Source organism: Melopsittacus undulatus, chromosome 6, assembly GCF_012275295.1.
Source record: "Melopsittacus undulatus isolate bMelUnd1 chromosome 6, bMelUnd1.mat.Z, whole genome shotgun sequence".
NCBI classification, from domain to species: domain Eukaryota; kingdom Metazoa; phylum Chordata; class Aves; order Psittaciformes; family Psittaculidae; genus Melopsittacus; species Melopsittacus undulatus.
In genome coordinates this window covers 24,180,467-24,298,644 of record NC_047532.1, presented here as the reverse complement: position 1 = coordinate 24,298,644, position 118,178 = coordinate 24,180,467, and the positions used below count along the sequence as shown (strand labels likewise).

The window sequence follows — 118,178 nt, the reverse complement described above, 5'->3', positions numbered from 1 at the left end:
ATACATATCTGGGATCCAAAGGAGCATCACTAAATTAAACAATTCCCGAATAATAGGGGCTAAGCAAAAAAGAATTTAATGAGCTTGCTACATTATCATATTGAAAAGAAGTCAGCCTTCCCAATGGGTATTAAAACTATGTATTAAGTTGGTCTGCCTATTATTCCAACGGAAGACTGCCTTTGCAGGCTGATGACAGCCACTGCCATTTGAACTAGCTTTAGGGGAAGCTGCTATCAAAACTGAGCAATGCAGAGGTGAAGGTGTATGGAGGCCTTTGGTGTGACGGAATGGGACATGGATGGCCTCTCCTGCCTGACATTCCCCAGCACCAGTCAAGTCCTCTTGTTCTGCTGGAGGAAGCAGAAGCCAATCCATTGCCTGTGTAAATTGTCCCTGAGGTGAAGGTGAGAGAGCAGAACAGACTTTCTCTGTGCTGCTCAATTCATCCCACTGTCTGCTGAGACAGTGATGGTTACATTGTTGACATGCAAATTTGTAGTCAATTTTGTACCTGACTTTCCGACCAAAACTCCTTTCTGGAAAGGAAGGAACTGCTGTTCTGACTTGGAAGTAAAGAACAAGAGTGGAGAAAGTGAGATAATGTTTTTTCTGGTTCTGCTCAGACTCAGCCTTCAAACTTTAGGTATTATTGCCATTAAAAAAATAAAAATACATTTGTAGCTTCCTCCAGACTCACAGAAAGTAAGAGCCTCTGCTTCTCAATTTACTGTGATTGTAATTGAAGTGTGACAGTGAAAAGAGTGTTGAAGATAACTGACCAATTAAATGCTCATTTTTAAAAAGAAGAAATAGTAAAGGACTTGGTAGAATTTGAATCTGTTGAAAAAAGCAGTGAAAAGATAGAAGAGTTAATTTAGTGAGTAATCACTGATAGTGAGAGCTTAACATGACATTTTGCCTTGGCCATTTCTAACTAGGAGTGACCCATGGGGAGCCACTCCCTTTGCTACAGCTGCTGAGTCTTGTCCTACAATTATAAAAGCAAAGAATTTTCTACAAGTTGAAGAAGTGCAGCACATAAAAGCAAAGTGTTTTAAAGAAACACAGAGGGAGGGGTGATACCAACAAGCGGACAGACTCATTTTCTCTGGCCTGAGAAAGTGACCTTGGTGGATAGACACAGAGAGCCTCCAAACATACAGAGGTTTGTATGTGCTTTACGTGTGGTACCTGGTACTATATTTGGATGCAGAGAGAACACATTATGCATTGTGTATCTACAGCTTGAGAGGACAGTGAACATCAGAGCTGATGAACAGTACTAATATATATTTCACAACCATCATACCAAAAAAAGAATCTGTAATGCTTTCAAATATTTTTAAAAGTGCAATGAAAGACTCTGATAAATGTGCACTAGTGGTATTATGAAAAGGGTAAGAAGAGGGAAAGGGAATTAGGAGGACCTTGGCTGTAGCACATGTCCCCGTTCTTGTGCTGACAGTCAGCAGGGCAGAGAAGCTGACTGTTGTTCTGCTCCTTTAAAACTGCCTCTAGGAGAAGGAGGCCACTCTCTAAACTGCTGGTTCAGCATGACAGCAAGGAGACCTGCAGCACTGCGCCCATCCTCACTCTCACACCCACTATCAACTGAGCAGTTGGGCACTGGCAGCTTAACCGCCACCCAAAGCACAGAGGTCTTTTAAGGAGAAGGATCTCTCCTATCTGCAGGCACATTAAGGGGATGTTATAAACTGTGTTCTTGCAAACTCTGTGACTGCAGAACTGCAGTATTGACAGGGTATCCAGTAATGCCCATCAGTAGCTTCCTCATCTCAACAGCAGCTGTGTTTTCTGCAAGAGAAATGGGAGCTAAAAATAATCTGGCTTTGACTTCCTCTCTCAGACCCACCAGTCTCTTTTTACAAGATTTTTTATTCTCACAGAAAAAAAGCAAGGAGAATGTAACTGACAAAATCAGAACAGTCACCTGCACAAAGCGAGCAGCAGCATTAGAAAGCTCAGAGGAGAGCAGGAAACTACAATATGGATAAGGAACATTTAAAAAAAAATAATTGTTACAGTTCTGAGCAACCTCCTCCAAATTCCTTTTCACATTTTGCAGCAAGACTCCCATTAGGTCTCTACTTGTACAAATGAGTTAGTGGAGCTGATCAAAAGGGAAATAAAATCTGGATGTCTCTGAATGCAGCTCATTTGTTCATTAAAACATATTAAATGAACAAACAGTGCTCAGTAATCACCAAATGCGCTCTTGCAGCTGCAGTAGAGATTTTACTCCCTCGTGGAGTAAGTATGTTTTAATTTTATGTCATCCATAGATCTATGAAATGTGTTAATCACACACCAAGCATGCATAGGGAGAAAAAGAGAATACTCAATTCATCCTTCAGTAACATATCACTATGTATTCTCCTGCAACAATAATCCTAAGAAAAAAAAGGGCTGTTAGGCATCTCCAAACTGCTACACATAGCTGGTTCACATAATCCTTTTCATAAACATACTGAAATATGTATTAAGATATTTAGGAAGATCCCTACTTCCAGTAGGTATGTCCAGACACTGTCAAAATATAAATAAAATCATAGGCAGAATCCAGACAGTACTTGAAGTGAGCACAATATGAAGGACAGAAAAAGAAATGGTGAATACATTCCCATCTCCTATCATGTGCCTTGAATTCCAAATATATATATTGTACAAGGTAACAAAGTATACAAGGAAGCATGCTGCTGTGTATATTTTATGCATTAAACCATATAATGTGAGCTTTGTCTAAGTAAATGTTAATAGGTACAGCATACCTATTAACATGGCTTTACCACTTCTCAAATCTCAACTCTAGAAACCAAAAGCAACTCTTCTAGCACTGCAGCATCAACAATCACACCCTGTGCTTGGCCAAGTCAGAAATGAAGGTAGGGCCCCCGCCTAGGCAAGAGATTAAAGGAGCTTCTCTTTCCTCTTCCTGAATCCTGTTCCTACTTGGCAGAAAACACGACTCTCTTTTTACCTCCTTCCTTCTCAGCTGCACCCCCTCACTATTTCCTCCCACACCATTTCCACTTTCATCACTCTCCTACTTATTTCCTACTTCCTGGTTCCTTTGCTAAGCCTCACTGATGCAACCTCACATCCCAGCTTCTGGGGTCATCATAAAGCTTTCATGGCCCCAGAAGATGGTGAGCCCAGACATAGATAGACTGTGGGCTGGCTATCTCTCACGCATTTTAGGGCAAATCACTTTGCTGTACCAGGGCCAGCACAGCACCTCTACACCACTGATGGCTCTAGAATGTGGTAAGAGAAGCACAGATGTTACTGGTGAACTGTGACCAGTGCTTCTCCTTCAGCAGTATATAACACTAGATAAGAAAAAGCAAAGACAATTCTGTTTTTAAATATCTTGGTAGGTGGTATTAAAAGTAATCACAAGAACATAGAGTATTAAGTTGGTTTTGGTACCTTTTTAATGTGAAAATGGAGAAAACCAGGAACTCCAATATACCACAACAAAGAATCAGAGAAAGTAAAAGATCTGTAAAGTAAACTGAATCCAAACATAAGTAATGCTTTATTGGGATATAGCAAGCAACCTATCAAATAGGGAACTGGTACAAACAGATTGAACAAGACTCTCTTTTAACAGAGATGTATGGTGACGAGACAGCTTCCTTCAGTTTTAAAACAAGTATTCAAACTGTTAAGTAAAGCATTAAAAAAAATCAACCATTACACCACCAATGACAGACAATATTAGAAATGTGCAGAATTTTACTCTTTTTACAAATTTCTGCATAATGTTAAAAAACAACTTATCATAAATTAGAAAAAGGAATAAAACAAAGCTTTTTTTTTTCTTTTGTTTTGCAAAGCAACACAAACTTTTTAAAACCAACTATACTTTACATAAAACTACTATTAAAACCAGGTGAAAACAAGCTGGAAATTTAAAGGACAGCAAAAAATACACAACCCAGTTTCACCTGTTGGCAACACCTTCTGCTATCGAAGGGGTTATGTTAGTTGTATACACAGCTCTAAACATTGCAGCATACCACGAGTAAACCTTAATAAGGTCAAAATAGGACCCTCTGCAAAAAAGGGTGACTTGGCAAGTGTCAGTCCCATCCTAAAATTACAAGTAGCAATATTTTAGTAGATGTTTAGTATAAAACAAAACCTACCTTAATTGGTTTCTCTCTCCCAAAGATGCACGTAAACTTTATCTGGGTTTGGGGTTTTTTTTGGTATTTTAATTCGTGAAATCAAGAACATGTCTGGATCAAAAATGAGATTGACATACCTCCCTTTTGTTCTGGATACAGTGATGTAGCTATTTCAACATGCTTATTGACACTTCCTAAAAGAGAAAATCATTATGTACTATGTAAAAAATACACACCACTTCTCTCAGTTCAGACTTAGTATATAGTATATTGCCAACTCTATCCAATAGGATATATATAATAATTTGGTTTAAATTCTTAATAGATCTATTTTCTCTTTACAAAGTTCCACCACATGAAACCAAATTGCTTATTTGTTGTTTGAGGCACAACATGACCCCAGTTAGATAATTTGCTATAAAGAGTTGTTCTTTAGATGTTGTGTCTGTAGAGGTTTAACGTGATACTCATAGATTTTCAGCGCAGGCCCCAGTTTTAATGAAAGTCCAGTCAGTACATCATTTCTTGTCATCAAGAGTAATGATTTGCCATCAATTTCCTATAAGAAGAATTAAAGAGTTTATAAAGACAAATGTACAAATCTAACAGACGAGAACAGTCATGCAACAAATGGAGGACTACTACAGAGGATCAATGAGAAAAAAAATAGTAGCTTTTATTTTCCTTAAACTGTGTTTATAGCTGCTGAATTCTGCTGTCGGCTTTTGAAGTGCTCACTTGTGCTGACTAAAGCATAAATTCTGTGTAGTCAAGCACAAAACCCAAATAAGCTTTATTTCAAAATTCCCTCTTTGTAAATCTGTTTCAAATTAATAGGTATATGTGCAAATTGCCTAATTGTCGCCATTAAGAGAAGGACACTCTCAAGAAAGCAGCTTATAAAGTGCATTGCAGGAGAATTACCACTGACAGCAATAGGCAAGTTTGGACTAGTCAGTATCCACCAATAACTTCAGATGCCTTCTTTAAAAGGCCAACCTTCCCATGTGTCCTGTGGGGGAGGAGAAGACTCCTGCAATCAGAAATTTTAGAACTACTTTTACTATTTACTATTTAGACTACTGTGGAACTCAACAATGGGAGGGAACTTCTTGATTGATTGTTTTGTGGGATTTTGTTTGTTTGTTTTTTCCTCAAACCTTGGCTTTCTGACCTATTTAGATCAAAATCCTTCAGGCTTTAGGGTTTGTTTTTTTTTTTACTTCAAAACCTTGTATATTTGAAAACTACCTGTAAATGATCTCTCAAAGGTCAAAATGGACTCCCATCTCTGTTTTAGAAATTGGACCATTCTTTTCTTTACACATCTCTACAGTTCAATCACAGTGCACTTACTCAGGAAACAGGAGCAACAGCTAATGCATTGACTGGTGTCTCACAACGCAGCAAGACCTCCCAGGGCTGTCCTAGCCCAAAGAAGTATATAGCTTTATGGCATTCTCCTGCTATAAGGACTGAACTTAACTCTGCTGTTGCATTCTTTTTTAACTGAAAAAAAAAAAAAACCCACCAAAATAACCACAACTGTTAGATTTGCTAAATGAACATGAGCCGGCTGCAGTGTGTGCTTGTAGCCCAGAAAGCCAACCATATTCTGGGCTGCATCAGAAGAAGCGTAACCAGCAGGTCGAAGGAGGTGATCCTGCCCCTCTGCTCCTGTGAGACCTCACCTGGAGTATTGTGTACAGTTCTGATGTCCTCAACATAAAAAGGACATGGAACTGTTGGAACAATTCCAGAGGAGGGCCACGAGGATGATCAGGGACCTGAAGCACCTCCCATATGAAGACAGGTGGAGAAAGTTGGGTCTGTTCAGCCTGGAGAAGAGAAGGCTGCATGGAGACCTCATAGCAGCCTTCCAGTATCTGAAGGGGGGCTATAGGGATGCTGGGGAGGGACTATTCATTAGGAACTGTAGTGATAGGACAAGGAGTAACGGGTTGAAACTTAAACAGCAGAGGTTTAGATTGGATATAAGGAAGAAATTCTTTACTGTTCGGGTGGTGAGGTACTGGAATGGGTTGCCCAGGGAGGTTGTGAATGTTCCATCCCTGGCAGTGTTCAAGGCCAGGTTGGATGAAGCCTTGGGTGATACTGTTTAATGTGAGGTGTCCCTGCCCATGACAGGGGGGTTGGAAGTAGATGATCTTAAGGTCCTTTCCAACTCTAACTATTCTATGATTCTAAAAGCCAACAACCAGTTCAAATGTTTGCATATATTGTTGCTGTCCATGATAATGTATTGTCAAAATTTTGTATTTTTTATAAATATTATAAATATCACACATCAATTTATCCCACTGCAGAATCTTAGGAATACTAACAGTTGTCTTGGAAATGTCAGAGATCCCATCCTTGATTACAACTCAACATAAAAGGAGGAAGACTTACATTAGAGTTATTAGAGTTCAGCATGAATTTGTCCAGACTTATCTCTCTTATGATTGTAGGTACAAAATACATTGGCAAACCACAACATACTCAAAGGTCAGCGGTAAGCAGAATTTCTTTTAATGATAACGGCTGGTCCCTCAGGGGAGCACAGTGTAAAAGTAGATCCAAAAGGAAAAAGTTTCCAGTAACTTTTTACCCAATTAATACCAGGTGCCTCTTTCCAGTTACTACTGAGAATGATAACAGTTAAAAGCAGTTTCTATCCTCTCTTTTCCATTCATCACAATTCTTTTTGTGGGAATTTTTACACCAGTGAGTATTTTACTCATTGTTGTGACCTACCCTGAAGTTGCCTTTTCTGTTGTTCAATGATGCTATGGAGGAAGAACTGCCTCCAAATGAAATAAATCCAGTACCTGGAACTGGAGAAACTCCATGAACAGGAAAAAACCATTGACTCCTTTCCCTTCTTCTTCCACATGGCTCCCCATGGATTCTAGAAATGTTGGTAACTTTAAATGAATAGAAAACTGATTCTCTAAACATATATGTGTAGAAATGAATGGTATCTTTGTGTGTATTGTAAGCTCTTCCACTTCTTTTTAGTTTCCACTTACACCTGCTTCCGTACATTTGTTAGTCCAGTTTTTGGTACCAAGTAAGCTTTCATGTGCTTTGGTAACTTCTCCAAATTTCTTCTCTGCTACTTCTCTATTTTCTGGACTTTTTTCAGGACGTAACTTCAATGCCAGCTTTTGTTATGCCTTTTTAATGTCACCTGCAGAGGGACCCCTCTACACAAATAGAGCTAATACTAATTTTCCATTGTGCCAGGATGACCTCAGCAGCAATAGCATATTATCTTCAGTAAATGACCAGAGGACCAGTTTTGCTTCAAGTTCTCCCAGCATTCTTTCTGCTCTAAGTGACTGAGAACTTCAAGGTTTCACAGTACAGATAACATGAAAGCAGAGCAGCCAGCATGCTCACATGTTCCTCCATGTCATGGCTCTGCTAGAAAGCAGCAGTGGATATAAGCTAGCATCAACCCCTAGTTCCCCTTCTGATAAGGCATTGCAGTGAGGCCAGCAAACTAACACTGGGTTTCTTGGGCTTATCTGGCTATCATAATACTAATGGCTAAAAGCCACCTGGACAACAATGAAAGTCAGGCATAGCATTAGCGTGTCTCAAGACATGGCAAACAGCTTCAGTTTCTGAGTGAGCCAAAGCCCCATGGGCTCCAAGGGCTTCTAGCTTAGCCATGTACTAAGAGGCAGCAGTTATTTGAAGGTGTTCGCACCCTCATCCTGTACCTGATCTGCCTTCCTCTTTGGTTATCCTGTGCCTCTAACTTCTTGGCTTCTCTGATTTGCTTTCTGATGTTTTGGGTTTTTTTGTTACTGGGCAACATATTTCAGTTGAATCTCTTTTCATCCGTGAGCTCTTTTGACTTGCTGACATCAGTGAAACTCCAAGAAGAAATAATGTATAATCACCATACAGTCATCACTTCTTACCAGCACTTAACAACACAGTTTTAATAAAACATTCTGCAGTACTTAAAATGATTTCTCCTCTTTAAAATGTTGTGAGAAAATAAATCCAGTCTTAAAAATTCTTTGAGCCACGTGCTTTGGGTGAGTCCAGATGCATTCCGATTCATCAAAAGAAAGTGTGGACTCAGTTACTGTTGTGTAAAAGCTGAACATAGTAACAGATCTCATTATTACGTTCTGAGCTATGGATGTTTTGTAAGGAAACCATTGTGCTACCCCTACTGAAGCAGACCAGTAAAAAACAATTTCCCATTGTTGTAGGTGAAACAGAATACTTTCCTTTACCATTTACAACCTCATTCCCCTTCTAGTACATATTCAAGGAAGTAGCAGATCATGTTAATTTGGGTTTCTGGGACCCAGGCAAGCTGCAGTACAAATGGCAAACTAAAATGGAGATGGACAGAGCTTCAGCTGCATGCCTGGTAACTATACAGACGGAGGACAGCTAAGGGCTCAAAATGAACCTGATAGCACTGCCATACCTGGAAAGCCTGGGAGATTTTGATAACAAATGCCATAAGCACACAAAGTTAGTGACTAGTATACAACATAAAAGAAACTGAACACAACCACCAGTAAGAGGTTAGGAACAGGGTTATTCCTGAAACTGTTCCTGGTGCAGACAAGGAATGGGCTGGCAGAGCTGGCATGGAGGAACAGGTACTTGCTGCTCCTCGTGCTGCTAAGGGAATGAAGAGGGAAGGATGTGGCAATAAATTGTGCTGTAAGTGTCTGCCCCACATCTCCTGGTTGCATCCTGATGGCAGGTTTTAGCCTCCCTCTCTAAGGCTTTGCATAAAGTGAAGCTAGTAGTGGAATCACAGCCACATTTCTGCCCATGGCTACCCTAGCAGAGCCCTGTCAACACATTACTAAAAAGCAGCTTACTTCAGCTATGCTCCTGAAGTTGCTTGCCCTCACTGCAGAATACTAATAAAATCTTTACACTCTAATTCTATGCTACTTTCCGGCAGACTGTTGTAAATTGCTTTGCCAAACCTCGCAAGTTAAGTCTCACCTTGCTGCTGTTAGATCAGTAGTAATACTGCAGTACTATTGACAAGCCAGCTGAGGTGCAGAGAGGTTATTTGAAAGTCAGAGGTATCTGCCAGTATAAGGAAAAAACTCCCAGAGGTTGCAATTGCGTTGTCTGTGTGTTTTTTTAAATCACATTTCCAAGGCAGTGGAGGAGACAAGGATGCTGGTATTTAGGAATCGATACACTTAAACAATTTTTTTGCTTATTTACCCATCTTCAAATTCTGAAAAAAATTGTAGCACCTGCAGAAACAGCCTCTCTCTGCACCCTGCAAAAGAACTACTCAACACCAGGCTTTTGACCTGCAAGAACAAAGAGTTAAATTTAGGTACTGTTATAGTCACGGATTCCAATCTCATGGGACTTCACTGTCCAGGTGCTGAAGATCAGCATGATTAACCTGACCAACAGTAATGGCATTTCATATTAGATTTACAGTTTCCCTGCAAAACTGCTCATAACTTGTACTAGATCAGTGCCTTGGAAGGTCAAGACATCTATTTTGATAGCTAGATACAGGTGTTGTTTAAATAATTTCCTGGTAGTTGCACACAAACCTACAGACTTACCAGGGAAGGTGCTGAACCGACAATCTGGAGATGTAATTTTCATCTCTATGGAACAGGTGAGCTGTAGGCCAAGTAAGCCAACTTCCCTATTCATCACAGTAATACACCTTACCAGCATGCTGACAGGTGAGTTGCAAGGGGCCATATAACTATTAAATTCTTTGCTCATCAAATCTACCAAAAGAAGCCATCCATTAGCATCAGCAGTTACAAGGACCAGAAATGAAGACCAAGCCTCTTTCTCAGAAAAACGTGCTTCTCCAGTGCCTAAAAAGACTATTCCCCTTTACTACCAACTTGTCCTTTCCTGTTCGCTTGCACTGCTAAGTTCAACACAACCCAGAAGCCTCTTTGTTATCCTAGGTTTTCAAAAGCTACTTGCTTCCTAGGTGTCCCAGACTGTATAAATAGTCTAAGTGTATCTATACAATACACTAAGGAAGATGGGAATTACCACTCATATTTTAAATAACAAGATAGTGAAACTGAGTGGGTTGTACAAGAAGACTGAGGCCAAGGCAGAAAATTTGTTTAGATTCATCACCTTTCACATGACTCTCTTAGTCAAACTCCAACCTATTATTCACACCTTGTTGAACAATATTATTACTCAGAGATCATAGTCCCATAGATTTTTACCCTCCACTAATGTGGGATCCCCACTCCCATTTGACAGTATATAACCAAGTCCATGACAAAAATGTGCCATTTGAGAAACAGGTAGCAGTTAATAGGTGTTTCCTAACAGATTTACCTGTTCTTGAAAAGCATTGGCTTGTTCTTCAAATCCAGCTGTTCTGAAATAATTCACAACATCGGTAACAGCCCAGTCAGCAGGATCCGGAGGTCTCCCATTCTCTACTGAACTGCAAAGTACAGATCCAGACAAGTAATCACTAAATGCGTGCAGAGTGTCTGCTACTTCTCTGTGCACACCCCATATACATTCCCTCCTTCCTTGTTCATCCAGGAAAAGTAGCCTTCTGTACCCTGCCCTGGTACAGAACAGCCACTCCTGTTCTCTTCCATTTAAAAGACCTGATGCTGGAGACAACTGAGGTACCTCTCCCTTCAGAAAAGAATAAAGTATATGAATCTTCACATCAGCCAAAGGTAATCAGTCAGGATCTTCGCAGTTCAAGAACAAAGACTATCATGACTGAGGTACCAAATGGTTGCCTTTCAAGACTGCAGCTTGCTTTCAGCTACCAAGCACTTACAAAGAATTGCAGTATGTGGATGTTATTCTTTTCCCAGATGAGACTGTACTTCCTCATAACATGAGCAGAAACTACTGGAAACCACCTTTACCTTGCAAAACAAAACAATATCAACCAACCAGAGGCACCAACGCTTGCACTAATTGCACAATACTGAAAATTTCCCTAAAGTGTTTTTGGACTCATCTTTGGACAAATCTATGGACTTTTTGTAAACACAGTCAGAATGAATTCCTTCTGTGCTTGACCTTAGGCAAATGCTTTCCACAGTAGCAAAACCAACCAATCATTCATATTACTATCCTTATTCTGCGTTTCTCATATTCAAATTGCCTTCACCCTATCTCAGATAACTTTTGTGCTTCTGCAAATTCTTGGTAACAAAAACACACAGCTTGATTACCTTTCCTACAGCAATTTAGGAGGATGAAGAGTAAGATGTCAGAAAAAAGGTGTTAAAGAAGTCCTTTCTTAACTAGAAGTAGGAAAGTCCATGCCAGACGTTTCTGCATGCTTAACCATAATGCTAATGTAGAAATATTGAAAACTTATAGATCAGGGCAAATGTCAGAATCCTGTCCATTTCAGGTCCTGAAGCTTAGAGGACTTTGATTTTCAACAGCACCAGCTGGAAAAGAAACACAGATAATTCTGTGTGAGATTATACTCTGCTAACAGCATTTTTATGCCATCCTTCAGATTTTTCTTTTCCAGCTGTCACCACCTCTGTCTTGCCTAGATTTGTGTCTTTCAGCAAAATAACTGAGGGAATCAAGAGCCAACCATTTTTCCAACCAGCCATGAAAAGAAGTGAACAGAATCACATACACTACTCCTATCACCACATCCCAATTTCTACAAGTAGCTCAGTCCTGGGAAGGAGGACTCATGAACACAGTGATCTTTGTTTCTCTCCTAGCTTTTGAAATGTACCTGTCAACACGGCAACAAAATTCTGGTCCTAGTCACACTGCAACCTCAACATCACACTGAATGCTGCACTTCGCTTTCTAAAAGCAGTTTCTTTTACTTATCATATGGAATATATACAAATCTCAGAGCAATGAGCAAAGGGCCAGAGTTTCTTACTTCTGCTCATCAAGTAATGACTGACTTCATGAATTGCTTCACTGATTGTGATTACACAAAAAGGCAATACTCAGCAAAATTGAAAATGAGAGTATGCAGCCTTATTAGAACTGCACTTTGTTTTTTTTATCAAAGAATGCCTTTCAGTTAAGATTTTTAGTGTTGTGCACATTCTGAGGCTTAAGAAGTAAAACATGAAAAGCACCAGAGAAAACCTTTACATACTTGTAAAGGCAGCATTTGAAGTATTATATTTAAATCTTTGTATTTTCCCCTGGACTATCACTTTCAATGACTCATCTTCTACTTAAAATCAAAAATAAACAAACAAATCCCCAAGTCCTTGGTATTTAAAAAGTAAAACCAACAATGTAATAAATCCTAAGAGATACTGAATTTAATTCTTCCTAAATGGCAAATAAAATATTCAATCTGTAAAAATACCTCCTAACTGTATTTTGCTTGCTTCCTGAAACACTCTAATTTCCAGCTAAATATGGTCTCAAACCCTCCTTCCCACAATTTCATGTTTCAGCCCACATATGCTAGTTCATCATGTAACTCTTCTTTTTACCATTATGGAACTACAGCTTGGTCCAGCCCCATTCCAGGCTCAACTGCAGTGACTTTAGGGGCTCTACCTTAGTCATTAACTAATCACAGAAAATAATTGCAAGTTCCTGCCTCAAGGAATAGCATCATGCTGGACCTCAAGTGGAGCCAATTTCCACAGCTACAACTGCAGAAAACTCAAAGGCATGTGGCAAACGGCTGGAGACTGGATTTTAACCCATCTACCCACACAGATGCTCATTTGGTTTCTAGACTTTGTCTCCTCCTTGCCCTGCTGTTGCACATGGCTCTGTTCTTTAGACAAGAAAAGGCAATATGTAACAGCCGTGACATAGCCATACACCCATTTATGCCGGACATTGTGGATGCTGTGTTATCTTAAGAGGACTGGCATTTTAGGCTTTGTAACAAGATACTAGATGTACTGGCAATGAATAAAGACGCGGCTTGACTGCTTTTCACCACTGTCCCTGTGCCTTTATTGCCATCATGTGGCAGAAGCAGCAAGGCTTGCAAAGGTATAGCTGTGAACAGATTTTAGCCAAGCTATTTATAACCACTTTAAGAAAGTAACAAATACTTAATTTGTAGATACATGCACATATAATGTTCATTTAGAAAACACAGCTCCTGATCAGTTTAAATACAAACCCCATCTAAAAAGCCAACTTTACCAGCAGTAATTGAGCCTTTATCACCTAAGCCTTAGGGGGAAATGATTAAATGTAAACTGTCCTTGCCCTGAAGGCCTCCTTTCTTCTCCCACCATAGAGTCCTCATTGTAGAAGCAAGACTGCCAACTGAAGGTGGCTTCTGCAGGAAACACACACGATACAATTTATTCATAGTCACTGAACAGGAAAACACATTTTATGTTGGTGTGGTGTAAGCAATGTCTCAAGAGAAGGGGGAGCATGCCAACTTTAATGGTTGCCATCAGATCTTTTGATGCTGTGTCATAATCAAGTGTTTTACCAGCATCTTGAAGTTATAATGATGATGGTGATTATTACTACTACTACTATTCTAGTGCCTGGAAGCCAAAGCATTGTCAAGTTTTCTTGGAAGGCTTGTGGAAAAGAGATCTGAAGGAGAAGAATGAGGTGCAGCTTTGCAGAAGTGCTGCTGTTTGAGAAGACAGATTAAGAACTCACTCTAGTACCTTTCTTTGTGTTTTGGGTTTTTTGGTTTGTTTTTTTTTTTTATTTTGTTTTGGTTTTGCTTGGGTTTTGTTTCTCTGTGGGGTTTTTGTGTTTTTTTTTTTGGGGGGGGGGGGCGTTTGTGGGTTTTCTTTAAATATATTCATATATACATATATCTATCTTACCACAGCTTCTATAACTTTACAGCAGCAAGGCCAATTTTTTCCACACAGAACTCCACTTCTCAGATCGTAACGTCACTCAGAATTGAGAACTGCCAGCCCTGATTTAAGAATTGCTGACCTCTGAGGATACAGAAATGCCTCCAGAACAGGTCATATCCCTTAGCCTGCAGTCTACCACGCTAAAGGAAAATTGTAGAGCAGTGCACGCCATGTTTATGCTTTATTCTCACCCTAAATCTGAAGAAAAAACCCAGTTTAGGCCTTCTCCAGTGAACAGCTTAAATTACATCTTCCAGAAGAGAACTGACACCAAAGACACATGCTGCTGCTACTACTTCTCAGCAATACTGGGCAGTGAGCAGAGAAGGGCATATGTCTCTCTGACCGAGACAGAGAGTAGACTTCCACATAGGACACACCTCTCTCTCAGGAACTGCCTCTACAAAAGCCACTAGAAGACAGGTGAGCAGATGTAGAATACTGGTTACTGAGCTACCACTTGTTTTAGACTCTGACTGAGAGGAGAAATCAGTGGAGAAAGGTACCCCAATTTAAGTTACTAGCTTCTACATCTCTCCATTGCACATATCCCATAAGATTCAGTTCCCAAGGCACTTATATTTTGAAGCTGAAATAGAGCAAAAGTAATTGAGAACAGGCAAGGTTTGAAGCAAGCAAAGACAGAGGTGCCCATCCTTGCCAGTCACATTAAGTCAAATTAAAACTACAATCAAAATCCATGTGCTGCTTAAATAAACTGAACACTATGGATTCACTTACTTTTTGACATCCAGAGAGCCATTTTCCTTGTTTTCCATGTCAACAGTTAGCATGGGGAGGATAGAAGTTTCTTTTACTTCAGCAACTGATCAGTAAGGGGAGAAAAAATTGTGTTTAATTATTGCTAGTATGAAAAGAGCAACATAATATAGAAACAAGCATTCTACCAGGATACAACCATGTTTCCACTTGAGAGCACAGGTGCTGTCAAAAGACTGTTTTTCTCAGAAGCCTGTCAAAATTCGTAATAGCTAATGCACTAGGAAATGTTGACCTGTGCTTCAAACACAAGAAATATTTCACACCTGAAAAATCAAGGAAGGTAATGTTACATTTGATCCTTCCTGAAACTGGTAAAAATTTTATCAAACTATATATCCATATGCGTAGAGTGATGTGCAATATATAGCTAGATATCAAGGGTATTATGCCTTCAGTCATCCTGCTATACAGAGGATCTAAACAGATGTATGATCTTATCCCTAGTGAGGATAAGACGTGAGGTTTTGAAATTCATAGCCTTGTCCTACAAATGGTGAATCCAGGATACAGATCAGCACAAAGTGACTTATACCCATTTCACACGTAAGGTGAGTTTAGAATTGAGTGCCAAACTCCTGAGCCCTGAAATCTGTATCTTATCCGTAAGACTATCCTTCCTTCACTAGCACAGTGTCTTCTACAGGTACCATACGCTGGACTCTGAAAAGGAAAGGGGCATACGAAAGACACAGGAGAAAATCCAGTTTGTTTCCCTCCTTACAGCATGCTAGAATACTTTTGCTACACAGCTTTTTCTACCCCTCCACAGAACATGCAGAAATGACCAAAGCCTTTTCTTTCTGTTGTCAAGTAAGCCATTTCTATTTCAGAAAGCACCAAAGAACTGACCAAGGACTCAGGATGCTCTTGCTGTAGCATTAATGGATGCCAGTGAAATGTTACAGAGCTCTGGGAAGTACAGAATATGGAAATCATGCTCTTCAACTAAAACTTTGCAAAACCAGAAAGTAGCAATTAATATTGCTGTTTAAAAAAAATAAAGAAGACTTTATTACACAGGTAGCAGCACGCAAAGTACCAGCAAAACAGTAACAAACTAATCGAAAAGATGCTTCTTCCTGCACCGCTGACCAAATAACACATTCCCTCGAAACACTTCTTGGTTCACCTGAGGTGCCTGCAAAACGACAACCGCACCAGTCCGCCTGCGGGAGGTCCCTCACCCCGACCACGCAGGACCCGCGGCCACCCCGGGCTCGGGGCACGGCACCTCCCGCGGAGGGAGCCCGCGGCCACCGGGGGGCTCCCGGGGCTCTCCCCTTCCCCCGCGGCGGGAGGAGCCAGCCTCTCCGGGGCTGTGTGGCACGCGTTCACCATTTTACAAGCATCTCCGAGACCGTTCGCCAGGCAGCACTGCACCACATTGTCAATTTTTGGCTGGGGGGGTGAGGGATGGGGGGAAGTAAGACAGAAAAACCTACCTACGAGCAACTAAACCAAAGCATTGCTACGGGCTGCTCCGGAGCCCGCGGCTCCCGCCCCCCCCGCCGGCAGCGGGGCGCTCTGAGGCGGCTCAGTTTGACACTGGGCAGCAGCCCCGCCTGGCGCCCGGCCCGCCTGACGTGCCCGCCACACACGGCCCGCACCAACCGCCGCCCGCGTCATGGCGCCCGTTTTAAAGGCGCAGCACTGCACCGCCTCCCCAGCTCCCCCCGCTCAGCCCGGGGCCCTCGGGGTCCTCCCTCCCGCCGCCCTGCAGCGCTCTCCCTTGCAGGCGTGCCCTCCGCGGCGGGCACTTCGGGGAGTCTGACAGAATGGGAGCAGCGACCGAACCCTCCGGGCAGCGGCTTCCATCTGGCAGCACTTACCTGCGGGGCAGCCGCGGGCAGGGCGGAGGCGGGCTGCTGGCACGAGCGGCTGCAGGGCCGGAGAGGAGCGCTCAGTGCCAGATTCATGACTTGAGTTTCTTGGGACCTCCTTGTAAATATTTCTACTCCTCCTACCCGAGTGGGGTGTATGAAGTAATGGTACGAGTGGGGGAAAAGGGAAAGAATCCGCAGATGTTCTTTGAAGGATACAGTACTGAGCCGAAGAAATTTACACAAGGTGAGAAATGGGAACAACCAGATCTTGGGAAAGAATGATAAAGTTACGTAAAATTCGTTTCTAGGACAAGTTCGTCAACTTGGAGGTGACTTTCTCTGGAACTGGAGCATCAGCAGGGGCCAGGTGACAGGAAAGGGTGCCAACGAAGGGCAGCACCACCAGCAGCACTGGGGGAAAAGGGAGATGGAGACAGCAATTCCGGGGGACAGCTACACCTCGTACTCACATAAACGTCGTATCTTATTTCACAAGGAGACCCAGATACCCACGGGATTTGTTGTGTAGTGAGGTACAACTCAAGGTTCATGAAAACAGTCGACTAAGTCTGGTCCACTGGCAATCAAATCTCACCTACAAAGATTAATACAAATGTTGACACATTCCCCCAACAATTGCACTTTTATTACACTATTTTTTAACTTCTTCTCCCAGACTTCCCTGTATTCAGGCTGTCTTCTAATGGCATAGAAGCGTTACATGGATGACACGTTGTCAGCTAGGGAAATAAGCAAGTAATACCAACCAACCCACCCTGCCTTCCCCACACACGGGCTTTGAAGACCCACTCCACACCAGGGCTGCGTCCCAATCACAACTCAGAGGCTGCGACCTCCTGACCACCCTTAACAGCCTGGGTTAGTACAAATTTGGGGATGTCTTACTTGAAGAATTTCCCTTTGAGTCAAAATACTCAAACTACACCCTTGCAGTTCACCAAGAGGCAATAGGACATTACAAGCTACCTGGGGATTCATACAGAGTGAGCTGGTGACTTCAGCCGATTTCTGCAGAGCAAGTTACAGTGCTGTGCCACAAGTGCCCCAGCTGGCACCCACAGACAGAGCAGCAGGGCAGGCACAGGGCTGGCACAGGCACCCTGCATCTGTCTCCCTCACAGGAGCAGCTGAGTGCCTCCTGGCTGCACGCATGGGCAGAGATCTGAATCAAGTAACTGCTAACCAGACACAGTTACAAGCACTAAAATCACAAGAAAATCTCATTTTCACACAAAGGACAATAGATGTGACTTCCACAACCATTTAATTTTGCCTGACTCACATGCTGCCAAATAAATGACCAAAGTTTGCAAAACTTATGCAGATAATGGGATTCAAGCAGTGAGAACAGAGAGCAGGAGTCCTCACTGCTTCTGAATTTAAATAAATTCAGATGAACAAGTTAAATAGAGTATTAAACATACTGCACCCTAAAGAAAACCCTCTTTACTTCACATCCCAAAGTGTGCTGTAGAACATAGCATATTTGTGTTGGACAAGTAAGGCAATTCTTTTTTGTCTTTCAAGAAATAAGCCTTCTAAATGAGGCCATAATGAGTTTTCTGCATCAGCTGGTTTCTAACTTGGTAATGAACTGACATTTGAAGATACAAATATAAACCAGCTATTTTACTCACGCTCTCCCCTTCCTTCCATCATGTTCTTTAGTTAATCCTTGGAGTATCTGAAGTGAGGCTCACATAGTGTGTGCATTCTGGCTAAAAGACCTTGAACAGCAGAGAGAGGAAAACAGGCTGTGGAAAAATTCAGTGTGGATATGATCAGTAGTTTGTATTTTCATTCATTGGAGTAAGGTAATTTAATAAAAGGAGATTATGCCTGAAGGGAGACAAAACAGGAAAGTGAATTACACTTTTGTTTGACTATTTGCATCCCGCTTCTAGCAAAAACAGCTCCAGGCCATGTAGGGAATGAAGCAAGACCAGGGTTGATTAAAGGGTCAACTCCACGTGTTTCTGAGCTTCTGTTGTTACACAAGGAGAATATGCAGAAATCAGTGTAGGTACTGGACACTGATGACCCTAGGGGTTGGGTATTGGAAAACACCAGTTTTCTACTGAAAAATATTATATATATCTTTTTTTTGTCCATTAGGGAAGTGACAGCAACACATGAAGACAAAATGCATTGCATGTGTAGCTAAGGAGATTGTAGTACCCTGTTAACTGTGCAGCAGGTACCCAATTTCAGCTCCACCAGAGCAAAATAAAGCCCTTTAACCTTTCCTTGTTCCAACAGCCTGGCTAAAATCACGGCTAACCTTGTTCACAGATCAAGAGAAGTGTGGAAACAACGAAGGACTTGTGCAGTTTCACGCTGAGGGAAGCAAGGAAAGCTCCTCTTTGTAACCTAGGCTTATGCAGAGCAGAACGGATTATACCTGTGTGTAAAACACGTATTTCTCGTCAGTGACCGAACGTTCCAACGCCAGCCCCCAGGCTGTGTGGGACGGGCCGCACGCGCGACGCCCGCCTTGGGCGCGAGGCGGCAGTAACGGCCGGCGGCCTCGCCAGTGCTCGCGCACCGCCCCGCCAATGGCCGCCAGCCGCGCGGCCTGCCGGGAGCTGAAGTCCCTGAGGGGCCGCCCGGCTAAGGTCCCTGCCCGGGCACAGCACCACTGGTGTGGAGCCTGGGACGTGGCTGTCACAGCACCAGCTGCTCCGCTGACTGAGCGGTACCCCTGAAGGCGATATGCTTTTGCCTCGGGGTGCTCAGGGAGACATTTCGCGGCTGGCAGTGATCAGTTGTGGTTTTTGGCGGCCAGATTGGAAATGCTGCTCACTGCGAGGAAGAAAGTAAACCAGAGATAGGCACAATGCTGAAAGATATCATCCAAACGTGCTTAGTGACCAAAAATCATCAACCGCTCTTAATGTAACACTGGGTGCAAGGGAAACAAACGTGGCACAGACTGGTTTTAAGTAATTCTTGTCACAGATGTGGAAGTGACACAGGTTCAAGATGACTGCTTGCTACTCAAATTGAATTAATTTATAGTTATTTCCAGTCTAAAAATCCCTTTGCATTGTTTCCTTCCTAGTAATACAGGAGTTATAAGGGACCTTCCAGGCTGCAGTTTGATCTGCTGCCACCCCACACAAACCCTCATATAACCACATCTGCATCTTGCGCTGGTTTTGAACCCATAAAGAATCTCATCCCACTCTGCCAAGCAGAAAGCCTGTGTCAAGCTCCCCTTTACTGGTGGTCACAAACTTTCAATTTACATCTTAAAAAATACATGACCAGTTTAGACCTATTTGTTCCTGTAGTAATATTATTTAATTTAATAATTGAATTCTCAATTTCTGTGGTGTTTACTTGCCTATATAGATTCAGCTCTCTGAATGGCCATAGCCCTTTTAGACCCTCTCTGTAATAAGCTCTGCGTGTTCTGAGCTTGTTCCCCTTTCCTCTTTGTGTACATTTGCCTCCCAGCTGCAGACATTTGGGGCTGCACTGCGAGGTGCAGTAGGGTGTCAGCAATAACTTCTACCTTCCCTGTCTGCTCTGAAGAATCCCTAGCTCCACACTACACTTACGGAGTCTTTTACAGAGTCCCTAGCAATTACTGTACACCCAGAAAGAGGCAAAGTCCCTGTTAGTGGTCCAGGCTGCACCTTTCCAATGCTTTTCTCCAAGAAAACTCTTTCCTTAGTTAAGGTCTTTTCCACTACAGTCCATACTCTTTCTAGGTTGCCTCTTACCTTGCTCCACAGTATCAACAGCTTAATACCTGTTGTGCTGCTCTCACTTCCCTGCTTTGGCATTGGACAGAGGAATGAGGGACAGGTCCCAGCAAGGTACTCCAGTTTGCAGACAGTCCAGCAATGAAGGACCTTTCTTCAACTCCTGCCTTGGCCAGGAAGGTCATTAGAAAGCTATGCTGTGTCTGACCTGCTAGGGTTTTCTGCAAGGCAGAGCATTACCATGTTGCTCTGAAGTGCTGCATAAAGGCTGGACAAAGGGCCAAAAGTAGCATTGGTGTAAAGCAAGTCTGGAGAAAGGAAAGGCAGAAAACCCTTGGCAAGAGCACAGCAGAGTGACTTGTACCAACCCAGCATTCACTTCTGAGGCAATTGAGTTGAAGTGTTTAAATACCAGGTCAGAGCACAAGAGCCATTCAGCCTGGATTTGTACTCTACACGGTAACCTGGGTACACCCTCACAGGTTAAAATGGAGGTCCACAGATGCACAGGAAGTTTTGTGAAAGCACTGTTTCAGGATCAGTGCATGGGTTAACAGCTCTGCAGGTGCACAGTGCTGCATCAGCAGCCCAGCTCCCTGCATGCCTGGTGAGGAGGAGCGCTGCTCTGCCTCGCTGACAAGGCAGTAATTAACGGGATGGCAAAGCCCCTCTGTTCTGTTCTGATGTGGACTCCATTAAACCTTTGCTTTAGTTTGCTGAGGTCCTTTTTACACAACAAGCATTATCCAACCCTTTTTTTTTTTCTGGTAATCTCATGAATTTCCAATAGGATGGCTAGAGTTGCACCCTCTTCACACCAGGCTGAAAATGAATGTGTTCAGCAGCTGACTGCAATGCAAGGCCAGTGGCACGTTCCTGCTTTTGCTTCCTCTGTTTTCCAAGACTGAATTGCTTAAATAAATCTTCCTGCATGTGAATTATATCCACTTCACTGAGAATTTCCTGCCCTACTTATTTTATTGTGCTCCTTGTTATCCTGGTAGTAGTTCATATTTAACAAAGCCACTGGCCAGACTTAAACCATTGTTATTTTAAGGCTTATACTTTATATGAAAAAAACAGCATACAAACCACAACTCATTCTGCTCATACTAGCAGTAGTACCTGCCACATATTTGCTTAGCTTGTGATAACATAGCAAGCTAATGAAAATTATTCACATGAAATACCAACATTGTAAAACAGAATCCAGCCTAATAAAAATGTTTTATATAAATATGGCTCAGACATTTCATTGAAAGAGCTGTTAAATCTATGGAAAATCTGAAAGGCAGCGTTTTGGTTGTATGAAGTGAAGCAAAGGAAAAAGCACAACATGCTGATCCTTGCTAGGTTTTCCCCACTTTGCTGGGAAGCTTTCTTCCCACCAGGAAATCATCTACCTGCCCATCAAGGGGTTTTCTTAGAAGCCAAGACTGCAAATATCCAGGTCCATGTATCCACTCAATAAAGAAGAGAGGCAGAAGCTTAGACACAAACCCATATTGGTATCAGGAGTCCAGCCGAACCAGTATGTTCCTTCATGGTTTTCTTCTGAATAAATATTCTGAGCGTGCGGAGAGACCTATGCCACACCTGGATGTGGCAAACTCTTGAAGGGTGTCCACCTTTGCTAACCACAGCCATTTGGGAAATGATGTTATTTCAGAGGTGCTTAGGCAACCATTCAGTGAGTTTCTAGGGCTGCGAGGTTTTTCCATCAGATACCCAGTAGGGAGGCAGAGTTAGTCAGTGGCAGGCAGTTTTAGCCTGCTTCAGAAACATCCATATTTCTAAAATCTGTAAACTTCTAAGATTCATAAAGCACACATGTTCTGGTAAATACTGTCATCTTCCTTAAACATTACAGTTGTGGTATAACTGCCAGATAGCAGGTGTGGAAGACCAGAATGTGGCATTTCTTCCATGGAGGGTGCTGCTCCTCAGCCCACTGAAAGCACCACAGGCCTAGAGAAGGGTGTTTTCAGCAGCTCTCAGTCACTGTGCCAGTGTGGATCTTACCAGCTCTCTGCTTGTAGGCACTGAACTATGAGAAAGCCAAAAGAAATCATGGCAACCCTGTGCTTTTTATTTAAATATGAAAGATCAAAGGATATGCATGTTGTTTGGCAAGTGGTTGCCAAAACTGCCAATGACTGCAAGAAAAGACCCACTGTTGCAGCAGGGGAAGTATTCCGAATGTTCCCCCTTGTCTCAAGACACACATTAGATGGCCCTCTTTCCCCTCTCTCCTCTCTCCTTTGATATAACTAGATGCTTACACCTGTCAGGCACGACAAACATTCAAAAGTTGTGCATTAAGGTTAGAACAGTTAAATTGACCTTTTAAAAATTTGATCAGCTCTAAATCAGGTTGATGAGGCTCAAGAGAGATCAGAGGTGCTCTAAAGAATACACTGGCTGTAACTTCATCTTCTCTTGATTGCTCTGGTGGTCATATAATTCAGGAAAATGCATTTTGCCTGTAAACACTGTAGCTTCAATTAGTAGAGCTATATCCAACTCTAAAAATTTATATTCTCTCTACTGTAAATACTGTATATTCAATGAACCAGCTTAAAAGCACTTTTCAATTTCTTTTCTCTCTCTTTTTTTTGTGGCAGTCTGATTAAAGCAGTGTATTTCTGAACTTTCAACTGCATGTAATACAGAAATGTGACTGTGTGCTATTAAACAGCCCTGATTCTTGCCTCTCATGAAAACAGTGAGATATTATCAGTGAGATATTTTAGTGAAATTTTCATACAGTTCATGCAACAATATATAATGAAAACAATGCTTTTGTTCAATTTAATGTCAAAGCCTTGTTTTTGCTGATATGAAAATCAGTGGAAAAATATTGCAAGTATTTAAATATTGCAAGGATTAAAGGCAAAATCTACTAATATATAACGAACAAATACTCGTGGTTGGTATTGCATGTATTATCTGACAGATTATGTGACCACTACAGTCAGAATTTCTCATTCCCTACTGCTCTTAAACATTTATTTTCCACCCCTCTTGTTCTTACCATGCTCTGAAGCTAACATTTCTTTCACGCACTGTTCCATGCCATATAAATGTGCCATCTACTGGCAAATGAATGCAACGAGAGCTTTTTGTTCAAGAGAAGCTAAGGGAAGCTGGAATCATGATTCATCTCATTTTATAGGTTTTTGTAGCAATCTGGAACATTAAAAACAAAAAAAGAAAAATCAAGAAAAGTCAGAGTTGAGTTCTGTTAGTCAGTAAGTAGCTGCAGAATTAAGACCAGTTTAATAACTTCAGACATAATACTAGGAATGCTCTAAAGCATAGCTTTGGATTGTATAAATTCCAAGTAAAATAAAAAAATATATATTGCAACTTTAAGGGGCTATTTCCCCCCCAGCATTCACGGCAATACTTATCTTGGCAGGAAACGTACCTTGCAGCCAACCTGGTCTGAAATTCCCTTCCAGAATGAATGAGCTATGGGGGCGTTCGTAACAGGAGGTGCCTGCCTGATGTGGATGTCCTCCTGAAGCCAAGTCCCTGCATTAAGGTCCTAAGCTACAGAGCATATAACGTCTATAGCATTAGAACCACGCTCCTGACAAACTAACATGCTAACATTAACAAACTCTTACCACTTCATTGTACACATTGTATCATGTAACCAATTCTGCCACCAGGATCTTGTTTGTTGTACATTATGTTTTTACTAAGGCTTCATGCTCAGCTTTTCCCACTGGTAAGCAAGCCTGCCAGATGCATATTTCCTCATATATATGGTACGAGAATAACGTTAATAATTCCTGGGGACACTTTTTTTGGGTATTGTTTTAAAAACTCCGGGCGTTTATGAAATAATTGACTATCGATTGCTTAACCTCAATTACCACACCTGTGAGTGCATTACATTATTTTACTCATCCAAGATGTTACCTATCATTAATGAAGTCCTAATGCCTAGATCCCCACTTTATGCAAACATTAAATAGAAAGATGGAAGAAACTGAAAGGACATCCATTTTGTTGAACTGTTACTTGATAATGATATACACATTCAAAGTAACAATGCAGATACACAGTAAAGAACAATACTTCCAGTGGAAGACAGTTGGGATATTGCTCCATAGACTAAAGCATTGATATATCACTAAACATAAATGAAAAGGTGTTGGATTGGATTAGGTTGGGTTTTTTTCTTTCTTTGTGTTTTGGTTGGTTGGGTTTTGTTTGGGTTATTATTATTTTTTTTTTTAATATATTGAATCATATTATCTTGGTGGTGAAGAATTTCTGGAAGTTAATCAAGCCTTTCTAGCACTCCACTTTTCATTGCCCTAATGACTGGCATTTTTTCTTGGAATTGACTGGACAGGCTTGAACATACAACATTACAAGCCAGGCTGCTGAGACCCTGCTCCATTTGTGTCAATATACTTAAAGTGTATCCTTTCCAGTCTTCTACTCCATCTTGGAAGCAAAGGCAGAGGAATAAGTCTATAACCTCTACTTCCCAGAAAAAAAAAAAATTTTTTACTGTGGTTGTGTATGTGTGGGAACTGACCTATGTCCTCAAATTCCTTCCACAGCTAGACCTTTGCATCCTAAAGAGCTTCTGTGCTGCCACCATGCCCACACATTAAGCAAACTTACTTTCTCTACCTCAGCCTTGTCAATGACCTCTCACCCTCAGATAAACTGCTTCTCAACACAAGAGAGCAGAATTTGCAACTAGATATTAGATTGCTGCAGTGTGATCTCTCAAAATCCGAATTTTGTAAGCTGAGCACTAATAAGGAATGTGCAAGTTTGTCTCTGGGTCTTTCTTACACGCTTCACTGCCCATCAGCTAATGCAAATGAACAACACAAATATGTTGGTTTTAAAATTTTAAGCAAAGGGCCACATAAACACATTTTTTTTTGCTATACATTTTTGCAAAGACATTTGCATTTGACCCTCTGAGGGAGGTAACAGGACAACCAGATCAAGGATTCTGAAGGAAATTTTACTGGCTTTGAAATAGACCACTGGGAGCTAATGAGGCAGTGACTTCATGGAAGCCTCGAGCTGCCACTATCCCACTGAGGTAGAAATCTTTTGCAGTAGTAAATTAGAAGAATAAATTAAACTGTCAATATATGCAAGTTCCTTCAGGCAGGCACCCCTTTTTTTGCAGTACATACCTCCAACCCAACAACAAAAGGTTCAAAGGGCACTAGGCTTCAGACCTAATTCAAACCTTTATTCATCATCAAATTGTAAAGTTAAGGGAAGCTATCTTGAGATGCCCACCTCAGACTTCTAAAAAAATGCAAGTTTACACAGTTCCTATGCAAGATGACAAATATTTACTATCTAGATGATATTTAAACATCCTTGTGGAGCTCTAACCCTTCTACTGCAAGTGATCACTGCCCAACCTGAGCTCATTCATTTTACCCCTCCCTCAGAGCCTCAGATCAGTTGATTCCTCCAGCTCTCGAGTAAAAACATTCTTAAAATGTGTGCAAGACCCACACTTGTAAAACTACGGTGGTCATAAAACTTTTTGTCACATACATCCAGATCAGCTACACACACCTCACCTGGAGAATGGAATTGTCTTTCTACCAGTTTCTTATGGAATGGTTCTCAAATTCTTATCTGGAATAAGTCCTCCTTACACGCAGCAAAGAACAGCAACAGATTTGAACGACACCTTCAAATCTGCTGCTCGACATGCCATGTTTGCATGGGAGCTGTAGTAAAAGCAGAAGACAACCTTTTTATAGTTTCTTAGTCCAGCTTTAGAAAAAGTACACAGGTCTTTAAAATGTAATACAGCATTTGTACCATGAAACCATGAAGAACACAAAACCACAGTCTGTAGTCATACGTATAGCAGCAGAAGCAAAGAGGCCGAAGCTCCGCTCCAAAAGTGGGAAGAGGAGAAGCTGCCTTACAGAGAGCAGGTATCAGAGCCTCTCTGAACACCACTGGTGGAAAAAGCCTCAAGACAGACAATGCCAAGACCATGAACAGTCTTTACTTCTATCAGTTGTTTCACAGCACAATGAGACATAGCACAAAGTTTGTACAGCAGGATCTGCAGACAGTTTAAAACCAGGCAATTATCTTTAATAAAAAGCATCGAGTCTGAAGGTGAAAATATGAAGACAAACAATACTGCTGCTAACGATCGCCTTCCTTACTTTTGTCTATGATGTCCCATTCACTGAGATCTCACAGTGCCTTTCATATTCTCCATACCATCTTCTCCAAACCTCCTAGTCAGTGTAAAGCTTAATGTGTCCCAACTAATAAGAATGGTATGTTTCATAACCTTTTCCTCCAATTTTCAAATTCTGTTTGCAGTGTGTGGGGAGATGCAATGACTCTCATCATACAATATTCTGATTCACAAAGAAGCAGCACAAGTGTTGTACATAATTTAATTTGCACTTCTGTATATAAATGTTTACTATATTGCACACTATTGCAGCACTTAAAAACATCTAATTATTTGCAAAAATTAGTAAAATACTTTAAAGGATTTAAAAATAAGGGTTTTAATGCAACTGACAAGATAATAAAAAAAGCAATTTACTTAATGAGATACAATCCTTTATGTTGGAAATGAAGTTACATACAACTAGAATACAATTAAAATATACCATATAGTTCAACACTTAATTCCTCAAATGTGTAAAATTAACAAGCTTCTACTGTCATAGATATACAATTTTTCCATATTGTGAAAAGGATTTTTCAAATTAAATACAGGTAACATAATATTCTGTAGTTATATTTTATGACTGTGTTTAAATGAGAGGGTTGTATAATACTCACATTGTCAAATGTACTCACTAATGCCTTGGAAATTGCACACTTCCCCTCCTTTTCCAAAATAGAATCTCATTTCCATACTGAAGTCTATTATGCCATATTGGAAAAGTATTTTACTTTCTAACAGGATTTTCATAAAATTAAAAAAGTAGCATAATGTCACGATGTTAGGATAACTTGTCCACTTATGCCCATGTAGAGTTTAATCTGGGTATCAGACAGGTCAGAACCAATCCTAGACTTTTGTCTTACTGTACACGCAAGATGAATGATTACAGTATTTTACAAAACAGAAAAAATCTCTGATCCTTACTAGAATTATAAAGGTAATGATTGAAAATTAAAATCATAACAGAATCAATTTGTGATCTCCAACATTTATTAAAATCTTTTAAAGTTCATAAACGACAACAAAGTTACTGTAGAATTTATCGCATACAGCTAGCATACAGCAGCATGTTCTTGGTCTAAATGAAATACAAAAGATTTTAACATTTTCATACAAAGGATTTCTTTAAATTTATTAATGTGACGATATATCTTTGTTACATAAAATTTGCTACAGCAAAGTATCTTATACTTTTCTTGCACATATGTAAATATGGGTGGACAAAGACTGTATTCAGTGTCAGCCTCCTAATGACGTTGTGCAAAAATGCTCAACAACCTAAACATACAGAATGTTGATGGTACATCTCTCATTCTTTTGTAAAATGTCTACAAAGGCTTTTCTTAAAGGAGTGCCATACAGATTAAAAGGAGGGAATGCCAGTGGTGTATTTGCATTGGCATTCAAACAAATACAATGGCTGTATCATTTTCTTTAAAAACAATTCATCCTTGTATGCATGTAAATTGATCATAAAATATGAGTCTATTTTAAATTGTTTAGATGTGCTGTTTTAAGACAGGTCACTGAGACAGCCAGAATCAAGTGTACAAATAAAACTACTATGAATAAGTTTAAAAGCAACCCCCAAAAAAGTGCTGAGCCACTGATTATTAACATTGAATTAAATGTGTAAAAGTGCCCAAAGCTAGCACAATAGCAGTATCTTTTAAGTCAGTTGGTGAGAGTATACAAAACAATTAAGCCCAAATACTTATATCTGTGTGACCATACATTCTGTTTGACTGAAAGAAAGTAGATTAGAAATGAAGACACAACGCAACTAAAATAAACCCAGCTGCTGCAGTTTTGAAACTTTATCTCTTTTCTTCGTGAATGAAGTGCTGTAATTAAAAAGAAAATTATTGTAGCAGTACTCCATCCTCAGTTTACTAATATAGTATACCAGAATAAAAACTTGGCAAGAACCTCTTATTCTTAACAGCTAACAAAAAATAACCGTGTTCATCCAGCGATGCATCTAGAACATTATGTTGCATTTGCGAAACCATTTGTTTTTCATAGCTAATGGCAGAGCGCATTTTGCTTTTTGTGGTGTGGTGGTGGTGACTTTAATGGGTGCCTTTTTTAATCAAAAAAGGCTCAAATCAAGGAATACTTGGGGAGCCCAAATGCTGGCTTAAAAAAAAAAAACACAAAAAAAACCAGAAAGAAAGTGTGAATCTAAATGAATCATATTCTCTACAATACTGACCAAAACTTCCTTTAAGAGTTTAGGGTTCATGTTCTTAAAAAAGCCATTTCATACCTGCCAACTGAAATGCTGGTAAGTTGACTTGGTTAAATATGGTCCAAAGTCCAGACCAGGTATAATTACTCCTTCTCACAAGACTGTAAGCTCTCCATGGTACAGTCTGGTTATGGCAACTTACCTACTGCACAGGTGGGAAATACAAAGGAAGGAGGCAGTGATGAAAACTGCAGGGATGTAGAAAACCAAGGCACAGGGTCTAGCTACTGTCCCCTACGTAAGCCATCCAATTGATTCTACTGAATTTTGGTCAGTCTCCAGGAAGAAACGTTTTTAAGTTAATTTAGCAGACATTTATATGGCGATAAATACTACCTTGAAAAATGCTAAAAATGTTGGCTAGGTTTAGTCTGAGCTACTAAAAATTTTTTATAAATTGTAGCATCAGACACAAGACAGACAAGAATTATTGGCTGGCACAGACTAGAAGCAACATTTATCTTTCACTTCAGTCTAAATCACACTAGCCGCAACACCTTCCATTTCACTCACACAAATAATACATTATTCAAAATAAAATGGAGCATTCTTGGGTAAAAAACTACTTCATTTCAAAGGGGGAAAATGAACAATACACAGAAACAAAGAACGACAGAAACCAAAGTTAAGTAGGAAAGTGGTCTATTATTCTGTGTTACTGCACAAACAGTGCTTGCTTAATTGTGCCTAGTTAGAAGGGTTGGTGCAAACTGCACACATGGAAGATGGCAATAAAGACCTCAGTCAGCTTTGTGGAATGAAGTAACTAGGTAACTGTTTTGACATATGATGGTCTCAGCTCCACCTCATCTGTTAACAGAGTGCAAAGATCCCAATGTGAGCCCTGATGTCATCTTGTCCTCTTACTCCTACTAAAAATCAGCAAATTCTTTTGCACATTTTTCTGTTAGAGACGCACGAATATCTTCTTCTTCATAGTCATCAAAGTTGCTGGTATCTCCAGGGCCTCTGCACTTTGGTATGAATGGAGCTTCTACCTGTATTTGATAAGGGGAAAAAAAAAAAAGAGGCACTTGAAATGTTATTGCCCTAATACTCTTAGATTTAACATTGTGATAATGAGCACAACAACATTCCCATTACTTCTCAAATCCTGCCAAGAAATCAGATATTACAGCTTGAAGTTGTGGGACAAATAAATCCAGCCTAAGAAGGTGCACATCTAGCTGTATGAATGTAAGCTGAAATAGACTAGTACCTCACTGACCACCATCAAGTGAAAATGCTTCCACTTCAAAACAAATCTTAATTCCCTTCTTACAGAAGGAACCCTGCTCTCTGCTGTTCACCAGCTGTGTGGTGGAGCTCCTAGCAGAGCGTGGGCTGCACAGCACTAGCACACAGTCACAGCGGAAGCAGAGTAGGCTGATTACCATCAACACTACCCAAAAATCAGCTTGGAATCCCTCTTCTACTTACATCAAACCTCCATTTCCAGATAAAAACTAACCTAGTACAAGTTTAAAACAATATGTTCTCCATCTCCTATAAAATTCCTCCTGGGACTTCACTCTGAGAAGTGAAAGCCTTCCTGAAACTAGGCCACAAGTGAGAGACAAGCAGTGACATGAAGGGGTCACTAAAGACTGTACAGAACGCCAGTGCAGCTCTAATTCATGACAGAAAAACCCTTCTGGTAAAGACTACTTGCACATCCTCTCAGATCCACATACATACTCGACTGACCATTAGATTCAGTACATCTCATGTTAGCTGTATGGTAGTAAGCCATTCACACTCAGGCACTGGAATCTGTCGTTTTCCAAGACCCTCTTAACTGCTGTTTCTTAAGTTGAGGGAACTTACAGTTTCTTGAAGTTGACCTTACAATAAAATCCTTAGGTTTGGATACAACTGAACAGTCTCAATCTGTCCCTACTTTCAGCCTCCACTCATCTTAGAAGTTAAACTGAAATGACAATAAATGAAGATATGGATTTTCACAGACAGGGATCTGCACAGAAAGGATCTGTACAGGGACATACCTGCATTTTTACTGGCTGTCTCTACACAGTCAGGGGAAGAAAAGTAGAGAGGTGGAGGGAATAAAAAGGAATTGTTGCCAACTTGCAGACACTGAAATGCTATTTTACGGATCAGACTACTAAACTCTACCTTCACTTAGCTAATGTTAATTCAAATATTAATCCTTCTAGTCTATCACATGTCATAAAGTTAAAAATTAAGCTTAATTACTTTTTAAGTAAGTGGAATTTTATAATCAGCTGCATGCTGGAAGAAGGAATATGCAGGGTTCGGGGTTGATGGGAGGCAATGATGAAAAACTGATGGTAAGAGAGGGACCAGAGAGCAGAAGCCTGGGGAAAAGGAGAAGAGCTCTACTCCAACATGTCTAGGACACACAGAAGTGTGAGGTATGACTATCAGTACTGCATTTCTCTTTTTCATTTGACAGGTATTTAATTTACCCACCTTTGCAGTAAGCAAAATTCTAGCAAAATCATTGTGGTGATGTAAATTTAAACCTGGAAATGCAAAGTAATCAGGCAAGTATCTCTCTTGGGGACGTCCCAAGGAGTATGTGTGCCAGAGGCAACATGGTGGGGAGACAGATAAGCAGAGCAGGCACAGCTCCAGCTAAGGCAGGAGATCAGATCATACTGTGCAACTGCTCATTGCCCTGGGCAGATTACTGATGGGGTGTGTGTGTGTGTGTGAGAGAGAGAGAGAGAGAGAGAGAGAGAAATCAGTAAGTTAAAGAGATACAGCGCATACTAATACAAACTAAGGTCTGCTAACTTTGGGTGATAACATTATACACCCCCAAGAAACAACACTAACTGTTGGCATTTATGGACTGTGCTAATTGACACGTGTTTACCCTTTCGTTGCTGAAACAACGTGTTTAGATAATTTATTCTGAGAGAATATACAGTTTGTGTACACACCTAGCCTACAAAGCCACACAGTTACCATCACCTGAATTCTGTCTGCGTCTTCTCAAACTGATTTTCAAAAACTCTCTTACAAGGCTCAGAACACAAGAAGAATTTTAAAACACATTCAAATCAGATGGCTCAGACTTTTTCCTATTATCTCCACTAAGGAAACTGCTAAAAGGACACTTCAGGAGATAACATTTGTTTATAGCAGAATACCTGTTTTGCTATAAGTACAATCATATTATCAGGCAGCATTTTAATAAACAGCTATGCAAACAAAGAAAATGAGACTCGATCTTATCTGAAATATTAAGTAATTAATTGGTTCACTTATGACTGTAGCCTAACAAATTATTCCTGTTACATTAGCTGCCAAAGAGATTCAGGAAAATACATGCTGTGGAAGCAGCTGCTGTGAAAAGCTGGTATAAACCTTGAATTTATTGCTGTATTTCTATGACTGCTTAAATGATACTACGACCCATGCTGTTGTTTCAGCCCCTTAGTATTACAGTATTTATTCCTTATTGAGAGAAGCTCCCAACTTATTCAGCATCACTTTTCACAACCCTTTAAAACTAGTAATAGCTATTCTGGCTCTATTACTTGCTCATGTTTTAGAAAACTTCTTGTTTCTGTGAAAATCATTCTCCACACCAGTGCACTAGCAATGCTAAGAATATTCAGTACAGTATTAAAACATCTGACTTAATATTTATTACAGAGCCTTGGTGTCCCCAGACAGCATACTGGCAAATGAAACTCAGTGCACATAAATCTGCCTTGTAAACAGGCATTAAGAAAGCAAAGATAATTACAATTCTACAATGGGGAATCTTTTCTTAAAAACATCTATATTTAATACAAAGAATACAGGATGTGTTAATTGTACCCTGTCTTCTAGTAATTAATACATTAGTGAATAATACAACAACTGTACTGTCAATTTGTGTAGCCAAACAACCAGTTTCTTTTTATAAACTATTGTTAGTTTTTAGGCTTGGCCTTTAAAATATTGCTGTTACAGCAGCAAGTTCGTGCCTCTATAGTCAAGACTGTTAGTGTTTCAAATTCAAACCAATTCTTTCAAATACTATCACTTACCTCTTTTTGCCAATAACTAGATAATTATATATTGTACATATTATGTATAATATATGTTATACATATGTATATATAACATTATATATATATATCTATATAATACCAATATCTACAAAATTATTTCTCCACCTGAGTCTTCTGCGGCACCACCACTGAAGTTATTTTAGTCTTCTACTGGTTGCCCATTGAAAAAAATAAAGATAATTCAGAGGTTGCATTTACGAGAACAATTAATTTCTTAGGAATCTGTTTCCACACTAATTTACAGATATTTAATTCTACCCTCAAGGGGAGAAGGAGCTTTGGAGCTACTGAAGACAGACCCAGACCAAATTGTCTTCATCCTCATCCCTTTCTCCAGCTTCCTCTCGCAGCTCTGCTTCATTCATCCTGGAAGCTACTGATGTGCCTGCTTCCCTCTAACTGATACATCAATGGCTGCTCATGCTCTGAAAATATTCCCAGTTGTCTCTGTTGCTTTCATTCTTATGTAGGCATAAAATTTATAATGTGGACTGGGCAGGGACTTTCTAAAAAACACATTACAAATCATGTTGGTCAGGCAGTCCAGAAAGCCATTCTAAACATGCCAGAAAAAAAAATCAGCACAGCTCCTGCCATTGCTGCAGCTTATGGAACTGCAGTCAATTACAGCATAGTGTCGGAAGATAAAAACTCCTCAGTAGATACTGAGGACTGAGCACAGACATTCTCTGCATGATCCAGTCCCAGTCACAGATAAAGCAAGAGCAAGAAGGAGGCGCCATGCTTCTTTAGCAGAAAAAGAAGAGCTCTAACTTTGGCTAAAGCTTCTTTGCACTGAAGCACAGCCTGACTGCTAAGAAGTAGCTGGAAAGGAAAACAGATTCCTCTCTGCTGTGGAGGAGTATTTATAGATGCCACTATAGCAGGGGTTAAATAAGAAGTGAGAGAGGCAGGAGATGGCTCATTCTGAGATAGTCCAGAAATAGACTAAAGCACAAGTGTTAAGATAACATGAATGTATACTAGGCTAAAATACCAACGAGAAACAAACATAATTCAATCAATATATATTCTTCAAAGTCTTAAAGATTAAACTACTGTCACCCTTTCTCACTTTAACTACAAGTAACAGATTTAGGAAAGCAAAAAATAAACAAAGTAATCAGAAATTTAACTCCTTAGAGATCTGTAATAGTTGTGATCTTAATAGTTCTGAAGGATCTTACCTTTCTCTGATAAATGGCAATCCAATCTGTAGTTGCAAACCACTTGTGATTCTTTATGTCATTTACACCATTCTTGAGATTTCCATATCGTTTGGTCAAATCTACCTGGAGTAAATTTCTTAGAAGATCCTTTAGGTCTGAACTGAAGTGTGATGGGAACCTTACCTAAAATTATACATCCACAGCATTAAAAAACAATACAAAGTTTGATTCTTCCCCCTGCAAAGTAAACCACCATTCACACAAATGGAAACATTGGGCCATTTCCTATTCTTCCTCTAAAAACAAGTAGGAATGCATGAAAAGAGCAATTATTACTGTTGCACATGTACTTCTATTTCACAGAGCCTTTACCAACAGTGTTACCTTGTCCATCCACCATTTTCTGAACTGAAAGTTTCTAGATCTGATTGAGTTGAGGAAAAATATTAATTTAATGTAATAATAATATAAAAGCTAAATTTCACTTGGTGCCTCACCAAAACATCATCTCAAGGCATTTTTAACTATCTTCCAGGAATAAATTTTTAGATTATATTGTGTATATATATATATATACACACATAGGAGATACGTAATATATAATAGTATATATATACAGCATATACATATGCTCTGAAACATCATTCAGCAATCATACATGAAAATTCAATCTGGAGCTTTATGCTGTACTGTAATCTGTGTCTGAAAACTGAACACACCAAAACCAAAAATCTTGGATAAATAATACAGCACGATTTGAAGTGACTTGCCAATACAATTCATTCAAACCTGGCTAAGAAATATTTTAAGATGATCCATGGAATGTAATTACACGGAGTTTTACTAGCAAAAGATCTGCTGATACCATTTGAGATGGCAGAAAGAAAGGGAAAAGAACAGGCAAAAAGATGTATTTGTCATGCCTGTAGTCTGAGCGTTTGACACTCCCTATATCCAGCTGATCAGTTATGACGTAAATGCAGAACATGGAATTATTTAACATAGAAATGTGCTGCAAAACCAAGAGACCTGATAATCAAGATCACTGTTTCAGTTTATCTGTCAAGATATTCTACTCTAGTACAGGAAAAATCCACAGATTTTAATGAATATAATACCTAGATAGCTGAGCAGTAAGGAAATATTAACTCGATTTTTTAAGTAGAGAACCAGGTGCATGAGAAAAAAAGGTTATAAAGGAAACATACTGCTAGCTGAGAACTGAATTTTAGAGTTTCCAGAGTTCACATCCAGTGCTGTTTCTGCAACCATACATGGACTCAGTAAAAAAAGCAGATGACCAACAGTACAAATATTGAGCAAATTAGATACTACTGAAAAAAAAATGCCCAAGTTTTCTTACTTTGGAAGATAAACATTTCTTTAAAAATATATCTTAGTAAGTGAATTCCCATTTATTCACAGAGACAGCAGAGGGGTCACAGTATTACAGCAACCACCTTCTTGACTTAAATATGGTCCTAGATAGGGCCTACCGAGGCTCCTTCGCTTGATCAGAATTACAGCAGTATGCAAGATATGGCACAACATGTGTTTATGTAGGGACAAGGAAGAGAAGAACCATAACAAATCAAGTGAGCACAAAGAAACACGAAGAGATAACACTGGCTGGCAGGAGAAACAACAGAATAATCACATCTCACTACGAGCTATTAATGAAAAAATAAAATGGAAAAGTTGGAAACATTTCTTAAAGATTTTACGTAACAATGAAAGCTGAACAGAACAGTTGACATGTCTTGAACTACAGGACTGCAGAAGTAAAGAAACCTACTATGGATTATGGAAACTCTTTAGAGCTTCTTAAAAATATTTCTAGAAAAGAAAATCGCAAGGCAAAGCATGAAGCTAAATAATTGTTAATAGATCATTTTATCCAAGCATAAAAGGATATAATGCCATAATGTCTGTAAATTTAATAACTTGCATTTGAAACCAGGGAACAGATTTTTAGAACTTTGATTTTTAATATTACTGTATTTTAGAACTTTGATTTTTAATATTATTAATAAGGTCTGTACTTATGAAGCATACATTACAAACTTCTTCCACGTTCTTTCCAAATCGTTCACTCTCTAGTAAGCCATTAAATTCTGCATCTACTCCTCACAAAACCCAGGTTCTGCTAAGACAAACAACTACGCTTGCAAAATTACACAAAGCCTTCACTCACCTTGCCAGACACAATCTTCTCGTAAATTTGAATGGGCTGATCTGCAAAGAATGGGGGATATCCAGCTGCCATTTCATAGATTAGCACTCCTAATGCCCACCAATCCACTGCCTTGTTGTAACCCTGGATAAAAGGAGAAATGCTACTGGTAGTACCATTTCTAACACAGTTAAAAGGTTTTCAGTATCTGTCCATGGTATAGAAAGCAAATGCATTATTGCTTGCTTAACACACAACTTACAAACTAGTTCAAACCAAACCAAAGCTCATAGATTCCAACAGCAATATACTTAAAGTATACTTAAAAAAATGCAGTGATGACAGTGAAACAGTGATGAAAATGAAACATTTTGCACATATTCCTGTGCTGTTTCAGTGATGTCTTTACACTGATGTGACAAGACTCCCTAAGTGACAGAAGTGGCCACAATTTACTTATTTTTTTAAAATCAAAATAATCTTGTTAAAGAGTAATTGAAAATTCTTTCAAAGCTCAGGAAAATTTCATTAAATACAACAATACTTCCTATACTGTATAACTTTTTGCTTGATTATCCACATTTCAGAACATTTGTTTTCATAGTTATTCAACTAGCTACAAGGGCTTAAGTTTGGCTGTTACAGACTCATTTATAATAAAAAACTCCACCAACCTCATGAATTTTATGTGTTCTCTGAGATCTTTTATAAAGCTCAGGGCTAAGACTTGGCCTCTCCTCAAAAATCTACTACAGAGAATTTGTAGTACATATACTGAAATTCACTCTGATGTTTTAGCTACAGAGGGGCAGAAAAGCTGCAAATGACAAACATTTTCTCCCAGAAAAAAGTAACTTTTGTTCACTTCTGGACCTGCAAAGCCTATTAAAATTGTATATTAAATGCACAATTTAACATTATGCATTATGACTGTATCATACACAGTTCATAGAACGGCTTTTTACCTTTACAAAACCTGAAGGGCTACAGTTGAGCACCTATATGATCAATAAGGTTTCTTTTATTTTAACGGTGCAAGTAAAGAGACAAACTCCTCAATGGTAAGGTTGGACTGCATGTACTTGATGTGTAAAAGCAGTGGTTTGTTATGTTTGACTTCATGTAAAGAGCCTTAAACCTGAAACACTCTGGCAACTAATTATTTAATAACTAGTGACTCACCCAATGTGGTTCTTGTTAACTCTGGAGCTCCTGTTCTAGTCTGTTATCACTTCAGAATGTAATCATTCACATCTGGTTTCTGACAAGGATGCTAGTTAAATCACCTCGTTAGAGATTCCTTAAATCCCTTTTTACCTCCCAAGTTACATGGCAAGCATATGTAGAAAGCTGTGTACAGTTATGTGAAAATCTCCGCTGTGGAGTACTTTTTAGCATACTAAAAAACACTTACAAAGCAACAATTTCATTTTGTGTAATTATCATCAAGAGTTGACTAGTCAAGATTTGGTTTTTGGAAGTATGAGCAATTGGCTATGCCTCAGAGTTTAATAATTGGGTGATAAGTTCTAACTGCGTCAAGTACCTGGCTAAATAACACAACAAAGTACCTTGCTGAGAATTATTTCAGGTGCCAGGTATTCTGGAGTCCCACATAACGTCCAAGTTCTTCCTTTTACTCTTTTTGCAAAGCCAAAGTCCGTGACCTGTCAGCAGAAGAAATTGTCTGTAAGTGCATTTCTACAAACAAATTTAAAATCAAGTACTTTTGAAGTATTTTGGAAAGCCATTTTATACAGAGGAAGTATTTGCTTTTCTAATCACACAGTATCATATAGTCATATGTACGTGTAATAGCTAGTCTTTCTGATACTTCTAATTCAAACAGAGAAAAGGTTTCTCATGATAAGATTCATAAATAACAAAATACATCTTTCCCCTGACACAAGCTTCTATTTATAATTTAAAAAATCAGCGGGAACTTTGGCTCACTAATCTCCCACATGTACTACAATTACATTAATTTTCTTACACTTTTCAATCAGACTTCATACTGCTGGAAGTTTAAAGAACATGAATATGAACAAATATTTATGTTTTCCCTTAGTTAACAAATACAAGAATCGCAAAAAGGGTCACAATATCTGCCAGTCTTGTAATTTTAGAATTTTATTGCATAAGCGTATAAAGGTTACATGTAAAATTACTGTGGGAATAAAACAACATGAAAGAGGTCTTTCAGTAACTCCTGATTCTGAGTATCTTTGAAAGCATCACCAGAGTCAAGCTTGTTTATTTGAGGACTGGGGCAGGGAAAATGTAGCAGTAACTGTATTCACAAATGGCATGTTCTTGGCCATTATGAACTCCTCATTCTGCTTGTCATGTTTTCTGCAGTAAGTTTCAGAACTTTGTATGTGCTGACAGATGTGTGAACTTTGCTGGGCTGTACTGCAGACTACACATGGAAGCCACAGAATTACATGTGAAACTCTGGGGTCAGTTTCCGGCCATTAAGTTTGGAGATCTGTTTCTTTTGTTTCCTCCTTTGTACCATTTTCAACTGCTTCCTGAGAAAACATACTATACCACAATGATAATAACTGCTTATCATACAACATCCTATGCTGATGTTTCTGATGCACTGCTCTGACAATTAAACAATCCAAACTCCAAACTATCAAGGCAGCCTTTTTTGCTTTGTTTTTGATAAAAACAGTAATCACAGCTGGAACTGAACAGAGAGGATGACGTACTGACTAGACCGACCTGCTTCAGTCAGCAAAGAATCATTTCTGTGTTTGTGAATGCACAGTCTACATAAGAAAAATACACTGCAGACATGAGACAGGCAGTAATGGCTTTAAAATTAAAAATGAAAATTAATGCAGTTTCTAAACAATATTTAGTTGGAGCTGCAGTATCAACGCCTGAAGCCACCCCCCTCTATTCAGAAGCAGAAGTGAACCAGTTTCACAAGAGAAGAGTGACTGCTGGACCCATTATCATTTGCAGTATGCCCGCCATCACAAAACCATACTGTTGCACATACAGAGTCACCAATTCTGAAGCCATTCATAGCTTTATATTAATGGTGCTCCCCAACCACATTAATAGAATTGTACTTTTCCCTACAGTGTTATTTTATTCTCCATGCTAGATTATTTTACAGTTATAACCAATGTAAGATATGTACCATTTCTACTTCTCTCAAACATTTTTATTATATTTTTTTTCCTGTTATATTCTGCTATAGCAAAAGCTAGCACAATAAGGAAAGACCTGATCCTATCACTTAAGGACTGCAAAACACTGCAGAGTGCTTGTTACTGTATACCACCTTTTGGTATACAGCTGTATCCCATTTGCCAGTTATAAAAAAGAGCTAAAAGAAAGGTAAGGGGGTGCCATAAGAGCCTGTTGTAAAACCAAAGCTGCCATTTGCAGCATTGCAGTTCTGATCTGGTCTCAGTTCAGTTCTTACTCCAGATGTGCTGCAAAGATTAAGACTCTCCAAGGGTGGGATTCATCTGAATGAAATGAAGTACTATTATGTTGGTGTTGACATCTAAGCTGGTCATCCTAAGCCATCTATATAGACAATGCAGAGAATCAGACATCTCAGGGCACTGTTTGTCTTATTCTAGGGCAGACATCTAAAATAGGTCAGATGAACAGAGCCATGTAATCACCTACTTCACACCACAAACCCCAGGGGAAACCTTGACAACTCACTCAACCACAAACAACTCCATTGTGCATACTTAATTTTAGTCAGAGGAGGTAAATTTCAGTGGCTTTAACCCTTACTAAGCAGAAGGGCATTTTAATGCTCCCTAAATACATGCCAACCAGCTTCAAGACTATTTATTCTAAACAGATTTTAAAAAATCACCTAACCCTACCGTAAGACAAGACTCCACTATCTAAATATATGAAGAACATCATACCTGGATGTATCCTTGCTGATCAATTAAAAGATTTTCAGGCTTTAGATCTCTGTAGATGAGGTCTAATGAATGGAGGTACTCAAATGTTAGCACTATCTGAGCTGCATAAAACCGTGCATGTGGTTCACTGTGAAGAATTAAAAGAACATTAAGTACCCCAACACTATGCTAAGACACTGAAACAACCACGTAACTGCCAGGGATGGACAAATTAAGTATCTTGTAACAGATTCTTTTACTGTGTAACAATGAAAAAAAAATTAAAAAACCAGGAAACAGCAAGCATTTTAGAACTGACACAATCACTTCCTGTATTTAAGTCTTGTATCTGAAATACACATGTAAATCAGCATGAACATATCCCAAAATACAGAGCTTAAACTTTTAATTTTTACTTTTATAAACATTTTAGAAACTAACAGTGAGCACAGGAATTCCAAGATTCTATCATGCATAAATCACAAATGCCTGCATTAACTAACTGAAAAATAACAAATTATGAGGTTTTCATTGCCTGACTAGCTTCAGCACTGAAAGAGGAGTAACTTAAATGCATTTAACCCTCCAGAATTTTTCCTTCAATACTAACAAATTTTATAAAACCCTCTTCTCAATTTAGCAACCTTTTTAAAGCAGCCTTTTTAAAGGAAAAACGTCATTAATACTCTCACCTAAACCTTCCAATTCTTCTTAGATGTGAAAACATTTCACCACCAGGAACATACTCCATTACCATGTATAAATTAGAATTGTCCTAAGGAAGCAAGGAAACACACGATTACATATTAGGCATGTTACAGTCTCTATAATTCCTACATACAGTATATTTTATTAAAGAATGTAAACTGAAGATTGTAGCCATCAAATGACCTTAAATATGAAGCAAAACAGGTAGAAATCCTTCAAAAACTGCAGACACACATGACGACAAGGAACATTATGTATGTCAACAAATCTATTTTAAAGTAAATCTGAAAAATCAATGAGTCCCTAACACAGAAAGGTGTGTAAGTGATGAGAAGGAGGACAGGATAAGATGCTTACTGCAAGACAAGACCTTGCACTCTTACAAGTTCAGAATTGACAGACAGAGGTATTCTTGTCTCCCACAGCCCCTAAGCCCAAGCTTCAAAACTATAAGGACTGAGGTAGAACATCTTTGCTCATTTTAACTGGTATTAACAAGGAAGGAAAAAAAAAAGGGGGGGAAGGAATTTTAGAGGACACATGCAATTCTCTAGATTAGAAAAATACTCTATTTCTTTTAGACAGACTAACACATACTGCCATGAAATCAGAAGCTATCAAATACTCCTTCCATGATGGTTAAGATTGTCACTAAGACCTGCCTCAGATATAAATCTCAACTAAAAAGCCTGCAGAACAATTACAAATTTACCATTCAATATATTGGTATAGAAATACATCCTTTGTGTTTTCTCAAAGACGGAATGACGACTACAAGCTCTCTGCTGCACGAAAGCCAGTTTCCCTCAAAAAAGGCAACCTCTAAGAGTTTAATTTTTATTTATTTGGTTATATCCTTTCAGTCATCACCTGATGACCTGGGGTGTGTGCAGGAACTAAAGCTCAAGACCTGACAAAGTGCAGGAACTAAAGCTCAAGACCTGACAACAGCGCCATGTGAAGCATCTCTGAAAACTTTCAACTATTGTAGTATAAAAATTAAATAGTTTAACATGTTCAAGCACACACATCACTGAAACCTAAACAACTACTTTCAAAATAACGATTACCTTAAAAGAATACTCCAGTTTTACAAGGAAAGGAAAGTTCACCGCTTGCAATATTCTCTTCTCATTCAGTGTGTGTTCTATTTGCTTCAGTTTGACGACCTAGGAGAGGACAGTCATCAGTTTAAGTTAGACATTTTACGGTTGTTGATAAATTTTTCTGTGTAAAACAATTAGTTAAAAGCAAGCTTGTAACTTTACAGATAATAAAAAAAAAACCCTTACATATTACTAGTACAACAGGAGTGCTAAGGAAGGATTAAAAAGCTCAACAAATTAAAGAGTAATACCGATGCAATATGGTTCACAGATAACTCATGAAATAGTGTTTCTTACTACTTGCTAAGAATAGGAATCAGTAAGGAAAACACCTCTCTTTCCTTAAGAATTGCTTGCATTTGTAATGGAGATACTTCTGCAGCTGGATGGCAGTTCAATAAAATCCATTTGGTCCCTGGACCCTTTGCTAAGAAAGGCAGGAAATTGTGCCAGCCACATTTAATTATGAATTTTGTTATCTGTGGACAGGAGCAAACTGACTTATTTGATATAGCTCACACAGTAGTGAGAAGGCGACTAAGGAGAATACAAATTCAAACCTGCCATTCTTATAAACAACTGTTACCTCTGCCAGACCTTTCAGTGTGCTTTGCTTTCCTGCTTAGCAGAGGTATTAAAAATCTAAATGCTAGCTTCTTGGAACCCATTATAATGCTAAGCTGCTAACAAGGCAGCAAATGGCAAGTATCTGATCACTGCTTTTTCTCAGTTAATTAACAACTGGTTTACTTGTGTTAAACCCCAACATTGTAAAATCGATTTCTTTCCATTTTACTTAATCCCTATTGCACCATATAGATACATCTCATTTTGAGAATGGCATGATTTCCAAGTAAAGTTACTTCTCTTTCCCCCCTCCCCCAGGGAAATAAGGAGAAAATACACAAGAGCGATCAAAACAAGTCTGGTTTTACACATTTGGAAATCAAATCTAACAGCTACAAAAAACAGATAAGCAAGATATTCAAACCTTGACCAACATTGTGTTTAAATTTAACTCTAAGATTCAAAAGGCAGAACCTAAAAAAAACACTACTGTTTTGAAATAAATGTCATACAAAAGAAGTACGGAGTTAAAAATATTAAATCTCTTTTGAATCACAGATCTTTAGGGACCAAATAAAAATTTTGCTCAAATCAGCTCATTTGTGTGGGAAGCGTCTGCTTCATCCCTAAAAAAGCTATGGTTCTGGAATTACCTTGGTGATGGAAGCAAGCAAGCTAAGGTTTTAATTTGATATTGTGAGGCATACAGCTGCAATGCTAGACAAGACTTTTCCACCCTTCCTCCATCTTCTGCTTGTTAGATACTGGAGGGCAACGGCAGCAGCAGCACAAGCTGAAGCTGCTGCTTAACACTTCGCAATATCAAACTGTAACCTCACATAACACGGCTTTGCTCACATATAAGCTCAGGCTCAGGGCATGTCTAATGACAGCTTCCTGTAGATCAAATTGTATCTCGTAACGTGATTCTCCAGAAGCCTGTTTGTGTCTAAGCCTCTGTTAACAATATTTTCTTTTCAAAAAACAATTATTAATGAAACTAACCAAGCAATAGTGTGTTACAGCCTTCCTAAATTAAACCAGACAAATAAAAGACTAACAACCTTACATGTAAGACTTCTGGCTACAACTTCTATTACATATCATGATGAACCAAGCACAAGACTGGATAACAAAGGGACGCACAACATGCCTTCTCTTTTTTCCAAGTAAACTGTAAATGAAAAATCACAGGCAGACAGCAAGCTGTCTAATTTTAGACACCTGTATGTTTTCTAGAATATAGAAAGTGACAGAAATAGGTTCTTCCTAAACCACCTTCTATTTTTGTGCTTCATTAATAGAAGTTACCGACACAACACTAATGTATTTCTAATAGAATACACAGACTATTATGTATGCTGAGTTGAAACCGTGTGTATTTTATAAAGGACTCATTTATGTCACTGCCATAATTCCATTATCTAAAATTACTCAGGAAGGTAATAATGCCTAAGTGCAAGAGTCCACATTGAGATAACACTGACTTTGTTTTATCAGTTGCTGATTATTAAATTCTCTTTGCTGGATTAATATTTTCTTAATATGATTTTTGTTGTACAGTAGCAAATTTATTTACAGTGCCTTACAAAGTAAGAAAAGCTCTTATATTGGAGACCTAAGGATCTATTAACCTAAACAATGTACTTCTGAAAGTCTTGTCAGAATGGTTAAGAAGTAACTGTATTGATAATTTCCTTTAAAACACATCTTAGCATTCTAGAATTCTGTTTTATTTAAAATTTAAACTTTATCAAGTGATGCAACTTACTTAATCTAACACTAGTAAGTAATCTAACAGTAATAAGCTGTTAAATCAGGCTGGAGTAATAATACAGATTCAGTCTAGAGCATTCAAATTTTCAACATAGAAAATGTGTACTGTCACAGCTGTTCTGAGAGGTTACTGTTCTATCTATGCAGTTACTAGAGGTGCAACAGGATTATTGCATAATTATGCTTACAAAAGTTAATACCTCATGGGATCAAGAATGGAAAAGATTTTTTAAATTATGGTTTACAATTGAAAATTTTGTTATTTTCTGATCCAAAGAGTCTTCCACAATTTTGAGCTACACTGTGAAGGTGTATTTATTTATTTATTTAAGTACAACACTACATTTTGGTATAGACCTCACAAAAAGCTAAACAAAGAATTAAACTGACAATATTTTACTAATGCCTTGGACAGTACTTAGAGCCTTTTTAGCCTGCCAACAGCATTACTGGCAGTTGTAAGAATTTGACACAGCCTCAACAGCTGAATCTGCAGGTTCAAAAGAGAAAGCCAATCTTTTCATGTACCATCAGTACACAAACGTGATAAGTAAAAGCACAGTTGTACAGCACAGTTTAGCCACAGTTACCAGATCTTGATCTACATAAAAAACTCTTTTGTACCACAAAATCCACTATAAGTTACACCAACCTTCTGTTTGTCCAGTATCTTCATAGCATAATACTGTTCTGTGGCTTTATGTTTCACCATCATTACTCTCCCAAATGATCCTGTTCCAAGGGTTTTTTGCCTCTCAAAATCATCTAGGGCAGCAGTATTCTACATGTACAAGGATATAATGACATTATTTAATACCCAAAGACAATTTTATCTGTACGAATTATTTATGAAAAATAATGGGTAAAATTACATTTATCAAAGACAACAACAGCCAACTATACTGTTGTTACAATTTCATGCCTGTCAAATTTTAATAAGAGATTTTACATTGCGCTCATTAAACCAGAAAAAGATTCAACTGAATTGTATCAACATTTCTATAATTTGTCCGTACAGATGACACATAGTAAGAAATGCAGTAAACAGATCACAAATTGAACATGCAGATAAATAACCCCCTCACACTTCACAAACAAGAATACTGGAACATGCAAAATACCCCAAGCTCTAGAGACACTCCTACATTAGGGATGTCTGGAGAGTGTATCACTGAGTAAGTTTTCAAAGACATTCAGTACCACAGCATTCCAAATGCTGCTTTAAAAACAATGACCCTTTCCCCAAAACCCAAACCAAGTTCAAGTTTTCAGAGATGTCTCTCTTAACAAGCTCCTTAACCTGCCCCAAGCCCTATGCAATAGACTTAATAACCTCCATTCCCCTTAATATCATGGAGGAAACTAACAGGGTAGATGACAGAGATGCCAATGCTTATTGCTATAAAAAGCCAACTAAATCATGCCAGTAGAATATGAGTCTTGTCATGTTGATGGTGAATATCATTCTCCATAAGAGAAAGCTGTTGTTCAATATAAGCATTTCATTGACTCAAACCTGGAGAAGGCTCAAGAGTCTGCTGATGAACTTCAATAACAAAACTGACATTAAAATGGGAAACTCCTTTAAAAATTGCATTAAACATTATTTCTGTTTTCTGCACCACTCATCAGAGGCTGATAACACATCACATTGTACAAAAATGCAAGAGAAAATTACTGAATGCTTAAATGACGGATACCTGAGGGGGGCTTTCCCATTTTCTTAAAAAGTCTTCTTTGGCTTTGGCTAGGAACTCTTTCACTGAAAGCAGACCAAAAAAGTACAATTTAATTAGTGTAATTCATCATGAATGCAATGGAGATGCTTTGTTAGCAAAATATGCAAACTTCATTATCAACTTATTTCTTCAGCTTGTAATATGCTATTTTCTCCATGTATGAAAGCAAGCACCAATGCCTCTAGAGTTTTTACAGTATCTCCAGGTGGTCTCTAAGCTTTCTGGAGTAACTACGTCATTCTACAGAAATTCTACACCGGCTCTATTATCTCACAACACTGTACATGCAAGCAGGCTTTAAGGTGATGCAAGATGTTCTTAATTTGGCTGGGAAAAAACCACAAAAACCTGGCATTTACAACAGCCATTCCACTGACTTTTAATCATTTTTTGTTAAATAAAAGTTACATTTTCTTTCAGCTGCTTAAGCGTAATGCCAATCTCATTGCTTTTTCCCCTCATCACCTTCATTTAAAGGCTGTTTGCAAGCTCAAATAACAAATGGACAACATTACCGCAAGCAAAGACAAAGCACAGGGCTACACTGACACTGCACATTATGCATGCCCACAGTCAGAGAGAATAAGAACTTTTAATATTGATTTTCCATTGAAATTGAAGGAATGTGTAATAGTAAAATTCCGGATGGCTATTTAAAATGTGCACCAACATACTTCGTTGGATCATCTTTCACCTGTTTTATTTTTTTTTAATACTAATTCTCAGCCAGATCAAGGCAGATTACTTAATGCACCGTCATAAACAGGAAGTGTTTTAAGCATTGCTGAGGTTCTGAAAGAGTCACAGAATCAAGAAGAAAATATCCTACTGTTTTTGTGTTCTCTCAATTATTTCATGTAATAGAGCATTAATAACAGTGGATTTTCTGCACTGTGATGTTCTGCCACAAGCAACTTCTAAAAATACTGAGCAGTGTGCCAAGATTATTCTGGTTAATATCTAGAAATACATGTTTTAGCAACTGTAATTTACCTTCCAATGGTCATAAAAAAATAGGTTTATGGTGTTGTAAACAATCTGATTCTGCTGAATCAGAACTTTTTCGTGCTTTTCAAAGAATACTGGTGTCTACACAGACATCTCTTAAAATTCTCTTCTAGTACTGGTAGAGTTACAGCAACAGTAAAAGCAAGGGCAACCCTGGAGAAGGCTTGTCAGGAGTTGCTTTGTGTTCCTTTTTAACTCCCTCTCAAATGTGCCATGGGACTCAACTACCACAAAATACCCAAGGGAGGTTTATGGCTCCCACAGCCACTGACTCTGATGGAGGAGCAAATAACTGAGATTTCAGAAAAACTATCAAAAGTTCTGCCAGACCTCAAGGTCCAAATGGTGTTTAAAGCACAAGATCCACTCACAGTGAGATCACAAGCAGTATCAGAGAGGAAGAACATATTTATTACCCTAAATGTACGGCTAAGCAGAGTAAGAAAAACATAGTTTGCATCAAAGGAACTATTTTAAATTGGTATTAAAAACATAGTTTCTATCAAAGGAACTATTTTAAACTGGTATTAAAGCTCACTGAGAGTTAAAAATATTTCAGTGGGTAGTCAGTAAAAATGGTTGACATATTTCTCCTGTGTGGGGAAAAATATTTCCATTGTTTTTAAATTATGAGGGTTACTCATGCAATGACTTTTAATGATCCTAATTTGAGAAAAGGACAGGATTTCCTGTGGCATGAAATAATTTCTCAACACAGAAAAGGGAAGCTAACAGTGTCCAAATTCATGCCTGCTGATCCTTCTTCCTTTCAGGAGAACAGAGATGACTTGGTAAAATGATGACTAGTGATAAAGTTTTGAAATATCATCTTATATCAAAATAGCATAAACATTATTTTCTCTTAATAACAACAACAAAAACAAACAAACAAACAAAGAAACCCAAAGATGATCATTAAGATTACCAAAAAGCCAGGCCTTCAAACTTAAGTGGCTATAGCTTGGAAATGAACGTTAACTTTTACACTATATAGCACAGCCAAACCAAGAGATAACTGGTCTCTTTTTATGCTATTACAGTACATATCTTCAATATTCCTGATACTATCTCAATTGTTCATATAAATATTTTAAGCTTCCACATATTTTGCACTGAAATATAATTTACTCTGTATTTATGAAAACAATGACATTTACATATAGTCATCTTTCTGTTCTGCTTCTGGAACAAAGAATGGTGTCCATGAAAAAAATGTGATACAGCTGGAAATACTCAAATTGTGGGAGCATGAGAAAAATCTTTCATTTCTAGAATATCAGTAAGCCACAAACTCTCCTTCAACTGAACTTCTACATTATTTAACTTTATTTTCACCTTTTTTTCTTGGAAAGCAGCATTGAACACATTTTCAAAATAAAGCTATCTACATGTCACTCATCTATCTTAAAACGGCTATCTTTTAAAAATGATTTAATATTCTGTGGTGTGTTTTATTAGAATTGCATTTGCTTCCAAATGAGGAAATGGGTCAAACTATGCCTGTTTCTCATTTTCAGAGGTCACCTGGGCTCCTACACCACATCATTTGGTATGTGATTTCAAACAGAATTTAGGCAACCAAAGTGCATACATTTAAGTCACTTCTGAAAATAAGACCTAGAATTTGGAACAGGATAGGTAGTTTTGAAAAGTCTCTCTCCATCACAATACATTAGTTCTTGCTACAGGAGGACACATTTCATTTCTGCTTTTCAAGCACAGCATCAAAATTTATACCAACTAGATAGTAGTGGCCATTGGTATTACTGTGATGATTCAAACGAACAGGTTTATTAGACGATGGCTTAGAAGATTTCCTCAAGTGCACATTTTTAGCCACCTTATACTGTGACAATGTGACTCGTTTGCTTTGCTAGTCTTTAAACTATTCCTAGCTTCTATGACTTTGGGCACTAATGAAGGAATGAGCATACCAAAAGTCTCTATAGGTTCCACAAGGGTTTGCAGGAACATTCACCCACACAGATGAGATGATGAAGAGAGGAAAGAAAGAGAAGGAAAAAAGAAAAAAAAATTTATGCATTTCCACAATAAACACATAGAAAACACAAATACATTCCACCCGTTCCCCTCCCCACTCAAGAACGGACCCTTTAACAAACCAACCCTTTCCCACACAGACAAAATGACTCATGCTAAATCACAGAATGTTTGAGCAAAGAAAAGAGGAAAAAAACAAACCCAAAGGCGGCTAAATTCAGTATGAAAAAAAGATGATGCATCACAGAAATAAGCACAGCTTACAAAACTTCAACAGATCAAGCTGGCATCTTTAATCATTAATCTATTCCAGGACACACATCCAAGGAACTGTTGCTAACAAAAGTGTATCTATCTTCATCGCAGCATGCTGGATCACAATAAAACCTGTAATCGGGTGATCTTCCCACCACTTAGCACTTTGTTCCAGAAGACAGCATGTGTGAATTGCATGGCATGTGGTGCATAGCACAGAAATGGCAAGCAGTCTCAAAAAAAAAATTCACAATCAAATTTCGGTCCTTTTACCCAACAGCAGCAAAACGCCTCAAAAAGTCGCAACTGCACAGTCTAAGTTGCTGTATGCAAACTGGAATGCACATGGAAACCCTGTATGGTCACCGTATGATGAAATGATTTATTTTTGTAAGACTGCCAAAATAAAGAACTCAGCAAAGATGTTGACAAAAGGTTCCCATAAACACTGAAAAGCAAGGATCACTCATACAGTTGAGCAAAGTAAAGATGAGGGTGCAAAGAGTGCAGCAAAGATCATCCAACAGACCCTATTCAGACTGGTTTCACTGGTACAGCACAAGCTGGAGCAAAGGAGGCTGAAACTAAAGGCAGAAAAGCTCTTGCTTTACATGAGTAATAGCACCGGCAAGGGTGACAGCAGCACTCAAAACAACTGGACATGTGTGAGAGACTGAACTGAAATCAGACTCCATTGTCTCAAACATTGGTATGAGAAGCTGAGATGGGACTCCAAGGTCTACTGCCCAAGAGATGGGTGTGAGGACCTGAAATGGGACTCCACTGCCTGAGAGATGGGTAGGAGTAACTGAGGTAAGGCTCCTCTGCCCATTATCTCAAGGGTTGTTGCGAAGAATTGCTGCCCATTATCTCGAGGATTGCTACAGACATGTGCAGTTGAAGAGCTGTCTGCAAGAGCAGTGAAACTGGATGCTCATGATTTACCAGCAATGTGCAGTACATGGCATTAAGAAAAGAGGTATTCCCCCAAAACATAATAGACAGGAAAAACGTAATTGCTGTGTTGGACATCCTCCACCAATGACGACTACAGACCCTGGATGACTCCCACCACTACAGATGATAACTATGGGTCCTTGGGATGTCGCTGGATGCACAGTGGTGACTATCTCTGTACTCTTGAAGGCTTGCTTAATTTCTATCTTTTTTTTTCCAATCTGTTCTATCACATTTTTATAGTAATTACTAAACAAACTAACCGATTATGGTACTTGACCTCGACTGCATCTCAATTTCACTCTGGGGATCATGAATATTTCCGACACTGGGGTTTTCTCCAGCTGGACCTTGACAACGTGTCAGGAAGCACAGCAGCTGGAACTGGCGAGAATGTACCAGTGGTCCAGAGACTGAATAAGCATAAACACACAGCACAAACCTAGCTCTTTGTGCCCAGCAAGAACAATCGTTGGTAGAAGCATCAAGTTTTGTGCAATGCCAACACCTGAAGCATACAGTAAGAATATGAGGAGATTCAGAAAAAGGTTGTAAGAAACAGAGGACTCATGAAAGACTTCAAGCAGTTTTGTAACGTCTGCCTGCTTCAGTTCAAACCCTGGTCAGAAGAAATGCTATGGGCGCACACAGAGCTGGACAAGATATAAGCTATCCCCCTCATATAAAAGGTGGAGTGGGATTTTGCCTGCAGAGAGCTATACTCAGAACCAAGGCAACACGGTGATAAGCAGAAAACCTGCTGTAAGAGATTTCTAAGTGGAGTGCAACTGAAGATCCAAAGGTTCCTAGGTAATACTGGCATACAAAGAAGCATTAAAAAAAATACACCAACCAACCAAACCCAAACCAAAGCAAAACTCCATTGAAGCCACTGGAACTCCCAAATGCAGACTGTTATCTAACAGTATATTTACACAACACACAGTATTTTTGCCTGGGTTACTGATTAACATTTGTATGAAAAGTTAGCAAGCTTATAATAAAGAACTGTTAACAAAGGGTATGAGTACTATCAAGAGTACTCTGCCTAAAACATGGTTTAAAAGCAAGTGAATCCGAGGAAAGCTCCTGAAAAAAAAAAAAATTAAAGGGGTTAAGACCTCTCCATTGCAGGGATGAAATGACAGCAGAGGGGAAGGGGTCACAGATGGAGCAGTCCTGAAGAGTTACCTTTAATTACTGTGCCTTTCTCCCACCTCCCACATGCACTGTATTTGTTATTCTCAAGCACATATCCCATAAGAGGCAGCAAGACAGATTTTTTTTTTTGGGGGGGGGGGGGGGGGGGGGGTGGGGGAGAGGTTGGGGGGAAGTATCTGGATAGGACTGGATAGGAATCAATAGGATTTATGGCAAGAAAGCAAAAACTAAACTGATTAAGACTAAACATTGGGCATCACTACAAACCCCCATCTGCTGTGTTAAATGCCAATCTCTACTTGGTATTTAAAATGCCCTTTATAAAAATACAATTCACTTTCTGTTCCAAAATTGTAATATAATCATTTGAAGTTAGAACTAAATGAGCTATTTAATTAAATCTTCAACTTCCATGTAATGGAAAAATGAATATATATGAAGAGATTCTGGTAAATATACATGTATATTTCATTTTTAGACAACCAGTATTTATAGCCTTAAACATTATGGAGATGTATATAGATGCCTTAGTGCATCCTCTCGTTATGGTACCATATTTCAGAAGCAAGTCAGAAGAACATGATTCAAGTTGTCTCCCTCTTACAGGATTAACTGGTCACCTTGAATTTCTTTAGGTTTCTCTTTATTAGCAGGAGTAATAACACAAGACTCAGAGAAAGATTTCTCTACCCTGGCAAGTGTTTGAAAACGAACACAACTAAGTGTTAAATATTATTATACACTCAGAGGAAGTAGTGTGAGTACCAGTTAACATTTTAATAGCTGGTGAAGTGAAGGGAAATACATAAAAACACAAACTAAAATGATATCATTAAGCAGACTGTCAACACATACAAAAAGCTTTCCTTCTCACGATATAAAAACAACAGGGAAAAACAAGTCCAGTGTGATATAAGCCTGGTAAAGGGCAAGTCAATCTTGCCTTAGTGCTGCAGTGAGACACACATACCAGCCCCCCTGTGAAAAACTGACAAGCTATGATTTTGTCTTGTTCCTGCTCTAAGAGTTGCAAAGTCACTAAGGCTAGATTAATAAACTCTGCATCAATTTAATCTCTCATTTATCAAGTTTTTCACTTTGAGAACAGGGTTTTGACTTTATATTTCTTTTAAACACTAACTATGATAAAAAGAAGGGATGCAGAACAAACTAACTTGACAGCTTCAGTGGCTAAGAACTTTTCCTTCAGTTCACAACAAAACCAAACCCCAAAACCATATGGTGCAGTTCACCAAATAAGAAGAGCTTATTTGATGGAATACAAAATATGAATGACCATATAAGAATTATTAACTGCATCCAAATTTGCATCTAAATGGAAGCGCTAATAATCTAACTGCATGCTGTAAACATTTGTATGGAATCCTGGGAAGGACTGGTAGGAAACAGAGATCACAAGGGCATGGAAAAACCATGGAGTAAGTTGGGGGAGCAAAAGGATAAACAGCAAATTAAGATCAATTACAGCTGCAGTGCCCAAAGACTGAAAGAGAGCACTGGAACCTGATTTGGCAGGGTAAGGTTGTAGGGAACATGCAGGAATCAATTTCCAATGTGCAACAATTAGGAAATACAAATTGTACTTTTTCATTACAACTTTAACTTTGGAACACAGGCAAAATCCTTCTTTAACCCTATCCACATTTTTTAAGTTTAGACTGTATTTTGCCAGTTCTATGAAAACAAATTTACAACAATTAAGTGCTCTAAAAAGAACCCAGCTTTTCTTCCTCCCCCTCTCCCTCCCCTCCTTAACTTTTGTTTTCAGTGCTACAAGACTGTAATTTTAAGCTGTAAATTAAAGCTGAACTCCTAATGTTCACCTCTCCCCTTGGCTTGGCTGGTTGGCAACAGCCTATTAAACAGATGTGACAGATTTAAACAAACCAAAATAGGTTTTCACTACCAGAAATACCTTTGTTAAATTCTGAGGGGCAAACACTCTACTGCACACAACTACTGCAGTCAGACTGACTTTCTTCTTCCTTCTTCTGTTTTTAGAGAGAATAAAATCAATTTTGTTTCCAAATCCACTTTTCAGTCTTTTCCCCTTATTTTTTTTTTCCTTAAATCATAAAGTATGGGTCCGAACAGAGGGACTGAACCTGGCTAATGCTGGAAGTACAGTACGACAGAGAACACCCTGTGGAGACAGGCCCAAACCCAACTAACAGTCACTCAGTGTGAATCCCTGAAATCTTGCTTAAACTCCCCCAAACTTATGTAAATCAGTAAATTTATTCAGTCACGAACATATCAAATCTTGTACTAGCTCTGCTTAGCAGAGTTGTACATGTGTGTATGTCCTGATTCAATCATTTTCCACCATAAAAAATACAGATGAGACAAAACCTCTGCCTTCTTCACCTAAAGGAGAATCCAGACCCAATTAAAAAAAGTGGCTTCTCCATCAAAAAAACATAGAGACAAATGCCAAAAAAATGGAAACAACCAACCAAAGCCTATGAAGTGGTAAACATTCCAGCCCTCACAGTGTTCAAGGCCAGGCTGGACAGAGCTTTTGGGTGACATAGTCTAGGACGAGGCATTTCTGAACATGGCAGGGAGGCTGGAAATAGATGATCTCAATGTCCTTTCCAACCCAAGCCATTCCATGACTCTATGAACCACACTGGGATTTACTATTCAAATGCTAAATTACTGATTATATGCAAGACATCCTCAAATGCAGACAAGCAGAAATAGCTTCATCTAAACATCCAAGCACAGGACCTGTCATAAAGTCTCCTGCAGATTCCTGGTGGGAAAGAGGTATTCCATCTCTTCCGGTATTTTGCTCCTTCAGGACTTGTTCTTAACCAAGCTTTCTTTTCAAGTTAAAGCATTCTTAGCTTTTGCTGATTGATTAGAGGCAATTTTTTGTTCCAGTTCTCTGAACCAGTAGATCTGGCATCCAGTTAGTTCTGGAATATGTTAAAACTAAGCTTTGGAAAGGAGTTTCTCTCATTCCTTCTTCCTGCTCTTAAAGCATTAATTGAAAGGAATTATTCCAGACTGCTGGAGACAACAGATCTGTAAATCTGCTTCCTTTCTTGCAATAATCCACACACTTAGAGGCTTAAAAGCGCAAGAAATAGTGGTTTGATTTGTTAGACCATAGCTCAGTGTTCAGAAGGGGCAGGTATAAATACAAAGTATCCCAGTCCCATCCTTCCACAGCCACTGGCTCCTGCCACTCTATCATGACCTTCCTTGAAAGAGCAAAAGCATCCTTGTGGCTGACTGCCAAGACAGGTCAGGGAATTAGGCCAGATTAAAAAGTAATGGACAGAAGGCAGGGCAGGGCAGGCCATGGGAAGCTAATTTTAATCCAGAGCAACTCGCAGTTCTTTCCATCACATGAAAGCTTCTCCTGGGGTGATGGAAGGGAAATGTGGGGTGGAAATGAGCAAACATGTGGGGCAGGAGAACCACTCATTTTCTGAAGGAGTACCAGTTTGTGCTAGTGTAACGTGACCACAAAGTGTGGCAATGCCTACTGAACAGGCTTCTGATAAATAATTCCAATTTTCAATTATTAATTTTCAATTATTAGATAAGTTAATGCTATTAACATAAAATTTCAAATTAATAAATAATAAGTTTAATACAATTACTTTCAATGCAGTACTTAACACTCCCTACATATAAAATTAGTTCATACAGAAAAGGTTACATGAAGAAATCTTTAACACATAGAATTCTCAATCATCAGACGTTGATATGCTTTGTGAGCAATAAGAAACTAAGTTTCACCTGTGCAGTACCACCTACTGTAGTTGTAGCTAAACTTTACCCACCATAATCTAAAATGCTGCAAGTACCACAGGACCTATAGTGTAAAAAGACCACCTTTGCTGTGTAACAGGTATTACTTTACAAAGAAAATAGAAAACTTGGCGAGAATTGTGAAAATTCAAACACCTCATGTTTCTACAGCGCATATATTTCCATGGTTACCATGTGTGAAAAAAATCCCCAATACATTTTAAGAATGAGCTCCAAGAACAAGATTTTCTAAGGTACTACTATGAAATATCTTGCAAACGTATCACATTCTTTAGTAAATGTTCTTAGCCAATTCTAGTAGATAAATACTAATATACATAATAATCAAATTTTCCTCTTACCATCAAAACTACATACCAAGCACAAGATTTATGGCACCTCCTGCAGTTTTCCTCCAGGTAAGCCACCCATCCCTCCACTCTGTTTAAGATCCTGTCTAACTGGCTAGCACCAACTTTCCTCTCTATATTACTGCTCCATCTTCTCTCTTTGTAAAAGCTCAGTGACTAAAATGGATAATATATTACTGGGCAGCTATCACTGGAAGTATGTATTATAGTTAGACTATTAGAAACTGTAAGCAGGTAGTTGATCTGATCCACATATTGGTTAATAAATCCCCTAAAGAAGGCAATGCCTCTCATAATACTAGATACACACTCATGGACAAATACCCTTTGCTTTAGAAGCAATCCGAGTTTTACTGAACTCTTTTCTTCCTTATACTCCAAACTAAACAATTATAAGGGCTGTTGACTGCATGGATGGACTTTACAAGTGACTTGAAAAGGGCAACTCTTGTCCTACTTTTTGTTTTTTCAAGTATTTCATACAAGGCATCAAAATACTTGTAGATACTCCAGTCTTGGTTCAACTGCACTCATTCTAAGTCTGCTTCCCACAAAAGTTACCTTGTCCCAGGTCTCACAATAACAAAATGACACAGACTTTCATACACATGCACTGGGATCAGTAGGACGTATCTTCACAGCTGTCAGGATAAAACAGCAAAATAGCTCTTCATCTCATTGCAAGACTTGAGCTTCTGACACATCGCCACGCTGATATATCCTCCACAGAACGGGCTTTCCATATTTACAGGAAAGGGTTGCCTGCAGTAACTAGCCAAGCAGAAGTTCATTTATAACCTTAAATAGCAGAGAGGGTGACTTCCTGAATAAGGAAGTCTTATACAAATAAACACACTTCACAATTCAACACAGTGAGTGAACAACAAATTTGTTTTCCTCAGGATTAGGGCAAGCAATAAGTAGGTGAGAGTGTTTATTATCCATTCTGATAAAGAATGGGACTTTAGAGAGAAACTGGTTAAAGTCAGTGCTAATTTGGATAAAAGGCAGGCATGAAACTTGAAGAGAACTGAGCTGCAAATCCTGACAAAAAAAATTAAAAAACCCTAAGCCACATGAATTCTTGATGGGGTGGAGTATCTGCCAGCAACTCGAATGAATAAAGGAAAACACCAGAAACATTATTCAAGTTACAAAACAGCCCATAAGAACCTCAATAATTAAAGCTGAGAAACTCCTGCTGTGAACTTTGGCCTGCAACAGCAATACCAGCAGCAACTCTTAGAGGAACCAGCAACAAATAATTACCTAAACAATTTGAAATGCAAACTAAAAACAAAGGAAAGAATAAAATTATTCTTGTAACAAAATATCCATCAGAACTGTAACAACTGGGACTAAAGTAAGTCACAATTCAAGAAATACAAAACTGAAATATACCAAACACCCTTTTCTTTAGAAGAAACCTCTATTTTATTAAACTGTTTGCTTAGACCCCAAACAGAGCACCCTGGGGGACTGTATGAATTCAATTTAAGAACTACATCAACACAACTCTTGTGTCGCCTTTTCTTTTTCCAAAATTGTGTACAAAAATCAGAACAAAGCATGAACCCAGATCAACACCAAAGAAATTATCCTAGTTCCACTGTCAGAGGCTAAGGTGTAACATTGGGGAATTTTTGAAAGGAAGAATCTATCAGTCTCATAAGCCACATGTATGAAGATACGGCACCTGAAAATTCCATGGCATCCTTCCATTTTCTGCAGTCTTTTCAGCAGTAGAAATAATTAGTTGCTACTTCTTGTCCTTCTCCCTTACAGGATGTTCCCAATGCACGTAACTATGTACACTGCCTCCCTTTACCCCCGCTCCTGAACCACTCCTGTTCTCCAGTGCAAAGCTGGACAATAATTCAGCAGTCTGTCAGCATTGCTCACCCTCTTTCCTCATATCTTCCATCTGTCTCCACACACATTTGGTAACTACTGTATTATTAGCTTAAATGTCTATACCAGCAATTACCTCTATCTACAGTATTTGAAAGTACTGGCCTGGCCATGTACTTGGTGATACTTGGAATCATTAAGCCTATTCCTAGTGAAACAGAAGGTCTAGCAGAGTAGCACCTTTCAGAACTAGGAGCTGGGGCTATGGAAGTTAGTTTCATCTGTTCAAGATGTTCAACAACAAAGCCCCAAAACCACAGAAATAGAAAAAGAGTTTTTCCTTCTTTCAAGTCTTTTCAGAAAAACAATCATATAAAGTGGAGCTCTCCGGGATGGGGGTGCAAAGCAGGGAGAAGTAAAGCAATTGTACCTGCAATTGAACAAAATCTTGGCAGTCTCTCACAAGAGGAGTATCTGATTTTATTCACTGATGGGGCAAAGTGACACTGCTGCAGTGAAGACCACAACAAAAATGCACTGAAAAGCAGAAGTTGTTTACATGGGGAAATGTTTACAGCAAAGACAATCTAATCATAGAATCATAGAACAGTTAGGGTTGGAAAGGACCTTAAGATCATCTGCTTCCAACCCCCCTGCCATGGGCAGGGACACCTCACACTAAACCATATCACCCAAGGTTTCGTCCAACCTGGCCTTGAACACTGCCAGGGATGGAGCATTCACAACCTCCCTGGGCAACCCATTCCAGTACCTCACCACCCTAACAGTAAAGAATTTCTTCCTTATACCTAATCTAAACTTCCCCTGTTTAAATTTTAACCTGTTACCCCTTGTCCTATCACTACAGTCCCTAATGAACAGTCCCTCCCCAGCATCCCTATAGGCCCCCTTCAGATACTGGAAGGCTGCTATGAGGTCTCCACGCAGCCTCACTTGACAAAGCAAGATTTTGTCACCTTCCCCTTGTCAAAATTAGACATCTCATTTATAGACCTTTTTGACTGCGAGCTGACACTTTGTAGAAGTTGCAGCTATTTATTTCTATTTTTAATGGAACTGGGAGCCTGGATGTCAAGATGAATGAAATCTACAGATGCAAATTGCAGGATAAAGCCCCAGGGAAAAAAAAAAAACCCAAAACCAACCCCACCACCTCCTAGGAGAAAAAAAACAAAACAAAACAAAACAAACAATATAAATCAATAAAACACCTTTAACCTCTTTTTCACCTCATTCATAAAGGTTTTTTTTTCCTTAAGATGACTCAATCACACCAGTATACCCCCCAAAATACCCCAACACCCAAGCAGCAAAATTCATAGAGCTGATTTCCACAAACCTTAATTCCTGAGGAAGCTACAACCTAACAGTAAGAGAAACAGAGAAAAGGATGATGGAAAACCCAGCCTGGTAACTGGTGAAAAGCAGAGACTTTCTGACCCAGCAAGAGACCTCTCCATCAATGGACAAAGGCTGCAGGTTTCAGCCTCACTTCCAGAGAGCCTGTTCAGGGGCAGGTGTTGGTGGGGCAGTCCATCTGCTGTGTACCCCACTCCCCACCGGCATCCTGCCTGCCAGCATCCCCACAGGGCTGCAGGGAGAACACAGAGGAAGCCAGGCCATCTCCTTCAGGGACAGACCGCATTAAGGTTTACTTGAACAGCCACAGCAGCACTGCAACCTAAATCTCCATAAGGTACATACAAAGTTCTGAACCCCTGTTTTATAACTGTACCAGTTCTGGTATCTGTCTGTTGTACTTTGTACACCAAGGAAACAACAGACACACTTTCTAATTGCAGAGAAGATGACCTCAACACATTTGTATGATGTAAATATATGTATAAGCTATATATATGATATTAGATAAGGCAGTGGGATGGCTCCTCCCACTCTTTTATCTTATGCCATGTACTAAAGTGAAACCTTTGTAAAAATGGTCCTTTAAATTCACAGAATAAAGCGAAACCACACAAACACACAAACCCGATATACATGATTAACTGTTTATTCTTTTCAAGCAATCTCTAACCATCTCAAGTCATCTTCTAAAGCTCCAGACTATCTGCTTGAAACAAAAAAAGCAGCATTTCAGGAACAAACATATTAGAGCTTTTTGCAAACAATTTCAATTGATAGCTGTTTCCAAGGAAATAAATGTGCAGAGTTCATATATTTAGATACAACTTTCAATAATATTCCAAAAAAGAATATAGTACCTCATAATTCCATTACAATCAAAGAACCTTGTAATAAGTAGTCACAATGGCTTTGGAAAGCAAATACCTGCCTGTAAGTTTACTAGATCTATTATAGTACCTCATTTCAAATGAGAATCCCCTCCCCTACTTCCATGAATGACCTCAACTATTCTGCTATCCCACCATTTAGAAAGAATAAAACCCATAGAAAAATAGGCTGGTTCAGATGAAAATCGATGAATGCCAATTTAGAATTTTTAGGTGACAATTATATTAATTTCAGAAAGCCTCTCTGTTTTATATCAATTCACATAAAATAATTATGAGTGGCACAGAAAATTAAGTGAACTGATGTGTATCATTCAATGATTAAATTTTCCAAATCAGATTGTGCCTTAATGATTTGTAACAGTTATTTCTAAAAGAAATATTTTAAATAAAATTTCAAATACTAAGTACCAGTTATGCAAAGCAAAATATCTAATAAAAACTGCAATACTTTAAGACTAATCATTTTTAACAGAAACCCACAGTGAGCCGATTACAAAAACAAAGAGATCAGTAGTCAATGCAGCTATGCAGACAAGAAAGAGAAACCTAGTAGATTTTTCCTGACTGTAAAGACTGAACAAAAAAATCATGATAAAGGGAACAGGAAAGACTTACCATTCATGTTGAAAAGCCAGCTTTCAGAAACATATTGCTCCTAATATTAATCCAACGGCTGATGAAGTATTTTAATCTCTACCAAATCAGTGCTCCAATATCTAAACACACTTATACAGTAATTGGAAAGAGAGAGCACACAGAATCCAGAGAGCTGCCCTTCCTTGTAAGCTCCTTGCGATGCAAAAAAAAAAAAAAACAACTATGAAGGCACAAGATACCAGTAGTAAACCAAAATCAATATTCAGGACACAGGGATTCAGTTTTGCTCATTAAACTACTACTGTTCTGACCAGCGCTACCTATTCATGTCTAAAGCAACGCAAAATGGCAGGGGGAAAAAAAAGCATGCAAACACCAGGAGGTTTAAGATGTTCTCAATTATATCAAGCACTGGTTGTTTCCATGGCAACCTTAGACCAGAATTATCTGTTGACTTGTACCCAAGTAGCAGTTATTCTAAAGCCTGAATTAATTCACACAATATACTCTGTACATTATTTCATCTTTCACATATATTTTTCTCTACAGACACACATACAGATAGTAATTATTCATCTAAATTTCTGTAAGTCATTCCATGGCATTGGGAAGTATACCACTATTATTTTGAATCAGTTCGAGACCAAATAATATTCTTTTGACTATTCATCACTATTCATCAGTTGCAATTTAGAGACTATGAAGATGACAGAAAGACACACTAATGGTGACTCTCCTGACCATCTGAATTATGCTAGTTGATAGGGTTCTCTTATTATGCAGATTTGCAAAATATCTGTATCAGTTAAAGAGATTCACACTGATCTTACTGTCTTTACATTCAAAACCAAGCACCCTCATTCTCTTTTCCTTTCCAATCTCAATCTTTGAGACTGAAAGAGCAACAAGCAACTAAGAAAACAGAACAAAATCAAAATGTAGGTTCCATACAGTTTTAAGTAGTCAAGACGTCTAAACTAAGAACAAAATACACTGTTCCGATGACTATCATCACAGCTCTTTCATCCTTTGGCTGTGCAACACAACTGACCCGGTTACCAGTTCAGGCTGTACAATCACATATGTGCTCAGTCAGCTTTTTAAAACAGATTCCAAGGCCTGCAGTGCCCTAACCCACCTCTGCCCCACTGGATTCCGAGGATTTACACAACACATTAATTTCAAGCATCAACCAAGAATCCAAAGTACCATGTTTTACATATCAAAATAAAGAAGCAAAGACATTCTATTTCAAAACCAATCACTGAAAAAACCCTAAGACCATAGACCACATGACAAATTACTCAAATCCACAACAGCAGACAGACAACTCAAACAAGAAGTTCACGCAGCAAGCAGCAGCTCCTTCCCCTACACCAAACGCACAGCTTCATCAGTAACTGCTAGTAGAAGGATATACATAAAACTGGACACGTTACAGTACCTCATCATACCAGAATGTATAAATACATTAACTTCCTTTTCAAATGGATTCTATTGGAAACCTAAATGAGCAAAATTCTGAGAAGTCATTTTTCAACTTTTTTCAGGTACTAAAAGCAGTGCTTTTGCCTCAAGTTTAAAGAGTAATAAATCATGCTGTCTGCTATGCAGCTTCACTCAAGACCTTACACCAGTATCTCTAAGTTGCCATGATATGAGCCTAATAATTGAGAATATTCAAATATCCTTGCAAGTCAAACACCAGTATCTTTCTTAACCAATGCTTTTTCATTGAACTTTCTGTAAAATGAATCTACTACCCAAATTCAGCAATGCTATTCAATTCTATGACATTGAACTCTCAGGTATAAAAAAAACAAACAAAAAGTCCAACACTCTGTTTTGCTTTAATTTCTCACAAATCATGTATTTTTCTGAAGATATGAGTCAATTGTGGACAGAAACACTCCCTCCACTCTACTCCTTCTCTATCACTCCTTCACTTACAGTGATAGTGAAATGAGAATCTTGAAATGCAGACTTAGTCCATGTGCACCTGCAGTATTTTATCATTTTTAAAAAATAATTACAAATTGGGATTAAAGGTTCAGGATATAGACTATGAATTTCACCCCAAAACTAAAGCTACATAATTTACCACCATTCAGCTACGAGCTCAGTAACTCTGGCTCAGAAAAACTGCATGTAACCACTGTGCTTAATTATGACTTAAAATAGCATTCGTGCAACAGCCATTTTCACCATGTTTATCATCAAGAGACATGACAGTCCATTTCCTCATCAAGCATATCACACGAGGAAACCTGCCTTAACCATAGGGGAAAAAAGTAGTAGAGACTTGTACACAAACAGGTCACAATTTGTAAGTGTCAGTAGGTCAATGCCATTTTTTTCTTCATGTTCTATATACAAAAATGCTTCAGAATTGTTTTTTCAAATAGCTATTTGCATAAAAAAATAAGAGCTTCTACATAAGCACAAGTATGCCTCTATTTTTACCAAGCTAAAACCATTTTGGAGAAGTGGAAGCTCAGAATTTGTGCACTTCCATCACTTATCTTCCTAACAAAACTAGTTGATCCTTTCCTCTCTCATTTGGGAGCCCTAGATTTAATCTATTTTAGGCCAATGCATTAACACCTTTTTGTTTCCATGTTTACTGCTTATCCTCTGAGAACAGATTCACTCCCTACTCAAATAATATTTTAAATTGAAAGCAGAGAGATGTATAAAACCAGATTTTCTTCATGGCAATACTGTGATGCTAAGCATTTCCAATAAGGCGTATTTTCCACTGCAATAATTGTGCTATCTCAAATCCATCAATGAATCTGAAATCTGGAACAAAATTATCATCTATTACCATATTGTAACATTTTAAAATGAGTATTTAACCACAGAGACAATAATTGCTTTGCAAAATAATGCATGGCTTTAAAAGAAAAATATGAAAATCAAATGTCAATTTATTTAGATTGTGGTATTTTTTGAAATCTCTCACTTATTACCCAAAATGCAATCATGAAAAGTTTTAATCCATCAAAATAATACTGTAGACTGCGCACTAATCAAGAAATTAAGGCTAATGATAGCACATTAAATTAGTAAATAATAGTTAAAACCAAACACAATTTAACGGTTTAATACTGGATAGAGTATACATATAGATGTATACATGCCTTAAAATAAAATGATGAATGATAAGAAGCCTTGTAATTAGAAGTTTAATCTGTGCAGCAATGCCCACCTATTACAGAGTTTAAACATTGCAATCTTGAATGAGTTTTCTATTTCTGCTGAACTGATTCAATTTGAAAATGAAAGAAATAATTCAGAAGTAAATATCGGGGTGGGGGCTTGCCCAAACGTCAACTGTGCTTTATGAGAAAAGAAGGGACAAGAGATGAATTATTCTGCCAGCCACCAGTCCACCATGAGCCAGACCCCCAGCCCCTCTGCCAGATGCAACATGCTAGTCTTCAAATTAATACCTCTAGGTAAGGAATCATAAAATTGCCTCTTGAACGTAACAGAGATCAGCGTTCATATTTGATTACAAACATGCAAGTTCTGCACTTCCTAAGCAAATGAAGAGCAAGTATCTATAAACAACTCCCCTACTTACTTGATTTGTCCCATAGGACAGCAGGCTCAGAGCAATGTTGGCTCCCATTTTCCAGAGCCGCTCTCTGCTCATGTGCACCACTTTTTGAATGCCTATGGAAAAGACGATTAGCAAAACCTTCCAGCCTCTGCAGGGCTGTGGCAGTCCCTGTGCACTGGTTACAAGGTAGCTCCTTCTGAGCTGCCATCTATACACACCAGCGACTTTTACAAAAGCAAAAGAGAAAATACCTAAAAGGGAGCTGGACAACCCAGAGCCACTCAAAGCTATGCATGTGTCAGGCTTCCTGTATGCAGTGTTTTCTAACCACTACTCTCTTCTACTTCCTGTTAAGAAAAGCTGCATAATATACTGGTTTATACTGCTCACTCTCTTTTTATGTCAATCAAAAAGTAGGTTCGTTTTGTTTGTTTATAAATGTGTAATAATGGCTACAGCATGCGTTCTCACAGCTTTTTAATACCTCGTATTTTATATTTAAATACACATTTTATGTTAAAATACTACAAATGACTTGTTCAGAAGTAAAGATCAAAAGGTAGATCTATTTTTTTTCATTTACCACAACCATGCGTGAACAAAAGTGACTGTTCTGCAGTTCTTCCCGTTATTAAGATGAAGTACTACCATCTTCACAGCAAACGTATCAGTTGTAATCTAATCATTAGTAATCTCGTGTTTTCAACTAAACAACTTTCTAAGTAAGGAGTTTACTTGCACAAACTACTGAATAAGTTATTATTTTATTATGGGGGGAAGGGAAAAGAATTTTTCTCCTCTGAAAAAAATCAGACTGAAGAAGTTGAATTCTAACGTTCATATAAACACAACTGCATTATACTTATCCAAATTGGATTCTGTTTACTCCAGGAATGAACTCAATGATTTTAATTTTTTTCAAGAATAAAGCACCAGAACAACCAGCACAGGCAGATCCTTATCTAGCAGTATGCTCACTCTTCCAGCCTCAAAGGCCACTGGCAGGAGAGTCCCAAAGTCACGGTCACCAGTTCCTGACATTCCTCATGTAAAAGCTCTGAATGCTGGTATTGCATAAGAAAGTTTTTCATTCAAAAGAAATTTGGTATTTTCAACTGTACAGTAAGTCTATAATGCATCATTTTTAATGGCACAAACCATAAGGAAATAAATTGAAAGCTGTATTAAACATTAAATTATATTAATTTGAAAATTATGCAAATTTTGCATGCTTACAATGGGCAATACTAAATATTCATTTTGTGAAAATGGAAGCACGTACATTAGGCAGTTTTCCCAGTGTATCCTCTGCACATGTAAAATGCAGCTTCTTAAAAATTTAGGCTACTCTTGAGAAAGACTGAAATAACTTTCCTACAATCTGTCTCCTGTCTTACAGTCAACACGTGTTAAAGACATACCTCTCAATTTTTACCATCATACTTCTCACTGAATAGTTTTCAAATGTCAGCAGATATCCATCCTTGGACATTATATAACTATTTCATAACAGCTCTGTGCTTCAGAAAAAAAAACAACATGATGACAAACTGCCTGCGATAACGATAAAACAATAAAAATGCCATCGGACAGACTTTACAGATTTGGCTACATTTCTCCTACCAGGCACTTCTTAAATTCCTGGTACCGGCCTCTGTCAACACAGCAGTTTAAATTTCTAGAGACTATACAAAAAGCACAGGAACACCCTTTGCTTTCAGGCTCCAGATACACTTGAAAACGTATTTTCCTTCTACAGAACCTGTTCAAAATTTGGAACCAACTTTCCAAATGCTTACAATTTACACATCAGTTTGCATATCTATATGAGAACCTGCTATCTGTTTGGTGACCAGGCTGCTCTCCCCAGTCAGGGTCAGGTGCTGCAACCTTCCATGTATGCCAGCCCATTACAAGCCCTTCTCCACCTTTCACTTTCCAGCTTTTCACCTGCTTCGTCTCAAGATCAATGCTGACTTCCATGACATCCCATCAGTTCAAGACTGCTGGAAGTAACGAGAGCTGGTGAAAACTATGGGGATCCGTTTGCCTTATCAGGGATTGCCTTATCCGTTTGCCTTACCCCCCTTAACAGAAGGGATATGTTATGTGCCATATATAACCAAATATTTTATGGCAAAGTAATGCTATGCTGCCTGTCATACAACAGTATAAGATACACTTTGACAATAACAAGATACTTATTTCTCTGCCTGGTAACGTTCTGGCACTGGAAGAGGCCCTCCGGAATTGGACAACCTTTCCACTACTGCCACCTTATCTTTCACACAAGTCTCCAACTAAACCATTTTGTTTCCCTGATGTGAAAGAGGGTAATTTACAAAATTCACATTGCTTCACATTACATAAGAGTCTGCCAACCTTCTACAGTCAATGTAGAGGTGTGGCACCAAAATTCAGAGCTCTGAATGCACTCAACTAACCTGCACGCTTGAGTTAGCTGCCAAAAACAGGAAGCAGAAACATCCGTCCTCTGAGATCACAAGAGTGAACTGGTTAAAGTGAAAACAGGTTACCAAAAAGGGATCGTTCAAAGATATCCTAAGAAAAAAACCTGTATTTGACAGAATTTTACAAACTATTGGCAGTGAACATTCTATATGCAAAACTTGAGAAGAAAGTACTGGTCATATTTTTACACAGATAGCAATACACCCTCCTAATGTAGATTTTTTGGTATTGGCTGGCATTGACCAATGATAACACACAATACTACTGAGCTGACTTTCTGTGAGGCCCACATCTCTTCAAAAGAAGTCCATGGTTTTCAAAAGTGGAACCTTCTAATTAATCTTTCACCTTATTAACAAGCTTCCAAATCTGTGTGACGTTAATTTATCCACACTAAGTATCTTATGTCAAATATGAAGCACAGAATCCACAAGGTCTGACATTGCATTTTACCACCCAGAAGCTTACCAAAGGCAAAATTCCGTGTTTTGCTTGTCTTACGATTTCCACTTGCTATACAGTACTGCCTTTCCTTAGAACAGTTTGTAAATCTTTAAATACAATTAAATGCTTATACAGACATGTGCAAGCGGTCATCCTACTCATGCTCTAAGCTGGAAGAAGAACCTGAGCCAGCTTTGATGTAAAGCTGTGCAGTGCTTGTGGTTAAGCTCTTACTCCCTCCCAAAAGAGCAAAAGCTGGCTGTACTCTAGCCAGACCATGAACATCCATATGTTCTACCCACCCAATGCTATAAAAGTCAGATCAGGTGTATGTCAACCTCTATGCACAAGTATGAGCCATATAGTATCAGGCCTGATTAGGATGCATTTAACTTTCACCCTAATTTTTACTCTACAGTCTCTGTGGCCTAGGAAATCTTTCTGTTACAAAAAAAAAAAGGCTTACTTCAGGTCAGTTATTTAAAAAATAATTAATGTTTGAAGAAATTAAGACTAGCCAGTTGCCATCTACGTCTCCTACTAGTTTCTACAGCTGGACTGTGCTGAAAATCCCACTGGGCAGCTCAGAATGCTGGGGCTTGGTGCCGCTGCTGTGATACCCTTTGTCTGCAGAGCTGTCTTTTCCAATGCACTCCCAAACATACTGTCCTCAAACCAGCTAGGCACACAATTTAAGGAAAGAGTTACACAGAAAAATGGGAGAGTTGCTTCTAAAATTCTCAACAAGAGACAGCAAAGTTCCAACTTCTCAGCCAAAGTCAACACTGAAATGTGAAGAATTTCCTCTAGGCAGAAATTTATTTTCACTAAATTCAAGCCACTACAACTTGGCAATACTTTAGAACACACTAAAAACCCCAGAGCTGCGGGTAAGAGATTCAGCTATGAATGCAAACACTGTATGTGTAAGTTACAGTATTTTGATAAATAACCGTTCGGTAAAAATTTTTAAGGTAATCTTCCCAAAATTTATAAAAAAACAGAAAAGGGCTAACACTGTGGTCCTCTAACCTAACACAGGCAACAAAACCATTTATACTTTTTCTGACAGCCAACCCATAACCCTGTGCATATGTCCCAATGGCTCATGCACTGTGTGTGTCTCTCAACCATAGGTAACAACATACAGCACTATAACCCAGACACAGACTCTTTCAGCTTCTTGCTCAGAAAGAATCAGGACAATGTAGCTATGTGAACAATTTATCTTAATCTCTGCTAGAGTGTAATTTCCAAATTCCTAAGAAGCCATTCTTCCCAACCAGTCAAGCCTTAAAAATTAAGGATTAACAAAGAAAGCACCCTCCTTTCCTCAAAGAATTGAGATGGTTGAGTAACAGCATGAATTGCACACTCCTGCTTTAATTAAATACAGAAAAAGGCACATATCATATTAAAATATATAAAAAGTTTCCCAAGTAAAGTTACCATGGAATTCCTGAATTTTAAAGTACAAAATAGAAAAACATTAAAAAATACAGCACACCTATAGACCTTCGAAATGTATTTACTTTAGGATCTAACGCCATACCTCTCAGTTTCATACACAGAACTGAAATTTCCTCATGCTATGTAAAAACTGGGAGCGTCCTCTCCAGTGTTTAATGAAGGCTAGCCATGAACATCTTGCAATCAAAAACATGTAGGAGTTTGAAACACAATTAACTTTACTCTTTGACAGGACCTTGGAAAATGGATCCATGACACAAAACAAATTTCAGACCACCTACAGCTAACTAAAATTTAGATCTTAATTCCAAACCTTGAAATCCAGTATTTCCCGGTTACCTATGAAGTCAAGTCTCCCTCAGCCTGTTTATGAGTGTTCTACATCTCTTTAATGGCTAAATAAAATATTCTTTTTTTTAATCTTATTTTAAAAATAAATGTTTATGTTTAAAATAAATATTTCTCCTTTTCCACACTGGCCTCCATCCACAAGTAAAAAAAAGATACACTGTGACATTTTCTACATATTCATTTTGTTTGTAAGCTACAGAAAAAATAACTTACAGAAACCTTATAAATGAATAATAAATTTATGTGTCCTTTATTATTCCATTAAATTCTTTGTTCTTTATTATTATGAATAATAAAGAACTTTTTTCTAGAGGTTAAATAAAGTTTATTTGCTTTAAAAATTGATGGCTTGATAAAGCACATCTCTTCCTTTATGCATCGGTTATTTCAAGGATGGAAGTCCAGCTTTAGTATTTATTATTTATTACAAAAGGAGTGAGCAATTATTCGACACAAACTGTTTGTGACAATGCCTCCATTTCTAAGAGCTTGAGAATGTTGCTGAATTTGGCAGGTCTCTGATTGACCAATAAAATATTTCTAAGTTGAAAAATGCAGCCAACACAATTTAATAGGAAATATTTTGTCTAATTTTAATTAGAAAATATAAGCATTTATAAACATTCATAACGACATCTAAAATTTGATATACTAAAGAACCTAAAGCATCCTGTGCTATATAAGCCTGACAATATACATGTATTTTTCTAGTTATACAAATCTTGACAGAAAAGGATATAAACCAAAATATACAGATAGCCATTTCATAACTAAAAAAGGGATCATTTTCATCAGAAATTATGTAAACACAATCCATTTCGAGTCTTGCCAGGCATGCATATTTCAGAAAAAAATATGGGTAGAAATAGAGGCAGAAAAAGGCTTCTTGAAAAAGCAAATGTATTTTGATTTTCACTCTACATCCACAACTATACCACTAGCTTTTATTTCTTTTTAAACATATGGAAGGACAAGCAGTATTTGTTAGTATCTCACAAATTTAATGGCTTTCCATTCTGAAACAAAAGATTTTTCAAAACATGTATTAACAAAATAAACACAACTGATCACTGTTTAATAAAACACAAGCAAGTAAACCCTTGCAGTCTTAGTGCAGCTCTACGTGAACATTTTTTTCTACAAAGGTTAACCCTTATTAGAGAGCCCCTCTGAGATCAGTGCTAAGCCTGGGACTGCAGCACTTCTATAAATAGGACAGCCAAGAGGAAGTTGTTGCTATGGAAATGCTGGTCATGTTTCTATTTTGATTCAGTAGAGCTCTACTGGCATCTACTGTACACAAGCTTAATTGCAGCAGATGTCTAATACTTTCATCTCTCATTAGGAAGCATAAATGAAGGATCACATGGTCCAACAGCACAGGTTATTCTTTATCTATGATGACAGGAAGGGAATTAAAAAGCAACTGAGAACCTGGGGGAGTGGGGAAGTCAAATTCAGCACCTGATTTTTCATATGCAAGTAAAATCTCAGTCTTTCCATTGGTTTTTAGTGTTAAAATTTGACAAATTCATCCTCAAAGATGCCATTTTCCACATAAACCATAGCAGCAGATCAAGTTTCCTCATTTCTATCAACACATTATCAATTATTTTGAAGTCAAATAGCCTTTAGTCATAGTCCCCCATCTAGCATTAAAAAGGGGACAGAGAACTCTTGTTGCAAGCCAAATCTTCCACAAAACTCTCCAGCTCCACAAAGGGAACTGGATTTCTCTCCTTTCTAACACAGCTCCTTCCTCCTTGCTTTTTTAACAGCTTTCTTCAAGATGACGTGCCCACTGGTGCTTATGGTCTGGACTGTCTGACACATTGCAAGAGAGAGGTCTGCAAAACGCGAATAAAAATTACACTAACATTCCATAATAAAACTAAGTTTAGCAAAGACCCATCCTGGAAATAGCTGCTTTCATGTAAGCACAAGAAACTTTCTGAAGGTACTTGTAGAAATCTGCTTGTTCCATGCCCTTCCAGATTGTCTGCTACTCAACTAACTCTCTATAACTGCTTCCTAGCACAATTTAAGATAGTTATACATGTAACCAGAAGTTCTGTACAAACCTTGTTAGGTTCCAGCAAAACAGAAAGTACCCCAAGACCTATGAAAGTAGTTTTTGTTATACTTCTATAAAAGAGTTGTCTGGCAAGACTATGCAAGGTGCTCTTGCTTTCGGAAAAAGTGAGGTCTATTAAAAACAAGTACGTGTGTGGACTTACTTACATTAAAATCCAAGGTTAAATTTGGAAGAAATTTAGCATACAACCTCAGTAACCGTCCCTCTGAAAAAACTAACAGCAGACAAAAGGTTTTGTCAACTTAATGTGCATCAAAATAATTTCTACTGTTGATTAATAATAAGCATTAATGGGTTATCCACCAAAATGAGTAAAATTAAGTTCCTGAACTAGAAGGCTCATTTTGCTCAATATCTAACTGCGTTAAAGGAGACATTACCTGCTTGAATTCTGGCTGATCTTCCATCAGAACAATGATGCTGAAGATCTGGGTCTCACAGAAACAGTAAAGGCTCCTGCAGGTACGCAGCTGCTGCAAAGGGCATCTTGGCTACAGAAAGCTCTGGGTAGAGACGTTTTACTTTTTCTAGAATCTGCTGGTTTGGTCTACCCTTCCTTGGGTTAGCCACTTAGCTGTATCAAAGAATTGCCCTATAAAGGGCACATTTATGTTTGAAAAACCCTGCTCAGGACAAATCGAGCATTACGTGTCCCAAGTCCAGAGTACCTCATACAACAAATGATGATTAAACCTGAACGATCTGCAGTCACATTTAGAGCTAATTCTTGATATAGGATAATGGGAGGAAGTAAGAGAAAGGACAGTAGTAAAATGCTCACCAAAACTAAAGTCTTGTTGATAAAAATCTTTACTATATTAGTAGCTACATTCTAGCATCAGATTCTGTATCATACAGAGAAAGAACAGAATGATAAATACTAGAGTAACTAGAATCACCTTAGTATCCCTTCTAGGAAGCCTGTCTGCATTTTAAATGACCAGCAAAGGCATTTTAAATGAGTAGAGGAATAAAACAAAAAAACTGACTCAACTTTGAGCTAAGTATTTTAAATGCATACATTTGGTTTTCTCCAATTATATGGCATTTAGGCAATAATTAGGAAAATACCCAAATAAGAAAGCAAACCGAAAGTTAATTCATTGGACAGGATAGCACTTTTTCATAGAATGAAAGATTAGGGAGTACAAATACAGTAATGGCTTTCAAAGTATGGTCTAAAGCACAGGAGATCTGTTCATCTAATGTGGAGATGGGCATGTGTATACCTGTGTTAGAAACAGATCCTGTATTCCTGTGCCCTGCTGCCAGACTACAGACTGTCCTAGGGAGTGTCCGGATCCCTCCACTCCTACCAGTCTGTTCAGTTTCAGATATTCTACAAAACAGTGGAAAGACAGAATTAGTATGGCTCTAGTACTATCTCCCACAGTTGACAGAGTCGAAAATAAGCACTAAATCCTTGAAAAGTAGAGGGGATGCTGCCAGTCCCCAAAACAAGAGACTATAGAATGTATAAGGATATTTCAAAGTTCGTCAAATACTCCTAATACACATTGTGCTAAGCAAGCAATATCCCACTTACAGGAACTTGCATGAATACAGAGGCATCAAAAGCACACTCCAGATCTCACAATTCCTCTACATACTGAAGATTATGACATTGGGTTTACAAAATTTGTCAGTCTACACTTAAACTGAGTGACAAATGCCATCTACTGGTTTACCACTGAAGTGTGAGGTATGAGAACTGTAATACTGAACAGTAAGTTTTAAAAGTACTCAGTCATTCATTGGGAAACGTGTTATATAAACACAATTAAAGATCTTAGATACTTTTAGAGAGAAAATAATTCACACCCAAACTTTCTAATTACTAGTTATTTTTCTTAATGAGGTAGCAGTGAAGAGCACAGATCTTACTTTTTTGCCTATCTGTGATGGGGTTTAATTTATAAAGTATAATTTATATTTAATTTTTTTCATGTAAAGTGAATTTATTTATTAGTAGTATGGATACATTCTTAAGTAGAATTTTCATTTGGATATAATACAAACTTACAGGATGAAAAAACCTTAAAATTAAAAATTTCTCTTCTGCTATTTATGAAATGTCTTTTCCAGCTGCTGGTAAGCAAACAGGCACTTTACTTCCCAGCGAAAGCCAAAACAACTATGCTGAGATGGCTATCTTGAAACTGAGAAAACTTGGGATTGCAAGATATAATTGCCAGTAGGCATCTTACAAAAAGCAAGAGAAATATATGACCACAAATATGTCTTATTTATTCTAGTATTTGTTTAAAGCACAGGAAAGCACAGAGCCTTTCCAGGATAGAAACACTACAAGATTAAATGTATAACTGCTTCTTTTCTTTCTTTTTCTTAATGTAAACTTGCCGAGATGTAATACTAAATATCAAGTGAAAGAGCAAGACAATTTTAAGAATAGTAATTAAGAAACCAGAAACCAAAATTCTGAAAGTTGTTATCTAAATCTATTCAAACAGAACCCTGAGAAAAGCTTTACAAGCAAGTATGGATAAAACACATCATTACTTGCAAGACTGTGACAAAAAACAAAATCTAACAATTCACATGGCATGTCAGCTCCACATGCAGTATGAATGACACCAGAGAAAAGATGCAATACCTTAATACTGTATCCTCCAGCAGCCACAATCTTGCAATTGCATTTTCACTCTCAAAGCAAAATGATCAAAGACTGTATTTAAAATAAGATCAAAAGAAACTAGTGATGTCCTTTGTCACCTTACAGAGAGTAAGTTACAAGCTGTGTTGAACATACAATTTTTGCTTATTTTTAGTGTAAAATCAGTGCTTGATAAGACATTACATCTTTATTCCAAGAACTTCAACAATTCTGCATTTTGTTTAAAAATTAAAGATTTTCTTTCTAATAAGCATGTTCTCATTATGCTGGCTAGCTCTATTATAGTTCACTTTATCAGACAGCATAAAGAATGAACTTTTCCACAGTTCAACAATATTTATTTTTTAAGTGTAATATAAACTAAATCTTAAAATTATTTTTTAATTAGAAACAAGAACATCCATCAGTTGCAGTTGTATTTACCTTTAGTTTGCTTTAAAGAGAAACAGGAGCAAACAAAAATCAAAAATGTATTCTGAAAATTGCTGTATTTCTTCGTACTATGAAATACCGCCAATAGCACAGAAGGTCACCTCAAAGCACTGACAATCAACCCTGTCTTCTCTTAAACAAGGATACTGCAAGACTTCTCTATACCACTGTCATCCAAAAAATTACCCAAACTTGTATTCAAGCAAAATTTGACCATGGCAACCAACACTCTCACAGGTAAAGAAATTTTTGCAGCACAAATCTAATGCATTTGATACTGAACAATATTACCGAAATTCATGCTTCAATTTTCTTTCCACAGGTTTCTATTTCTGATGTTTACAGAAAAGAGCTTCTCACCACAATGTAAGTCATCTAACATTTATAGACCTGTAGCTCCATTTCCACCTTGGTCTCAGAAGCCAAGAGATCAACCCTATAACAAATGGCTGTCACAGACCCAGGAGCTAACAATTCCCAGCCAGAGCTTTGAGAGTCTTGCTCTGACCTTCCCCAGATTAACTATAAATTGCTGAGGCTTATGATGTGATGACTGTTATGTATGAAAGGGAGCCAAGAAAAACAAGTAACTGTTCAAAGACAGGGATTTTGTTTGTTTTTGAGAGATGCCACTGGTTATTACTTTTAATTTCCCCTCATTAGCAGAACTCTTGCAAAGAAAACCCACCCCAAACCATGCAGAGAAAACCTACACAGGTCAGAATTTGAGAACTGTGACAAGTGACAAGCATCCGAATATTTTCATCTTGAAATGAGAATCTCTGCCAAAAAGTCTGCAGTTGCAGAAATGTTCATGTTTGAAATACCTGACGACTTCACTGCATACTTCCACTGCAGATTGTGTGCAGGAAAAACAGAGAATTTGCCTACACAGGCTTTACCATTTGAGGGGTTCCCAGTAATAACTGGGAACGTTGTCCTTAGCTGCCTAGTGATATATTCATTCCATCCATGAATACTACTATAACCAGTTTTGAATATTCCTAATTTGAACAGGTAAATGCTACCTTATGATAGCAACATGGGCACCACGCCAATTTCTGGAAAGTGGAAATCCCTCTAATTTGGCAGAACTGGAAGACATTATCTCTAGAATTTATTATATTAATCTACTTTTTGAAAAAAAAGAATCTGAATTCCCTAACTAGACAGAGGCTTATTTTCTTGCTACTGGAAGAACAAATATGTTTCTCTTAGGGCTGGTCTCAGATGCTCTTAACTCTCCCCAACAACCTCAATAGAGTTGTTATTTCTGGGAGTCACATGGCATGTGGGAAGATTCTGGTTTTCTTCCAATTCCTCTCAAGTTAAACTCTGCCCAAGAAAACTGCCAAAATGAGGTCCTAGTTGCAATACATTGGGCAAATCTTTAAACTTATTTCCACTACAAGATCCACCTTCCTCCACTCTTGAGGGAGGAAATGCATGGTATAACATTTAAGTGAAGTATCAAAACAATAAACTTTGTAATTGCAATTACTCTCCTCACTCTTCTTATATGATAGGAAAAACACCAACACTTAAATGATGCAAACTAAAAGCTAAATGAATACTTATCTGAAGTGACAAGGATAGTTCATGTATTAATAGATAACCTGCTTTGACATTTCCATTCCTTTGCCTCTGTAAAGACAACACATTCAGAAGAAAACAACAACTGATATGTCAGGCAAATAAGGCAAACAATGTATTATTGCAATTTTTGAACATACTACTGGTACCTAATTTTTCTGAAAAGTTGCAAAAGGTTAACCATGCTAATATGCTGTCTAATGCAACTCTGCATGGTTCCCAAAGGGTTTGTTGAGCATTCAGCATGTCAGACATGGCCAAGTTCTAAAGATGAATTGCTTCTGGGACCCCACATTACATGTGGTTGTAAGTTCTACTTAGTTTGAAATACACAACTGAATTACCTTTTCATTAATATCTCGAACCTGTGCAAACCCTACAATATCCTCCAAAGTAAAATATTACTTCAGCACACTGAATACAGTTTCTTACAGAACTTCTCAGAGGGTAGAATGAATTATCCTTTCTAGAGATTCACTTGTCACAACTACTGGATCAACTACATCTCTGTACCCTCCTTATCATCTTCAGATATATCTTTATTAAGACCTCTGTCCATGAGCTAATTAAGAACAGATTAAATACAGTATTAGTCCATACTCCATTAACAATGACTGCTTCAGTAATTCTGCATTACATCAACCTGCAATTGGAGTAGCCTGTGTACAGCTCCAGGCCCTATGGAGAACGGTATTCCAAACCTGCTAAAAATATACCATATGGGTGTCAAGCTCTGAAGGTATCTCCTTATTTTGTGTAGGACAATCCAACTCGTTAACCCTAGGAATAGAGCAGCATACTCTATCCTCATAACTGAAAAGCTACATCACTAGTTCAGACTCAAGAACAGTCTTTATGAACAGCACGACATTAATGTTCACACCACCCTCCACCCAAGACTACAGCATTTAAAATTGTATATAGTACATCAGTCTATTTCACAGAATTAACAAAACAAACTTGGCAAATTGTCCAAAAGCAAACAGAGGATACCAAATTTATTTCCATCTTCTCTTACACTTGCTTCACAAGCATTCACTTGGATGTAGTTTACTGAGTTTCTTCCAAATGCGCTACCTAGCCTACAAGAAAAGATTTATAAATCTTTCACAAAATCCATTTCTCTTACTCTGTAATTACAACAACTTCAGCTAGAATACCAAAGGTTTATACTGTGCTGGAAAGCTTTCAGCCTCTTAGCCACCCGCGCTGAAACACAAAGTTTCGCTTCCTTCCTCTAAAGGAGTATGCATGTATGCACTCTAAGAAAAAGAAAAGTTGGTATCCTAGGTACGAATTTTGTCCTACTTAAAGGAACCAGCTCAACGAATACAGATTAAAAAAAGAGTACTTTCAGCAGCACTCCAAACAAAACTGTAACTAACAATTCTGACAGCAAAATGCTGGGAGTCACCTAGAATAGGTATGAACATAGCAGGGCAACAAACCTAGCATGAACCTTTAAATCTTGTCCTTGTCTATAAAGACTAATTCTTCTCAATGTTATTAAACAAACAAACAAACAAAAACCCTAAAAAACAAAGCAACCCATGTTTCTTGGTAAATATTTAAATTCTGAACATCATACATGAGCATTATATGAATACAGATGTTATGCAGAGTGTTTGAAACCACACTTTCTCCTTCCCTCATTATTTGGACAGTTTTTACCGAAATTATTGGTTTCACTCCCTTAAAGGAGTGAATTCATATCTATATATACAAGTATCCAGACACACAACAGGGACACAGCCATTTCAGAGAGAAGAGGCCACACATTCACATCCTGCACAGTGTGCAGCGGGGTCAAGCACAAATGTTCTCTCTGCCTTTTTTCAAAGCACCCTTTTGCACCCCTGCTTTTGCAATCAGATAGCTCCTTGATATATTTTTGTCCCACATATTAAACATTCAAGTATTTTTCAGTTCAGCCTGACTGTTCAATATGCCAAAACTTCTAATCATACAAATAAATGAAAACAGATGTGATGTGTCTAAAAATAACTGGTAGCCTAAAATTTAATATAAAACTAAGGCTTAAATATGGAAGCAATTTAAAATAAAATTCACTGGGTTTTGTTTGAATTAAAAATAACTTAGTGTTTCATATGCTTAAACTGGCATCCTTCAGTTCAAACACTTAAAACTTTTTGCATCAGCCAAGAAAATCGATTAATATCAGACTTCTGGCAATAAACAATTTAAATTGGCTGACATATTATGGATTAAGAGAATAAGATGTATACAGAAACAAATCACATTTAATAAGGTCTGATTCTTGTCCTAAATCAAATAAATTGGAAATTAGGGCCTCCTACAAAAACGTGTTAATTCACAAGTGTGAAATAGATCTTTTAAAGATATGATAATATTTACATCAGCAACTCAGAGATTAATTATTGATACAACAGGCTGAAATATGAAAGATAAAGGAAACTATGTTTTCTTTGCTTACAAATAATTACTGAGCTGTTACTACACAATTTAAAATTACGTTAGTTTCCTACTCTCTGCTATTAAGTTTCCACTTCAGGATCAACTATGATAAACATGGGGAACATAAGACATTAGAATTCACCAGAATGTCTCTGACCCTCACTCAAAAAGTTTCGCAACTGAACTGGGTGTGTGTGTGTGTGTGAAAAAAAATAAAAACAAAAAAAGAAGAAGGGCTAACAGGGCTAACAGGCAAGGAACTGAGTCCTGACACAAGATTGCATTAGGGAGCTGACATGAGACAGGCAAAACTGAAACAAGGAGCTAAGGGAGGACAGGATGAGGGCACTGCATTTGAAACAACTATTGTGAGAGGAGGCAAAACCTGAGTCTGTGTGTAGGGTATAGAGCAAATGAGGCATCTTCACCATTTTCCCTAACAATCAAAATAGTTCTATTCTCTCATGTTAAAAAAGACGGGGGAGAGAGGGAGTCAGGTGCCAACTATGCCCTCATTAAAAAAAATAGAATTGGTCACAAAATAAGAAATGTTGCACAATGCAAGTCCCCAAGAGCACAGGCAAATTTTTTCTAGATGGAGAAAGGCCTATCACTGTTAATGGAGAAGAAGAAAAAAGCCTAACCCCTCACTGCCCTGATTTTTCAGCCATTTGAAAGACAACATTCCATGTCTATATGCAATTCCACCCTTAATTCTGTTTTACACATCAATTTTAGAAGGTCAAAGGCCAAAAACTAATTCAACACAATCTTATTGTATCAGCTCTTCATTTCAGTTCTGGAACTGAAATGAAAACTGAATTTAGTTACTGACTGCCAACTGTGCATAAATGAAAGACAAAACACCCACTTCTTTAATATTCTTCAATATTTTAGCAACTTCTGACTTAGCAGTAGCTGACTCAGGATTTGAATAACAAACTACAGATATACTTTAGGCATGCTGAGAAAAAAAAAGCATGCCTCAAACACTGGTGTTTGTTAAATCTGTTTCACCACCTTTCTTGATTTGTATCTGTTGTTGCTACCGATACTGATTGAGATGTTTAAGCTGTAAAACTTAGTGGCTGCAGCACCACTAACATGCTGATGTCTTTATATGAAAACAAATACATAAATAACCTGACCTTGGGGTTCTCTCTCTTCAGCAAGAGACAAGAGTGCAGCATTAAGGGTAACTTCAGAAAACCCAAAAAGCACCACTGCTTTTGGCTCACAGGCTAAGCACTGCAAATATCTACCATCTATTGTGGATTTTTTGCCAACGTTTGTCACCTGAGGGTAATACTCCCTTGGATCCCAAATTGTGATGCAATTCAGATTGCAAAGATAATTAATGTTCCTTCATAATGTTTTGTTAAATACTGGTATCATCTCTGTGGTGGTGCTTCTTGTTGATATTTTTGTCTTTGTAACTCTCAGACTGAATTACTACAAATGGCAACTACACGCACTTATACTCAAAACCCAAACTACAGTAGTGTCCAACACAACTGTATATTCAGATGCAACCATGAAACCAACCAGTTTAGCAACATTTCATCTGCTCTCCTTATATTTCTCTTATTTTACAGATGCCTTCAAACTTGAAAATACTAAAAATCTTCACTGCCTTTTGAGATTCTCTCTTACTTTATTCATTTTCACGACTATGATAATTTGGTGAGGTGATACCCTGCTAGAAAAGTCCTAACATTTAACTTGGACTACATGCAGTGGCGATAGAGGAAACCCAACTGACCATTAAAAAAAATAAAAGTTAACTCATACGTAACTTTTGAACCATAGCTCCATGATTACAGAGTAAGAAAGGTGAAGGCTGTTTGCTTTCCATTAATCAATATATTTTTAATAAGAGACATTTAATACATTTTGAAAAGCTGGTAGCATACACTCAGGAAAAAATTATTTCTTTGGTCCTGAATATAAGTTTACAGAGAAAATGCTTACAAAACAAAACAGAATAATATAATTCTTAGGTCACAACCTACAGCAGATAATTCATTTTCTATTGTAAAATCAGAACATTCTCAGGACTGAAATGAAGAAGATGGAGTCTTCCCAGCTTGCTCATTTTGAAAAAAGCATTTATACAATGCACCTGATTTACTTCAGGTTTTTTGATTAACAAATACAAAAGTCTTGAAACATGGCCACAAAGACCAATGCACAGAGCAGGATCCCATTAGGAGGCACTTTACCCAGAAATACATAGGAAACCTGGTCTGCAATAGAGGCTAGAAGTTTGCAAAGTACTTTCCCAGAGTCCATTTAGATTTAAAAATAGATAAGTAGTATTATGATACAGCAGTCACATGTGGTACATTTGATCTATTTTGAGCTAAAATTAATAAGCATGTTGAGAACGTGAAGTAAATTGATATACTAATTGCCATAAAATATAGTTTTCTCTCTGTAACAGACTTGCTATTTTAAATGCGTGACTGGTAAAAAATGAAGATACACATTATTTTAAGTTACTAGAAGTCTTACTATAAGCCTACAGCAATTATAAGAAGTCACTTCACTGTACTGCTGTATGCCTAAGTCTTTTAAAAAGTTAATTGTCTAATAAATATTTGCAGTTAGTTGCCAGTTTTCACATGAAAGCTGCTTAATAATGCCAACTAATTTTAAAAAGCTAATAGTTTTCTTAAAAGCTATACTCTCCCTAACAGAAATTCAGAAACGGTTAAAAGCAATAGGACTGTTAAGCCTCATTGCATTGCCTCTGTCTTGTTTTTCTAGAACACCACAACTGAGAAATAAGGATTTAGCCAATCATATGACTCCCAAGTTTAACAGCCCAGATTTTCTGTGCATCAAGGCTAAGTAGGAAGGTCAATAAATACTGTGGTTTGACCTTGGATAAGAGCCAAACAGGTTCTATACTGTGATACCATAATCTGACACATTTCTGGTTTTCTTACAAAACACAGCTGGGTGGGCTTTTTATGAGGTTTTTAAGAGTGCTTCTATAAATTTAGTAAAAGACCTTCCTAATAGCTCCAGTAAGCAAAGGCTTCCCACTAGTACCTATTCCCTTCTCAAGATCCCAAGCTTTCTTTGTTAAGCTTGAGGTATATCTATCAAATTGATGTCTTCTCAAAAATTTTAATACATGCCTCCAACTTGACATAAAAACATACAAGCTACACACTTTGCCACTGAGCTACTGTATTGCCCTTAGCTTTCCTGTCATTTTAATAAGAGAAATTCAACCAACACGGGATAAAGTGAACTCATTTACTCTCCACTTACTGTCTTACTCATTTTGAATGTTTATGAATAAGGATAATAACTGACTAGTAAATGTCACTGCCTTCTTATAAGGAGACATTTACAAATCCAATCATATAAACAAGTACTTGTCCATGTAACTTCAGAAAACTATGTTTTAAAAACATTATTTATATTTCAAAAACATTATATATATTTATATACATTTTATATAAAAATATTATTTATATTTTAAAACATTATTTATATTGGTATTCAAAAGCACAGAAAAAAGTCAGAATTAGCATCAGTTTAGTAACCTCATCATGGCCCTCTTTTATACACGCTTTGTAACAACAGATACAGTCATTTATTTATTTCTCCACAGACCAATACCTCTTGCAATACAATGATTGAACTGTTCTGGCAGTTGCTCAGGATTAGGCAGTAAAAGGAATGTATCCGCAGAGATCTGTTATGTAGGGTGGAAAGAGCTACAAAACTCTGGGAAGCAGCAGGACACTGATGATGCAGGCTACTGAATGCCATTCTTGAGTGGACAACATCCCTGCTTCAAGACAAGTTCCTTAAACCCACTATTTTTGGCTTAATGCACTGCTGCTTTTTGATCCCCCATAATGTCCAAAAGATATTTGGATGCCTGTTTCACAAAGATGAAAAAATAACTGTTACTGCCACAAAAAAAATTAAACAGCACCTGAATACTTCACAGGATTTAATGCAATATGTGCTTCAAGAAATAAAGTCTTCATCCCATCCGAAAGGGCTCCCTAAATAAGGAGAAACATTTTACCTTAATCTCTGTACCTTAGTTTCCTATTCATAAAACAGGAATAAGAAACCTCCTCATTTAGCAGGATGTTATAAAGGTAAATTTGATGTTTACAAAACAATCATAAACTAAAATAATGACTTTTGTAAACAGCTCCCAAGGAACAGAATAATTCACAGTAAATAAGGCAGATCAATAAGCACTGAAAATAACAGTGAAAATATAAATAAAGCTTGCTTATTGAGTATTGCTCAGTGTTTCAAGCACTGATGTAAGCAAGATTCCTTGAGGGTGGTGAAGGAGGAGGAGCATAAAATACTTTTTGTTCTACAGTGATTAGGACTGTAAGAACATGAGCAGGGAGGAAACTATGGTTTCATTTTATCCTCTATCCATGGTATTGCTAAACTTTGGGTAACATGGCAAATTAATTAACTTTCATACAGAACTTAAACAGAAAAATGCATGCATGCATGTTACTGAATAAATTCCAATCTGAACAAAATCATAGTGGAAATATAATGCTAATCTGGCCAAAACAGACTTAGATAAAAAGTAAGACTGAAAAAAGGTTCAACGACAACAAGAGAAAAAGGTGTGCATGGAAATACGCTAATTACATCTGAAATTCAAGAAGAATCATTAAGAATACATAAGAGAAACAGGTTAAATTCCTTATAAAAACCTTTCCCCTCCGCCCATGATACTGTTTTAATTTGCCCAATTGTTATCAGAGCTTTATGACCATTAAAGTTAATTTTTTAAGATGCCCTTTATGCATAAACAATAAAGGTCTGACAGAACTGGAAGAGTCACACCAGATTTGATTTTTAAAAGCTTATACGAATTGCAAACTTTCTTAGCAGCAAATCATCACCCTTGCAAAATAAACTGACACATACTGTGTAAATGGTGGCATATGATCATATCTCCGAGAAGCTGTTTCTATAAAGAAAGCATGTATTGGTATTTAACTGTCTAGGAAAGGAAACTGATGTATCAGTTGAAAATTCATGTTTAAGCTTGTTGATGTAAATAATAAACCATAAGTCAAAAGCAAACAAATATGACTAGGTAGTACAGCAAAATAACCTTCAGGACAGTACATATCATTACAGCTGTCAGTCAAAAAAGAGAAAAAAACCCATGGTGCTTGCACAAATGCACATCACTGTTTGACCTCAGGTGGTTACCTGTTTCCATCATGTACTTCCCACTCGAACAGAAATGGGTGAGATGCTGCTCTCTGCAGATTAGCTCAATTCAGTCTTGGGTATTTACAAAAAAAACATACAAAAGCCTACCTCTACAAAGAATAAATGAATCCAAGAGTCACATAATAAGGCTTATTTAGCCACACGCTGCCAAAAAATACCTTGCTACATTTTTCCACAGGTCATGTTTCATCGTTTGCTCAAACTATATCTGTAGCTTTCTTGCTGTACTTTTTATTTCCACTAGAAGCATACATACACACATCTCTACCAACTGTACCAAATGACACCCAGGTGTGTTCCTCAAGTGGTATAGGTCCGCTTCCTGAAATATTTCAGGAGTGTGCTGCCTGTTTTTTGGATTGGGTTTTTGTTTGTTTAAGGGTTTTTTGTTTGGTTGGGGGTTTTGCTTGTTTTTGTTTTTAATTGAAAACACTACTTTGATTTGGTTGAATTTTTTTGTTTAATTTACCAAGAACAGCAAGGCTGCATTTCCATCCCTCACTTTCACTAAAAATTTATCCCACCCATCACACCATAAATGTATGAGCAAAAAGGAGCAATAAAAGAAACATATTGCAAAGGGTTTGAATAATTCTGTTCATATCAGATAAAGTAAGATATTGAAAACCACACTGAAATAATGTAATCTTTACTCTAAGCAAAGCAAATTTAAACTAGTATTATAGTTAAAAATACTACCATTCCAAGTTTTTAATCTTAACTGCACATTAGTGTTTACAATTTAAAATACCCTTGTTATCCTGAAATATGTTCTAAAAATACCTGCTTGAAATATAAAGACTTAAAAAGTACCCTATGACACCTTGTTTCAACAAGATGTACATGTCTTCTCTTTTTAAAAGTGGAAATGTCTTCCTGATTACCTGAATAGGTGCAGGATTTGAGGGATAAAGTTAAACAAAAATTACAATTCTGCCAGCCTGTTAATTTCTAGTTCTAATTTCTATGCTAGATTTCAGACAACAAAACAGAAAGAGGTAGAAGCATGGTATGCAAACACTTGTGGACAGGAAAAATACACTCCAAAGTATTTCTGTTAGTGTGAATACTAACAGTGCCTGTGATTAAAATCACTTTATGGTAATAACAGAAAATACTCTTCAATAAAGATGATACTTTCATGATGTTGCTACATGAACTATAATAGAAACACTGAATTAAACCAGTCTCAATACTCATAAAACAATTTGTTCCTAAGCTACACTTCGTGTTAACAAATTGCCAAGTAATACTGCATCATGCAACTTGAATTAATGAAGATGTTGTACTTATGTTGTCTAACAGAACACCAGAATATCTGATTTCATTGTAAAAAGCTTTTGAGTTTCTTAAAGTGAAAATGACTTCTTAAAAATGCTTTTGCTAAGAAGCTAAAAAAGTGAGTAAGAAAAGAATTAGTAGTATGAACACATGCCAACAGAAGAGAAGCAGATCTCTTTCCCATCAATGAAATAGTTAATATTTAACTCTGAATGTAAATGTCCAATTTTTTTCTAACCTTAGACACCCAAACTACAAAATAGAACTACCTCACCACCACCACTAGACTGCCAATAACTTAGGGCCTCTTTACAAGGTTACATAAATATCATTATCTCCTGATCAAAATTACTGCTGTTTGCAATAGTAGCATCATCCAGACATTGAGATTCACATGATAAAATTTCTGTAAGAGGATAAACATATCAATTTCCTTTTATACAATAAAACAAACACACCTACAAAAAAATAAACCAAACCAACCAAAAACCACAACATACCAAAAAAACCCCAAACTTCCCTTGAAACAGGTTGCTTTGCCAAAATCAATGACTAAGATGTGAAAGAAACATTAAATGGCCACCACCTATACTCCCATATGTACATTTACTTAAAAAAAGGTAAAATTACTTCAAATTTCCTGTAGTATCTCACATACCTCTATGGATTATTAATGGATATTACAGAATTTTAAATTACTAATTCATGAATGCTTCAAGCTGTAACTCTTGATAAATTAGCTACCATTTCTTCCCATTTTTCTAACTGCAACTCATGTGTATCACTCACCAACATGGTATTTGTCAAAATACAGTACAACATTTATAAACAATGATCTTACCTAGCGCATAATTACCTTCACTGCAATAGAACTGTTACCCTTCTCACTTTATTCAATGTGAAAAAGTCACGAAGTGGTGGCAGTGGAAAATATCCTCTTCCCCTTGTTCAGATTTTCCTTCAGTTAAGTGAATTCCATGTACGCATAGAGTATATGCATACTTCAGCACAAAGTATGCTATAAATATCAGACTACTGTTATGACTACATTTTTGCCTTCTTAAATTGTAACACCTTGAAGGACCAGATTTATATCTGCTTGTAGGTCATCTTTCAAATCTGTTCTAATTTTCCTTTCCCTTCTTAAATACCATCACTACTGAAGAAGTACTTGAGAAGAATGATTTTCTGGAAGCACTTCTTAAGCAGCAACAATGCCTAATTCTAAGCACAGTATTTTAGTACTTCACATAGCAGTCTTCCAAGTTCAGTTCTACACTAACCAATGCTGTGACAATTAAGCTGTGTTTAGACCAGAAAACCACACCAGTAAAAATAGCTAGCTACAAAAATGAAGAACTGTTTTTGTTTGTGGTTCCAAATTGTCTCCTACAAAAGGATACTGAAAAGTTGTTGCTGCGGCAGACAATTACAATTCAGATAACCTCCTCCAAAGAAACAAGAACCTCCCAAACAGTAACAGATGTCAGCAGCATCTGCAATTTAATCTTTCATGAAAGAATATGCTGTGCCATATGAGGAAACACCAGAAAAAATGCAATGCTACCTTTTATTCAACACTTCATCACATAAACACAAATAGGGGGATTCACTGTTTCATCATATTCTCAGAGCGCAAAGAAAGATCCAATGGCTTTGTGCCAGTGAGGGCCACGAAGAAAAGTAACATTAAGAGATTTGTGTAACAGAGAATGATCACATTTTTTTCCTAACACAAGAAAAGTTACTATTCCTTATTTCTAATAAGGAAAATCTGGGTTTTTACATGTGTCAAGAGTTTCATATCTGTGTATGTATGCCTATATGTATATGTGTGTGTGTATACTTATTTACACATAACACTAGTGTGCTTCTCTATTCTGGAAGAGGGAGAATATTCTTCACACAATAATGCTATTGCTGCTACTTGTATCATTAGTAAATGCTTAATAAAGATAATAATAATATTGCTTTATTCTCTTGCTTCTTTTTCAGTATTTACTACTACTTTGACTCCCAGAAAAACGCCAATATTGTGTCTTATGCCCATTATATGAATATAATCTGTCGTTTCCAACTGCAGCATACATTTTCCCCAAGCTCACTGTCTCCTTTTTTGTCATTATTAAATGTACATTCAACAGGAAATCACAACAGCTATTCATGTAACTCTTGCCCTCTTCAGGCAATTTGAGAGAAATCCAAATTCTCACCAATGCTCTGTTTCTCATAAATGTACCCAATCTCTATTCTTCTCAACATGCAGTCACTTTCTATAAGCCCCTCTCAAGAGCTGTACAAGTAACAAACAATCTCAAGCTCAACACGCTTTGCTACTCAGCTTCAGCATTACACATCACATAATCATAGAAATCAGGTTGGAAGGGACCTAAAGGATCACCTGGTTCAGCTTTTCTTGGCAAAAGCATGGTCTAGACAAGATGGCCCAGCACTCTGTCCAGCCAAATCTTAAAAGTCTCCAATGCTGGGGAATTCACCACTTCCCTGGGGTGATTATTCCAATGGTTGATTGTTCTCATTGTGAAAAATCTCCCTCCCATGTCCAAGCCCTTTAGGACTGTGTGTGAAAAAATTGTGGTTTATAGGCTTTCCATACTGAACATCTACTACCCTGTTTTCCCAGCCAGTAAGTTTTAGGCTAGTCCTCTTCACAAGAGGACTGGCAGCAGAACAAGTAAGTTTGTATGTATTAGTGGAAATGAATGAGTCAATTTAGTTGGTGGAGAAAATTACAGTGTTCTGAATAGAACTGTGAAAAACCAGCCAACTACTATTTTCTGTTGGGGATTATTTTCACACAAAGAAGGGCAGAACTACCACAAGTAACCTTTTGAAAGAAAGAGCAGTAAGGCTACAAACTTCATGTTCACTGTAAATGAAAAATATATCCTGCAGGAAAATCAGTATCTTCACCATTAAGTGAAAAATTCTGTTCAGCTGCAGGAAAGGTAAATGTAAGAGAAGTCTTCATTTTTCTTGTTGAAGATCATACTGAATTTGCAGTGCTTATACCTCTAGCCTTACTATGTAATTTAGGCTAGCTTTGATATCTGGTTCTTTCACATCTCATTGTGCTACTACACAGATCTGCATGTCTCCTTCCTCCTGTTACACTACTCACATGCTGTATCTAAAATAAGTTTGTACATTTTAGTCATCTTCCAGTTTTATTTGTCCTAACAAAAGCTTGAGTACATTCTGGAGTAATTAAAAATATGAAGAAAAAGACCTGGGATCCTTTTGATGACTTTGTCAAAATAAACTTTGCTCTGATGACCATGACAGCAACCACATTTAAGAACTAAAATGTACAAATACTATTTCAGTCTCACCGGTAAGCATAAATGGGACAACTTTCACCAACAGGATTTGAGAACGGTGTGTTGAAGCACATAATTACAGAAGTCAGACAAGCAACATCTCTTGTTCAAAGGAAGGCTCCAAAGAGCCCCTCAAATTAAAAACCATCTCAGGTTAACATGTCTAAAAGCTTAGATCAACACTGTGTGACACTAGCGTTTTCTCCTTCCCTTTATAGAAATGCTTCATACATTTTCTTCAGTGGTAAAATTCACAACAATGTTTCACCCTTTCTTTCACTTCTCTCCTTTGTATCAGTCCCACACAAAGTTAGGCCATAGTTTAAGAGAGGTCTATGAAATCAACAGGTTGGAAGAGCAGAGCAGGAGCAAGGGATTTAACAATTTTGATGACAGTTCAGAGCAATCCTCAAACAGCTGTACTGGCACTTGAGGAGCTGCAAATTGTAGCCCAGACCTGCAGAGGCAGTCAGGGCAGGAATTTTTTTAAGTCAGCTTTACTGACAAAGAAAACTCATCATGTAACTACACTGTAAGCAACAACTTGAAAAAAGTTTTGTAACTATAGCCTGAAACCTGAAGATGGAGACCATACAAACATAGGGTTTTGTTTGTTGGTTTGTTGTTGTTTTTTGGGATTGTTGTTGTTTTTTCTTTTAAGAAAAACAACAAACCATCATACCAGCAAAAATCAGGTTCTACTCTGAAGACACAGCTCTTGCCCAGCAAAAACTATAAAATTGCTTCTAAGAGAAGTCCTGAAAAAAAGCATCAGCAATATCAACAAGTAATTGTGGCTGTAACTGACTCAAAAATTCCAACAAATCATCATATAACACTATCTTACATTTGAAAAGCACAAATTATTTGGCTAAATTATATTCTATATTCCTTCTGCTAATAACTTCCCAAAAACTTTTGTTTAAAACAAACAAAAAACCCCTCCAAACCCATCACCACCAAGAAAACCCAACCCTTCCAAAGGGAACAACTGTATAATATCACTTCAGCTCCTGAAAATAGCAAGCTTCTAAAAAGACACCACCCATTAAAATAATAACAGCAGAACCCCCCAAGCAAACAACGGTTTGGAGGTATACAAGTAGCACCTACAATTATCATGATATAAAGAACAAACAAAAAGTACATCTTTGGTACAGAAAGCTTTTTTTTAATGCAACATAAAACTGTCTCATGCAGACTACAGGAAAACATAGGTGAGGACTGCAAGAAACACAGTTAAGTACACGAAGACTAGAACTGTACATAAATAAGGGACTCACTGTAATAGATATCAAAGGAAAACACTTAAAGGTGCTGAAACTATATGACACACTAAGTATAGTTTGCATCTGTGGCAGAAGCACAATAAAGTGGCTTAGAGTATCTGGCATGAAGCTAGTCCTGGGTGCCCTGACCTTCAATGCCACCTCTACAGCAACAGTGTAACTCCTCGTTACAAGATTGAGGCATCTGTAAGGCCAGAAGATCCTTGTCCCTGTGATATACACCTGCTTCCCCAGACAGCATCTGTAGTTAGCATCATGACATCCCAGTTCATCTTCCCACCTTGTCTCGGAAAATTCCACTATGCATTCATACTTCACTTTCTCACCTTTAGCCCTGCCCAGACAGGAGACAAGATCTCCTATAATCAGAAGATGCAAGATGCCAGGTGGACCATCTTGTATTCCGGGCTATGTCCAGAGCCCAGCCAGGAAAAATACTTTAAAGAATGGGCACATCCATACTGCTAATGAAGTCCCAAGAGCTTAGCTCCCTGTAGAACACACACGTGCCATGACCCAAGTGTGACAAACAGCAACACCTCCTCCAGCTTCTCCAAAATCTCTTACTAAGATTTATGTGCTTCCTCTCTAAGGCTCTTCTATGTGATGGAAGATCTCTTCATCAACTCCACTGGCTCTGACCAAGCTGCAGCTAGGAGGAAGAAGCTTCACAGGATGACCCTGACACCTCTGGCATTTACTTCCACCTCTTCCAGCAGAAAATCTCTGGCTAGCTTTCATCAGCTCCCTCTTCCAGGACAGAATAACATGGACAAGACCCATACTATACTCTGCTAAGGGTTCCTTTTATCTCCCTGTTTTTAAATTTCTTGACTCACACTTTTTTTACTAGCTGTTGCCTGGTTTCTCTCCACCCTCTTTTTCTGTAGTTCTTCATCTCAAGGCAGGCTCTAGTGTTTTATTAGGACTAAATTGGTATCTGTCCCAAAGGAAAAAGCCAAGAGAAAGTGACTCAAAGTGACTGCTTAACAAAAGCAAGAACAGGGCAAGTATAAGACACTCCTCATTTCTCATGCCACACAAAGATTGGTGATTTTACAGATCAGATCCTCTATCAATTCTAGATAGAAGAGATGTCAAACAGTAATTCTTCATATGGAAATCATTCAGCACCTTTTGCCATTCTTGCCAAGCTTTTCCTGAGTATTCGCCTCAGATACAACATGTTTAATATGTTTGCTACCTACAAATGGTAAGATATGTTATCAGTCATGAAAACAGAAGGAGATTAAAAAAAAAAAAAAAACCAATGCCTTGGACATACTAATTTAAAGTTCAAGAATGTTCTACCTTGGAGTCCAATATAAAAAAAGACAAGAATATGTGAATTAAATATTTTTTTTCATACTAAATGAGCAGTTGGATTGTGGTGTACATAGCATCAAAAGAAACCTTTTGGCAGAAAGTGTGTCCTGACAATTGACAAAATTTAGATGAAAATTGAACTGTTATTAGGTATTGGCATAACCTTCGTAAAAATTAAGTTAATTTTGGCTTTGTGTCAGTTCTGCTAGTCCTCAAGAGACCAAGAGATAAAAAATATCTGCTAATTCACAAAAGAACCAGAAGACAACCATAAGCACCATTAAAAAGCACTATAAACCCTGAACCTCCCAAGCAATTCCTTAACCTGTGAAGCTGTTATAGATTTAAACTAATCACAAGACTTACTTTTTTTGCAATTTGATATTCATATAACCTATTAAACTAAACAGCACCTTATTTCACTCTGAAGTTCAGTTCAGATCATCAACTAGCACTACAATGTACATTTTTAAGCTATAGAGAGAAACTAGTTTGACCAAGGGATGTATGTTACAGCCTACTGCTTTGGGATGTCTAACCCGTTAATTCCCAAAGCAGAGTACCAGTACTGGGATTGCAGTGCATGCACAGCCCTCAATTCCAGTGAGACCCCTACTTCTCATTAAACAAGTTTTCACAAGGACCAAATGTATGTCAGAAGCACTGATTTTTAAAAACTGCCTGACATAAAATATTCCTCAACAAGTCAATGAAAACTTATCTCCTTTCATCCTAATGACACCTGTTAGAAGCAAATACCATGATCTTTTAAATTGGTTTGGCATGATTTTAAATATGGAATGCTTTCTTTCCACTCTTTCTCACCACCTACCCTGTTTTTCAATAAGAAACCCTGATTAAAACCTCCAGGCTCCACATTAATCTATGGATCAGTTAATAAAATGCTTGAATGCAGGTAATTTGCATTAAAACTTCATCTTAATGATAGACTTTGGCGAAGTTAAGTTACATTTCCCCCTGTGCAAAGTAAGGCTAGATTATCATATGCTTAACAGTTAGAATTTAAATAGACAATAAACCTATTACTGTTACCTGCTAGAAGACAAACAAAGTATTTCAAACTGCCTAATATCATAGTAATCAAAACTAACATTAATTACTATTACAATGCACCTGCTGATGTATCTGAGTACATACACCCTTAATTATGTCATTTCATGAGAGGAAAGAGCAATGGATTCTGGGCACAGGCAAAATAACAATCTTTTCCATCTTTAAAGTTTCCATCTTTGTGTCAGAAATGCAGTTTCCTTTGTTTTAATTTTGTGAACCATGCTGCAGCTGTGGAAGTCTGGGTTTCCAGACAAGTGCTAACAGCAAGTGCAGTAGGGTAACAAGTACATACTTGCTGGAAACAGCCTAACTTGAATGAAAATAAACAAGAAGTTCCTGATGTCCTCTGTTTAAACCTTACAGTATTTTAACAAAAAAGTTAACAAAAGGCAGAGGGATAACTAAACTAATGTTTACCTCTACAAACCACCCAGCAGATTAGATACTCATTCATCTCAGTGTGTTGAAGGATGATTTTCTGTACCTCATTTTAACATCACATGAAACATTTCAGTGTTAGTCTATGACACAGACGCCCTATCTCTCAGAAGAAACAGTGCAAAATAGAACAGGAATTCTCTGCCCTTCCCAAGGAGAGAACTTGGCTTAAAATGCCCATCAGACTTTCTCTGGTAGAGAACAGCTATGTCATGGAAAAGATTTTTGCCTTCTCAGAGTCTGGAGGCCAGTTTAACAGGAAGAGTGTATTTATATACCTCTGTGATTTTCCAAAAGATTTTCTAAAACATTCAAAGCTGTGGCTCAAAATTACAGACAGATGACACCCCAACGTAAAGAACCATTGAAAACAAAGCACTTTAGCCTGAAATCATAAAATCTGTGGCTTTTTTAAAAACAAAACCAAACCACCATAAAACAAAACTGACAAGGTGTTTTCACACCTTTATTACAAGGTAAAATGTTAAGCAACCCACAGAGTTAGTCTAAACCTTATTTACTACATGTGTATCTAAGAATAAGTACCAGAACTCACAAGCTAGCAAGCCCTCTATGGTTACAGATTAAGCCCCTCTGGACAGGGAAAAAGTTGAAAATAGTGTAAGGATGAGAAAACGAATGAATAAAAACTTTGAAACATTTCTTAGTTTGAATATCAAATTGGCAAAAAAAACCCCTGAAACTAAATACAGTGATAAAACTAAACAAAAAACTCTTCTAAAATACTACTGTTTTAAAGATCTATACGCTAAGTATGGAGATGCAAAGAAGTAATGTTTTGTCATTTTTTCTCTATCTTCATGTAATTCTAAAAGCTTTAAAAAGTAAAGTTTAACTGCTACATGCTAATATCTCTCACTAGAACCTTCAAGCCTTAAAATTATTAATTATTAATTATATGAACAAAGGCAGACAATGGGGTAGTTTAGAGTAATCATTTCCAAGTTAGCAGAGTCAGGTCTTAGGAAACTATTGAGTTAATCTAATAGCTCAGTGCTAAGAAAAGAGATTCCTTGCCACCTCACCATTTCATCACCAACGGTGCTTTCAGCACTTCCTCTGAATCTGACTATTGCCATCTGACACCTCAACGAATTGATCTGGCATGCAAAATAACTATGGACAACCAAAGAGATAAAACCCACATGGTTTTCTGCCTATGTAAAACAGCTTATCAATGCATCAGAAAAAAAAAAAAAAAACAAACCAAACACTTGAACTCTGACTTGTGAATCGTCTAGGAATAAAACCAGATTTTTCAACAGTACAAGCCACCAAAGGGGCTCAGCCGTTTTGTGACACCTTAGTGGACACTGTTCTGCTGCAATGCTGAAGAAACAGCAAGCAAGACAGCAAAGAGACAGGCTTAACCAAGCACTGAAGAGGCCATCATTACTGCTTCTGATGCTGAACACTACAGACATGGCTATCCCAGTATCTTCCCTTCAGCTTCCTGCACAGCAACATCTACAACCACACCTTCAAATTGCCTTATACTGATTCTCCTGCTACATAACCGAATAGTCTCATCTTGTATTTTCTATCTGTCTGTATTCAACAACAAAAACATGTAAGTTTGGGAGAATAAATTGTCTGCTAGCTGTTTGTATAAACAAAATGGGGTCCTGATTCACGACCAGCCCTACTGAACACGAGGATAACACAAATAAATAAAATTACACAGAGGAACGTGTGTAATCCTTTCCCAACAATACCAGCAGTAGGGAAAGGAGAAAAAAAAAAGGAAAAAAGGAAAATAATTTTATGATTTTATCTTCTAGTTTCAAAACTCCTAAGACAACGCATTTCTCTTCACTTACCTCCTTAACAGTTTCACTGCTACTTTGTCCTCTCTCCCATTCTCCAGGAAGCATTTCTACCTCACAGTGTAGAAACCATTTACAGTAGGAAAAGACCTGCAGTACAGCCTGAAACCACAACACCACAGCTCTCCTTTTGGCAAAAGCAGTAGGTCAGGCAGCCCCTATTTTGTTCCTGCTATCCAGTGCCACCTCTGTATCATACCTGCACTGGTACAACTGCTAGGGCAGCTGCAGTTAACTGGATCAGGAAGCTGATCCAGGTTAAGTAAGTCTCTTCTGCTTTCCCTTTTCTGCAGGGTTATTTTTAACCTAGATCAATCTCAAATTCAGTTCACCTTGTTGTCTCATAAACAGTTGCTCTAGCACACTTGAGGGCACAGAGGCAGGAGAAGTGGCAGGCACAGAAAAGCAGAACTGGAGCTGACAGAAATGCTTATGAAATAGCACCTTGCACCTGCAACAAAGACAAAGCTTGAGAGCAGCACTGCGGGGCAGACTGCAAAGTTCTAGCCCTAAGTTTTACAAGTTTATAAGAAAAATCCTCATGGACTCAAGGTTCCTAACACTGAATGCTCTGCAAGCTTAAATGAGCAGAAGTACTGATTAAAAAAAAATGTGCTGTACTTGGATCTGATCCGGAACTAGCCTGCTGTGTAGGAGAGACAATATCCTTTATTAAACTAACTGCTGTAGTTTAAAAAAAGAGAGCTTCTGGGCAAACAAGTCCTTCCTGATGTCTAAAGTGAGGATGCAGGCAAAACACATAAAATCTGACAGCCATCCAAAGGCCTTTCCACAGCTCTGTCCAAAGGACAGATGTGTCAGTTATGGAAGAAATTAACTAACTGAAGAAGACTCCAGGACAGCCTGACACACACTGCAAAGCAGGGTAGCCTGCAACACCGTAACTTGCAGTGTTGCGACCTCACAGGTTTTTCACTTACTTTGCTGTCCGCATTCTGCTCCCTGTACTAACGAGACAGCTTTTGCAGCACAAACACAGCTTTAATTACACTGAAGAACAATGTGGCTGCTGCCAAAAATCTGAGAAATCTGAGTATTTTTCAAGATATTACTTCTGACTGTGTCATTTCTATGAATGTGGATATATTGGTAAAAGAACGAAGCCTAAAGAAAGCCAGCAACAAGGGAATGTCAAGTAATTTCAAATATTCCATCTTTAAAGCTGTCTGAGGCTGTAATAAAGGCCCAACTGCAACAGCTAAATGCATAAACTAATTTGTCACTTGCAGGTCCTTCTGACCTTTTGTTATGCTACCATGTGGCTACCATTTACTGAATGATAGGCTCTCTCTTGCTAATCCAAGCTGACTTTAATTAAAGCAGAATTTTCAGATGGTGCCTCTTTTCAGATGGTGCATACTGGCAGTCTTACATTGGTTATTACAGCAAAGGAATTTTTAGTTCTTCAGCAGGTAATTATAAGTACTCCTGATATTCAGGACAACGCTGAAAATTCCTTATTTCCTTATTGCTGAAACCCAACTGATGAACAGTAAGACAATACAAGCCCAAAAGGATAAGGAAAGAAGCTTTTTATACATCGTGTAGAGATGTTATCCATACAGTCCATTCCAGCATCACTGGAATATATATTGTTAATTACTATTTATACAATACATACTATAGCTTATGTGTCTAGAACTTGTAAGCAAGGCCTCAAAAGCCATCCATTTCAAAATCAGCATAAACACACAGAGCAAAAGAAAAACAACTGTTGAACAATACCACACTTAAAGCACTGAAACAAGGTCTCTGGAAGAGTCACAGGGAATTGGCAAGCTTGGAAAAGTAATGGACAAGGAGCTTTTCACCTCCACTGATTTTAATCTAATCAAAGTCAGTAATAACAGAGCTTTGCCTCATCCAGTCTTTACAAGAAACAAACTTGGGGTCTTTTTTAGTTCTCAGTGAGTAAATACAGCAGAATGACCCAGCACTGAATGCACATGAAAAGTAAGAAAATAATAATAATAATAATAATAATAATAATAATAATAATAATAATAAAAATATTAGTTCCAAGAAATGTCCCCCGAGGAAGTTAAAAAACTATTGGCAAAGGAAAATTAAGGAGGCTGCATCTTCCTGTCAAGCACATTTCAAGAAGCACTACTTACAGAATAATTATAAGAGTTAAAAAGGGAAGAATTGACTATAATAGGAACTCTGTCATACTGAATATATTGTAGTGGGAACACTCTGAGGAGGAGTGAATGAACATAAAACTCACACGCAGAATACACATCACACACACTGTACTTGGGTATTTAAAGACCACAGAAGTTGAAGTTAGTAAAGCCATTCTAGATTAATAAATTCCTCCTGCACTAGAAGCTGGAGGTATGGCTACCAGGTAAGAAGGTATGTGTACAGAATTATGCTTTCAAAATCATGTATAGTTTAAGCATACACTTTAATAGCAATTTACTATCACGTATTGCTATAGAAAAAGCAGCAAAGATCATCTGAATCCTGGCTAACATAACCCAGAAGCCAAGCCTATGTGGTTTCAAGATCTGTTTAAAGAAGAGAAAGTATACATATCTGCCATTCACCCAAGAGTGTGTTCTAATCACCTGGTCTCTAATCCAGTTTGGTGATTAAAAAGAAACAGACAGACAAGATCACAGCTAAGTACCAATGAATCTAGGGAAAAACAAACCAAACACCTGTGAGATTACCAATTAAATTTCTAAGCAAACTTTTTGCTATCATGTATGACATTATCTTGCACATCTAAAGGGGAAAGTAATTCAGAGGCACACATTGCAATTACTTTGAAAAAATCTGTATTATCAAGTTACATGAAGGAAAAAAAAATGAAATGCCAAAAACCCCAATGCTACAGCTTTCTACAAACTTTACAATTTGCAGGGCTTACATTCATTCTAGCTCACAAACTAGTTCTAGCAAAGTTAAAACATGCCTGTTTCATATAAAATCAATAATGATCTTGGAAGTAACAGATTCACTTATGGGGTTAAAAAAATACAATATAACCTTTTTTAAACTCAAGAGATATGTTATAGTTACATTTATTTTATGTTGTGTGCTACTTCAACAAATGATTCCAAGACAATGAATATTAAAGCAGATAACATTTTCCTACAGTAATTGCAATAAGTTAAGGTAAACTGCCTGTGACTTTTTTTTTAATATTTAATCTACTACATGTTGACATTTTTAACTCATGGGTTGCAAAGGAAGTTTTCTCAACTACTAGAAATCAGCAACTGAAAAAAGAACCCCAGCAAACCCAAACAATGAATAATTGAATGAATATTAGGATGAGGGATCAAACTTTAACTTTTCAGAAAACTAACAACTGTGTCTCTTCAGACTCCAAATGAAAAACACAGTTATTCTAAAAGACCCTCAGAATTTGCAGGCTGCTGTGCCCTGTGGAAAACCATGAACCCATTTAAAACAGGTACAGAATCCTTAAGCTTTTCTTTTGTAAAGGCTCACTTCTTATTTTGGTCCTCCAAATCAAAAGCCACTGCATATTAGGAGAATCTGGAACAGAAGGGCCTAGAAGGAAAGCCTTAATAGACTACTTTGAAGCTTCCCATCTTCTGTCTATACAGTCATGTATCTCACCCTCCTATGCAAGCCTGGTTCATTTTTTTGGTGGTTAGGCTGAAGAAAATTAACCACCATTCAGATTTTATTTACCTGCAACTTCTCCCAGAAATACTCTGAAACATTTGCTCCATTCTATTATTGGTGTTCACCTATAACTGGTTTTACTCCTCTTTGCAGCCCAAGTGAAGTATTGAAGGTATCTGAATATACATGGAAAGTTAAAGTAGACAAGAAGAATATAAGCGCTGCAGTGAGGTGAACCACATTTACTGTGCTGACCAGATAGTGAAAGAGGTCTCAAATTACACTTCATGAACTTCATGAAGTATAGTTATCAGTGGAAGCTGCGTTACCCTTCATTGTTCTTTCAGGGACCTTAGCATGTCCTTGATCCACACAATACCATAAGCTCCATGCACAGATCAAGGGCATAACATCACCTTTATGAGTCAAACCTGGATATTTTTCTGTTATCACTTCAAATAACTTCATTTTCAGAGTTCTGAAATTTAGAATATATGCTGCTAAGGACACTTAAGACACAAACCAGGAAAACTGGTCCAACCATATATATGCATATCAGAAATAAAACTCCGTCACTTTATGTTTTCTCAGTTTTCAGTGTTCATGTATTGTATCAATAGACTACACATCAACTTTCACTACCAGTAAACCAAGTCTTGTTTCTAGTAATTTATTATGTGTCTACACATATAGTATTCATATACTGTTGATTCTCCATAGTAAGTGAATCCTGGTCTTTCCCAGCAGGATGGCAATGATGAAGAAACAGAAGTTGAAACCTTACAGAGCTTTCTGCTGCTAAATATACTGAGTAACTGAACATCTGAGCTTGATATTTTCAGTGCCATTTCATTTTTAAACTCTAATAAAAGGAGAGAGGAGTTCTGAAGCAAACTCTTCCTGCAATCTAAAAATTACTGCATTTGGTAATATAAGAATTTATTAAGAACTAGAAGTAAACACTGCATGGTGTAGTGTTATTTAACTGTACAGATTAATAACGATACAGCTACTACAAAGTACCAAATGCAGTGTTGTCATCTGAAGTACTTCAAACAACCCACCCACTCTCCCTCTCTTCACACGTCTTTATAGGTAGGCTAAAACACTCCCTATCAAAAATTAATGCACTCTGATAAATAAAAACACTAAACAGTAATGGTCAAATACATATAAACATTTGGATTGTGAAACTATAATAATAATACCGAGATAAGATGCAAGAACTGGAAAGCAAAACCACAGAGCAGGACTGGGTAGGTGAAGCAGAGCCCAGGTCCCACACCTGGAAACACCCATACAGCTCCCCGAGAGCAGCGGAATAGGTGGGTAGGCACTAGACAACACAAATGGGGTTACTCGGTTCTACCTCAAACATCAAGTAGTAAACACTCAAAAAGTAAACAAAATGCCAAAAAAGAAAACAAAAAAAGTAACTTGGATGTTTAAACTTCTTTCCACGTTAACACGGCCCAAAGAATTTCTAGTAACAAAGGGTATTGTTGTAGGAACACTGTGCTTGCACAACCGGCTGCTCTCTACGTCTTGGCTTTTCTCTTATCCATCACAAACATTCCCGAAGTTTTCCACTAGAAGCAAAGGAAATTAACTTGCTAAAAATAAAGTCTGTATCCCCCCCCAAATGAATCAGCTTTATAACATTTTAAGATTATGCTGAAGTATTTAGGAAGAAGAAAACAAAACAGCAAAAAGCACCCTGCAATGGCAAGTTCAGATCAATGCTTTTGTCTTCCATTTTACCCACGGATCTGGAGAGCAGCGTTTGCTCCCCCGGCGCGCTCCCGATGTAAACACGCCGCGGGGCTGGGGCCATGCCCCGGGGAGCGGCAGCACCGGCGGGGTCACCGGAGCTGCACGATCCGGGCAGGCTCGGGAGTTTCTTACCTACATCCCCTGTAGCGGGATGAAAACCCTCCCGCCGCAGACGGAGCGCGGCGCGGCGGGCGGCCTCCCCCGCCGGCAAGGGTGTGTTCATGGGTGGGGAAAGCGAGCTGGCCAGGGACAGGATGGAGGCTGGCGGAGGCGCTGACACCTGCCCGCCGACACCCTGGCCCCGCCGTGGAGCGGCTCCTCCTTGGCCAGGGACAGACACCTGCTGCAGGACAGCCGGACGCGCGGCCCGGCGGCGGCCTCGGCCCGGCAGCCGCAGGCGGATTTATCCCTCGTTTTGCCTCAGACACTAAAGCCGGAGGCGAGCTCTCCGCGGGGACGAGCAGGCCGCGCCGAGCCAACGACCGACGCGCACGGGCCTGCGCGGGGCGGGGGGCTCGGCGCCTCAACCACTAGGCCGCGGGGCCTGCGGCAGCAGCGCGGGGCGGGCGCGCCGGGCCCAGTCCGCCGGCCCCTCCTCGGGGAGCGGAGCCAGGCGTCGGGCGGAGGCGGCGGGTCCCCCTCACTCACCGCTCTCGATCTCGTTGCCCTTCTTGGCGGTGGCTGCGTTCCCCATGGCCGGGCCGAGGCGGCGCGGGGCCGGGGGGGCGGGAAGTATGCCGGGCGGCTGCGGCGGGAGGGGGCAGGGCTCTGCTGGCGGGGCGGCGCGGCCCGCGGGCGCGGCGGCGGCGGCTAGTTCCCCTCGCCCCGCGCTAGGTCTCTGTGTCTCCGGCCGCCGCGGAGGAGGAGGCGAGCGCTCTGCCCCCCTCCCCCACCCCGACACACGGCGGAAATGACGGCCGGGGCGGTGCCTCCTCCCTGCTACGCCGCCCGCCGGGGGCGCGCGGGGCGCCTGATGCCGCCGTCCGCGGGTCCGGACTTCGCCGCTGTCGAAGGCGGGGGGCGCTGCCCCGGACGCCGGGCCCGAGTGGAGGAAGGGACGGACAGACAAGGGGCTACAGGAGCTCGGGGCGGCACTCACCCGTGCCAGCGCTGGCTTACAGAAGGCCGGGGCGGGAGGGTTGCCCTCGGCCTACGCGCCGGCGGCGGGGGCGCGGCCGCCTCCGGGTACCCCTGGCCAGCGCCTGGCCTCACGGGGCGGGCGGCGTGGAGGCGGCCCTGTGCCCTTTGTTCAGAGCTCCCTCCCGCCCGCAGTGTGCGGCTCTTGGGTCGGGGACGAGGCGTGCTGGGCCCAAGGTGACCCCAGCGGCCAAGCGCTTCGAGGCGTTGCGGCTGCGCCCGCCCGCGCCTGGGGCTCGGCCGCATCCCCCAGAATATCCCTGACCGCTCGGGGGTAAACGCTCCGCGGGGCCGCCGTCCCGTGGCCGCGGGCTGGGTCTTCCCGACCCGTCCTGGCCGGGCCTGCGCCGCGGCAGCGAACATGAGGGAAGTCGCGCTTGCCGCCTGTTCACAGACTGTTTTTACACGGCTCAACAGACTACAGGAAAAAAATACAGAGTAAGAGAGCTGCCAGGAAAGAGGTTTTTTTTTACTCCCCCCCTTTCGCTGCCACTCATGTCATAAATAGCTACACTATGCATTTTCAAACGGTATTGTGACTTTCGAGTTGATAATAGCACTCTTTGAATATATATATTTACCATGTAAAAACACTGAGTGTTTTAGCTCTGGAAGGAAATGCTTATCAAAAAGAAGGCTCTATGTGCCTTAAAGTGAGGATAGTGGAGAGCAGAAGTGCTAATCTTACGGATCACAAACCATACATATTCTGCGAGGACAATTTAGGTGATGCCCAGCCTATTTTGGCAGCATTTTCGTGCCAGGCTGCAGGCTCCGTGAACTGCTCTGACTGCAGCCATCCCAGCTACCACCTTTCACAGAGGCTACCAAAAACCTCTCCTGATGCTGTGGGCTGCGTGCTCGTGCTGTGCATGTTGTCATGGCCTAATACTGAATTACCTGTCTCTAAGACAAGATTCTGTACACATCCGCTTCCCAATTTCTGCACATGAAAGCAGATACTTCTGGGAAGTTTCCAGTCTCCTGTGACTACTCTGGAGCGCACTATGAACACTAGGCATACCTAGCTAGTGGATTCTTCTGCCTTGACAGTGGTACAAGCTGCCTGGGTTATCCAGCTGCAGAGGTTTGGGAGCACTTACCTGAATTATCTTGATGTTTCGTAGGTTGAAGTTCTATCAAGGAACACTCCAGTTGAGAGACTTCCTCTTGCTTTTCACTTGCATTATCATGAAGCACTGCTTGCTTCAGAGGAGTACCTGTGGTTTTATGGTTAAAGAAACAGGCTCTGGGGCAGCCAGGTCTTTATTGCTTTGAAGATCAGAAATGTGGCTTAGACATAGCAAAGAAATAACCTGCAAACCATTGGGGGCAGAGAAGCTGCTACTATGTAAGAGGGCTGTCTCATTTTGCCAAAGCTGGAGTTTCTGTGTTCCCTAAGCACTGATCCAGAGGTTCAGCTCGTTCTTGGTAATTCACTCTGTCAGGGAAGGGCACAAAGGTTGCAGTAGCCAGATCTGCACCAGGGGGAGAGGTTAAGCTTGGGAAAAGAGTGGGCTACTTCTGCCATTGATCATCTTCATCATTCAGTGACAAAAAATAGAAACCCAAAGTGCTGTAGTATTTATATAAATGTCCGAAGATGGTATTGGAGGTAGGCAAAGCTGTTACCCCAGTTTTAAACATTGTTCCCGCTCCAGCCATCATAATTTTCATTTTGGCCAGATTGAATCTGAGTCAGCTGATTTTCATCCAGGTGCTGACAGGCATTTTGATATCCTTGAGAAGACAGCAGTAGCATTACTAACAAATGAGGTATGCTGCAGCGTCTTTAGCATATTCCTGGCATTACAGCTCATCCCTTCACTAGCAAATTATACTGCATAGGTGGCATAAGTAGGGATCCAACAAGGTCCAGTAATCATTACAGCCTTTTGGGATTTGGTGGCCAAGGATCATCTGGTCGTTGCAGGTACTCCAGCAAAATCCAATATATGCACATGTAGGACCACATACACATGTGCAGCAATGCATGATACTAGTTCTCAAACAAGCACATGCTTTGAATACACATGCAGCACTGATGGATTTGCATAAATGCTTATACCCAAACACTTTCATAATCAACATAGCAAATATAAGTCAACAGTGCTGTGAAACATTAAATGAGCCACTTCCATGATCTTAGCATTGCATGTCTAGGTGAAAGTAACAGAAACAAGGACTTAGGGCTGGACATTTGCATTCTTGTTCACACCACTTACTCAACTTAGCTATAAAATAATAGCAGAACATGCCAGTGTAGAATATGTAGCATTCAGAGCATCAACTCTTATTTTAGCCCTAATCTTCACTTTGCCCTAGTTTTCCTACATGTAATCCTTTGGTTTTCTTATGTAAAATCCTTTGATGCTGAAATGCTGTGTATCACTGCTCATACAAAGGTAGTTTTTCTTCTTTCATGCGATACAACTGGTTAAAAAATCAAATCATGCAAATATGAAAAATGTTCTGTTTGGATATGTTAGGATATTTAAATAATGGTGCAAGCTAAACAAAATACCAATTTAATTTGTTTTGCTAATCTGTATAAGATTTTAAAAAAATAGTTATACTCTAAGAAAGTCAGCTGAGCAGTTTTAGAACTGTACACACTTAATGATGCAGTTTCAGTGACTCACAGTGGGTTTTAATCCATTTTTCTACATATTTGTTGGGAACTATTGATTAGGAATATCCTAGCAAGATCAATCTGTTTCTCTGATTAAACCTAACACTGTGTAGCAGATGTACATTTCCCTCATGAAACTTGCATATTCCATGCTATGTGGACTCAGAACTAAAAATGAGAGGGTTATTTCAGGACAGAAAAGATAAATTTCTGTTAGATTAAGGGCTCTCACATGCTTTAAATGGAAACCACCTTTTCATACGGTAATTACTTCTGGAGCCACATATCATTTCACTCCATAATTATTCCAATTTCTAGATGAGATAGTGGCATTTCTGTAGCAACTACAGCAGTTGTTGTCAATACACATTTGAAAGGAGTCACTAAATTTAAATCATCGCACATCTTAATTTTCTTCCCTCACATTTATGGTGTGCCTGCAAGGGATTGATGGGTTTGCCCATCCAGTGATAATTCCTACCCTGAGGATGTAGGCTCTGCTCAGGTTATGAATATGTACCTGCCTTAGTTGTAATTGTCTTTATATGACCATTCTGCCTTACCATTGCAGCCATGCCTGCACACTGCAAGGGTTTGTATACTGGCTTTGGCTGACTGCTGTTCCCCAAATCCCACATTCGTGCATCTTTGAGTATCCCTGGCAGCCTCCCTCTCTACTCCTAAACAGTCGGATATATTTGGCATTTAACTGTTTGTTTTCCTTTCAGGTTGTTCCAGGCTACTGGCACATTTTCTCCTCTCAGCTAACCCCTGCTCTGCCAGCGTGGGATGTTTTTCTAGCAGGTTGCTAACGTGCCAAGAAGCATATGTATCTCTTTGTGAATGTGGAAGTTATTTCCAAATTTTACAGCTTCTGACCCAGAAACAGGAATATTCATCACTGCAGCATAATTTCAGCCCTGCCAAGAATATATCAGTCATGTCATGTAGATGTGCTAAGGGAAAGGATGAAAGCAGGAGTATGGCAATTCCCCTTGCTTCCTGTACTAGCTATACAAGAAGTGATGAAGCATATCTTTGTGCAGGTAAGGCCAAATCCACTGATGCACAATTCGTTTCTTTTGAGGACCCATCCTCACAGAGAGGAGTGAAAAGTCTTACATCATGTTTCCACAGTATCTGACATTGCCAGCCCCTGAATCCACAATGAAAGTGAGCAACTTGGCCAACAACTTGCTCTGCCAGATCTCCTGACAAATGGTCCCTGATGCCCTCTGACTGTGAATACAGAAGGAATCTGGAGCCTCAGGACAGTGTTCTGCACAATTTAACTGTTACAATTTTGAGGGACATTTTGATTCAAGGAAGGAAGGATTCTTAATTATGGGTGACTTGGACTTCCTTCAGCTTGACTGCATGCACCTAGAGCAAGAAGTTCCAAAGTTTACAGCAGCAGCCAACACTTCACCACTTCACCTTCCCTTTTTGGTGTTATATGTTTCCTAAGATAGCTGCTGGTCAAAGAAAACCATGTAAACAGAGAAGCAAAGGGTTTATATATTCCCTTATTGATTTTTAACTACACATATTTCACCGCAAACCTCTCAAGAGCCATAAAGTTACAAGATAGGTTTTTTGATAATGTTTTAAACATAAATAAACAGGCATATATGGTCTGTGCTTTTTGCTATTAGAATTTCCCCTTGACAAGACATCATTTGTTGAATTTTCTGTGGATTGTGGCTATATATTTATTCATGGAAGGTGACAGGTGGTGGTTTGTGATCAATGTCCTTCTGAGTAGACATGTAGACATGGTTTTTGCAGAGATAAACAACAGACTTTCTTAATGGGCAAGTCCAGCTGCTCAGTTCTTGGCCTTTATCTCCTATGATCATTCAGGAGAGGGGGTGTAGTGTCTTGCTATCAGCCAAGCAGCACTTTTTTCAGTTGCTTATAATTGTTCGGCAGATTATTCCATATTTGTAGAAGGTACTGCCTGCAAATTTGTGATTTAGAATAAATTGCTAATTACTGTTAAGGAAAATTCTTACTGACCTGCCTCTGTGACTGACTTTGTGATCCTTTTGTGGGTATCTGGCTGCCATTAGCCTCATTTAAAAGTTTTCTTATTCACATTGTGAGAAGTTCTTTGCTTTTCTACAAGGGTGTTCCAAACTTTTGGAATCCATAATAGATTGCTTAGCCTAAGAAAAGCAAAATTTTTATATTATCTTGGTTTGCTGCACTTCTGTGCCATTGATCACATTAAAAAAAAGAAAACAAAACTAGTGGAGAAAAAAACAACCAAACAAAAAAAATCAGTTGCCCATTTTTTTTTCTTTTTCTTGCCATTTTAGTAGTTCAGCAATGTGTTTGGATTGCTGCACATGAACTACAGAAGGAATGAAACTTAAAATTGATGGTATAGTTGTCTAACATTAGATTCTAGTATAGTCACACAGATCTGATTAGAAATAATATTTGTGCAGTTGAAGTTATTCAAATGCATAACTGTTTAAAAAAAAACTATATAGTAAACACTTTCAGGGTAGTTGACTTCGTTATATGTGGGCTTACCATAATTGGGAGGTCATCGATACTACACTGATGTTTGTTTGTTCTTGCAGTATATTGAGACTCTGAATCATGTTTTACAGAAGAAAGAAGGTGAAATAGAAAAAATAGTGGTATTTTTTAATTTCTCTCTTTAGGTCTTTTCTAGAGAGATCTCCAAGTTAACTACAGCTATTAATTTAAAGTAGACTAAGGTATATTAAATGCCTCAGTATGTATTTTTTTTCACAATTAAAATTACCTTAATTCAATTTAAGCTAACTCACTTTGGAAGTGAAATAGGCTATGTTAGATGAAGGTCAGTTTAATTCTAAGAGAGTTCACATCAAGGGTTCACCAGGCTTTTGTACTCTGCACCCAATCAATTAGGAGTGATGAGGACTAGTAGTCATGTATCTAAATCCAAACTTCACTGTATTCTGCTCAAATGTATGTCCTTTAAATTGTGTCCTGCTGTCAGATATCACTGTATTGGGTAAAGAAGCCTAGCTAAAAAGCCTTTTAATGCATGATCAACTCTTCAGCTGAAATATCTCTAGTAATGTTATTTAAAAATAATAAACCAGTCTAAGATGTTTTTCCTGGTTTGTTACTAACTTCTAGAAGCATGTTTTTTTAAACAGCAACAAAATCATTTTCCTAAACCTGGAATTTTATCCATTTATCTTTCTATAACCTGTTGATTTTCTCTTAGGGTTACAGCACAATTCCTAGAAATACTGGGAGTTGTACACATGGCTAATTGAAAGTAGTATGTTCCATTTGCTCTCATGGTTATTATTTCTTCTGCACATAACATCTTTTTCTGAAAGTGTTCTTTATTCTTAATACAACAGTCATCCAAGGCAAAGGTATCAGCAACATGCAGTTCGTTCATAGTTCAGTCCCCTGGCACTTGCAGGCATGTTAATACAAGCTTTTACTTAACATTCTACCTTCTCCCATCTGCTTTAGTTGTGGTGTTATTCCTGGCTTATGCTTTCAAGCTCTTTAGGTCTTTCTGCCTCTAATGTCTTTGTCTTATGTTATTTTAAGCTCTTGGTCATATCTAAGATGTCAGAGCACTGTCCAGTCCAACACTTATTCAAGTACTAGTTTCTTGGCAGATTCTGAATTACCTCATCTGGAGTCTGCTTCTCCCAGGAGTCTATTTCTGTATTACTTGCTCCATTTTCTGTTGAAAACCAATGGCTTTTTAAAGTTGGAAGTTGTGTTTGGTTTTTAATCTACAATTCTTCATTAGATCTCACCCTAAGGCAGGCTAATGCCTGTGATAGATAAAATTGTCTCTCCAGCCTTACAAACTACAAAATACTTTTAAACCTCCAGGTTCAAAGCATATAACTTTCATATGCTTCATTTTTATTTAGAATGCAATACTCCTAATTTTTTTTTTAACAGCATCATGAATGTCCTCCTTTGCTTGGATTGCTGGAAACTGTTAAATATGCCAAATGCATCAGCACTTGCTATTTTCAGAAGGAAAACCTCCTTCTGGTTGACTTGCTTTTAAATAACACTTACTGCTTCCAGATGTACATTTAAGTGCTCTTGCCTTCTTTTCCAGTATTTTCTGGTATTTCTGGAGTTTGAGACTTTAAATGCTCTGATTTCTTCTGTCTTTCTGTGATTTCTTTTTATTGCTACTACAACGAATGAGTCATTCCAAGCTCAGAGGATTACAGTAGATCCTCTTTAACCATGTGTCTGCAGTGCCTTTTCCTAACACTTACAAGCCAGAAAGCTGCACCTCTAAAAGAACATTTAGACCAGTAACCTTTCATTAGGAGAAATAATTAGCAAAAAAATTACAGTATCATATGTATAGGTGTGAAACTGCTGAAACACACTCCCCCAAAACATGCAGGAAACAAACAGTAAAAGCCACTTTACATCTGAAAAAAAAGCAGCCAAGAAACCAACTTAGAAATTTTATTTAGTATTTGTAGATCTACTTTTGGTTTGAGTTTGACAAAGCTAGGAAGAGAAGTATCTATGGGTTTAATACAAAGAACACAACACAAAGAAGTGGCTATTTCAAATAACTGTAATGCAAATCTCAATGTAAAAGCTTTTTCCTCTCATTTCCAGAATCTGAGAAGCCATTGGCAGAATGTGCCTTGATGTTAGTACATGTTTTGTGTATTTGATAGATGCATGACTGATAGACCAAGAAAGAGAAATTGAATGTTTTCAAGCATTTTTTTTTTTTATCTTATGAAACAGAAAACTTGCATTCTACTTGCATTTAGTGCAGGACAGATTTTCTTCAAACTCAGTTTCACATCCGAAATGTTGAGCTGATTTTCTATAATAGTTGAAATAAATATAACACTTCCAGTGAAACTTTTATTTTTTTTTAATCCATATGAAAAGATGGTAACCATATGAAATACATTTTTTTTTCCACGGGAATATGAAAGATTGGGCTTTTTAATTGGTATTAGGTATTATCATCTAATCATCACATTTGCATGAAAGAACTCCATGCATTCCATTTTGTGCAAAGGGAAGATCCATTCCCAAGTAACGTATTAACCAATAAATGTCTATATATAAAAGTTACCCTCAAGCATTTCTTGTTGCTGTAGTTCCTTTAAAATAATTTCTGGTAAAGACAATTAATCAAGGTCTCTTAGCAGAGGATGTGTAGAAGCCTGACTAATGCCTGCAGTTATTTGTTATGTTCAGGTGCAACATTTGAACTCAGAGGTGATTGGATTTTATATGTGGATAACTTGAAACAGCTGCTTTTTTGGCCTTTGATATCTCTCCTCAGAACTCTTCCGTTCTGTCTACTTTATTTTTTATCACAATAAATATTATCCTCAGATTTAAAAAGTGTTTTCTTTTTTTCCTCCTAGTTTTACTTTTTTATATTGCTAAAATTATATATTTTTTTTCTCCAGGAAATGTAATTTTCTGTACCTCAAAGACTTAATATGCCTTTAGTTGTGCCCTCTGCTTTTCCCCTTTTCTATCGTTTTTGGCATCCCTTCATCCCCGGTTCCCACCCTGTACTATTTCCTTGCTCTTTCCCTTTGCTGTACTGCAAATTTACTACCAGAATCATTATTTCGTAAGAGTTCACAAAGCTAATGAAATTCAGTAGCACACATTGGTGGTATTCAGCATCCCTTGCTTCATTCAAATAACTTGGACGTTAGATGTTATTTTCACTAATAGGATTGAACATAAAGATGCAGGCATGTCTAAATTGGCTGGAGCCCTACCTGGTCATTACTGAAAAGACAAACCACAGTTGAGATTTCTAATCCCCTGAACACACACACACACGGGCAAAGGCCATGAAAGTTATAGCTGAGGAGGAAGTATTTTTGTGAAGTCTGGAACAAAATCTTGCTTTCTTTATACTCAAATGAACTTTCGTCATCAGTGACAGCAGGATGTTACCTGCAATATTCAGCCTCAGTTGGATTTCTATTTTTGCAGCTGTTACATCTCGTAAACTACCTTAAAGAAAATATTTTGCTTACATGGTCTCTTTCATTTCTGCCATAACATTTCATCAATTTATTGCAGAGACAAAAGTATAATTAGCCATATCCATTCTCTCAAGGTTAGCATAGGACCGTATACTAAATGAGCACAAAAGACATGTTAGAAATGGTTCTTCTGGGTAAATAATTTATTCCTAGAATGTCTTAGGAATGATAAATGCAGGTTATGTTGCTCTTATCCAGTTGAAAGCACTTTCGCTATGGAGGACAGGGGAGGTATATTTCCTTTCTATCCACTACCTGTTTGAAGAGGGAGCTAAATGGTTTGTATAATGATCTTTTAACGTGCAAATATTAATAATGCAATTGATACTAATACTTACCATTTATGCAGTGCTTTTTCATCTGTAAGTCTCAGGGTAAGACAGTCAGATGAAGTCAGAGGCTAATGAAAGTTTCAGTGTTGTTGGAGAGTGCCAGTCCCATGGCAAATGGGATTTCAAGGGAGAGGAGAAAGGCTGGAGGAGGTACAGGCAGAGCAGCAGAACCCCTTGTGGAGGGCAGCTTCATCCTGCCATGGAGAGGAGAGCATGGTAACCAGTAAAGGAATGAAACAGTGCAGGACAGAGGAGAATAAAGTCTGAGAATAGTAAAGAGAGAAGAAAACAAACCCAGAATTGGAGCACATACCTGTGCAGAGAAAAGAAAACAGACAATATCATTATGGAAGAGAAACTGTAGAACTTGCAGAACTTGCTTCATTCAACAGGAAAATATGCAATATGGTCTTTTAAAAAGGAAAATAGTAAGGAATATAACCTATTTCAGTTGGAGAGAAAAAGTGTTCCTTGTGACTAGGAGAAAAAAAGCTGGGGACACTGAGGAAAAACTAGGTCATTTGGGGGTGGACAGATCCTGTATAACCGTACCTGTATGAGGAAACATATGCTTTTGCAGAATTGCTTTTCACATTTCTTTTGGAATGTTTCATGCTTTTACAGTCTGTTTTAATTTAGGATATATAAAAATAACATGTTTTCTGGCAGTAGCTTTTTTTCTTGCTTTCTATATTGCTTTCTGTTGTGACATGAATATTTACTGATTAAATATTTATAATGAAAGAAGAATATAAGAAGACTTTCAGTATACAAAAGTGACAACTCTGTTCATTGTTGTATTTTGATAGAGTGTTTTTATTGTGCCTTTTTGAGGCGGTAGCTTTAGCCAGTTGAAAAGCCTGTAAGAGTGAAAATGTTACCCTTTGCAATATGAGTTGCAAATTAGACATGATAAATAGAGCGGTTAAATATTAGCTAGCTGATAAGTATTTTGAAGTTTATTCATGTGGATATGAAACAGCAGGTTCTTTATTATGCAGAATTTTGCAGAATTAAAACCCCAACAAAACAATCTGGTGGTTCTGTGTCTCTGATATTTTAGATTTTTTTTTTTCAGATAATGTGTTAGAAATGAAATTAAAAGCTTGTCCAGTTTGTCTCCTCCCTTGGCAGTGTTTCATCACAATGAGTTGCCTCGGAAAATTATCACTATTACTGCTACATATGTTATTGTGCTACTACTTTTCTGGATTTAAAATGCGATACTCTTCCTACACATCCATCCCTTTCGTTGTGCCTATAAAATAATTGCTGTCTGTGGGAGATATATATAGATAGGTCATATACAAACAAGTTAACTTTGACCTCCATTTTTGGCCTGTAATATTTTAGAATAAAATCTCTATTTAGTTCTTGTTAACATTGTAGCTCTGTAACTTACACTTGATATAAAAATATACCTCTTAAACTTTAGCTATGAAATATTCATGGCACAATGTGATATTATTTAATGTATAAAACCTATGATTTTGTGATTAAATGATGAAAAAGTCTGAAGGATTAACTTTGTTAGATGAACTGAATCTCACAAATTAATATTAAATTATTTGGAACTCCTGGTTGAGTCCTGCGAATGTCAGTCTTCTCTTAATTTTTCTGATAAAGGGAATTAAAAGCCATTCTTGTTTATGTAATCTGAATTCACATCATCCTAAATCTTATATAGTCTTTGAAATGAGAGCAAAGTAACCAGAATATATAAGTGATTCAAAACAGGGGAAAATGCATAACAATTCAATTGAATGTGAATTTCAATCTTGTGTAACTGTGGTTGGAACTTTCAGTGGAAAAAGCTTGTAAAGTCTTCATGGACCTGCTATTCCAGTGCACTTTATAAAATGTGAGATTGTACTGCGTCATTTCTCTTCTACCAGGCTTTGTTGCAATAAACTTTTAGTCCAAGATAGCAGTAGGATGGGACTTTGAGAGTAATAAACCCATCATCCGTCACTGTCTATGGTTGATCATCAGCTGAAAACTCTCCTATTTTTAAACAGAAACATTGTGCTTCAAAGAAATGAGGGTTATTATCAGGCTATCCTTTCTACGTTTGCATCCTACTCATTACCTTAAAGAGGGATAAAATAGCTTTCAAGACGAGCTATTTTTTTGTAGGAAATGCACATAAACTCAGTGAGATGATTTCATAATGTGCTATTTTAAAAGCCCTCACTCCACACACTTCAGTTTATTTCCTGTTGGTGAATGCTACACAATAAAAAGACATTTTCAGTCTCTAAAAATGATGCGACAAGAGCAAATAGATGTTATTCAGCCCATAGAAAATACTACCTATGTGGGATTATACTTAGTTCTCCTGCAAGTTTGCCCCTATATTGTTTATCTTTTCTAGAACCAGATATTCCTGTTACAAATAGCAAGCAAGATTTGATTGAAAGGGTTAGGTAAACAAAACTTGTTGCTGAATAGGAAAGTTCCTTCTACACTGTGAACTGAGTATCACATATCTACCCAGACAAATATTGACTAAGTTAACATGAGAGATGAAATAAAAAATTTACTTGTGAGGGATAACACAAAATAAAAAATACTACAGAATCTCAAAATAAAAGCACTCAAATTCCTCTGAATCCTGTTGCAGAAGAGCACTAATAAACTCTAATGGCCCTCACCAGCCTCACCTGGAGCCTCCACCACATCCATGGGCTCACAAGCTCCATTTAAACTCAGCTCTGAGCTCCTCACTTTTTACTGGAGCTATGTTAGAAGAGTATTGATCTGCAGTCACAGCCTGACTATGGTAGCTGTTCAACCCCAGGTTATAGGGTGATTTCCCAGTTTGATATCTGTCGTGCCTCATTGTTATGGGCCTGACTGACAACTGTTTGACCTTATCTTTGCCTATGGACTGGCTTTCTGGCCTGATCTTGGATCTGCATCACTGTGGTACTGCCTTTTCATAGGGATTCTTGGTTAGGTCTGTCATCTCCAGGTTTGTCTTGAGCACTTTGCTTCGGTGTGGTGGGGCTAGTCCCTGGGGTTGTGGATCTCTGCTGATGCATGTTGTTCTAGCAAGTAGCCCTGTTCTTGCTTCCTCCTTGACATGGTGCATCTTTGTAATATAAATCTGAACTCTTAAAGGTTCAGAAGACCCATACTGCTGCCCATACCCCAGATCCAGTGAGTGCTTCCACTCCGCGGCTTCTATGTTTTGTACTTCTTCCATGCAGAGATAACCCACCTAAATAGGTACCGATCCTGCATTTCTTTGTGCTGTATAGCACAAATTGAGATTTATTAAGATTTATTCTATGTTGCAAAAGAGGCTACTATAATTCTATGCTTACCCATTCCTATAAGTGCAAAAAAATTCCTTATCCCCGCTACAGTTAACTTCCACTTTCTCTCTCCACAAATGTTGTGCCATTTCTATCACTCTTAAGTCCTCTGCTCTGAGGACCACTTGAGCTGCCCAGTTTGAATGGTGAGCAATGATGTGTGCTGACTTCAAGTTGCCTACCTTGCCAGGCTAGTAGGCATGACTTTGCATAATGCACCCTGGTGCATCTTGCAGTAACTATATTATGGAGACTTTTCTACTGCTAATGAAATTTCTGTATCTTACTGCCCTGGAGAAGTCAGTACTGATTCTGATGACATCTCATTTAGCTGGTTTCTCACAAACACCAGTGAAATTACTGTGTATATGGAGATATTTTGACCCTTCTTCAGTGTACCTGATGGTACAGATACATCTATCATGCTTTTATAAGTAAACCCAATTCTATTATGTTCTTATATTTGGGGGGCGGGGGGGTGGGGAGCATACATAATAGAAAAAAATCTCAAAGGATTCTACAGTCCTGTTGTCCTTAAAAGTGTCAACACTGCCAAATAAGTGTACAGTTGTATAAAAGAAAAATGCTTTCTAGAGCAACCCAAAACCTGTTACCCATGCAGCTGAAAACTGTTTTGAGGTACAGTGGTAGGCCCAAATAAGGAGGGTCTTGTATCACCTAGTATTTTTGAGAATTGTATGTAGAAACAGTGAGGAACTAACATATTTCAGTGTTTTAGTGGTGTGTATTAATGAAATCCAAACTTCAGATTAATAGTCTGCATATAGTTCTGTTCTATTTCAGCTCTTCAATAGTCCTTTTTGCATGAAAAATGTTGTATTTTTGTGGTACGAAGTTCTATGTAGTTTAGCTAAGGTAAAGACTTGTACCTACAATTAAAATTTTGGAAATGGTTTTGCTAGTTAATTTGACTGTGGGAATGCTCTGCAGAACACAAATTCTGAAGATACTGCATGAAGATTATTTTAAACTATATTAAGAAAAATCACAAGGCTATAAATTAATACATCTTGTAAGACACTGACATTTAATCTACTGAGCATATGAATGGTATCTGGTAGAACTTGTGCACTTCATTCTGCCAGAGACTTCAGAGGTCATGTTCCAAGCAGTGTACAAATATTGAAGTAAATTTAGACGAATGCTGAAAATAGATTTTTCTGAACCTTGTACATAGATCACTATCTTGTGTGGCTTCTGATGATGTACTCACCTGATATACAAGCTTATTGCTGACATGACATTGAACCAATGCCATTGGAATAAATTTGAATCTGTATCTATTGCCTTAATGGAGATGCGTAGTATTTACCTCATAGGAATGTTGTCATTCTTGTGCAGTATTTTCAAGTGAATTAAAGCTTTGCGAACGGCAAAGGTATACTAGCCTATCTAAACAAACTGTAATATTCTGTGCAAAATCATTTAATTCTTTCCCTTCCACCCCAATTTTAAATTAACAAAGCATTTAGACCCTAATAATGAAAATTAGTGCAAACTTTTCTCTGTTGATTGAATCAAAAGATTTAGAGCTTCTTTAGCTCATAAAGCTTAGATACCAATTATCTTTAAGAATGGTTATGGTGGTAGTAATACAATATAACGCACAATGGTTGTTACACTGCAATACATCAAATTAATGAACTGATCACTTCAGACTTTTTTCAATAAACCTATATGAAACCATTCTCAGTTACACCTGGTAAGGCATGGATTAAATGGATATGGAGACTAATGAACTAAGAGTATGATTTTGCTGGGCAGAAATCTCTCTCATTCCCACTTTGCAGTGATTCCTGACCATATTGTTTAAATAATGGTTTGATTTCTCTGTCCACCTGTGAAGGAGGAGCAGCCCTCCCTCTGCTTGAGCCTTCAGTCCAGCAATAGCATAACTAGCCTTTACTTGCCCTAAATGACAGAATCTTACCCCACTCTGTATTTATGAAAACCGGTTTTATTTCCTGAATGCCCACATTAACTTAGTTGGCCAGCAGGTATAAATTTACCCTTTCCTTCATCTTATGTCTCATTTGATCTTACAGCCTTCATGCAATGAAAATAATATATTTTTTTTACTGGCTTGATAAATGTTCAACAGAAAAACACCTCTCAAACTGCTGAGGTTCTTGGACTCCCTTTTTCTTAAATGGGGCAAACAGCAGATGGGAACTTGAAGATATTATTTGAAGAAAAACCTCCAAGCTTTGATTACTAAACAGATCAAGGTACTCTGAAATAATACTTTGTGTGGTTAAAAATAGGAGTGCTTGTATCTTAAAGCTGTTCAAAAATATGCCTGAAAGGGGCCCCATTAGGCTTGATTGTCATTGATTGTGTTCTATGGATACCCTTGGTTTTATGGTATCTACTTGCATCAGTACTGAATCTCACCCAGAGCGTGTTTGGAGTGATGACTATAAAAAGTTATTGTATATGAACTGCTATGTTATGTCAATATTGTACTGTTACAGCTTGTAAATTCCCAGTGATCTGTATAATCAAGGATGTTTACAGTGGTAATGAACTCAATTGAGAGCATGTTTGCTGATTTATAAAAAAAAAAAAAATAACAAGCCATCTTTGCTGGGCATTTGATTTCCAGGAGATAATCCCAGACAGTGCTCTGAAGATTAGAGAGATAAGAAGCTGTGACAGGCTGGCAGTATCTGCCTGAAACCCCATCCCCTATCAGCAGGTGCTGATGTTGCTGGGAAGCTGTTGCACAGATTTTGCTAACGCATTGAGCAGATGGCTTATAAAAGAAATGGGTGTTGCTTTCTGAAGCAAAAAATACTACGGGCCGAGAAGTCTTGTAGCAAGAATCCTGGGGGAATATAAAGGAAGAGAACTTGAACTGAACCTTGTTTCTTTATTGGTAATGTTTTCTAGTCAGGCACTAGGAAATGGTTGGTTCTTGACAGCACAGACTATGTTTGGACATAGTTTTATAGCAAGTGGCAAAATGCACCTGTTCAGAGAAGCATAATTAACTACTTAGTAAATATATTCCAAGATTGAATGTCATGCAAACAAGAGAGAAAACACTTGGAATAGCAAAGTTTCCTATTATATAGCTAAATGCTGGCTTTATTCCAAAGCTTTTGAAAGTCGTGTTTGTTACTTTTAATGTTTAAAAACTTAATCTTTGTGATATTCCTCAGCAATAACAGTTGCATGATGACATAACCTGTTTCAACAGGAGAAGCAAAATGCAACTTCAAGTTTTCTGGACCACATCAGACCATGCATCCTACTGCAGCTCTGTAAGTTGAATGAACAGGATAAATAAGTTTGCATTTCAAAGCCTGTATTATGACTTTGTTTAAAGACCAATATTCTTGAGAAAATTTAATTATCCTTTTTCTATTTTGAAGAAGTTATTAGCTTTGAGATGGATTACATATGTGCAGCATGACAATGCTTATAATTATTCAGGGAATATATTACTAATAACAGGTGAAATAGGAACTGTGCTCAAATAACCAACTTTTCTTTGAAGGGTAGTATTGATCAGATTGTCCCCACTGTTCTTTTACTATAACAATTAAAAGTTGTAAAGGTACCCAGGATCCCTGGATGGAAAAGCAAGAAAAAACATAAGAAAATTCATAGAAATAAGTAGATTTCACAGAAAGCATTTTTTTTGTTTTCTGTTTTGCCTATATTTGTTTGAGAAATTCATATGATCTTCATGTCATAAAAGGTATTTTTGATAGTTCTATTGACAGTAATTATCTACTCACATCTGTTCTCAAGTGAATCCATGTTCAATGTTTAAACTAGCTCAATATTTAAAACAACTCTAATACTCCTAATCAAGCATCTGCAGATTTAATACCCTGTTTTGGTTTCTTACTAAATTTTGTTAGCTCTAATGTTTCAACATGGAGGCACCCTACTTTCAGAGTGGTTCAGAATGCAGATCGCATTAAAAAAAGAGTAAATCTGATCCATTTCTGGGAAACAACAACTAAAAGCACATTCTGGAAGGGATTGATGCCTCTCAGGAATGGAGAGGAGAAAAAGCATTTATGCTGCCAGGCTCTGGGCTTTGCTGGGAGGCTGTGTCCTAGGCTGTGACTTCCCAGCTGAGACTGGCACCCAGCTGTACCAGCTATCCTTTGGGAAGGGGAAGTGTTAGCTGGAGGTTGGAGAGTGTTAGAAAAAGCCTCCTGGGAGCAGAGCAGGGCATGGTCTTTTTGCCATGGCTCCAGGTTTGCCTGCAAACTATAAAGCTGGCTACAAACTCTCATTTGTGATTTGCTGCTCTTCCCACTAATAACATAATAATAAACAGCATAATTTGCTCAGAAGAGAGATGCACCTCAGACTCTGGGGTGTAGAGGTGTGGGCTGCTGTGTGGGATAAGGACATAGCACTGAAAGTAGGCAGGATCTGCTCTAGGACTGAAGCAAGCTTTGACCTGGAGATAACATGCCATGCATGTAAACCTTGTAAATGCTTTCATCTGCAGTCAGTGGCAGTATTCCAAATGACTAACGGAAAGAAAATCAAACCTTTCCTTACAAGCATCCTGTAACACAGCTTTCTCAAAGCTGTGAGGAAAATGAAGAATGCTCACATGGGGTCAAGCTTAGATCCCAGTGTCTCTTGTTTAGCATGGAATTTCTAGCATTAAAACCTAGGTCTGTTCATGGAAATACTTATCTACACAAACTAGCATGTGGCTTTCCATAACAAAAGGTTACTTAAGTTTTGAGTGGTAAATAAATTATAATTTCTGTGTATCAGTAAGAAATATAATATAAGCTGTAATCAAACCTCATAAAATATATCTGTAAAAATAAATTCTTGAATGTTATAAGCTATAAATCCATTCCACACATGAGGAAACAGTCTGAAATCTCTCCAGAATTGCCTAAAGGATTTTTCATGTGGCTTTCTGTCCTTAACAATCATTCTGGTACTTGCAAGAAGCCCACAATCTGTTCCTATTAAAGTATTAGCTTACTTTGCAAGATGTTAAAAGTAGAATAAGAAACATAATGCTGATAAAATTTTCAAGTTACTTCACATCATTTAACAAAGAAAGTATCTTTTTGATATGTTCTGACCAAGAAAAATAAAACTTTAAACTTGCTGAGTGTATTTATTTCTAGCTACCTCAAAAAGGCAGTTACACAGGATCTCATGGAAGGCTTATTTTGGTCATGAGATTGTGTAGAAAAAGTTAGGCTGAAATTGATTTTAAAGGTATGTAGTAATGAAGAATATGTGGTGTAAGACTGTAATAATACAGATAGTTAATTTTCATAAACCACAAAAAACTCCCAAGCATTAGCAGTAAGTCAATAAATGATTGCTGCTAGTTCCACAGCAAGCATACGGCAGCCTAAATTCAGTGTCATAGTGATTTCCACTGTATTGCATAATCTATTGTGATAAAAATTTTAGTTGGGCTTTTGTTATTTTCAGAAAAGATAGTGATGCTTTTTCTCCAAGGTTTTAATTATTTTGATAAAATAATATAAAAAACCCACTAAAAACAACATAAAAAAATCTTCATTTGACAAACATTTTCCCATTTTTTAATCTTTAATGCATTTGTCCCATTAGGTCATTTGCTAGGAGGCAAAGTATTTCAGGAAAAGACTGACGTGGCTCTTCCAGAGTGGCAAACAGCAGCTATGCATACCGGGGCAAACGCTGGTTACAAGTCCACGCGGGAAGAAGGAAAAAACGGCCTGAAAA

At 38.2% G+C, this 118,178-nt stretch overlaps 2 protein-coding genes across 6 annotated transcripts; both read right to left on the bottom strand.

Annotated features, from left to right (window-relative positions):
• Positions 1–3,540: 3,540 nt before the first annotated feature.
• SAMD13 (sterile alpha motif domain containing 13) lies at positions 3,541–16,336 on the bottom strand. Of its 2 annotated transcripts, XM_031050787.2 has the most exons (5): positions 16,216–16,336; positions 14,732–14,816; positions 10,497–10,608; positions 6,989–7,068; positions 4,603–4,716 (listed from the first exon to the last, which is right to left on the bottom strand). In XM_031050787.2, exons 2-5 carry the CDS (start codon positions 14,782–14,784, stop codon positions 4,689–4,691), a joined length of 273 nt encoding a protein of 90 aa, XP_030906647.1. In that variant the 5' UTR covers positions 14,785–14,816; positions 16,216–16,336; the 3' UTR covers positions 4,603–4,688. The 2 variants fall into 2 exon arrangements, with proteins under 2 accessions (XP_005151088.1, XP_030906647.1); XM_005151031.3 differs by lacking the exon at positions 6,989–7,068 and having other exon boundaries at positions 3,541–4,716.
• A 10,405-nt stretch (positions 16,337–26,741) lies between these two features.
• Positions 26,742–100,032, bottom strand: PRKACB (protein kinase cAMP-activated catalytic subunit beta). Of its 4 annotated transcripts, XM_034064384.1 has the most exons (11): positions 99,626–100,032; positions 48,912–48,920; positions 45,931–45,992; positions 44,883–45,011; positions 41,852–41,950; positions 40,766–40,848; positions 40,095–40,221; positions 37,755–37,850; positions 36,205–36,327; positions 34,029–34,193; positions 29,419–29,787 (listed from the first exon to the last, which is right to left on the bottom strand). In XM_034064384.1, exons 1-11 carry the CDS (start codon positions 99,669–99,671, stop codon positions 29,662–29,664), a joined length of 1,065 nt encoding a protein of 354 aa, XP_033920275.1. In that variant the 5' UTR covers positions 99,672–100,032; the 3' UTR covers positions 29,419–29,661. The 4 variants fall into 4 exon arrangements, with proteins under 4 accessions (XP_005151089.2, XP_033920276.1, XP_033920275.1 ...); XM_005151032.4 differs by lacking the exons at positions 48,912–48,920; positions 99,626–100,032 and adding an exon at positions 63,822–64,018 and having other exon boundaries at positions 26,742–29,787; XM_034064385.1 differs by lacking the exon at positions 48,912–48,920 and having other exon boundaries at positions 29,316–29,787.
• Positions 100,033–118,178: the final 18,146 nt, after the last annotated feature.

Excerpts from the sequence above, each read along its gene's own strand:
- PRKACB (XM_005151032.4), bottom strand. The coding sequence starts at position 64,008 with ATGGCAGCTCAGAAGGAGCTACCTTGTAACCAGTGCACAGGGACTGCC. Across the intron at positions 41,951-44,882 it reads AGATACTGGACAAACAGAAG|GTCGTCAAACTGAAGCAAAT; the intron begins GTTGGTGTAACT and ends GTCCTCTCCTAG. Across the intron at positions 29,788-34,028 it reads TTGCCATTTATCAGAGAAAG|GTAGAAGCTCCATTCATACC; the intron begins GTAAGATCCTTC and ends TATCAAATACAG.
- SAMD13 (XM_005151031.3), bottom strand. The coding sequence starts at position 14,784 with ATGCTAACTGTTGACATGGAAAACAAGGAAAATGGCTCTCTGGATGTC. Across the intron at positions 10,609-14,731 it reads GGCTCTCTGGATGTCAAAAA|TTCAGTAGAGAATGGGAGAC; the intron begins GTAAGTGAATCC and ends TGTACTTTGCAG. Across the intron at positions 4,717-10,496 it reads CCAATGCTTTTCAAGAACAG|GAAATTGATGGCAAATCATT; the intron begins GTAAATCTGTTA and ends TTCTTCTTATAG.